The 144,179-nt window shown below is 39.8% G+C and overlaps 1 protein-coding gene and 1 long non-coding RNA gene across 3 annotated transcripts; one reads left to right on the top strand and one right to left on the bottom strand.

Annotated features, from left to right (window-relative positions):
* The first annotated feature begins 35,172 nt into the window (after positions 1–35,172).
* Positions 35,173–109,658, top strand: olfm3 (olfactomedin 3). Of its 2 annotated transcripts, none has more exons than XM_031901021.1 (6): positions 35,173–35,714; positions 90,252–90,398; positions 93,216–93,371; positions 93,621–93,840; positions 100,493–100,599; positions 101,918–109,658. In XM_031901021.1, exons 1-6 carry the CDS (start codon positions 35,649–35,651, stop codon positions 102,590–102,592), a joined length of 1,371 nt encoding a protein of 456 aa, XP_031756881.1. In that variant the 5' UTR covers positions 35,173–35,648; the 3' UTR covers positions 102,593–109,658. The 2 variants fall into 2 exon arrangements, with proteins under 2 accessions (XP_031756881.1, XP_017949114.2); XM_018093625.2 differs by lacking the exon at positions 35,173–35,714 and adding an exon at positions 77,888–78,117.
* Positions 85,236–89,661, bottom strand: LOC116410438. Its single transcript, XR_004222409.1, has 2 exons — positions 89,550–89,661; positions 85,236–85,697 (listed from the first exon to the last, which is right to left on the bottom strand). It is a non-coding gene; the product is annotated as an uncharacterized LOC116410438 (long non-coding RNA).
* Positions 109,659–144,179: the final 34,521 nt, after the last annotated feature.

The following is a 144,179-nucleotide window of genomic DNA, read 5'->3' as shown; positions in this document are numbered from 1 at the left end:
TGCGTTATTTACCCTGTATTGTGTAATTCCTGCATAGATATAATACTAACGCATGATTCACAAACACATATGAAGCGTTAAATGCGCTAAATATTGCATTAGTCTGTGCGAAAATTAACACCTACTTGGGGCAGGCGGTACTTGTTGAAAATTGTGGTTCGTGAGCTCTTGGCAACACAACATGGACTTTGCAGTGGGATTTTTTCAGGTATGTGTTGGCCCTAGAGTGATGTAGCCTCCAGTTTTCAGGAAATGGTATTTTTCGTAAAAGTATTTTTCCCGAAAGTAATGGTTACGTGCGTAAAATTGTGCACTAATATAGCAAGCGGCGAAAAATATATTGCGCACAGCGGGAAATAATGCACACGGCGTGAATTAACGCAAGAGAAACGCTCATCGCGAGTTAAATAATGCAAAGAACATCGCGTCTATATTATGACGCCTGTCCTTTTTAGTGAATCGCGCGTTGAGTCGCAAAAAATAAGAAGCGATAACATTTTTAACGCATGCTACAAATATCGCTCGTTTTAACGCACTTTAGTGAATCGACCCCTATATGTTCACACCCTCATTGCACACCTGCTTAATAATATTTTAGTTGCGAACACACTTGTATACCTTTTTTTCTTCATTTCCAAAGTCCCCTTGCTATTCTATGTCGCATATACAATAAAAGCACAAGGTCCACAGACTAACATACTAAATCAAATATTGGAGTGCAATCTTAAAAGCAAAAAAATTGTTGCTTTGAATAGATTGTTTCTTTTAAGAAAAGCAACAATACCATATATACACCTCTATATTAGGTAAATGTTCTGACTCAGAATTCTAGCTAGGGAATGCCTTAAAATGCTGACCGCCACATGTTTACTTGCTTGGGAGGCATATGTACCTAATGAAATCAATGAAGCGCAAACCTCAGGCTCATTAAAACCACCATCATCAAGGTTCAATAAATCATCCCATCTTTACCCAGTAGACTGAAAATGTGTTATATATGACAAGTTTTCTCTTCACACCTACTGCTTGTTTATGCACATTTTGGATTTCGATTTACAGTTTATTCTGTTTCTTTTGAAATCTGTTAATTTCTCATTTCTCTTTGTAACTGGAAATTACGTTTTCAGCTAAATGCATATGAGAACTAATTATTGTGCTCTGTTCCTTTCACATTCATGAAAAAGTAATCTTCCACAGTGGAAAACAGCAGTTTCTAAAACTACCATGAACAAAGTTTATTATACTGCTGGAGTCTAAAGTGAGGTTACACCTTAAGCCATATGTGCCCCTACAGAATCAGTCTTGAAGTGAGTTTCCTCTACTGTATGCACTGATAAGCCTTATTTGCTTTTTCTAAGGCCTTTATAACAACATTATTTCAATTATTTAATAGGACCACAATCTCCATTTTTTCTCTGCATCTTTTTAACTGATATACTTAACATTTTTGAGTTTAGTCTTTGCTCATGAAGCAATTTGTTTATTTCTATCTTTGCCTTCCTGAATGCTGGTTTGTAATACTTACTGTAGTATTTTTTTTAAAGACACTTCTGTGCCCTCTGACATGTATCATTTAAATGCTTTTTTTCTTCTTTCCTATTATTTTCCTATTCTTTACTATATAAGACTAAAATAACTGCAATTTACATTCAACTGACATTGCATCCATCTATTTGCATAAAGAAAAGATATATACTATTCTGTAAACACTCCTGAGGTCAACACTCCTGATACCCCCTAAAGCACCTAAACTCATTTTAAATGTATTCTATTTATATGTTTCCTGGCATTTATACAGCAACAATACCATTTTGCAGCACTTTATAGAGATCATACATCACTCTCTGCACCAGGGAGCTTACAATCTAAGGTCCCTATTCAATTTACACACTATGGTCTATTTTAGAAGTAGACAATTAAAAAGCCTGTATTTTTTGTAGTGTGGGAGGAACGAGAGCACTCTCAAATGGACACGGAGAGAACATAGAGCTACCCACTGACTGAAAAACAACATAGACAATGCAGAAGAATGGCACTCACGGGGTTTGCTGAGTCAGACTTTCAAAGTTTTATTTTGCTCAACATTTTGGTCCCCCACAGGGACCTTCCTCAGGAGTTATGAAGGTCACTTTATTGCATTGTATAACTCAAGACGAAGGTCCCTGTGGGTACAAGGAGTTTATATATTGAAAATAAAACTGGCCTCTATGCACCCTTTTTTGCACTTTATACCCTGTCGTCCTTGAATGTCGAATTGCTGCAGGTCAATGTGACTCTACTTGTTTGCTCTAAAATAGATGCAATGGTGGGCATATATAGGCTCATTTAATTAGGGTACTTGCAATATGTGCTACTGCACTTTGCCGAGATGAATTCGATAGACGCAAGTACTTTTAATAAATGGTGTCAATAATGTAACAACTGTGTACATTTTTGTGCAACTGCAATTGTAGTTGTAAATAAGCCCTATGGCTCCCAATGCATCCTGCCTTTTTTGATGAATGGCCTGCAAAGGCACCTATTGACTCTTGGGTACCCTGAAACTACAGTCATTCTGAATTTGGCAGAAACACTAGACTTGTGCCCAGTGAATCAGAAGAAAACAGCATTTTTTTAAACACGTACCCTGGTGACAAAATCCTAGATGCAACTTGTACCTAATTTGTGTCAGTTCAGTTGAGTACATTTTCCCACAGCAATTGCAGCAGATGCATCTCTGCTGGAAGTGTGGGTTAAAAACATGACTATATGGGGCTGATTCACTAATGTACGAACCCGAATCACGAAATCCGATCATTTCTAATGATCACAAATGTCATGAAAATTCTTTTCGGTTGAATACGAAAATTTCATACTTACGATCTGAAAGTTCCAAAATTTTTAGTATTGAAACGATTGTTTGCGAATGGTAATCCGATCCCAACGATCGTAAACGACACAAAACCCTTTCTGACTTTGACACTTTAATGCATGATGTGGTAAGCTTTCCAAAGGACTCAATGGCACTCTGCAGCTCCAACCTGACCAAAAGAAAGTCACGATACTGAAGCTTGAATGAATTCCGAAACTTTCGTACTCGTTGCAACAAATACGATGTTGTCGCACAAATTGTTGTGCAAAGTACGAAAAAATCAAACAAAATATGCACAGTTCTAAAAGTTAAGAAAAAATACAAATTCTTTGTATTCTGACTCAATCGTACATTGCTGAATGTGCCCCTATGTGTCTGAAACTGTACTTTGCACACTGTACTTGCTTTTGTTAATAACCCCTCCTAGTATTCACTAAACAGTGTAAATTGCTGTGTTTTTGGCACCTCAGGTAGAAAGAGTTGCATGAGATTGCTGTGGGCATCATTACTATGCAATGCTATGAAATAATGGTGGTTTATATGCAAAAAAAATGTTAATATGCAACTGTTGTTTGCATTTTCACCACTTTATTAAATCAGCCCTACTGTATAGTATCATAAAATCATTCTCACATTCCATTTACATCCTCTTTTTGAATTAATGATATTTAATTTTCTGGTTTAAAATTAAAGCAATTTGCACAAAACAACAGATTAGAACTAGTGTTACCATCATTGATCTATATTTGTAAATCCCTTCTCCCATTCAGTGCTATAACTTTACTAATATCTGTTCTTGCTGCTGAAATATAAACAATAGAATGCCTGGGTCCTTTCCCAGCCCATTGCTGTCTGTGAGTTCAATTACAAAACTTGTCTTCAAGCTCTGTCAGAAAACATGATTGTTGATATTTGACAGGAAGGATGTAGTTAGTTCAGATAAAATGGAAATAAATCAACCAAGAAAAATCCTTCTCAATAAATACAGAAGAGGTGCCTAACTGATTCTTACAAAGTAAAAATACAGAGTAATTAGCAGGACATTATACTTGCAGTTACATTTAAGTCTGCAAACAGCATACACACACAGAGCCTTATTCTGCATACATTTCATCAAGAATGCAAGGCACACACAGGCACAACTGTCTCTGATAAAAGTTCTGCTTTGTTTGAGCTGAGCTCAGGAGAGTTGGTTGGGAGAAAGAAAATTGAGAGTTTCTATGGGAACCAGCAATGCCATCTCTTCACTGGCTGCTAGACTGGGGGCGTGTTTAGTAATCTGAGCTTAGAACAACTGAGCAGGCCCACAAGCCAACAGCCAAAGCAAATTCCTGAGGGAGGGGGCCGAGTGGGTTACAGGAGGAGAAGGAAATCTAATTGATTAAGGGGAAGCTGCAACCTTACTATTAACCTCTGGACAACCAGTGGGGCAGGTATTGAAAAATTTCAAAGAGGATGTTCACTGATTACATTTTTGTCTGTGGGGTTTATATGTTCTTTAACTTTTGCATTGGCAGCCTGTATATATGGGCTCAAAGGATATCCCTATATAGGATAACACTAAAATAAATACATTCTATATATGCATGTGTGTTTATGGGCGTAGAGGGAAGGTGCACATTGTTAATGGTTACACCAGAGAGAAGCCCAGAATATAAGTGGGAGAACAAGTAGCTGAAATTAAAGCTGCATAGGTAAGCTGGCAGTAAGTAGGGGTACAGTGGTTCTGTATGATAAAACTTGCGAAAGAAACACTTTTCAGGTCATCCATGGCAACATGCAAAAAGCACACCGATGGGTATTTTTCCCTCTGTTGGCCAAGATTCTGGCACTTTTAAAAACCACCCATATTTAATTCCAAACAAGTAATTTTTTCTGTCTTGCCAAGGGAGAGTATGGCTTAATACCAGCAAACTTGGCAAGACTAAGTGCAGTTCTGTATATCTTGCAACAAATGTCCCCCCCTTGTATATCTGTAACAGTGCTCCAGAGGGTAACCCATTGTGGCCAGGGTTTAAATTTTCTTTTTCTTTATGTCCTTGATCTGCACATCATCTTTAAAGGGTGAGGCAAAAATGATAATGTGATCAGTATGTGGCAGTCCCCGTGAGTGCTTAAAAGTTTGGCATGTGTGTAGGAGCTGACTGCTGTAGCTGCTGTATTTAAGTTGTATTCTCTTCAACCTATTATGGATCCAAGTGCCTGTTAAAAAGCAGTCTCCAAAACAAAAATATCAGTGCAGAAAAATGTTTTGCTTTTATTCAACCTATCTGGAAAAGATACAGATATGAATTTGCTGATCCTCTTGAGGGCAGATGTTGCAAAAACCTTGCAGTGCATGGATTCTTCAGCTGTTCTAAACCTATTCCCACAGGAATCACAACAGCCCTCTATACTTGCACTTCTGCATGATCAGCAAGATAATCTGCCTTGCATTAAGGAAGGTGCTTCACAGCATCTTAAAGCAAAGCTGTCCCTGCAAAATCTGTGTCTTCTCCATCTCAGGATGGTAGCCTCTCTCTTGCATTAGTTTAAATGAAGACTTCTCCTCTGTTGATGATGTTGAGGTGGTTTAATATATTGACCAGAAACTTCTAAATCCTCCTATTAAAGCATTCACATACTTTTATATTTTAGGAAGATGAACAAACCTCAGTCCAGTTTTATGACTAAGAAGTGTTAGTGACTAAACTAAAATTCGGCATCAATGACTGAAAAATAGATTAACCTTCCCTTTGGGAATGCTAGAAAGCTGATATATTTAACCAGCCATTGCATTAAAAAAGACGCATTTCACAACTTTTTTGCCATTTCCAGATTTTTCGCTGTTTTGCAGTTTTTTTCACAGTTTTGCAAATTTTTCGGCGAACCAAAAGGGGACAGATTTGCTTGTCACAATTGAAAATTGATGATTTTCCTGTGATTATACACTTGATAAACAGTCACATGGACACTGAGCTTTAAAATCCGCCAGAGGTAAAATTACATTCTCTTTTTTTTACCCCTCCAAAGGACAGATTAATACAGACCAAGAAAGCAGGACAAAGCAGTCTATACAGATTATCAATGCGTAAGCCCCCCAGATTCCCTAAACTACAGTCTAAATGAAAGTTAACCTTTACCCCCTTCAGTAGATGGACTCTTTTACGATCATAAGGGCAAGGTACAAGTGCAAATGGCAAAAAAAATGGCGTCATACTTTTCACACTTTGTACCTTACCACATCATGAATGCATATGGGAGAGGGTATCTACAGTCCAGAATGGAGCACAAGAACCTTCATTTTCCCAATAAATACAGTGCTGCATTTGACAGAACTATATTCATGAGGCATATGGTGGGGAGGCACGCATGGTGCAAAGAAACCCTCTCCTTACCCCCTGCCATAGGGACAGGACTGCACTGTACCCACCAGTTCTGCGCTCTACACTTCAGTGCAGCTATGCCCTGGAAGCAAATGCTCAGCCATATTGTGCCCCTCAGTGCTCGTGCAATTGCATCTGAGGCTCAAGTGAATTTCCCCGCAATTTGCAATTTGCACTTGTACCTTACCCTGATGATTGTAAAAGAGTCCATCTACAGAAGAAGGGGGTAAAGGTTAACTTTCATTTAGACTGTAGTTTAGGGAATCTGGGGGCTTACGCATTGATAATCTATATAGACTGCTTTGTCCTGCTTTCTCTGTCTGTATTAATCTGTCTTTTGGAGGGGTAAAAAAAAGAGAATGTAATTTTACCGGTTCCAGTCTTTTGCACATGCACTATTGTTGCTTCATCTAAGTAGTTTTGATTGTATAGGTCTGTCTATATCTAAGTCCACTAAATGAATGTCTTTCAAAGCTAAGGATTCTAATAAACAAAATAATTCCCAAAGAGCACAAAGGGTTGCTCTCTTTGTATCTATTTTGAACAATATCTGACACCAGCTATTGTTTCTCTACTTACAATGTGTTACTGATGAAGTTTATCTTTTCCCAATTTATAGTTTAATAATGATTAAATAATGCCATGTGACACTTTTGTCCATCTGCATCTCAGTCCCTCTGAGTTTGTACTGCATGTCCGAAACAGTTGGAGAGTAACATATTGCACACTGTACATATAAATATGGATAGATCACAGATAGATAGATAGATAGATAGATAGATAGATGATTGATAGATAGATAGATAGATAGATAGATAGATAGAACATTTTAGTCCCCCATTACCATTTTCAAGTTCACAAAAAGTTCCTTAGGATGTCAGATTGGGTGCACAAAGACATAAGCATAAATAATATATTATACATGTAGCCACTACATTATCTGTATGGTTTATAAGAGAAAAGGGTAAACATCACAAGTAGAGAAAAATATCTGTATTAAATTTAAAGCCAATATATAAGCAACCCCCCCCCCCCAGCAAATCCAACTGCCAAGTTTCTTTCCTCAGGTCAGTGTTCATGGAGATCCATGGAGACCTTTTTGGGCACTGCCTGAAGTCAAGGTTAGCTAAATCTTTGGCCTCCTACTTACATACAAGAAAAATGTTGCTCATCTTAAAACTTACAGAGCAAACTGGCTGCACAAAGGCAATGTAGTTAAATAACATACATATAATTACTCAGCACTCCATTTTATGTAAAGCTCTCAAGAGAAAAGAGGATTAAACACTGACTGTAGGAAGGGTCATTTCCATTTTTGTTTTATTTTAGTCTTCTACTTAGAACCTGAACAATTTGTTTGACAATGCAAACACATCTAAGAGTCCTTTGGTGTAAGGAATGTCCTGTTGTTTTATTTTCAAATGGCAAATATGATTTTAGCAAGGCAGGAAGGAAATAAAATGAATAATTATTGGGTACTGTGAATGTGGCCTTAAGTATTTCTGTCAGCATACAAATGTGAACAACACAGGACTAAGCAGCACTTGTTACTTTAGTCCATAGGCTACTGATGCTCTTGATTAAACGGAATTGCAAACTTTTACAAACTCACTCCAGCTGTGTGCCTTATAATCAGTTGGATTAGCGTTTTCAGTCGTACAGTCGTACAGTGTCAAAGACTAACTTCAGATCCAAATAAATAAGCCTCCCTGCCTCCCCTTTCACAGCCAGTGTGTGCTACATCTTTCCAAATAGCAATTAGACTCAGCTCAGGCTGTGTGCTCTATAGGTCTTGCTTTTGCGAAATCAATTCACTTATTTTCCATTGGGCAAAGCACACGAGTTTCTGCCTCTAAATTTGTTCTTGCAGGAGGTGGAAAGAAAGGAGGCAGGGTTGTAAAGAGGGAGAAGAGAAAGAAAGTATGAATGAGAAAAATATTCTCGCCCCACCTCTGTATGCACATCAATGGAAAGGCACATAGGAAAATAAAATAGACAGATAAATATGTAACAGGCACAAGAGCTAAGCAAAAAATATTAATGAGATACTATGTGCAAACTGTACTGTACTGAATTATTCTTTCTATGAGCTTTCATTCAATCCAGGGAGGCTGTATACCACTGCTGCATTCTGTAATCCAGTGCTAATTGCTTACATTTGCTCTTTTTAATTCAATTCCAGATTGTCTTGGCACTTTTAATCTGTTCATTGCCAGGGGCGGTATGACTTTTCCATGGGCGCAGCAAATGTGACATTACCTTGATTATGTCTATGAATGGCCATCACTTTTCTTTATGTGATTCTTCTGATATGTCCCTGGCAAGGGACAGGAAATACAGTTGCAAACGAGATGCAGCAGCCGCCTCACCCAATGAATGTAACTGATGGTATCACTGTTTTAAATGTAACTGATGCTATCAATGTTTTCAGTAAGAGAGAAGACACACTGTCATACTGTCACACAGCCGCAAACATTTCAAAAGCTGCTAAATACTCTCAATAGAATATAGAACATGTAATTATTTGCTCTACTCTTAACAATAACTGCCATTTACTCTGGCTGCTGCTGTATTTGCTTTTAACCCATGATTGTCCTGCCCGAAGTTGTATGCCCACATACAGCACTTTCTTATTGTGCTTGAAAATTCACTTTTAACTGGAGGCTGAAATATGGGTAATATGTGATAGATAGCTAGATAAATAGATAGATACTGTAGATAGATATTGTAGATAGATAGACAGATAGATAGATAGATAGACATTAACAAATGACTCTGAAGAATCAAACATTAGAATCAATCTAGGATTAATATGGATTTCTGTTTATATTTTGGTTTTGGCAGGTACCAAAGTCATTTTTTTTTAGGAAAACAACTCCAATTCTGTCTTCTGCCATTCACTTAATGCCAGTTGTCTGCAAGAGCCAATAGCTTTGCAATGATCTCTTTTCTTTCTCAAATTCTAATTTCACAATGTAATGAGATTGCCTTGACTTGAAAAACTAGCTGGATAATCAAGTCGGGTCATTTTCTGCTAAATGCAGGCTTGTAGTAGACTGGGGGTTGCAGTTATTTTCTGAAATATACACAGTAAAATGGCAATATAGTAGCTGAGGCTGTAAAAAGGCACTTCTGTCAAGTTCAACCTTTCTGTCCAAATAAACCTTGCCTAACTGCTTGCTGAAGAAAGCTGAGGCCTAGGGGCTGATTTACTTACCCACGAACGGGTCGAATGGAGTCCGATTGCGTTTTTTTCGTAATGATCGGTACTTTGCGATTTTTTCGTATGTTTTGCGATTTTTTCGGATTCTTTACGAATTTTTCGGATCCAATACGATTTTTGCGTAAAAACGCGAGTTTTCCTATCCATTCCGAAAGTTGCGTAAAAAGTTGCGCATTTTGCGTAGCGTTAAAACTTACGCGAAAAATGCGCAACTTTTCGCGTAAGTTTACGAAAAACTTGCGTTTTTACGCAAAAATCGTATTGGATCCGAAAAATTCGTACAGAATCCGAAAAAATCACAAAACATACGAAAAAGTCGCAAAATATTCGTTTTCAAGTCGGAACTTTTCCAATTCGGGTCGGATTCGTGGGTTAGTAAATCAGCCCCTTAGTGTTCATTATAGCAAAAAAAGTTCCTTCCCCCTCTTGTATTGCCACAGTTTGCTTTTTGGACATTTTTATGTTTATTTTTTGCCTTCATGAGATGTGGATTAGTTTGGTCGCTATTTTGTATCTGGAAAAAAAGTTCTTATCTAGCAGGGATCTCCCTAATATGCTAGGTACAAGGATATCTGTGTTACCTGCACATGTTACAATATGAAGGAAACGTCCTTTTATTCAATACTTCCTACTCTGTATGGATCAGTTTGCATATATATTTACAGAATAGGGGTCTTCAGTGGGAAACTACATTTTAATTAGGACAAACATTTATTGTATTTACTATTAAATTGTCTATGTAGTTGTGATATATTTTTAATTTTGGGGGATTTATCTCTCCATAGATTTAAATATATATCAGGCCTTATTAACCTAGGTGCTACACTGCACAAGTCCAGTTAACAAAATACCAACCAAATAGCAATTAGCATTGATAAGTCAGCTTCATGATAAAAACAAAAACCTGATTGGTTGCTATTGGCAACTATGCCTGTGCAATTTTACAGTGGCCAGTAACAACTTATCAGCAATCAGCTTTGATCAGTATACTATAAGGTGAATAAAAAAATGAATGCAATGATCTGATTGGTTGGTTGGCAGTTATTCTTGTGCAATTTTTTATTTGGCAATTACAAGGCCCATGCATGGCACACTGGCACCCATGACATTAGTTAGCACAGACTATGCACTACACTTTGCACCAGATTAAACAACAAGCCCTCTTCATTGTCTTCCAGTCTGTATTGAGACCATTGCCTGGTTTTTATGGTAATTGTACCCTAGCAACCAGATGAAATAACTGGCAAAAAATAGACAAAATGCAAAGTGATGTAGAATCCCACTGCCTGTATCATACTACAAAAATGTATTCTGTGGTGAGCTAGAACTTAAAAAAAAAAGTTAAAAACGGTATAATAAATAAAGGAAGCATGGTTAATATCAAATAATTCAAAGAGTGTATGTGTAGAATTTTAACGCTTGTCCCTTAAACAAACATTATTCAATCATATATTGAACAGTTCATGGGTTTAATATCTGCAAGCTATTTATGGTGCAATGCAATTGATGTTCATGGACAGTAGATGCTAATTTTCATTTCATTTAGAATGTATGCACTAAAATAGAAGGAAGCATGTTAAAGAGGAGAGAACTTATTTATTTTTCTTTATGAATATGAAGGACAGACACTCATACATGCAGCTCTTTTTCCCACAGAAGTTGGAATTATCCCACTGGATGTCCACAACTACGACTTCAATTCCATTCTTGGGCAAGGAGGATTCGGCAAAGTGAGTGACTGGTTTCCCAACACAGATCCTTTATTATTGTAATAAACAGTCATTTATATGTTCTGTGTTTTGTAGAGATATCCTGCAATCATCATTCAGTTTTTTTTTGTGAAGTAATCTTAATTTAAATTATCTTATTGATATTTCAATGTTATTTTACTTTACAAGTGTAACAGTAGGACTGATTGATAGTGTCCCTACAAGAAAACCTCTAATGTTCATTTCTCTCAATGGCTTTCATATGGGAGCCTGGAGACAGACAGAGTGCTGTAAGTGATATGGGGGGATTTTAGGAAAAGGCAGTTGAATACAAGAAATTATAGCAATAAAAAAATAAATAAAATAGGAAATATATACAAGGTACCATGTTAGGAATTTGTGTTATCCTTTTTTTAACATTTTATTTTTGTTTTACAGTTTCCATTCAGAAGAGATTGTGCGCGGCCTGGAGTTCCTGCACAACTGCGGCATTGTTCATCGGTCAGTATAGCTCCGCTTCTCCAGATCTCATCTCCCTAATGTTTCTGTTGGGTTATCTATATTCTGGTCACTTTTACATTGCTTCCAACCTTCAATTTGATTCTGTTAAACTGTTTCTGTATCTGTTTGCCTTATCTTATCTACCTCTAGCTAAATGTCTTCTATTACATTACAGAGATCTCAAGCCTGACAACATCCTGCTGGACCAGGACGGCCATGTCAAAATATCTGACTTTGGCCTTGCAGTTCCCAACATGTTAGGGGACAGGACCATCACCGGCAGGGCAGGGATACTCTGGTACATGGCCCCAGAGATGAGCAGTGCAATTCCAGTACATTTATAGCATAAAACTCAGGTTACCATATGTACAAACACTGGGGTATCAGCATGATAGTAATATGTATTTATTATTATTTTAGGAGATGTCTCTATCTCTGTCTACGTTAAGAACAATCTTATTTAACATGAGAAAACATTTTGAAAAATAAATATTTAGCCCCAATAGCCAGAACTAAGAGATTATTTCCCACTACACATCTTTTTACCCAGAAATGGGATCATGTGTAGGAAGGTCAGCTTTTTTAAGTTCTGTATTTACTTTTGTTTTCAAGGTTTTGGAAAGAAGAAGTTTCAATGCTGCAGTGGATTGGTGGTCTCTGGGAATCATCATCTGCCAAATGGCCTCTGCTGACTCCCCTTTTTATGAAGGCAATGACAGGGAGAAGCTTATCAGTTCTACAATTAAGGATGAGCCCAGGATTCCTTGTTGGCTGAATGAAGGCCTGAAGGATCTGAGAAAGGTGAATGTGAGCAGTGTGATGGACATTCAAATATTTATATATATATATATATATATATATATATATATATATATATATATATAGCAATATTGAACCCCTACTTCATTAATTCCCCATCTCCATTGCTAGAAAATGGCCTCAGGTTTTATACACCATTAGATTAAAATCCAGTGGGCTCAAAGACATACTACTATATTAATATAGTTTCTACAGGTAATATATGTTTTGTTTTTTATTCCTTCTGCTCCTGGAGAAAGATCCAAATCAGCTCTTGGTGCTCATGGGAATATCAAACACCACCCATTCATTTCTTCTATCAACTGGGTGAAGCTGGAAAGGAAAACAGTACCACCCCATTTCCAGCTAAGAACAGTAAGTACATAATTGTTGAATGCTAATTAAACAGAAATATAGTCCTGAATTAATATAATTACATATGTTTATGTTTGTAAATTCCATATCATCCTGGCTAAAAGTTAGTTTTCCCTTTTTTTCTGCAGCCTCCAGTGGAGTATTTTATGCCAACTAAAGGAAATCTCTTTCCTTCCTGTTGTAGGACCTGATATTGTATTATATATATAAAATAGCATATTTTCCTTCCTACAGCTACAGGTAGGTATAGTTAATCATTTCAGTTAATCAGTTTGAGCGAATGGTGTGTGACTATGTGAGTGAATGTGAGATATAAAAGGCCAAGGGTGAAACAAGAAGGTAAGGGGGTCTAAGATTGAATCTGCTTTGCCTTCATACACATATCGATTGAACCCATACCCTGCTATTAATGCTCATAGCCCAATGTTCATCGGTTTTTTACCTTCCTATGGATAAACTAGAAGTTTATTAGGAATGATTTGAGCAAAGGGCAAACTTCATAGACATGAGTAAGCCTCACTATTTCCCTATGATGTTATTTATTTACTGTTACTATATTATTAGGCCCCCTGAGGTATGTTCCACCCAGAGTGAAAGGTGTGTGAATGGCCAGTAACAGGGTTGAAGCCTTGACGTGGTGTTACTGCTCACATGTGTAAACATGTGCCAATTCAACCAATTATGAGACAGTATGTAACTGTTCCATTATCAGGACTGTATAAAAAGGGTGTGTTTGGGCATGGAATAATTAAATTATATGGCATGGAAGCTGTTTCAGCCAACTCAGTTTACTAAGGCTGGAAACTTTAATGTCCTTGAAAGGCTTGTAAAAGAAACATAATTTACATAATGAAAGCATACTTTATCCTAAACAAATTTCACAATTTAAATTAATTGCAAAAGTTTTATGATTTAACTTTATTTGTTAACATGATTAATAATGAAAGCATTATCTGTTTGTCCATTACTGTCTCTGCACTGCTGGTTCTGACTACACACACCATTAAAACAACGCTGCAGCAGTGAATTCTCCTCTGGACAAGAAACAATTCTAACAGTGCCTTGTATGTTCTACAGTTAAAAGATGTTTTTATGCAGAAGAATAAGAGACTTGGCATTTTGGGAAGATCTGACTAGAACCATGAAAAAGAAAAATAAAGTCTTTACTACTCTCAGCTTGTAATACTTTTTAAAACAGGATAGTACCACTATCTAACAAAAATAACAATGTGCTCTCCTGAGCAGTGTTTTCATAATTCCTATAAGAAGTCATGATAAAAAGAAACTAAAATGTATATACTGCCCTATAACTGGCTTCAGCACACTGGATGTTGTTATCTGTCCCCTCAGAGTTCCAGTGTGCCATACTGCTTCCCATCTGTCCCCTCAGAGTTCCAGTTTGCCATTCTGCCTCCCATCTGTCTCCTCAAAGTTCCAGTGTGCCATTCTGCCTCCCATCTGTCCCCTCAGAGTTCCAGTGTGCCATTCTGCCTCCCATCTGTCCCCTCAGAGTTCCAGTTTGCCATTCTGCCTCCCATCTGTCCCCTCAGAGTTCCAGTGTGCCATACTGCTTCCCATCTGTCCCCTCAGAGTTCCAGTGTGCCATTCTGCCTCCCATCTGTCCCCTCAGAGTTCCAGTGTGCCATTCTGCCTCCCATCTGTCCCCTCAGAGTTCCAGTTTGCCATTCTGCCTCCCATCTGTCCCCTCAGAGTTCCAGTGTGCCATACTGCTTCCCATCTGTCCCCTCAGAGTTCCAGTGTGCCATACTGCTTCCCATCTGTCCCCTCAGAGTTCCAGTGTGCCATTCTGCCTCCCATCTGTCCCCTCAGAGTTCCAGTGTGCCATACTGCCTCCCATCTGTCCCCTCAGAGTTCCAGTGTGCCATACTGCTTCCCATCTGTCCCCTCAGAGTTCCAGTGTGCCATACTGCTTCCCATCTGTCCCCTCAGAGTTCCAGTGTGCCATTCTGCCTCCCATCTGTCCCCTCAGAGTTCCAGTGTGCCATACTGCTTCCCATCTTTCCCCTCATAGTTCCAGTGTGCCATACTGCTTCCCATCTTTCCCCTCAGAGTTCCAGTGTGCCATACTGCTTCCCATCTTTCCCCTCAGAGTTCCAGTGTGCCATTCTGCCTCCCATCTGTCCCCTCAGAGTTCCAGTGTGCCATACTGCTTCCCATCTTTCCCCTCAGAGTTCCAGTGTGCCATTCTGCCTCCCATCTGTCCCCTCGGAGTTCCAGTGTGCCATACTGCTTCCCATCTGTCCCCTCAGAGTTCCAGTGTGCCATACTGCTTCCCATCTTTCCCCTCAGAGTTCCAGTGTGCCATACTGCTTCCCATCTTTCCCCTCAGAGTTCCAGTGTGCCATTCTGCCTCCCATCTGTCCCCTCAGAGTTCCAGTGTGCCATACTGCTTCCCATCTGTCCCCTCAGAGTTCCAGTGTGCCATACTGCCTCCCATCTTTCCCCTCAGAGTTCCAGTGTGCCATACTGCTTCCCATCTTTCCCCTCAGAGTTCCAGTGTGCCATTCTGCCTCCCATCCGTATTCTCAGATCTCTTGTGTATTGTTTCCCATCTGCACCCTTAGTGCTCCAGTGTGCCATTCTGCCTCCTATCTGTCCCCTCAGAGTTCCAGTGTGCCATTCTGCCTCCCATCTGTACCCTCAGAGTTCCAGTGTGCCATTCTGCCTCCCATCTGTACCCTCAGAGTTCCAGTGTGCCATTCTGCCTCCCATCTGTACCCTCAGAGTTCCAGTGTGCCATACTGCTTCCCATCTGTACCCTCAGAGTTCCAGTGTGCCATTCTGCCTCCCATCTGCACCCTCAGAGCTCCAGTGTGCCATTCTGCTTCCTATCTGTACCCTCAGAGTTCCAGTGTGCCATACTGCCTCCCATCTGTACCCTCGGTGCTCTTGTGTGCCATTGTTTCCCATCTGTAACCTTAGGGGTATATTTATCATGCTGTGTAAAAAGTGGAGTAAAGCATTACTGGTGATGTTGCCCAGGGCAACCAATCAGCAATTAGATTTCAACAGTTAGAACCCTGAGCAACTTCACAGGTAATGTTTAACACCACTTTTTACACAGCATGATAAATATACCCCATAGTGTTCCAGTGTGCCATTCTTTCTCCCCTCCGGTCTCCAGTCTGCCACTCTAGATTTTTAAAAACTGGCAGAAAACATGCCGTACCAGATTTCACACTGATTTTGATATTATATATAATTTTAATATAGAGTATATGCTAATTATTATTAAAAATTGTGTTTGCGCTACTGTTCATGTATTGTGTTGCTCACGAACAAGCTTTGCAACTGAATGTGGCTCATGGGGTAAAAAAAGTTGTGGATCCCTGTTGTAGATAATAAACTTGGCTGTAGTAAGCAATGCCAGGCAGCAGCTGCAAGGGCAAACAAGGTTTTCAGCTGTATTAAAAGGGGCATAAATTTTACTGGTAAGGCCCCATCTAGAATATGCCATTCAGCTTGGTCTCCAGTGTTCAAACTGGATATTATTGAATTAAAGAGGGGCCAAAGAACTAAACTGGTAAAGGCTATCGATAAATCTCAGTTACAAAGAAAGACTGGTCAGTTTATATCTGTTTATGCAGATTTATACATATAAAAAATGGCAGAAACAGTGAATGCTCATATTTGTTTCTTGTGCCAGTTTAAGAAGTATAAAACTTCCTTGAGAACTATACTTTACTTCTTTCATTTTTCTCAGAAATTAATCTTCTGATAAAGTGTAAGTATGTTTTCCCTTTGTCTGGAATGTGAATATTGTTTGACACTATTGTTTTGCATATGTTTGCTAGGGGATATGCTATATTCCTGAAAATCAGACCTATGACTGAAGCTGATTGGATCATGGCCCTTTTTCAAGTTGTATATGAAGAATCTTTGCAAGTGGAACTGATTGCTACATTGTTTTAGTGGTTCATGTTTTGAAGTGCCTGAAAACACTTCTTCATACAAGTTCTTTTGATGGAGAACTAATCAAATGACAAAAACAGCTACAGCTTTAACAAAGAGAAGCTTCCAGCCCTATGGCATATCTCATTGAATAAAACAATGAGCCGTGTGTTTGGCAGTGAATAAGAATCAGACAGATACCATTCTTCCTTACCGACTTCAAAGGCAATTATACAGAAGCATTACTCATTTCAATAATTCATTATATTAGCAGCACTCGGACAGTTTATGCCATTGTCAGTTCTTAATCCTTTCATACCTGGGGGTATTTAATAAAAGTTAAACAGTAAAAAAATAAATAAATATAAGAACAAAAATTGAAAAAACAACTTTTTTCAGTAAGATCTTGGTTTACATGATTTATACCAGATACATGAGAAGCAAAATTGCTGCCAAAAAAGCTAAACTATCCATATTGGGCATATTCTATACCTAAATTCTATTTTTTTAAGTTTCCCAATAGTCCTGTGGCTTCTGTATAACCTTTCTATGGGACTGGATCCACCCCCCTTTCCCCCAGCAGCCGATCAGCAGTACAATAGACAAGTATCAAGATAACAGCTCCCTGATTCCTGCATTGCTAATAATGTTCCCCCCTAGTGATAGATATGAGAATATTACTCAATAGTAAGAATCCAAGAATCCAAGTCATGATTCCTCCAGTAACACTCAGTAGGAGAAACAATAGCTTAGTCTTTGTTTTTCATTCATAAATCCACAAATTGAAAAGTATTAGCCATATGCATGGCCCAGATTCTGCTACAAGTAACAGTTTAGCTTTGGTTACAATGGAACGCACAAGAGAATCCAAAAATGTTGTTGAACTGGGTTAAACAGGGAAATCTTATAAAGGATCTCCATTTATCAGGAAGATGGGACTCCATGGAGACTTCCTGAAATTCAAATGGGGGAATTTAATAAAAGTCCTTAAAGGAGAATGCAAGTCAAAATTTAAAAAGCATACTGCCCAATAGTCCTCCTATTGTTTAGTAAAAACGCCACACTTTTGGCTCACCTAATCAAATATTTACTCAGTCACACTTACTTCACATTTTCTAGAACAGGCAGCCATCTCTAAAAAGGTATTCTCCCTTCCTTTCCCTCCTTGCTTCATACTGCACATGTGTTTCATTCCCTCCCCCCCCTCCCCTCTGCCAGATCCGCTTCTGATTGGCTGGTGGGCATGTGTAGCTTAGAACAGGAGACAGGATCAAGTTACACACATGCTCAGAGAATAGGAAGGCTGCCGCTGGCACCTACAGGAAGGGAAGAGAGATTTCAGTGATGTCACTGTAGGCTTCACACTGCTGTAGGCTGCCGGCACCATATCTCAGAGAAGCAAGTAGGGATCTGGGAATTTAGATATGCAGTAAGTACTTAAAAAGAATGCCTTTAGACTTACTTTTAATTTATATTAACCATTCATTGTCCTTTAATGGAAAAAAATGTGCACAAATAAGAATACAAATTTGCATTTCCCAATGTTCATTAGACTGTTATTGCATTGCAAATTAGAACTGCGCATTGTGAACTTTTTAAGGCATGCTTGAAGGTGGCAGAATTATTTAGGAGCAAACTTAACATTTTCATTAAGGAGTTTTATTACATACAAAAAAAATAAAATTCACAAACTTTCTTCTGAGTACCCCAAGGACATGATAAACAAAGAGAAGCAGTGGGTACTGATCCCCTAAGGATATAATATAGAGAAGTTATGGCACCCCAAGCACCATACAGAACATTATATTGTAAGAAGCAAAGGGCACTTAATTTTCTTTACACTCCTTGCCTTTTTTTAATGTTGTCCCCCTTCCCATTTTCTGGCCCACATCACAGCTACATGATTCACTAGCCCCACTTCACTTTCTTCTTATGAATCTTTTATTCATTCTCTCCTTGTAGTCTCCTCTCTCCCTTTCCTTTCTTTTAATCATTCATTCTCACTTTTCCTCTCTCCTATCTTTTATCTCTCTCATCCCTCTCATATATCTCTGGTACTGGCCCAAGTTGCTCGCCTGCCCACTCACCTCAAAGCCTGTCTGAGAACCCATCTGAAGCCCACCAGCCCACCTGAGCTGCCTGTCCCTCTCCCGCCTGAGCCACGCTCCACCTGCACCACCTGTTCCTTCCCTCACCGCTGCTTCCATCATTATGTAGCCACAATTGCTACACGAAGTAAAGAGATGGCAGCAGTGGTGAGTCTGCAGCAGTTTGACCCCATTTCCAGAACCGAGTGAATTCTGGTGGGGGCACGCCCATTCTGCACCCCCCGGTTCCGACACCTATGGACACTGGTGCCAAGGGAACCCTAAAGCTACTACCTAGTCAGAAGGTGGTGGTAGCTCCAGGGTTCCCCTGCATCAATAGGTGCAGCCACATGACTGAGCAGTGCCATATGCAACCATACAGAAGATCAAATAATGTGTTTGTTATTTTAAATGGACTCTATTAAAATGTTTTTAATACAATAATTTGCTAAGTATAAGTCCTTTCATGTAAATTGGTGGTGAGATGAGGGATGGGTCAGAACCTGCACCCCAAGTGTTTTTCTCGCCTAAATCTCTCCTTCCTTGATTGAGATTTCTAACTTTGACCAACAGATACTAACTGAATCAGAAATAATATCTGAATTCTACTCTGTGCCAGAGTCGACTGAGCCCTCAACTATACCGCTTCTTCCTCCAATTGATGCATGCTTACTAAAATCAAATAAAAAGCACTCTTGGCTGTCATCAGTAATTACAGCATGAAAGGTATTTCTGACAGGGCTTTGGGAGATTAAAAAAGAAAATGTGACACATCTGAAGAACAAAGTTCAGGCAAGAAAGCATAACAGCCAGCGATGATAAATTCTTAAGTAAAATATATTCACAAAACAGTTTAAAGGGTTGCTAATTATATAAAATACTTAATAGTTATTGTCCAATAGGGAATATATTAGAAAATGTACAGTATGCTGCATGGAGCTGCAGTAACTCATATGGTCCTGTTGTGTGCTTCTCTCATTAGTTAGGCTCTCAGGAAACAATTTTACAACAAAAACTTTTAATATGGGGTTACACTTAGATTTGGCAGGTAAATCTACAGGTGGGAATTTAAATACAATTGCATAGAGACAAAAGGAGTGATTTACAGAAACCCTGCACAAACCTTCTGTGGTCTTTCTGAAAGCACATCTTGGGTCTGGCTGTGCCCTGTACCTTGTGGCAAATTGTAAATTCTCCACCAAGTATAGACACTGACAAGTACAAGGCAGACTTATTCTTGTTGTGACCTGCGCCCATTGGCACTTGTGCCTCCCCCTGCCAGCCACTCATGAATACAGCGCTGATGAAAGCACATCAACAGGGAGCATTAGACCTGCTGTAACTTTCTAAGCTGCAGGGCTGGATGCAAAGAGAAAAAATTGCAGATTTTTTGCACTTTGCACACTGACCTGCACTTGATAAATGACCCTGTGCTTGTATAATAGCAGGGTGTAGATTGGATAAAATCAGTTTAATCTGAGAGCAGCGCAAGTATAGAGATATCAGGTAAAGCTCCTAATTACTGGAAGATTGTCTCCTATAGACTCTATTTTAATCAATTATTTTTTTTTTATTATTTCATTTTTCTCTAATAATAAAACAGTATCTCATACTTGAGCCAAGCAATATATAATGAATCCTTATTGGAGCCAAAACAATCCTATTTGGTTTAGTTAATGTTTAAATGATTTATTAGTAGACTTAAGGGGTGGAGATCAAAATTACGGAAAGATCCCTTATGTGCAAAGCCCCAGGTCCAAAGGATTCTGCAGACCAGGTTTCATACCTTTACATACAATTAACTCATTTTAGCACCTAGACATTGTAAATGATGACACTATGATCTATCCTGCATTCAACGTACTGTAGATATACAGTACAAGCATTGCAAATCTTATCCACAAGTAAAAGCATTTATACTTTGGCTAATACATGTAGTCTAAAAACAAATGCAATACTCTACTATCTAAAAAAAATTCTCCTCTGTTGAGAAATATATTGAATAGCATCTTTGGCCAACTGCAGGTCAGATCAGGGGTGTTAACCCCCTGGTTTTTATAATTTATTCAATTAGAATAAGGTACAGTATCTCACTGTCATAAACCAAGAGCAGGAAAATATGCCTTCCTTCAGTCTGATAAAACATCCAGTAAAATTACATAGAACTGTAAAATTATTTTCCTTTGTACAAAACCAATACATATTTTACTATGCATATCTCTTTAAATCCGTTACATCTAGGCACAGAAAATAGCTTCAAAGGGCAAAATTGCTCAGCCTGTAATAAAGAAGTAGATCAAACACATGAAGAAGGCTTATAATAAGACCAAAGCCTTCATAGAAAACTTATAGAAAGCAATAAATGAAATGAAGGGCCTAATACTTATATTTTCAGATATAAGGGAAAACTAGAGTTCACCCTGAATATAAATATACTTCTGTGTATGTGTAAAACAATGTTATACTGACTTTATGGATTTCAGAAAATATTGGGTGTAATGTAATGCCAGGGTTTAAAATTTGCTCCAGCTCCCACTCAGAAACAGAGGGTCTCCCTAGGCCTAGTTCCTGATCTGCTAATGGACAGCACACGGTTAATTGGTTGCTATGGGTTACTGGCATTTATTTTGGACTTTACACCAACCCATTTGATGACCTAGCTCTGGTGTGGTAAAATGAGTCTCACAACTAGGACTATATTATATTGATATATTTGGTTTGCAAGCATTCTTCCAAATTTTAAAACAATTTGGGCACTGGCAGTCATATATAGATATAGATAGATGATAGATAGACAGATAGATAGATAGATAGATAGTCTCTTTGGGCTCTTTTTTATATTTATGAACATTTATAGGGCAAAACTAAAAGCAAGCCCTAGTTACGTACTGTATATATTTTGACAAAGATGAAGATTGTGAAACAGATGTACAGTACCTAGTACCCAGTAAAGTATGATGGCAGCATAGTAATAACCAAAAGGCAGGCCTCGACTGGGATTGAAAATAGGTCCTTGCATTTTAAGTACAAAGAGACCCAAATAGCCCCCCCAGCCAAGAGTGTCAATGGCATTTTACAGCAGCCTCTGGCATTTGCCAGGATCCACAGATTGTCAGTCTGAGCCTACCATTTGCAATAGTATTCACCCACCTGGATCCTGGATTTACAGAACTGCCTGCAAGGGAAATTGCTGCTGTTTGTATAAACTTACCAAAGAATTCAACTTCCTGGAGAGGATGGAAGTTCATTGCAAAGTCTGAGAGTGAAATAAAATGTTTCTGCGAAGCAAATCTTAAACTTACTTTCATTTTGTCTATTAATTTTCTGACATCTAGAATTACATCTAGAATGCTTAATAGATCGTATTCTGTACAAACATTGTCTCAACTTAATTTTACTGCCTATGGCAGTTAAGAAGATGAAACAAAAAACAAATAGGAATCTTACACATCTTATTGGGCATATTTATAGATGCAAATTTTTAGTAGAAGTCCCAAGTATGATAAAGAGAAGCACTAAAAGACCTGAAGACCTTAGAAGTAACTAAATCTATGATCAGTGGGGGTAGGATGGTGAGAGATTATTTTAGGGCACAAAATAAAATGAATCTCTTGAGGTAGAAAAGCAGTTACATTATATTAAATGGCCTTGTAGAATCCGTTCATACAGAATTGAAGCATAATGGATGTACACACATACTTGCAATTTATATTGAAAGAATTGAAAATACCTTTAACATATACACTTGCCTTTTATCGATATTAAGAGGGGGGGGGGGGGTAGGGACATAATCACTGAAGGCTCTGGAACACACAGCCAGACAGATCTCTTTTCCTGAAAGATAGGCAAACACACACATATACACACACACATAAATATGAAACTTACACACCTCACATTCACTATACAATTACACTTATGCATTAATTATGCTGAAGGCCATCAAGGGTATGATCTGACTGACTATTTGTATTGAGATTTGGCTTGGTTTGTCCGAAAATCACAACTTTTTCGAATGTCACATCGACCATTCAATAAAGGCAGGATTTTCACCGTGTCAGTTCGAAAACATTACGTTTTTTATGACTTTTCTCAGAGCTACTTTTTCTAGTGAATATCAGACATTCAGGAAAAGATATTTAGTTGAATTTAAACATTTTAAAAAAATGAGACACTATGGAGTTCTAGTAAATTTGCCCCTAAATGTTACAGGCCTTTTCTCTGTGTTAAAAAGTTACTGGAAAGTGTTATTGTCTTTTCTCTCTCATTACCTATATAATTCCTGTAATAATTATTTCACTAACCCTTCTAGCAATGGGGCGGGAGTGGAAAACTTCATTAAAGACAACAGTACCATAGTTGATTGTGCAAGTGAAACGTGCCTTAGGAATAGGGTGCAGGACAGATCCATATCAATTTATAATGCTACCTAGTTGCTTACAGGGTAAATAAATAGCAATGCAGCATACCACACTAATTATCACACTAATTCACTCTGTTCTGCTTATCCCATGCATTTTGGGAAAACCATGCCACATGCTGGGAAAAAGGCACTTTAATATCAGTTTTGCCTTTTTCTTTTCTTTTTTTCTTTTACCTCATATTCCAAGTTGGATGAATGCAATGAACAAGTCCTAATGAATAGGGGTCTAGTATAATTTAAATATCCTACACACAAACACACACACATGCGCAATATGGCAAACTGATGGGGAGAAGATGATGGGTGAGAATGTACTGATCATCTTAAATGTATTTCTTTATCCCATTTAGGGTTGGGTTGAGATTTTACAAAACACTTACTACAGAGTACTTTGTTTATATATTAAAACCTTCTGCTGCAGGATTTCTTGTTGTGGCTTGTATATAATTAATAAGGCCAAAGTTGGGGAGCAAGGGATCTGTGCATGAGGCCAAGAAAGCCAAGTATGTATGTTGACGGAGTAGCATTATTTTGAAGCTGCTTCTTATGGCTGTTTGTAATAGCATTTTTAAAGCAAATTGTATATACATATAATCACAGTGCAGGTACAAAGAAACATTTGGGCAATAACCATCATCTGTGACATCCGTGAACAAAACAAGATTAATTATAGCCTAAATATTGTTTTTAGGAGGAACAAATAGATTATTAGCAAAATATACAAAGACTGGAATAAGGCTTGCAGAGTATTATCAGAGCTCTGTTTGGTGAAGAGAATTACTGCCAACAGACTATCTGTTACTTAGCACCAATTAACCTCCAGTCAGCCCTGATCCACACTGACTTGAAACAGTAGGGAAAAATGATCCATATTTAATTAGTCATTGATTATTAACATGAAACAAAACAGCTATAAACATAGGTCACAGGAATAGTATTTTCTTATTATGTTAGTGAGATAACTCAAAGACACACATCTCATTTACTGAACTCTGCTCCTGCGTGTTCTCATTTTTAGCCTGAATTGATTGTTCTGCTTGTCATGGTGTGCAATGCTCCTGCTGTATCCCTCACATACTGAGGGAAAATGTTAAAATGGATTAGGCATCAAGACAAATCAATAAAGAGAAATCTGGCCAAACTATTTGAGCCACCCGCTACAGCTTTGATTGAATGCATTCGGGAAGGGTCATTATTATGTGGTATATAGAGCAGAGAGTGGTGAGTTATATGAAGAGAACTTGTACTGTATAATATTCAGTGGAGATAAACGGTTGGGTTCCTGATCTGGATAGAAGGTCTGTACGTCCATTATCCATCTCTTAAGCAAGGGTGATCTCATAGCTAATAGGCTTCTTCCTATTCTCCCAGGACCTATGGATCGGTGAACCCTCTCTTCTATTTTCTGGGCTTTCATGTCAGCAAGCACATCAAGTTGATTATAGACATATTGTGTTTTTTTCTAATTGGAATTAAACTTATGTTTCAGTGTACATGCATGGCACAGTATTCAGGTACATATAAAGGTTAATGGGGCATTACTATAACAGACCTATAACGGTGACTAGGAAAATACTGAACTGGATGTATCATTGCATTGTTCACCCTTGACACATATAATATCTCTTTCTGAAGCAATTAGTATTACAGAGGAACATGAAATGGTTGGTGAAACAATAGGAATCAGGGAAAGAATTTAGAACACATGTTAGAAGAATACATGTGAGCAGAAGAAACAAATATAGGGATATATTTATCATGCTGTGGAAAAAGTGGAGTAAAGCATTACTGGTGATCTTACCCAGAGCAACCAATCAGCAATTAGATTTTAACAGTTAGAAAATCAAATCAAAGCATCTGATTGGCTGTTATATACAACATCACCGGTGATGTTTTACTCCACTTTTTACACAGCATGATAAATATACCCCATACTGTATTTTATTCACCCAGGAGGTGAATTGCACAGGAATCCTTATAAACCACAGAGGTATAAAGGTATACAAATAACATTATATAATGGGTTTATCATTTTGCAAGTTATCTGTTCATTTGTGTAAAATTCTATTTGGTTTAATAAAGTTGGAAATTAAATTACAATAAGGTTATCATCCATCCCCATTTAAGGGGGACTGACCCATTTCAGAATCCCTGTCCCCAGGACAGGAGAAAGAAAGATCCCAAGTACTTCCCACGCCAGCATTTCTGTTGCTGAAGGAAGCGCTCCCTCTCCATTACACTTTGTTGCTTTGCCCTACTACATCTGACAGGTAAATGATCTGCACTATAAACACTGCTTGACACAGCTGCAATCATTAGAGCTGATTCACTAAAGGTTGATAAGTTTTATCGCATGCTTTTTTGCGTTAAAATTGACGCGAAAAAAAACACGTGATTCCCTAAAGTATTATCACATGAGTTGTTGCATATCGTGTCTACCGCATGTGTTAATTTGCGTGCCTAAATAACACTAATGCATGATTTACAAACACTAAGGGGCTGATTTACTAAGACACGAATTCGAATCTGAATTGGAAAAATTCCGATTGGAAAACGAACATTTTGCGACTTTTTCGTATTTTTTGCGATTTTTTTCGGCGACTTTATGACTTTTCGGAAATTATCGCGACTTTTTCGTTACCAATACGATTTGCGCGAAAAAACACGAGTTTTTCGTAGCCATTCCAAAAGTTGCACAAAATCTTGCGATTTTTTCGTAGCGGTAAAACTTGCGCGAAAAGTCGCGCCTTTTCCGTAGCGTTAAAACTTAAAAGGCGCGATGTTTCGTGCAAGTTTTAACACTACGAAAAAATCACGATTTTGCGCAACTTTCAGAATGGCTACGAAAAACTCGTGTTTTTTCGCACAAATCGTATTGGTAACGAAAAAGTCGCGAAAATTTTCCGAAAAAAAACGCAAATAACGATCATTACGAAAAAAACGCAACCGGACGCATTCGGCCCGTTCGTGGGTTAGTAAATGTGCCCCTTAGATGTGCTAAATATCGCATTAGTCTGTGCGAAAATTAACACCTACTTGGGGCAGGCGGTAATTATAGAAAAGTACAGTTAATGAGCTTTTGGCAACACAATATGGACTTTGCAGTGGGATTTATTCAAGTATGTGTTGGCCCTAAAGTGATGTAGCCGCCAGTTTGCAGGGAAATGGTCATTTTCAGTACAGTAATTTTCCGAAAGTAATGCCGTGTACGGCTAACATGGTGTGCGTTTTTTCGCATGCGGCGATTATTTGTACGCGGTGCGTTGATTAGCGCACGTTCCGTCAAATACCGCACGAAAATAGTCTTTGCGACTAAAATAACGCAAGCAGCATCGCGTGTAAATTAACACAACTATGCTTTTAGTGAATCATGCGTTAAGACGCGAAAAATTAGATGAGATAAAATTTTTAACGCATTCTATAAATAGCGCTAGTTTTAACGCACTTTAGTGAATCGGCCCTATTGACTCTTACTGCTGGCTCCTTCACTTCTGAACTTTGGAAATATTGCTTGCATTATGCCTTTAGGTATGATAATATGTATAAAAATGTTTTGGAGCTTTTCTAAGAAAATATATTGAGATTAAAATGTGTGGATGCAATAAAGTGGGTGCACGGCAATGGGGAGTGGCCAAAATGTGACATGGTATATAAAAAATGATGATATTCTGAGACAATTTGAATTGGTTTTCATTATTTATTTTTTGGGGGTTTTTCAGTTATTTAGCTTATTGTTCAGCAGCTCTCCAGTTTGGAATTTCAGCAGCTATCTTGTTGCTAGGGTCATGTTTACCTTAACAACCAGGCAGTGGTGTGAATGAGAGACTGGAATATGAATAGATGATGATCTGAATAGAAATACAAGAAATGAAAAGTAACAATAACAATAAAATTGTATAGCTCATAGAGCCATAGTTTTTTTTAGCTGCTGGGTTCAGTGACCCCCATTTCAGAGCTGGAAAAATGTAGAAGAGGAAAGCAAATAATTCAAAAACTATAAAAATGATAAAAACTGCAAAGTTGCTAGAAATAGGACATTCTATAATATATTAAAAGTTAACTTAAAGGTGAACAACTCTTTTAAATTAATCCACTTAGACTGTCAGGAGAGTTTTTTACTGTTTTACTTTTCAAAACTTCTGTATAGGAAAGTCATTCCTACTATTTTCATTGTAGAAAATGTTTCATTGTGCTGCTATTCAGCAAGCCGGAAGAATAAAATCACTAGACCGCTAAGGAATAAATCATACTATGAATTGAGAGCTTTTCTGTATTAGAAAATTCTATTGTTTTATATGTAAAAGACAATAATGCCTGATATGTCTTGAATTTTAAACTCTTCACCTTATGTCAGAATAATGACAGACCAGTATGAAAATTAAATGTTTCAGTCTGCCACAGCTTGACAGATGAATTATAGGAAAATGTACATCTGTATGCAGAAATATCAAATTCATAAGCAGAGGCAAGCAGGTCACTCTATGCCCTGGTTCTTTGATCCGCTGATAAGAAGAGGAGGAACTCACAATGGCATTCACTGAATGAAGCTCAGCAATCTGCTCCCGTGCAACTGTCATCTTATGGAGTAAGAAGCCAATTAAAGCCGTGCCCAAATTACATGCTAAATAGAAATCACTGGCTTCTCGCCTTCATAATGAATATAACTTTTCTTTTAGCATTGGCAAGGGTATGGCCTTAATTATAGCTTGTACATAGCACATGCACAGTGTTCTGCTTTGGCTTGTAATTCTTTTTAGCAACAAGGTAGTAAATCTCTTCTGTTAATCATCATTTTCTCGGATGCATTTGGCACAGTTTTATAATCATACAGTCATTAAACATTTGACTGAATAATTAAAAATAATGACCCATATTTACTAAACGCTAAAAGGAAAGTATTGTATGAATGCCAGTTTCTTTGTTTTTTATTATATAGAAGTAAATAAATGTTAAATATTCACATGCGCATTTTTACCATCAAATTACACAGTTTTCTTAGTATTATACTGACCCCCGAGCCAGTGAACATTGAGAGTCACTGAGAGCCTTTTTGCATTCAGCTTTAATGAATTAGGGTACTTGCTTTAGAGACAGTCAGACACTTTGTGATGTGGAGCTGGTGTCCAATTGCAATCAATTTTCTAGTCTTACTAGTGTTACTGGTGATGAGCAAAACTGGCCAAACTATGATTTCACAAAATGAATTGGAGCCCAAAAAACACCTTTTTTTGCCAGCAAAACAAAACCATAGAGAAATTCTAGTGCAAGTTCACAAAAAATGTAGATACTTATGACACAAATTTAGCCACAAATCTGTAGGTGACAAAATGTGTTCATCCCTAATGCAAGCCTTCCTTCACTACTTCCAATTCCACCACCTGAGGTAGCAAGCTGCTGCTGGGTCACCTAGTGGCATGAGTGGTATAGCCTCAGTATACAACTCCCATCCACAGAAAACACAAGATGTAAAGGGATTCTTTGGAAGACTAAGTAATTCCCTCTCCATGGTTTCTTGCTGCAGTTTAGTCCTAGTAAGGCAGGGCAGCTAATTCATCACATTTTGACTTCTGGCTAACAGGGGGCATGTCAACAGGCAACTCGCATATCACTGCTGACTGGGAAGTCTTAATGAGTTTGACTCTGTTATAAACTGTCAAGGTGTAATCTATATTTCTTCTAGCCAATCTCCAGCACTGGTCTATGGCAATGGAGATAAGTAGTCCAGGGTTTCCTTAAGAGATAAGACTGCAGCTGGAGAAATAATCACTGTAGCAATTATTAGAGAGTATTTCATAAATGTAAAAAGCACCAACATGTCCAGCAATAGAGGGGTGTAAATATTGAACATAAAAATGACTGACCAAAGCAGCAGGTTCTGGGGCCCCACTTGTTAGTTCTTACTTGTTGAAATCTAAATGTATTTAGATGCTGCACCCAACCAAGGCTAAGGTGCTAATGTGAATAATTTTATAAAATCTTATTACTTATTTAGCAGGGGAGTAAGGTGACTTTTTTGTTTAGAGAAGCTACAAACAAAAGGTTCATTTTATGTATCATCTTATCTGACTCTATTGAACCCTCCCTAAATATTTATTATTCTCTGCCTGTGTTCTTAAGACTGCAAACCAAATACAGTTAACTAGGGTAAAAATACACATGGGCTGGCAAAGCACAGCAGGTTATATGAACCAGTGGATTATTGGAGGCTGGCTCAGGTAAGGAATCATTCTTACCACTGATTTCTTCACTGATCAGCGGTGTTGCCTATATTCCTATTGTTGGCAGTGTCAATAAAATAAGGCTATTGCTTTAAACCTGCATGGACAAATTATGCTGTTTTAGTTCAAAGAGTAAGAGTAAAATAAGAAAATGTCATTTTGTTGTGACTTATTATAGACACAAATCACACAATTAATAATATAAAGCAAGAAAAATTAGATCTTTCAGTCATTTTGTATGAGTGTCTCATTTGCTGAAACTAAACTGCTCATTTGAGCATGAAAGATCATGGAGCCATTTGCTTTCACATCTGTATAAAGTTCCTGAATACTCTGTTCCAATATTCACCTGTCCATGACAATCTCACCAGCCTATGGATGTAGCTTTAGGCTCTGATTTGGCCAAGGGCATCCTTCTCATAGAATTTAGAAAAATATGTACTAATGCTGTAAGAGTTATCTTTATAAAGCATACACAGCAGCACTATATGAATAAAGATATACAGTTACATTACCCATACAGGAAACAGGAATAATATTGACATTATATAATTGTATCATTGTTATCAAATTATTTAAACCCAAGGGATCTATTCTCTCTAACGTAAGCCTTGCTTTCTGGTGTCATTGATGAGGTGTTGCAGACACTGTATGTTGGCAATTAGTCAGTATCCCGTCGAGCACCGCTATAAACATGAGAACATCCATTAGTTGTCATTTAAACTAAATACATCTTAATATAGCAAAAATACACCAGACTTTTTATGATGACAGCCCTGTAAACTTTTAAGATAAAAAGCCTCAGGCAACCTGAACTTTTTTTCAGAGTATTGCGATAGATAGATAGAAAGATAGATAGATGGATGGATAGATTATAGATAGCTAGATCATGTATTCTATTGGTAAATACCATAAATGCCATTTTCTGCATCAGTGATTACTAATAAGTTCTGTGTGCATTCTTCCTGTGGGTTTATTGGGCAATAGGTGATCGTTTACTTATAAGGGTTGAAAATTAGATTTAAAAACCAAATAAATAATAATGAAAAATACTCATTACAAAATACATTTTTCCTTTATGAATGGTGTAATGAATCATGAACAATAAAAAGACTGGGCCCCAATTTTATTAATATACTTAAAGCTTTTTCTTATTTATCTAGAGCCCAAATTAGCCTACCCTCCCCTACAGTAGCAAATGGCATTTGTGGTATTTACGAATAAAATAGTTGAACTAATCACTACTCTGTATTACTGAAAAGCCTCAAAAATGGATTGGATGCAGTTCAAATGTGACAACTTTTATATTGTGTTATCTATCTATCTATCTATCTATTTATCTATCATCTATCTATCTATTTATCTATCATCTATCTATCTATCCATCTATCTATCTATCTATCTATCTATCATCTATCTATTATCTATCTATCTATCTATCTATCTATCTATCTATCTATCTATCTATCATCTATCTATCTATCTATCTATCATCTATCTATCTATCTATCTATCTATCTATCATCTATCTATCTATCTATCTATCTATCTATCTATCTATCATCTATCTATCTATCTATCATCTATCTATCCATCTATCTATCTATCTATCTATCTATCTATCTATCATCTATCTATTATCTATCTATCTATCTATCTATCGATCTATCTATCTATCTATCTATCTATCTATCTATCATCTATCTATCTATCTATCTATCTATCTATCATCTATCTATCTATCTATCTATCATCTATCTATCATCTATCTATCTATATGTAACTATATATTTATCCCTAGCCCCCCAGAACACATTAAGATCCAACATGGTACACAACAGGGGTGCCCACCTTCCCCAGTAGAGATGTAGCGAACTGTTTGCCGGCGAACTAATTTGCGTTCGCGCAAATTCGCGGACTCTTGCCGATGTTCGCCACTTTGGGTTTGCCGCGTTTTTTTGGCGCCGCGTTATTTCTCCTTGGTTTTTCCGCCGCGTTTTTTCGCTTCGTTTTATCGCCTATGCATATACATAGGAATAGCTTGCGGTTTTTTTGGGCGTTATTTTTTTGGCGTTTTTTTTGGCGTTTTTTTTACAAAGTATTTTTCAGAGAAGTTTTTGCCCTTGATCCCCCTCCTGCATGCCACTGTCCAGGTCGTGGCACCCTTTAAACAACTTTAAAATCAGTTTTCTGAAGTCTATGGGGTTCGCAAAATTCGCGAATATTCGCGAGTTTTGGCAAAAGTCCGCGAACGGTTTCGCGAACATTTTCGGCGATGTTCGCTACATCACTATTCCCCAGCTCTCTTTGCCCTAGCCACGGAGCCACTAGTGAGAACTATCAGGGAAATTCTGACATTCTGAGCCTTACAATAAATGGAGAATAGTATAAACTTTCCTTACTTCCTGATGACCTGCTGGGGCATTTGACTGATCTCCTTATGACCTTATGACCACTTTAGTGGACTTTGCTAAAACCTTGAGCCTGACCATTATCCAGAACAAATATAAAATGCTGCCTTGCAATTTGCCAAAATACATGGTTAAGTTTAACTGAAATTTGGGTTCAAGGTGCAGACTGAGGTATGAAGGGATATCAAGAAACTGCAGGGAACAGTATAGTACTTCAGGCTTTTGTACTTGGCACTTTTCTGCTTATTAATTAATTAAATACAGATAAATAGTTTGGCAAATAAAACAGAAATTCAAATATTGAGCAGAATATACAAACTAAAGAAAATGCTAAGTAATATTAAGCTGACTGTAAAGCCCTGATTTACATGAATAATACAATACTGTACATGCAAGAGAAGTACAAGGTAACCTATTTAGACATTTCTGGGTAGGCAACATTGTGCATAGGGTATTAAAGCTTGTGAGCCATTTGTAAAGGGTACTTAAACTATTAAGGGAATAGAATGCAAAGATTAAGTGCAGACATACCCTTACCTAGGTACAGTCAGTCCCTAGTCTTTTCCTAGGGTACAGAGCTGTACTTCTCACTTTTAGGCAAGAAAACTTTATATTTTTATACAAACTTTATAAAAAAAATCCAAAATCAATAAAATGTTTCAAGGTAAGCAAATAAAATTGGCTATTGCTAAGTCCTATAAGTGTACAAAAGAGATATCATCCTCATTGGCTGCAATTTGCCCATCAGGGACTAAAACTCTACATAATTCTATTACTCTTAGGGCACCAAAATTGATATTGTGATAATAGTGACAACCACAGTAATCACCTATTGTATAAGTGCTAAGCAACATGACTGCTGCCTACTGACTGCTTCAGTGATCACGTGCTGTTGGTAGCTGAGGCAATGTCCAATTTGAGGTCATAGATTCACCCTAAAGGAATGTTCATTAGAAAAACACAATAGTAGCATAATTACCTTGCTGCCCAGTCTTGCTGACAGTGAGCACATTCATATTAAATGTAATTGATTACCCCAGAGCAGCTATGTGGGGTGTGTGGGACAGCGCCTGTCTCTTATAGCTGCCAAGGTGCTTTATCTTTATCATCTGTACTTTCTACCTACTCTGTCCTTCTCTCTGTCTCTTACTATGTACAATATAGTGGGGGAGCAGGGTGCATATACAATAAAGAAACTTGATCATTTGATCATGCATTTATGGATCCAGTGTGTATTGTACTTGTTGACACAAATACAGTTTGTATGTGCCAATTTCTCAGCAGAAATAGTTGTACAGGTATGGGATCCCTTATCTGGAAACCCCTTATCCGGAAAGGTATTCTCCCATAGACTTATTTTTAATCATATAATTCAGGTTTTTAAGAATAATTTGTTTTTTTCTCTATAATAATAATAAAACAGAACCTTGTACTTAATCCCAACTAAGATAGAATTAATCTTTATTGGAAGCAAAACAATCCTATTAGGTTTATTTAATGTTTAAATTATTTTTAGTATCCATAAGGTATAGAGATCCAAATTACAGAAAGACCCCTTATACCCAGGTCCTGAGTATTCTGGATAACAGGTCCCATAACAGTATCTCTAACATATCATCTGTTTCTCAATCTTGTGACCAGTATATGCCTATATATCTAGTATCCTGATCCTGTGTACAGATTTTAAGTTGGATACCGAGAAGTATTACCTATCAAATTATATTATTATACTGTGTATGGAGCATTTTACTGTAAAGCTTTGTATGCTATATACAGAGAACAGTGGTTTCAGGATGAGTCTGTAGCTCCATCCTGCTCATTTTTTGTATTTATTCATCTAATTCCCAGTCCTTGTTTTGCATTCATCATTCTCATTAGCTTGATATCCAACCTCTTATTATCAGCCTGTCTTTATGAGACTTTATCAGATTAGTTCTCTGTGTATCAGATCTCTGAGATCCACCTATAACTGCTTGTCAATGAGGGTACTTACTCCTCCCTGAAACTGATATCATACAGATGCTGCTGTTGTGTTTTGGTTAGTTGGGTGTCTAGGCCTTATCCCTGAGAGTTGGGTTTGTATTGTGGTTATAGTACTGCATGTAGCACAGAGGTTCACTACTGCAACCTGTTTCCATCACTGTCAGGCATTTACTGCCTTTTGTTGAGCCCTGTACCTTTTCCCATTGTTTTCCTCTCTGGAAGTCCAGTTAGAGAAACCAGATGCTTTATGTTTATAGTCATTCCAGCAGTGGCAGGAACTGTCTGTAGCCAATTTTCAGTGGCATCCATCCTGAATCATATATGTGTGTGTGTATATATATATATATATATATTTATATATATAGCGCTGCGGAATATGTTGGCGCTTTATAAATACATGTTAATAATAATAATTATATATATATATATATATATATATATATATATACAGTATATACCTCTGAGTGCCCAATGCCCACCCCTAGAGCTATGCAGCATCTGCGCACCCCTCACTTAAAGGATATCTGGTTTTATTACTCTCATTTAACACTTCAGTAATTATGCAGCCTCATTAGTAACATAGACTGTTTGGATTAACTCTTTAAAGGACCAGTAACACCTTTGAGATAACCCAATCCCAATCAGTCAATTTCATATAGCGTGGGGGCCAATGGACTGGGGTCTTCTATTACTATTATTGCATACAGTGAAGGGCCACAGGTCTGGTGTCTGGTAATACTATCAGTGCATAGAGCGGGGGGCTACAGGTCTGTGGTGTGCTAATACTATTATTACATACATTGGGGGGGCACAGGTTCCGGGGCCGACTATTACTATTATTGCATAAAGTGAGGGGGGCACAGGTCTGGGGTCTGCTGTTAATATTAGTACATTCAGTGGGGAGCCACAGGTCTGGGGTCTGCTGTTACTATTATTGCATAGAGTGGGGGGGTTACAGGTCCGGGGTCTGATAATCCTATCAGTACATAGAGTGGGGGGCATAGGTCTGGGGTCTGCTATTACTATTATTGCATAGAACATGGGGCCAAAGGTCTGGGGTCTGCTAATACTATCAGTACATAGAGCGAGGGGGCCAAAGGTCCTGGGTCTGCTAATCGTGATAAGCAGAGAGGATAGTATGTACTGGAGCCCCCCCTCCCCAGTCTCCAGGGGTACTCAGTGACTTGCAGTAGAAAGTCTGATTCCAGGTGAGAAGCAGGCGTGCCAGCTAAGTGCCTTATTGCACTACAGGGGCGTGTGATTCCCAGCACAAGGCACGGAGCCAGCGGCAGCGCATGTCTCTGCAGACTGTCAGTGGCATTTACAGAGAAGCAGCAGCAGCAGCGACGGCTCCTCGGATCCAATGAGGAGGTGGAGATTAGGCAGGAGAATTGTGCTGAGGGGGTGAGGGAGCCCAGTACACTAAGTGCATGCACAAACGGCCAGAATACTGAGAGGAGTGTAAAGTGAGCACTTTTGTCAGAGCTCTTTGAGGGTGGCAGTTTTAGACCCTTTTCCACCTCACTCTGCCAATCATGCTCTCCTATAGAAGATACGTCCCCCAAATCTCTGCAAGCAGAGCCCCCCAGAGTCTGTATGATGTCACATCCGTTGCCCAGGTCTGAGCACCTCTCCTAGAAGCTCTCTTGCCGCCCCCCTGCACCTTTCATCCAGCCCCCTGCTTGCCTGCTGCTGGGCTACAAACTTTGCCGGCTGGATCAGCACCAAGGACAGCGCACGATGTGGAGCAAGAAGCATTGCTGATGAGCTGGCCAGACAGGGGAGCAGTATCATGCAGTCTCCTCACAGCCGCCTCCTCCTCCTCCTCACCCTGCTCTCTCTGCTGGAGCCTTCCAAGGTACGGTACACTCTCTGGAACCTGGCTCCATGCTCCTCCTTGCTGGCAGGTGTCCTTTGTCTGTCTGGTGTGGGTACAGCCTGATCTTCTGCCATGTATTCAGCCTGCTCTGCTAATATATCCTTACAATGCAGAACCCTGCAGGTGTTAGAGTGTTGGGTTAGGCAGCAGTTTGGGACAGAGGTGTCCTGTGCCTTTGTGGGTGTAGGAGGCATTAGGGAAGCGGTGTATGTGTGTGTGACCAGTCTCTGTGTATCTGTGTGTAACTGGTCAGTGCTTAGACTGCAGACAGCAACTGGGAGGGAGGCAGCCAGAGATGCTAGAACTACTTTATTTATGATGTGTTGCTCAGTAGGAGAGCCAGACTCTGCACAACCCAAATAATGTCCCACTGAAAGGATAGATAGCAGAGCAAAAGTGCTCCTGACAGCAGCATTACCATGCTCTAATCTGTTTCCTGCTCCAGGCTGGAGTCTGGCCAGACCTTGCTGAATTTCACACCAAAGCAGAATGCCAACTAATCCTTCCTCCCTGCTCATTCCGCTTTGGTAAAAGCATCATATTCAATGTTGAGGGATGTATCTGAAACTGTATTCATCTTATACAGCCCAAATAGATAGGGACAGACTGTTTTGTATTGTTATTGGTTTAAATAAATCTGCGCATGTCTTCATTGTGATATGCAATTCTAATTATCTGCTAATCAAGTGTTATAAGCCTGGCATTTGGAGTCAATGATTTTCTCCTTAATGTTGAAACGAATGCATGTTATTCTGTAAACTGTAATCAGCATTATGTGCCTGTTTTATTTGACTGGCAGTTGCTTTTAGTATTATGATGCAATATTTGGCATACAGCTTAATTTTGCCCCCCACCCCAAAGTGCAGAACCTGAATACACTCCGCATGAACAGTCTGATTAGCCTCCTGACTGAAACTTGTATAATGCCCACTGTGTGTGTGTATGTGTGTGTGTAATAACACACCAACATACAAATACAGACAATAATGAGTTTTTTTTTTCTCCTCAGAGTACATTTATTGATCCTTTACAGTGCACTTCATTATGGAGACCAGAATTTTAATTAAACCATCTTCGATTTTGTAAAGAGAGAGATACCAGCATCTATCATTTTGTCTTAGTTTAGCATAAAAAGATACTGTTGGTATGTGAGCTTTAAGGGGTTAACAGGGTTACATAGAAGTGTGCTGTTATGTTGCGACACAAGCGCACTGGTTGCATAGTAATTGTAAATGATTTGCCCATTTCGGCAAGGTGGATGTGCGTAGAAAATCAATGTTTGCCTTTGCTTAATTGATTAATGTAAGCAATCAAATGGATGTTTTGTAATATTAAGAATATTCCTGATTCATTCACTATAAATATATATATAGGGTAAATGATTTAGTAACATATACATGTATCATGCATATGTTATGGAATTTGCTTCATTGTGGCACCTGGTATTTTAACTGCTTTTTTTCTGGGAAGCTGCAAGCCTTAAAGCCAGGGCTATCATTCCCTGGTTAGTGGTACTTTATATATACTGCATGTATCTATTGCAAGAAACTGCATACTGTCAGCTGAATATATATCCTTAGGTTAGGGACCCACAGAGTGGTTCAGTCACCCACTAGTGATCTCTGCTATCGTGGGCAACTAAACGCTTAAAATGCCTTTCCACCGGCAACAATAGGAGTCGCCAGTGGAAAGGCCATCACATCGTTATTCTGAAGCCGCAAAGTTGCCTGCAGGAGGTAACTTCACACAACTTTGGTATAACAAAGCCATGCAACGGCCTTTCCACTGGCGACTCCTATTGTTGCTGGTGGAAAGGCATTTAGGAGGTTAGTCACCTGCGATAGTAGAGATCTATCATGGGCAACTGAACCACTCCGTGGGTCCTTAGCCTAATATATAAGCAGACAGTTCATAGAGGTTGGGAAATTTTACAGTTGGGCAGTGGATGCAGAGTCAACTTATTTTATATAAATACAGTACATAGCTACATATAGCTACAGTGATTATTGATCCAAACGCTTCTGGTTAGCAGGGCCTGAACTAGGGGTAGGCAGAAGCGGCAGCTGCCTAGGGCTCAACGATTGGGGGGCACCAGGCAGGAGCCTCTCCTGCCTACCCCTATTACGCGATCAGTTTTGCATTGTGTCGCTTTGCATCGCACACTGCGCCGTGCCCCCCCCGCACGCTCGAACTGCGCATGCGTGACAAAATGCACGGGAGAGGGTGGGGTCGGTGCGCGATGTAGGTGCAGGGGCGAGCAGGGGTAGCTGACCGGGTTGCCTTGGGTGCCCGGTCGGCTCAGCCCGCCCCTGCGGGTTAGTAATGAGTGAAATTTTTTGGCAGGCATGGATTTGCATCAAATTTCCGCATTTTGCCAATAGTTTTGTGAAACTTCCGTGAAAATTAATTGCGGAAAAATTTGTCACGTAGCAAAAAAAGTCGTGGTTGTGTCAAAATTGGGTGCGGGAAACAAAAAAAAGACGTGGGCAACAAAAAAACCTTGCCACAAATGCGTTTCGCGGATTTTATGGCAAAGCGAAACTGGACAGATTCACTCATTATTTTATTTTGTAGATGTCATTCATACCCTGTCTCCAAAGCTGACTATGGTCATCCAGAGAATTTTTGAGCCCTTGGCAGTGCAGCTTCGGAGTGTTCAACTGGATGTCAACATAAAAAGGATGTTTTTCTTATTAGATCTGTCATTATATGATGTTATGTTATCGTGTGATTATCACCCTACCAAGGAGCTTATTTACTAATATAGGTGACCAATACAGTATGTCATGAAAAAAACTCAGCAATTGTCTATGGTCTGAATCAAGTTAGACTAATTAAAAAGGTCTACAGTAGTTGGTCAGTTCCATAAATTCATAGATAAATGTATAGATTTATAGTGGGTGAAGAGTGACACAGTAATTGCTTATTCCTAGTTTCATACTAACATGTGGCAATGGGTAGGGTGCCATGTACCAACAGTCATACTAGTTTGTATTCATGGTGCATATATTTCGTATGTACAATAAGATAGATACTTTGGTATCTGATAAACAAATACACTCATTTCAGATGTATTTAAATGATTGATTTTCTTTTTGAAGCCAGATATATTTTCTTTAATTTTGCGATTTACATGATTGGATTTCCCAGCTCCATCTGTAAGTCATAGGTTTAGCCCCAATTGTGCAAAGGTATCAAAAAGTTCTGTTGGGTAATATGCTGCTTCTTTATGTGGAATTTACCAGCAAACAAATAAACTAGTCAGAAACATTCATATGATTTTCCTTAAATAAAAGAAGAAAGCTAAAGCCTCTCTATGCAGGCCAATCCCTATTTCTGATGGATAGAAGTGCGATTCAGTTGTGAGGGAAGAATGTCTTTTAATCAGATTTGTCTTTTATTTGTAGCTGATAATAAATAACAGCCAGGCAGTGAGACTGGCCCTCAGCTAGATTCAGAGAAAGTGGATCTTTACGTCTACAGAAATATTAATACCATGCTCCAAAATAACTATAAATCATGTTTTGTTCACTGCAGAGCATCAAATCCCATTTTGCACACATCCTTCTTCAACAAAAGCTATTTCATTAAAAATATCCAAGTCTCTGGTCATACATTTCTTTACTGCTCTGTATTCATAGAGAATATAGAATAGAGTTTTAAAAATGTAGGGGGAATGTACCATTACCACCCTATGGTTACAATGCTGGATTTCAACAATTTATTAAAGGTTAAAGCATTTTGGGAATTGTAGTCCAGCACCATCAAGAATGGATTCTTAAAGCAACGTTGCTTAACTTTTTCAAAACTCCCTGGGGTTATAATTGGAAAATCCTCTTGCCTCTCTAATGAAGTGTGTGGCACATGTTTTGAGTGGGATGCAATGGGACAGTTTTAAAGAGACTCTACAGGCCTTTCATATATTCATGTAATGCACTAATAGTCATGTTTAATTGTGTATCGGAGACAGCTATGATATATAGATGAAGATAACCAATAAACTAGGGTTATAGCCAGGGCTTACTAACCATAACAAACATGGGTTGGATAGCCAGTGTTATGAATTAATCCTGAGTTTCCATTTGCTAGGAACTCCTTGCATGAGGGCATTGCATCCAGTCTGTACTAGCCCTGACAGTAATGTGAAGGGACCAATGTGCAATGCCAGCATCAGCTGTTGGGGGTTATGGTGAGAGAAAGGTAGAAAAGCTTTTGGTTAGTTCGTTAAATTGAGCATGTGTGTGTTTAGGCCACATGGAAGGTAATGGCCATTATGCACCAGGGTCCATGGTCCTTTATATACACAACTGCCGTATATGGAAGGTACCAATCTTTATACACCTTGCCATCAGAATCCACATGTACCTCTTACAGTCTGATATTCCCCCAAATCTACCATGTTCTACACTAAAGGCTAGATCCCCAACTTCATCAGTTGGCCAATCCACAGTAACATAGCAAATTAAAATAAACACTATTTTTGTAGTCTAATGGGCACCATGTTCATTAGCAGTCATCTTCAGGGCTAGTTGTATGCATATATAGAGAATCTATAAAGTGCTTAAATACTTTCAGAAAGCAAAGTGATTGAATAGGTGATTTAATATATTCTTAATAGGAAGGAAACAAATATATTTTGGATAATTTATGGGAAGAATAGAAAAGGAGATGATTATTATAATAGGGAAAATAATTTAAAAAAATGTATGTCTGAAATACTGAAGTACAATTTTTTTGGAGAATTGTGTGGGTTATAGTTCAGTATCTGGCCTGGCAAAGGCTCTTTTCTTGGTGTAATTTCATATAGAACTCTTTGTACCTCTGCACCACAGGAACATTTAATCCCATCTATTTGTACTGATATGGAAGCGCAGCGAGCAGAGATCTTGTTATCCTGCAGCTGTCTGTGATATGCTCTGTCCTTCTTATGGATATTTATGCGTCAGCTTGTGAAGTTTTAAGTGTCTTCACTTCATATAACTGCTCAGTCGGTGTACGCTCAGAGCGCTGCCTGTCAGTATCACAGTAATATTAGTCTCACGCCTCCTGATTATTCGGCTTCTTTGCATTCTGAAGCGGTAATAAATCCAGAATATGATCACAATAAACTCCACTGCTTTTTTTGCCTGTTGGTACACAGGCCTGGAATATTGATGAGCTGTTACTCATTCGTTTTCAAATCACAGACTTTGATAATTACATTTCTGTTAAAAGCTCTGCGTTAATGTCTGATATTTTTGTCTTCTAATCCTGAGAGAATAAAATAATTTCCTTGCATCTAAGAAGTGCCGGATATTATGCCTGTCTGCTATAGTATAACACAGATGATTGCATGGCTCGTCGCAGAAATACAGCAATGACATACAAAAGGAAACATGGTAGCCTTACAGTTTGGCAGTGAAGAATGGAATCATTTGTTTCTTCCTGAGGGGGCAGTGGGGCAGAGGGACTTTATCATTATATATCAGGCTCAACGCCAAAGTTACAGTACATCAAATAATATTTATCTTCCCACCTAGCTTTCCTTATGTATAGGAGAGAAAACAGCAAACTGTGTTTCACTGGGAAAACTATAAAACAAATAATCCCTATTCCCTGATAAATATATTCTCTTTTAATGTAGATTTCTTTGGTCTAGGACAGTGCGACTTTCTATCATTCCCTAGTGAAAAAGCCAGTTCTGAATGTTTAAGACTACCTTTTGTTCCCTTAAAAACCTTGCAATTTTAGCTATGCACCTTCTAACACATTTTAAAGCACTGCCTAGGATGCTGACATATGATCTAGTTGAGAGTTCTAAATTCCTAAGCCACAAATCAGTAAGTTTGCAAGTAAACACGGGCTGCGGTTCTACTGTTTGCTGACAGATGGCAGCAATGAGCTGTGAAATGATTATTGTTGCCACAGAGAGTATAGTTGAGCAAATAAATTTGGTATCAGAACACAGCCTTCTGAAGATGCTGCTGTTCTCAGAGGACTGCATATTATCACATTTTTCATTTCCAGATATTCACATAGAACATTATACATTTCTTTGCTCTACAACAAAGGGGTAATGAATATATTTTATAAACCTTCGAACTGTACAGAATAAGGGTAAGAGAGGAGGCAACTAAGGGCAATGCAGAAAATTATATCCTGCCGCCTGCTAATTCAGTAGTTTACTGACACCATACTTTCTGTCTAAGTTGTCCAATGCTTGTTCAGGACCCAGTACACCTCTTAACATGGATATATATTACCCTATTAATACAAGAAATAAGTACCTTTGTTGAACTAAGAATTTCAGAATTTTAGTTTTAAAAAGGCCATAGGTAGTGAGATGAGCAATTAGGAAGTACTGTAAATATATTGTAAACATTTATTGTTTTCCAATACATAATACTATCATATCTAATGCTTACAGTCAAGGGCATTTTCTGGACAATTATTCACATACCTTATTTATATAACTCCACTATGTTATGCAGTGCTTTACAGTGAGAATGTTTTGTTTTCCCTGACTAGTGTAGCAGACAAGCACAATGACCAGTTTCTACAGTGAAACCCTTATTGCCACTGTCAACTATAGATGAAGCACTGAAAATGTGTTCACCCCCTGCAGACGTGCAGCAAGCAGACATGTGTGCACGTGAAGGGGGGATCCAGTAGGCTTTGGTATGTGCCGGGTCCCTCCAAAGATATTTATCAGGGGGGCCTGGTGCATTGTCATTACACCACTGGACTTGCCTTATTGGAGATGCATTGTACTGTAGGGGACCCATGTGATTAAATTTCCCCAAACTCTTAGAAAGTGGTCAGTAACCTATGCCCTGTGGGAGGGGAATATTCTCCATTGGCCTAAGGGTATCTTACCAATACCTGGTTCATTGGTGTATTAAAGTCTCTTTCTGGATGCCACCACAGTAGGAGGTAGATCTAATAGGAGAGGCAGAAGGCCTTACTATCTGAGCAAGAGAGGTTAGACCCTAAGGTAACCATTTCTTAGTGAAACTAGAGTAAATGGGAGCCAATGAAGGAGATTTCTAAGTGACAAGACTAGCATCCTGCCATAGTAACCAGAGAGGTGTAAAGTAGCCAGAGACTATTGAGCAAAAGTAGCACTGTGTTCCACTGAAGAAAAGTAGATGGGGTTTGTATTCTGCAGACAATACACTCCAGCAACTTCAGTGGGGTAGGGCTCATGTTATTGTACATTCCCTTCAAGCAGCATTGAAGATCCTTTATGCTTGGGCTAGCATCTCCATTTAGAATATACATATATTGTCTTACTAAAACTATTGCCTTAAGGCAATATAAAGCAAGTGCCTGTTTGTGCAATAACCCATTGTTTCATTGTGAAGAACCACTGGTGTCCCTCAGCTCAGAGGGTTCATCTGAGAGAGAAGATCACAATGTAACTATGCTCATCTGTTTATCAGTAGTGGTAAAGAAAAAATTTCATTTGACTCCCCCTTCTACTCTTTACAGTACTTGCTCAGTAAATTGCTGTGGCGGGCAATTGGTCAATATGGGAATGCGTATGAAACCTCCATGCAATGGATTGAGAGATTATAATTTAATCTTGATGAGAGTATTTTGAGCAGCATATAGAAATGTAGTTTGATGTCCGTTTGTCGATTTTTAGGGGACCACTTTGTAGTGACCACTGAACTGACCTTTCTCTTCTTTTGTATTCTACTCTGTTCCGTATCTTCCCACTGAGACTGCACATTATGTAGGTTCACAGGAATCCAAACTAGTTACCTAATGACCTGAATTACAAAACATACCTATCTGCTATAATACTAATAACTGGTTGTGTACAGTCATTTGCTATATGATTACCATAATCTCGAGACTGATGCCAGTGTGTTCTTCCTCTGCATTAAATGAGTTTTTGTTTTTCTAAAATGCTGTACATTCCATAATTTATAAAAGTACTCTCCATATCTATTTCTGGGGGATCACCTAGTCTACACAAGCTTGTGTTTCTTATCCTTGTATTGATTCTTGTCATTAAACAGTTGCTGTAGCTGTCACATGAATGAAAGAGCATATGTGCTTGTATAGGGATGCTAGCTTGCAGGATATTCCCTATTGTGTCTGGATGATGTTAAGTGCATATTTATGATGTTTGATGTTTGGGTGAAGGGTATTGTAATAGGCTCAATACATGCACAATAGTAATGTGCAGGCCAACCTTCGCACTGTGCTTGCGGGTCATGGCGGGTTCGGCCAGAGCACTCACTTCCTCCCTCCCTGCCCACGACCTTCCTCTGCCCAGACAAGCACCATTACAGGGATGGGTGTGGGGTTGCTACAACTGGAAGTTTGGCCATTCTTCCTGCAGAGAAACTCTGTTGCTAATGTATATGTTGTGAGAGGGGTGTTTGATTCCCTGTTTCACTAGTAATTTGGTATCTGTGCAAGTATACACAGGGTTTTTAGTTACAATGTGTATACTGTATGGATAAGGAGCTGTATGGGCAGCCATTGTTCTTTTGGGTTTAGTGGATAGAAAAGAAGAGAGGAACATTTCTGAGCAAGTTTCTGAGCTCACAAAGTGTAGCAGTTGAAGAACAGGTTTAGCATAGAGGGAAGGAGCTGCTCTAACAAAATATGGAACGTATATGCAATTGCAGCCTTAACCACAATATATTTCACCTTCCTATTAACTCCAATGCATTTCAGGAAATGTTTGGGGTTTCACTACATTTTCTGCAATTTTTACAAATTTGTACACAAAACAAAAGCCTGCAAGATCACTACATGTGAGCAATTCAACTTTGTTGAGAGGGGAGTGGGGGACTTTTGTGCTTTTTATAAACCTTAACACACCATCCAACAAATTTAACATCAAATGGGCAAACACTGCACCACCACTTGTGCCCCATAGAAGATCACTGGAAGGAACTGGTAGGTGGGAGACTGTCTAAAACATATTAGGTTTCTTACCTAATTTTGGAATATTGGCACATCTGAATATTAAATGTATGGTATAGAGGAAATACCAGATCTCACGCTAATGCTCTGCTCTGTGAGTGGTAAACCAAGAGTATAGTAAACTAGTACAATATAAACTGCATAAGACTTTATATGTTTGGCATGTTGTCATGCAAATTATTACCACCATGATATAATATAATTTCTGAGAAACTTTACAAATGATTACATTTATAACCAATTAATTTATCTAATATTCTACACTCCCATACCCAACCTGAATAAGACTTGCATTTAATTCACTGTATGTGTATAGTTAATGACAAATATCATAAGGAATAGTTTGAGCTTACTTGAGTTTGAGGAATAGTTTAAGCTTAGTTTTAACTAAGAAATGTCTGAAAAAGAAAAAAGATATAAAATTAGTTTTTCTCCTTAAGAGAACACTCCTTAGAAGTGATCCTTGCTCAAGTTCTGTATTACCATTTACTTTGTACATTTATCTGATTCAATTACGTTGTATTACAGAAGTTAATTAAGTTTTTTTCTAATATCATTTTGTAATTAATTGCCATGGGACTCTACATAGATGCTGCTGCCATCATCACATTAACTGTATGGCAAAGTGTCAAACGAGTTGTCCATATCTCTCACTGAAACCACAGAGGACTTTTCCTACCCACTATAAGACCTCAAGACATTTTAGCAGGAGCAATGGCAGCGGGCGTGGCATTTTGCTTTGCGCGCCATCAGGCTCTTAAACGTGCATTGTTTCCTGCATGCATTATCTAATTGAAAAGAAAATATCTTAAATAAAGTATATGAAAATATTACACTTATAGGCATAAAATATTGTTTCAATTCAGTTTATTTCCTGCGCCTTTGCTGAACATGTCTGCATAGTTCCATTATATTCTTCAATATTTTAAAGAATTCCATACCATACCAGCCAGCTTATTAATTCTGCCGCTGCTGGGAATCATCATAATTTCTATTTACCTAACAGAAGTCCTAACCCTGCCATAATACAAGTTTGGAGCATGTGTCACACCATTTCCTGGTATTTGTGCAGTCCTTTCATATTTTATTAATTACCCAGCAATTCTATCTTCCCTCCTATTGAACAGTACTGAGTTACTGGTTGCTAAAATTCCCTAGTTGATTCTATTAATGTGTAGGGCGGTGCTCATAGAACTTCTTGCACTCAAAAGCCCCGCAGTAGAGTGTGTTGAAAGCACACCTGGCAATGAAAGCATCAAACCATGTTCTTCTAATAACAAAGCATTTATCCCTGGCGTGAAATGAAGAAGTGTATACTTCCTGCTAAAGATGAGCTATGTTTGTATGATTCAAACCTGATTGCTCCATTTAGCTCATGGAGAGTCTCTCTCCTCCCATCTGACTGATTCTTTTTGCTAGTACAAAATAGAGTGTTCCTTAGTGCTGATAAATGGAAATAATGTCTGTGGTTAAGTGCATAGTGGAGCAGCAATTCATTCACAGCAATGATTTCTTTGTAGCAGATCTGACTGAGTAGTCCTGTCTAGTGGATAGATGTGGATGTATTCTGGATAAAGAGTGGTTATAAAGAATATCTATCTAGACAGTTATATATATATATATCTATCTATGCGTTCCCTTGTTGCAAAGAACTGATAATTTTCTACAGACTGACAAACATGATTGAGATTTTCCAGGAGAGATTTGAGTTCTAATGCAATAGCAATATTTCACTCTTACTCATAAAGGCTACACTAGAGATATGCTGTGACAATACAACAGAAATTTCAGTAGTTCCAGTTAATTACATAAAGAGGGAATTTAACTATGCAATATACCTGCAAAGAAAACAGTGAGATGCGCTGTCACCATCCAAACCTAATCTATTGTATCTATATATATATATATAATATAACCCATTCTTAGATATGAAGTTATTGGCCTTTTGCATGGTATTGACTCCCCAGCCCCCTACACCCAGTCTTCTGAGGGATGATAGATATATCTTGAAACAATAAGGCACCCAAAATGTGCAGTTAGACTGCACACAGATCCACAACAACCAGTGTATGATCAGCCTAAAGTGAAAATATACCCCTTTTTTTACATTCAATTGGGGATATGTAAAAAAAAATTGCATTAGCACTACCTGAATTTTCAGAGATAAATATACATCATTTTCACACACAATTTTCACATACATGATTCCACAGTTTAAAAGGAAACCATGACAATACAGGTTGGGGATTTGTTATTTGAAAACCCTTTAGCCCAAAAGTTCGGAATTATGTGAAGGAAATAGACTCCATTTTAAGTAAATAATTCAATTTTTTAAAAATGATTTCCTTTTTCTCATAAAGCAGTACGTTGTACTTGATCCTAACCAAGCTGCAATCCATATTGGTGGAAAAACAATGATATTGGGTTAAATGCTTAAATGACTTTTTAGCAGACTTAAAGTACTTTGATCCAAATTATGGAAAGACCCCTTATGTGGAAAACCCCATATCTGTGTGCTTGCTGGGCAAGTTCCCCCAATTAGGCTCACAATACAAACCCTTGCTCACTATGTTTTAATGTTGACATGATGGATTTTGGGACTTGAAGTCCCTTTGCTCTCCATACTGGGTGGTGCACAGATTCTCTGGAACACTGAAATACACCGCAATGCTGGAGGATTAAACAACCCCTCCCTTACATTCCCCACCTCTTCCCCCTTACATTCTTGCTACTTGCTATACTCATGCTTTTTTTAATGTGAGTTATAAAATGCATTTGATTGGATTGTCAAGACTGATCATAATAATGTATATTTTTGTCTGTGTAAAAGTCTCTATTGTAGAATATCTGGAAAAAACTGCATTTGTTATTTGTGTGGTTGTGTTTCTGGAAAAGCAACAATCACACCATGCTTTAATGGTGGGGTTCTAAATATACAGTAGGATTAGATTAAAAGCAATTGGCTTAAATGATTCCTAGCATGACCAATAATACCGCAAAGTAAAAATTATGGTAGCTGTTAAATCTCCCCAGAAGTCAGTTTACATGAACCCAGTGAACAAAATGAAATGAGATAATAAAAAGGGTAATTAAGCCATGAGTGTATTTCTTTAAAGGTTCTGGAAGAAAGCTAACATAATACAAACAATTGATAGATTCCCAGATGAAAGGCCCTGGATATCTATATAAAGCTGATTTAAAAACTCGCCCTCTGCTCACCCCATTTGGTGGCCCTATAAAGAACTCATTTTCCCTCATGACCTTGCAGGAGCTGGAAGCTGTTATTTAGTTTTTTTTCTCTGGCTCTTGCTGTGTCTTTTTATGACTGTGGGAAACAAAAAATAAAATGTGTTGTCTTTACCTCTCTGGAACCAGCCTCCAAATTCTTTTCCCGTTGCATAAACAGAATAATCTATCAGGAGCAGAATAAAATAGCCAAATTAATTGCCTCTTTAAAGCCTTTCCAAATTTGTTTCAAGCTTGGCTGACAGTACGTTAATGGCAGTTGCTGATGCACCTGGTGCTTTGTACCTATTAAACTAAACAGGCAAAATGTATTGTTGTTTATCTAGTTATTTATAATTTCATTAGTCTTTGGAAGATTGAAAAAAACTAGAAAGGAAAGGCGAGACAAATATTTCATCAGCACTATAATAGATGTTTCTAGTTATCCATGTTGAATGTACATAAACTGTTGAGTTTTTAGAATTGTAATATTAATAACGGCGTTATCTTATTTATCTAATGTGTCCCTTTCAATGCTGTCATTTTAAACAACACCAACAGGCAATTTCTTCCTCCCATTCCTAAACCATGATTCTTATAATAATTCATTATCTTAGTACTCCTTCTCCTTACATCTACTTTTCTCATTTCATTGGAGAAATCAATTAAAGGGGTTGTTCACATTTTAATTAACTTTTAGAATAACATAGACATTGATATTCGGAGACAATTTGCAGTTGGTTTTTCTTTTTTGTGTTTTTTTTTAATTTTTTAGCTGTTTGTGCTGCAGCTCTCCAGTTTCGTATTTCAGCAGCTATCTGGTTGCTAGGGGCATGTTTACCTTAGCAACCAGGCAACAGAAAGACTGGAAGATGAATAGGAGAGGGACTGAATAGTTAGGTAAGGTTTAAAGGAGTGGTTCAGATTTAATTTAACTTTTAGTATGTTACAGAATGGCCACTTCTAAAAAACTTTTCAATTGGTCTTCATTATTAATTTCATATAGTTTTCAAATTATTTACCCTCTTCTTCAAACTCTTTGTAGCTTTCAAATGCAGGGGTCACTGACCCGAGCAGGCAAAAAAAATTATTGCTCTGTGAGGCTAGAATTTTATTGTTATTGTTACTTTTTCTAACTTATTTTTCTGTACAGCTCCCCTCCTTTTCCTACTGTATACCAGTCACTCATTTAAATTAGGGATGAAGCCGAATCCACCCCGATGGATTCGGCTGAATCCTAATCCTAATTAGCATGTGCTAATTAGATTAGAAGATAAATATATATACGTTGTATATATATATATATATATATAGATACAAACAGTTCAAAAAGCTGCACACCAAAAGTCTGGGACGCTACCTGGGTGCCTGGACAGTAAGATAATGTGTACATCAGCAGGAGAGAACGGCACTCACAGGAACTTTTTCACATTGGAGACATCAGAGACATCATAAGCAGTGAGGTTCTTTATTAGTCCGACGTTTCAGTTCCCACAGGAACTTTCATCAGGGACAACCCTGATGAAAGTTCCTGTGGGAACTGAAACGTCGGACTAATAAAGAACCTCACTGCTTATGATGTCTCTGATGTCTCCAATGTGAAAAAGTTCCTGTGAGTGCCGTTCTCTCCTGCTGATATATATATATATATATATATAGAAACAACAACAAGAGATCCTCTGCTCTCACCCATTATCAATATATAGGACATTAAGACATTCTGTGCTTTAAGCTACTAAGAAATGCCCTTCCCTTTAAGCAAAACAGGGATTGTTTGTCCATATATTGCAATATACTTCAAGCTGGCCAACTGCGTCAAAGTCATCCCTTCTGGCCAGTCCTACACTGACTTATGCGATTCATTAAGAATTCTACTGCTTCAATATACATTTAGCAAAGGGACTAAGTTTTACCTGCAACTTTCTTGCTTTCAAGGTTAAAACCCCCATATGGTTGCCCTTTAATGGCAAAAGGGATGACTTTGACGCAGTTGGCCAGCTTGAAGTATATTGCAATATATGGACAAACAATCGCTGTTTTGCTTAAAGGGAAGGGCATTTCTTAGTAGCTTAATGCACAGAATGTCTTAATGTCCTATATATTGATAATGGGTGAGTGCAGAGGATCTCTTGTTGTTGTTTCTATGTATTTTGTGGTCACAACCTCATTGCACCCCCGCCTAATGGTTTAAAATTTAGTGGTTGAGCACAACATTCCCTTTTTTTGCTATATATATATATAAAACATTCATGGGATGGTGGGAGAACAAACAGACCAGTGAACCATACATGTAACATGTTGATTTTGCTGTATAGATGACCTCTTAATTATTTGGCAGATCTGAGCAAGACTTAGTTCATTTCTCTCAATTCCTGAATGATAATGAATTGAACCAAAAGCTTACAAAGGTAGCAAGTAGGAAAAGTGCGGACTTTCTAGATATTACCATTATGAAGGATAACAATGACCACCTAAGAATGGACCTATTCCGGAAAGAGCCACCATGTAGAAAGTATTAAACTATCAATACCTGTAGGTGAATTGTATACAATTTACAGGAACTGCTCAAGGGATTAAGTATTTGTAAGTTGGAACTAAGAACTCGACGCCAAAAAAGAGACTACAGCAATAGCAGTATAAATAAAGGATGGAATAGGGCTAAGGATTCCATACGAGGAGAGATGTTTGGACCTTGTCCAAAAATTCAAAAACAAGATGAGACAGTCCACAAGTACGTTTTGTAATCAGTGGAGAGATATAGAGAACATATTGCAGAAGCATTGGCATATACTCAGAACAGATCCTACACTTTGTAGATATTTATGTACTTCTCCCCAAATGACACCTAGAAGAGCACCTGACCTTAAAAAACTTGTCAGAAGTCATTTCCAGAACACTAGGAACATGGGATAAGTTTCCATGTGGCGCATATAATATTTGCAAATATATATTCAATAGCACTATTTTTAGCGACAGATTTGGCAGAGTACTGTACATAATGATAAACAGTATGTTAATTGCAAAACCACTGGAGTCATATATTTGATTACTTGGCCCTGTGGTCTGAATTATATTTGCAAAACCAAAAGAAGTCTCAGAAAAAGAATCAGGAAACATATTTCTAATATCAGGCTAACCACAATGTTTTTGGATAATGATAACCGAAATACAGAGAGCTTGGATGATAGAAAAAGCCCAAGAGAATAACTTATGTGAGCAATTTTGTTTATTGTAGACATAATGGAAACTTTACAGATTTGAAAGTCACAGCAACTGAGAGGGTTAATCTGGGTATTAGAGGGGGGAACCTCAATCAGATACTATTATCCAAAGAGAGTTGTTGGGTCTTTTTGTTGAATACATTGCCCCCAAATGGACTTAATGAGAGTTTATCTCTACATACATTTATTTATATACAGTTGTTTTAATGATGTACTGGCATAGTCTCTAGGAATAGATAGGTGGCTTGTATATTTGTTACAGTACCAGAGTGAAAATGATACAGTATGCAATATAACTGCACTGTTGGTACAATTGTTGAGCACATCATACAAGGTGATGAGGAAATCTGCACTCCTGGATGATTCTGCCCAATACAATGATGTCATCATGAAGGGGTGGGAGATGCGTAAATCCCGCAACGACTGGCAAGCTCGCTGCTCAATATGGGCAAAACGCACGTCAGTCGCTAAAGCTAAAAAGAAATTGATGGGGGGTTAGGTGTGAAAAGCGGCAGGTCAAGATTAAATGTGCAGGTGGTGTGTGCGCTGTGGGTTAGTAGAGGTGATTAGAGCTGGCAGGGAGACACGCCGGAAGGCAGAGAGTAGTGCTGAGCGATTTTTTTCAGCAGACATGGCTTTGCAGCGAATTTCCGCATTTTGCCATTGTTTCTGGAAACTCGTGTGCATAAAAAAAATCACAGTCGAGGCAAAAAGGCACGGGTGACAAAAATAAGATGCCGATGACAAAAAAGTTGTGTGACAAAAGCGTTTCCCAGATTTTTCGCCGTTTCGTTAATTTTCTTGTCATTCTGCAAATTTCATGGCGAAGCGAAACGGGACAGATTTATTCATCACTAGCAGGGAGTTAACTACATGAATCATCCATGATGTACCTGTATGCACACCATTGAACATATATAAAAATGTCAGCTGTATCAATTTGATTAATTCACACCAATATCAGCCCACACACATAAAGTAATGCTACAGGGCAATGTCATACAGTGTTTAGATGAGTGGGATAAAGGTGGGATGATTATATCCCTGATACTACATACACTCTATACAGCTGTGTTTTAATTGCTTTAAAGTTATTAATGGTAGTGATATCTTTTAGTGATTAACAATAGTAAAAGTTAAGTTTTAATTTAATTTTCCAGAAAGTCATCCCATACAATATGACATAAAGGGGCCAATTTACTAAAGTTCGATAAAATGAGTGCTATTTATAGCATGCGTTAAAAATTTTATCACTTCTTATTTTTGCGACTTAATGCTCAATTCACTAAAAGGACACTTGTCATAATTAAGAAGCAATGTTCTTTGCGTTATTTAATTCGTGATGTTCTTGCGTTATTTCCCGCCGCACTTGATATATTTCGCCACATGCGATATTTAGCGCATGATATTACACACATAACCATTAATTTATGAAAACTACTGTTCTGAAAATTACAATTTCCCTGAAAACTGGAGGCTGCATCACTCTAGGGCCAACTCATACTTGGAAAAATCCCACTGCAAACTCCATGTTGTGTTGCCAAAAGCTCATGGACCGTAATTTTCTTAAGTACAGCACAGATTAATACGATATTTTGCGTGTTTGACGCTTTATATGCTTTTGTGAATCATGCGTTAGTTTTATTTCTATTCGCTAATTAACACAATGCGTTAGAAATAATGCTTTGTGATGATGCTTTTTTTGCACATGCGATTTGCGGATTAATGCATGCAAAATGGCTTTGATGAATCGGTACTTATTTATCGCATGCTTTTTAACACAAAAAAGCATGCAATAGGCGTTATCGACCTTTAGTGAATCAGCCCCAACGTGTATAATTAGAGCATAAATATCCCAGCAATTACACTGCCATGATAACCATGAGGCAGTAGTGCAGTATAATCCTTCACTTTGTATGTACCCCCTGGGGGTACTAAGTTAGAAACTCATAACAAGAGATTTTAAAGGGCCCCTCTCAAGTTGCCTTCAATGTTTCACATATCACTTTCTAATTTGCTGGAATTTTCAGATAGCATAGTAATCACACCCACACTTCTCAGTAAAGGCAAAGATTTATCACTAAATAAACCCTCTGAGAGTCTTCTAAATTCTACAATATTCTAAATGCATTGCAGTATGCTGAGCTTTATGGAAGATAATGTTGTTGTGTTACTCCGTCGCTTAGGTTTAACATACCCACTTCCATTTAATAGACACTAATAAAGGACTTGTATTGCCAAGATTGCTTTGCATCATTATGCCTAGTGGAAAGGCTGTTATCTATCCACTTGAATTGTAGCGATTGGTTGTCCCAAGTGGGTATGTTCAGCTATAAGAAGATGTTAAATAAGTCATCTCAAGTAAACGTAAGAGGCTATTTAAGGTCAGTACATATATAAACATCCATAGTTTCCCTGCTGATTCCTATCCATCAAATCAATATTTGATTATTAGTTATCATTAAGGTACTGCCATCAGTGGGGGCTTTATTCTTTTTTCTGAATCATTTCAAAAGTTAAGAACAAATGAACTGGAAGAAGGTGCCAATGGTCCTAACCAACCATGGTGCTAATCTATAATATTGTGTTATATTTATCTGCAACCTGTGCCTCCATAGCCATTACTGAACCTGCTGTCATTAGATCCATTGGGAAGATTTGCCAGTAGCCCTTGGCCTATGATTGACATTAGGAAACATTCATTGTTATACAGTAATGATGGAAATTCCAAGTGAATACATGTGGGTGTGACTACTATTTTTGCCATATTTTATTAGCATAAAACTGTTAGTATTAAAGAGATAATAAGGCTCAGAGGTAATCTTATTGTCTATACAGGGGCATTTGTGCATTTTCTGTCCTAAAACAAATGGTGCTGTGCATGGTCTGTGTTTTATCTCTCTGTTCTAGAGATAACCGAAAGTGTTCTTTTAGTTTTAGGTGCTCGAAATCTGATTTTATTCCATGGCAATGAATATGTCCTTAGAGGAATAACTCTTAAGCAGTATTTATAACTCTGTGCTCAGACTCAAGAGGCCCAAAAGTACAGATACACAGAACATAGTACTGTAATTATTATTTTATTACTCCAGTAATAGTTTAACATTTTTTTTTAAATAATTTTGAAAATCTAAATGAGTGAAAAGTGTAATGTGTTTTATGTGAGCTTATACATGTAATGTAATATAAGGCAATATATCTGCTACTCTACATTATACGGATAGCAGAAGTTATGTGATCATATAAAGGCCTGAAGCTGCAGGCAGGGAGTATTTATACAGGCCACACTAATCTGGCTTTTTTGAACACCCTTTAAATATGCATAAGATTATTTGTTAGTTCTTATAGTACAACATTTTTTAGATGTTTATAGATTTCAAGGCAGTTTAAATCATATGAACAAATATGAGATAAATAAGGTTGAAGAATATACACATACAACAATAATGACTGTTTCTGTTGTTGCAAATCTATCTGAAGAAGCTAAAAATGGGAAATTTTGAAAATGACACATACACTTGGCGGCACCACGTAATGGAATATTTGTAAAGTTGTTATATTAACTAGGTGCGGTATTACAGCTATTGGATTACTCTATTATTTGTTTCTGGGATCCCATTCAGCTGAGGTAGGTGGTTAATGCACATTTGATACCACAAGTCATAAATTCCATAGTAGGCACAAATGGTTGTCATCCATCACAAAACACACAGTATTCATCTTCTATAACTCTTCCCAGAACCTGACTGTGCAGGCCAAGAGCTTCTCTGTGCTCTCTCTTTTTTCAGTCTCAAGCTAGTTGGAGTACTGTCCTCCAAACTTGGGGCCAGAGACCTGTCCATTTACAAGCTTTGAGACCTCAAAGGCCAGAGAACTCTCTTCCAAACACAGGACTTGAGACCAGGGTCAGAATGGCTCACTGGCACACTCACTGTTGCTCCCTTGTCAACATTGGCCCTGCACAGTGTGGTCTGCCTTCAGTAAGGTGCTGGCTGGTGGAGTGAGGATCACTTTTGTCTTCTTTCTCTAATTTTTTTACCAAAGTCATATGGGGAGTGGATAAGCTGTGGGGAATTTCAAAATTCACCCTTCAGTCTATCCAGTACTCTGCAGCTGTACTGGGACTTAAACTTCCATAAGCCAAGCAGTATAGAAAGCTGTGAAGACTAAAATAAAATTCAAGCTCTTATGTCAGTATAAATGCAAGTCCTCCAAACTTCAAATCCAAGCAAGAATAACTGCCATCCAAGCTGTTAGATTTCTCTATGAGTTATGAAATCTTTGCCCCAATGTGTTAGTCCAGTTATTTAGTGCTGCACAATATCTGTTCAGAGTCTAACCACAGATTAGAATCACTAGGAAATATCTGACTTCCTTCTCTTACTTTGTTGTACTACAACTAGTTTCAGGCATCTCGGTTTCAAACCCATCTTTGCATTGGTGAGATTAAGGAATCTATGGCCTTCAAAAGATATTGATATTTTCTATGCATTCCTATGATTGATTTTTTTCATTGCCAGAAGAGCCAGAAATCACTTTATCTGATAAAAAGTAACCTCTTCCTTTCCTGAGTTTTTGAAAACCTTCAGGAATGAGCTGGTTGTTGCCTGAGCGTCTTGTAAAAATTCAGTTATATAGATAGCATTTCTGTAGAACAGGTGGTGCCTTGCTCTTTCTGTGAAGCCTCTTATGCATACACAAGGCACGCAGAGAACAGTGGCACCAGCAGAGCAACTGGCATAAGGTCCTCTAGGATTGGAGATGTGAGATGGAGCTGGCAAGACTCCAGAACAGGACAGACTCTGCCAGATTTTGTTACTATTTAGTATTCAAGCAACACATTGTAAAATATCTGCAACCTGATATCATATCTTAACAGAAAATTGATTTATTTTTCTATGGCTATATTTAACTAAATAGTAGATGGCCTGTGCTTGCTAATACACATGAAAGTATTTTATACTAAATCTACAGGCAGTACCCTAGAATAATATTGCAGACTATCCCAGGCAGATGCTTTTTCTGGAAAGTGACTTTCCTAGAAGAATATAGACTGAGATGGTTATGATATCCTGAATTCCTTTAGGGAATTTTTAATATAAAAATATTTCTAATAAGTGCACTATGTTATGGTGAGCCACCAAGCTGGGACATGAGAGCACAGGTCTCAATCGAATGCTTCAAACTGAGATACTGTGACCATTTTTAATCCCTTCACTGCCACTTCACAGAGTTACTACTTGGAACTGTAAATACTTTGCTAATTTTCTCTTGCTTTCCTATGCCTTAGGCAATTTTACCCATGAGGCCTAACCTCCTAATTGGGCCAAAACTGTTTGGAGCCACAATTGTGTATTTTGTTGAATTGGTGGCATCTAAAATTCTGACTTACTAGCCATTCTGCCACATGTCTTTTCCAGCTTCCCTTATTGGTTCTACCTTGTTCCTGCTGCTCCCTTTCCATGTGTTGATGGGCAGTGGCTATAAATGGCAGGCAACCTAGAGCTACATGATTGGGAGAGAAGTATTTATTTTGCACCTAGGTATCATTAAAAAAAATTCCCTTTCCTTGAAGCTTTGTTGGGTCTCTGTGATGGAAAAATTGAATCTCATTACCATTATATTTCTCTTCCCCTCATGTTCCCAAAATGCAGGTGCTGCACATGACAGGTCACAGAGGCCATGATACTTATTGGCAATTATAGAGATAACCTCCTCACCAGCTCACATATTAAGTCCTGTCTGTCATCTGTAGATATGAGGTTAGCTCTTTGCACATTCACATGGGCCACATTTCTATCACTATTGGTAAATCTTCATTCAACTTCTGCACAGCCAAAAATCCCCGCCCCCCAATGCTACAGATACATACATATTTATTGCAGAAAGATTGCACATATCTCACATCCCAGACCATTCATGTTATACATTCATTGTACAAAACTTTGACTTCCTGACCATCTTTCTCCAGGAGCAGGACAGCAAATGTTCCCCCTGGGTTATTACAGGATCTATGTAATTGCAGGAAATAATCAATATAGCTGAGTACCTTGCTGCCATCTAATTTTATCACTTGGGTTAAAACAATAGTAGCCTTAAGCACTAACTTGTATTGCCTGCCTAGGGGTAATTAGTGAAAACAATTTCCTATTGATGAATCAGCCAATCTATTGCTAAAGGAATAGCCAATGTTCCATTCTGTACTGTCTATTGCTCCCCCTGCACCATTTACACTGCTCCCTCTGTGTCCAACAATAACATTGATGTATTGCATAATTTTGCACAAACAAAAAAAAAAGTGTAATTTTTTGAGAATTCAACTGGTCACACAGTACCTTTATGATTTATGTTATTTTTTTTATTTTTTAAGTTGGTTTTAGCATAGGGATATGGTTTAAGAACCTCTAGCTAAAAACACCAGAAAGATGTAGATGCAATTATTGGGAATCATTTACTGGGCAAATTTGCACCTTGGCAGTAACCCATAGCAACCAATCGGTGATTAGCATTTTTCAACTAACTAAAGGTAAAACAATGAAAGCAAAATTATGACAGGTTTCTATGGGTTAATGTTCAGATGCAAATTTTCACTAGGTTCATAAATTAACCTAAATTAGTCTGACTTTTGATGGGGCCCCAGATTATATAAAAGATTCATTTGGAGCTAAGACTGTTGCCCAATTTCATTACAGGTATGGGATCCCTTATCTGGAAACCCGTTATCCAGAAAGTTCCTGAATTACGGAAAGGCCATCTCCCATAGACTCCATTATAAGCAAATAATTCTAATTTTTAAAAATGATTTCCTTTTTCTCTGTAATAATAAAACAGTACCTTGTACTTGATCCCAACTAAGATATAATTAATCCTTATTGAAGGCAAAACAATCCTTTTGGGTTCATTCAATATTTAAATTATTTTTTACCAGACTTAAGCCATGGAGATCCAAATTACAGAAAGATCCCTTATCCAGAAAACCCCAAGTCCCAAGCATTCTGGATAACGGGTCCCATACCCATATGTTTTTGTAAAAGTAAGAGCAACCCAAAAACCCCGTAACATATATTAACACTTCTGGAAACAGTAGGGCCCTTGGCAGGGTATCTTTTTAAATCCTCTTTATTGCCACTTTATTCTTATAGTTTTATTGTAAATAAACAAACAAATTTCCCTATTCTCATTCCGTTACACTTTATTTGTTAACCAATCCTTCTCAAATACAAATAGATTCCATTTTTCTGTTCCTCACAAGCCATAACCTTTTAACTTTGAATCAATCCTTTTTCAACAATTACATTCAGCTGAAACATTCCTCATAAAAAATCGCGAAATGGCATCTTCCCAGCTAAATAAAAGGGATACTTTAGCACTCTCATTTTTCTTGATCGCTCAGTTTCCCTCGACTCAATAAATCACCCCCTCTGGGCTTAGAGATGCTTCTAAGTTTGTGACTTCTAATCTATTGTACCAGATTTGTTTTTCTGAAATCTCATCTTTTCCCTTTGAGCGATTCTGTCAACCTTGGTCATTGGTTCCATCTTTTCTTGAGTTAATATCAGCTCATTAGGAATTCCTTCGGCCTTCAAGGCAAATTTGCATTTCCTGTTCTGCCCCAGCTTTTATGAAATTATTCTGATACCAGTGCATGCATGTTTTTTTACATCTGTCATACCTTATAAAGGGACAATATGTACACATTTTCATCATAAAGTTTGTGTTTTCAGAACTATTTATTTGAAAATAAAAATATATTGTTTTGATCATTTGCTATACTAAACAGTTCAGAGAAGTGAGAAAGGAAAACATGTTTAGGCTACACACACATCTACTTGGATAACCAGAGTAATTGCGGGAAGAGGGATAGTTTTTTACAAAAACATCTCCCTCACAGTTAAACCCCATGTACAGTATAATAAGTTAAACCTGAGACATGGGCAGTAATTAATTGTCTTTCATCTAGATCAACTAGCAGTCAGGCAGGTTTTATAGCCTTAAAACTTGAAAACATAAAACTTGATGGACGTTTGTCTTTTTTCAACCTAACTTGCTATGTTACTACAGGTATAGGACCTGTTATCCAGAATTCTCAGGACCTGGGGTTTTCCGGATAAGAGATCCTTACGTAATTTGGATCTCCATAACTCAAGTCTGCTAAAAATCATTTAAATAGTAAATAAACCCAATTGGCTTGTTTTGCCTCCAATAAGGATTAATTATATCTTAGTTGGGATCAAGTACAAGGTACTGTTTTATTATTACAGAGAAAAAGGAAATCATTTTTTAAAATTTGAATTATTTGCTTATAATGGAGTCTATGGCTGATGGCCTTTCGGAACTTTCTGGATAACGGGTTTCTGGATAAGGGATCCCATACCTGTATGTTCATTTTCAGTTCTAAACTGAGTCCCCCTCCTCAGAAAGCTAAATATCTCTGAATTACTGATCACTCCCTAAATAAAAGATTACCCTGTAGGTTTAGCAAATTTAGTCCCTGTAGATTTTGTGTCTATCCTCCCAAATATTTGTTATTTTTCAAACATTTGGGAGGATGGCATGTATATATGTTTAGAATACAGGTGGGTCAGTGGCTCAGAATAGCTATATAAAATAGAGAAAACTAGAATAATATAATCTCTATAAGATTCCCCATAAACATTTAATAATTTACAAAATTTACAACATGTAAAGACAATATATTATTTATTACATGTGTGTAAGGAGAGGTGCCTTACTGGCACGGCGGGGACGCCCGCCGCGCTGCCATCGGCGGGGACGCCCGCCGCGCCGTCTGCTCCCTGTGCCGGCTCCTTCCTAGGTGCGCGCGCGCGCGCACTTCCGCGTCTTAAAGGCGCATGCGCGCTGACGTCATGACGTCAGCGCGCAAAGGCGCGAAATTCAAAATATTTAAAGGGCCATTTGTATTAGATTGATTGCCCGTGATAGGAATTCATTCCTGGTGCCTTTTTGAGCCTTGTGTATTTCGTTCCTGTATCCTGCTTGTTGCCTTCCTGTGTTTTTGACCCGGCTTGCTCCTGACTATTCTGATTATCCATATCTGACCTCGGCTTGTACTTCAACTACGATTTCGTCTCATCCTGCTGTATTGATTATCCGGTTTGACCCTTGCCTGTCTGACTATCCTCGATTACTGCCCGCCCCGACCTAGCCTGCCTGACGACGACCTTGTTTAACCCTATTTTGTACCGTGATCTTCGGCCTAACTGACTTTATCTACAGTCGTGCCCCTTTGCTTGCCAGAACTCCTGCCTTGTCCCCCTCGTTAAGTCCAGGTGGCATCTGAGTAGCTGAGGGCTCCTCCCGAAGCCAAAGGCGGTCACATTACTGGTGAAGCCGAGCCGAGACAAGGGAACTTGGCATCTGTTCTGGTTTAGGGTGCCGACCGTGACATTATCACGGGCCATGGAGGACCAAGATCACGTTGAGTCCGCTGCTGCTCCTCCCACTACATCTGCTACCACTGAAGCGCTTCTTACTGCCCTGCTACAGCGCTTGGAGGATCAGGAGCAAAAGCAGAATTATCTCCTGCAGGGTTTCCACAATCTAACCCGCCAGCTGGAGACTACGCAATCTTCGCAGCAGCAACCTGTTCCTAGTTCTTCCCCTTCTGTGGGGGCATCTGCTATGGGAGGTAACACCTATAGGCCCCAGGAGCCTAAGATTGCATTTCCCGAGAAATTCTCTGGGGACAGGTCAAAGTTTTTCGTCTTCAAAGAGGCGTGTAAATTATATCTTAGCTTTTTCCCTCATTCATTCCCTTCTGGTGAGGAGAAAGTAAGATTTGTTATGACCCTTCTTCTGGGAGATCCCCAAGTTTGGGCCCTTAGGCTGCCTCCCTCTGATCCAGCCCGCTTTTCCCTTGATGTATTCTTTCATTCCATGGCAATCCTTTATGATGACCCGGATCGTGCATCATCTGCCGATTCGGCGATTCGAAAACTGCGCCAAGGGAGACGGGATGCAGAGGTGTATTGCACAGAGTTCCGCCGGTGGGCAGGAGAAACTGAGTGGAACGATGCAGCCCTGCGCAGTCAGTTCCGTATCGGGCTATCCGACTCTATTAAAGATAGCCTGGTGAATTACCCCTTGTCGTCCAGTCTGGATGATCTCATGTCCCTAGCCATCCAGATTGATAGGAGACAAAGGGAGAGAAGGAGTGAAAGGGGTCATACTAATTTTTCTGGGGTTACTTATATGAGGCCTGACTTAGTGACCAATGTTAAGTCTTCGGCTTCCCCGGTGTCTCCACCTCAGGAGGAGCCTATGCAACTAGGCCTATTCCATCTCTCTCCTGAGGAAAAGACACGCAGGCGGACCCTTGGGTTATGTTTATATTGTGGGGACAAGGGTCACTTTCTCAAACAATGCACCAAGAGGCCGGGAAACGCCCAAGCCTAAATGAAGAAGGGGAGCTTCATTTGGGTGCAGGCGTTTCCTCTCCCCAATTTGCCTCCAAGGTTCAGCTACCGGTCAAACTGTCCTGGCCTACGGGCTCCGTTAACTTGTCCGCTTTCGTGGACTCTGGGGCAGAGGGTAACTTTATTGAGGCCAGATTTGCTGCTAAACATGGCATTCCTGTAGTCCCTCTCAGTGTTCCCATGAGGTTATTAACGGTGGACAAAAGACCTTTAGGGTCTGGTGTAGTAAATAAGAAAACTGTATCTTTATCCTTATGTGTGAACGATTTCCATGTTGAAGAGATAGTCCTTTTTCTTATTGAAGGTGCCTCTTCTTCACTCATTTTGGGTTTACCCTGGCTCCAGGTTCATAACCCCCAGATTAACTGGGTTACTGGGGAGGTTTCTCAATGGGGTTCTTGTTGTAGGGGTATCTGTATTCCCTCAACTATAGCAGCCACCTCACTTGAGGGGTTACCTGCAGCCTATTCGGCTTATGCCGATGTCTTTTCCAAAAAGGCGGCCGAGACCTTACCCCCACACAGACAGTATGACTGTCCCATTGATCTGGTTCCAGGTTCCTCTCCCCCTCGTGGTCGTACATACCCTCTTTCCCTACCTGAGTCCCAATCCATGAAGGAATATATCCAGGAAAACCTCGAAAGAGGTTTTATCCGGCCTTCTAATTCTCCTGCAGGTGCTGGGTTTTTCTTTGTGGGTAAGAAGGATGGGGGTCTCCGTCCTTGTATAGATTACAGGGGCTTAAACAAAGTCACTATTAAAAATCGCTACCCTCTCCCTCTAATTTCTGAGTTATTTGACCAGGTTAAAACAGCCAAGATCTATACCAAGCTTGATCTTAGAGGTGCATACAATCTCATCCGCATTAGAGAGGGGGACGAGTGGAAAACTGCTTTTAACACCAGGGACGGCCACTACGAGTATTTAGTAATGCCCTTTGGGCTCTGTAACGCCCCCGCAGTTTTTCAAGAATTTGTCAACGACATCTTTCGTGACCTACTGGGGGTATTCGTAGTGGTCTACCTCGACGATATTCTTATTTTCTCTTCTAATCTAAATGAACATCGTAAACATGTGTGTGAGGTCTTAAAAAGGCTAAGGGAGAATAATCTGTATGCAAAACTAGAGAAATGTACCTTTGAAGTTTCTACTGTTCAGTTTTTGGGTTTTATTATTTCCGGCAAGGGTCTAGAGATGGATCCAGGTAAAGTGAGAGCTGTCCTAGATTGGGCCCAACCCTTTTCGTTACGCGCTATACAAAGGTTTCTTGGTTTTGCCAATTATTATCGTCAATTTATTAAGAATTTTTCTCTAATTGTAGCTCCCATCACGAATTTAACTAAAAAAGGCGCTGATCCCAGTATATGGCCTCCTGAGGCTGTACAAGCGTTTGAAACCCTCAAAAAAGAGTTTAGTTCTGCCCCTATCCTTAGACCTCCCGATTCCGCTCTCCCTTTCATTGTAGAGGTAGATGCCTCTGAGGTAGGAGCTGGGGCAGTCCTGTCTCAAAGACACCCGATAACCAACAAGATGCATCCCTGTGCCTTTTTCTCTAGAAAGTTTTCACCTGCAGAGATCAATTACGATATAGGGAACAGGGAATTGCTGGCCGTGAAATTGGCTCTCGAGGAATGGCGCCACCTTTTAGAGGGGGCTAAACATCTAGTTACGGTCTATACCGACCATAAGAATTTACTTTATATTGAATCCGCTAAGCGCCTGAATCCAAGGCAAGCCAGGTGGGCTTTATTCTTTTCAAGGTTCAATTTTTCTTTAACTTTTAAGCCCGGTTCAAAGAATACCAAGGCGGATGCACTCTCTAGGAGTTTCGACTCAGTTTCCTCCGACTCTAGTGAGTGCACTCCTATCATTCCCAGGGAAATAATTGTTGCAACCTTGAGGTCTGACCTCTCTTCCTTATTGTCCCCTTTACAGTCTTCTGCTCCTGCTGAAACACCATCTGGTAAATGGTTTGTTCCTGAGGTACTTAGGGAGCAAGTATTAAGAGAGGCTCATGATTCTAGGGTGGCGGGTCATCCAGGTATTGCAAAAACCATTTGTTTATTGTCCCGACATGTTTGGTGGCCCTCCTTCAAACAGGATGTTAAAACTTTTGTCAGTTCCTGTTCAGTCTGCCAAAGGTCTAAGTCATCTCATCATCGGTCCCAGGGTCTGTTAAATCCCTTACCCATCCCAGAGAAACCATGGTCTCACATTTCCATGGATTTTGTTGTAGAGTTGCCCCCTTCTCAGGGTAAAACAGTGATTTGGGTGGTGGTTGATAGGTTCAGTAAAATGGCTCATTTTATTCCTCTTCCACATCTCCCTTCTGCTAAGACCCTGGCTGATTTATTTATTATGCATATTTTCAAGTTTCATGGATTTCCTGAAAATATTGTTTCTGACAGGGGGGTTCAATTTGTTTCTAAATTTTGGCGTGCTTTCTGTACTTTGGTTGGGACGGAATTATCTTTTTCCTCTGCCTATCACCCCCAAACTAACGGTCAAACTGAAAGGGTGAACCAGTCCCTTGAACAGTATCTCAGGTGCTATGTATCCGATAACCAGTCCACATGGTCTGAACTGCTTCCCTGGGCAGAATTTGCATACAATAATGCTACCCATTCCTCCTCAGGGAGGTCTCCTTTCTTTGTCGTTTATGGGTTACACCCCAAAGCATTTTCTTTTTCTGGCTCTAATTCCCCTGTACCCTCTGCCAATTCCTCTGTCTTAAGATTTTCTGAAGTCTGGTCACTAGTTCATGATTCACTATCTGCAGCTTCCCTAGCCCAGAAAAAAGCTGCTGACAAATCCCGTAGGGAGGCTCCCCAGTACAAGGTGGGGGATTTAGTGTGGTTATCAACCAAGAATATTAAGTTAAAGATTCCCTCTCCCAAACTGGGTCCCAGGTTTATTGGTCCATATCCCATCATTGCAATAATTAACCCATCTTCTGTCCGTCTTCAGTTACCTCCTAATTTCAGAATTTCTAATACTTTTCATGTTTCTCTCCTTAAACCTGCTGCTAACACTCGCCATCAGTCTGTTCCTCCCCCGGTGTTGATTGAAGGTCAGCCTGAGTATGAGATCCAAGAGTTCCTCGACTCCCGCCGTGTGAGAGGTAAACTTCAATATCTTACTAGGTGGAGAGGCTTCGGTCCTGAGGAGAACTCTTGGGTCTCAGTTGATGACATCAAGGCTGATCGCCTCAGGAAACAATTCCATTTAAAGTTTCCTGAGAAGCCTGGGGGTCCAGTGGCCCCCCCTAGAGAGGGGGGTAATGTAAGGAGAGGTGCCTTACCGGCACGGCGGGGACGCCCGCCGCGCTGCCATTGGCGGGGACGCCCGCCGCGCCGTCTGCTCCCTGTGCCGGCTCCTTCCTAGGTGCGCGCGCGCGCGCACTTCCGCGTCTTAAAGGCGCATGCGCGCTGACGTCATGACGTCAGCGCGCAAAGGCGCGAAATTCAAAATATTTAAAGGGCCATTTGTATTAGATTGATTGCCCGTGATAGGAATTCATTCCTGGTGCCTTTTTGAGCCTTGTGTATTTCGTTCCTGTATCCTGCTTGTTGCCTTCCTGTGTTTTTGACCCGGCTTGCTCCTGACTATTCTGATTATCCATATCTGACCTCGGCTTGTACTTCAACTACGATTTCGTCTCATCCTGCTGTATTGATTATCCGGTTTGACCCTTGCCTGTCTGACTATCCTCGATTACTGCCCGCCCCGACCTAGCCTGCCTGACGACGACCTTGTTTAACCCTATTTTGTACCGTGATCTTCGGCCTAACTGACTTTATCTACAGTCGTGCCCCTTTGCTTGCCAGAACTCCTGCCTTGTCCCCCTCGTTAAGTCCAGGTGGCATCTGAGTAGCTGAGGGCTCCTCCCGAAGCCAAAGGCGGTCACATTACTGGTGAAGCCGAGCCGAGACAAGGGAACTTGGCATCTGTTCTGGTTTAGGGTGCCGACCATGACAATGTGCTTGTAGATGTTTGCACAGAAAGCAAAATTTCCACATACTGCTTGTCAGCCACAGTAATATAGTTGGCATTGCAAAGTCTTTACATTTCTGCCCATGGGCACTTGATATTTTGAAGTACAAATGACTGTGATAATAGATTGTCTCACACTAAGCAGTGATGAATTTCCTGCTGGAGGAGGCTGTTCTGATGAAAGTGATCTCTTTATTTCATGGAAATTACTCAGCAGTTTGACCTGCAAGTCTATTTTTTTGCACCTTTTTGTGGACTCTTCATCGATCGGTCAGCAAAATGCACTTATCTTAAAGCAAAAGATTTTTTTTCTATTGTCACTTTTGATGCTCATTTTTCTCTTCAGGCCCTCTCCTATTTCTCTTCCATTCTGACTCCTGAACCTACTACTTGTTTGCTAGGATAATTAAGACTCAAACTGGAGAGAGGCAGAACAAAAAGTTAAATGGTTAAAGATAAATAAATAAGAAGACAAATTACAAATACCATTTTTTACAACATTACTTTATGAAAATGTGTAGGTAGACTTGTGGGCATCTGGTTTGGTGGTTTTTAATATAGTTTAGGTCCATTTAATATCTTGCACCTGGCCAAACGGAGCACAAACCGGGTCCTTCTTACTTTTGTGGTATTCCCATTACATAGCATAATTCAGGGCTACCCAAAAGGTACCTACCTGCAGGTAGGCAAACTGCTATAGGTCTCAGAAGCCTACATCTTCCCCATGAATACAGCACTCCCTGCACACATGTGTTATATTTATAAGTGGGTGGAGACAGGGGTGATATTAGTCTCTGTGCCATCTCAAATCCAACCCCCCTATGCTTACATTACATGCACCAGAATAGGTTGAGAGGGAGAATTTCAGTGCTTAAAGTTACCAAGAGTCCCTCACAGGTTTAGTTAGGCAGTTTGCTCTGAACCTGTATCCCAACCCGGACCTGCTGACATGCTAATCTCCTTTCCATCCCTGCTGCCCAACCCTACTTGCAAGCTGTTAATCTTTAACCCAACCCTGGGTTTTCCAAAGTAGGCCAAATTTTTCGTGCAAGGAAACTTCAATAAACTAAGGGCCACATATGTTTTGCTACCAAAGAAAGAAAGAAAGAATTTAGGGGAGATTTGTTGCCTGCAGTAGCCCAGATTTAACCACAGGTGACAAATTGCCCAGTGTGCCATCAGCCTAAGGGGCGCATCTGTCTAGGGTCTAACTAATTCATATACTAATTCATATATATATTCACCATATATACCTTCACCCAGTCAATCAAAACCATTATACATATCAAATTGCTTATTAAATATTTTCCTCTGTTTATATATGAGCCATGCTTTCCTTTAATGTTGTGTGTGTATTCATGTTACCTTTTAACAATGTATGTAGAGCAAGCTATTTATATGCACGAACTTATCTACATTCTGTAAGAAACTGGTTGAAATGTTTATTATCCCCAAACAAAATTCACTGGGAATACTTATAATGCTCCTGAATTTGTCATTTTTGTAGAACTGTGACAAGCATGTGAAATGCCATAAGCTAAGCAACAAATCTTAGCTCTTGCAACAACTCCTCAGAGATGATGCCGCTATTTTGCTGTATTCTTTCTGTACAACATTAGTGCCATGAGGCACCGCTTGGACAATTCACAGCCCCCCAGAGTGAACCCTCTCTGTTCAGATGCAGGAGGAATCACTCAGTCTAGAAATCGATCCTATTTTCTGGCTTCCAGTTAGCAGTGTTCCCATCAAGAAGTCTGCTAAATAAGATGTTGGCATAGGCTGAAATATTTTAAATATTTCTTTTATCAGCCCAGGGAGACTTAGAGCATGACTAACTAAAGTAGAGATAAAGAAATTGTACAGTAGCATCTAAAATATGTGCATCTGAATGAGATCAGACATGAATTTTCTAAATTGTGATGAATGCAGCAAACTTCCAGCAATTCATAAAATAAATCAAAGCAGAACATGACAAGGTAACCAACTGCAAAGGTTATATTTGGATATGCAACCTTGGTTTGATGAAAACGCAAACACTCAATATGTTTTTTATAGATGACCAACATTCTTTTCTTATTTTGTGAACCCAAACAAGGATCTGCACAGGGATCATAATGTGAAGGCTGCTGGGAAATGTTTGCATCAGTGCAATAAGCATCAGCAAAAGTTGCCTATTGTTAGCAAGTGAGCCCTAAGATGGCCATATGTATCCAGATTTGATGGGAGTTAGGTTCATTTCAACCATACTTCCATCTGGGCAAGTATGCCAGTTTGGAGGTGGATTGTAACACACCATCCTGTCTTTCTGACTAGTGTGAAAATTTTATCTGCAGATTGTAGGTTAATGGGCAGATAAGGACATCTAGGGGCCTATATATTATGCTGTGTAAAACAAAATTTGTATAAAAATGGTGTAAAAAGCTGTGTAAAATGAAGGGCGAATTTTGCCATCCGAACACCAGATTTTACAACCTTATTTTAAGTAAGTAAAAAAATTATGCAGTTTTTTACGCCTGGTGATGTTTGACAAATTTAGCTGCCGTTTTTTATCCAGCATAATTAATAGGCCCCCTAGGGTTCCTCTTCACTCCTAGTAGTTTTGATCCTTCAGGCTGTCAGTTTAAAGAACAGTTTGAACAGAACTATGGGATGTGTTCATGTCAGATACTGTCAATATGAGACATGATTTTATGCTTTCTATAATGTATATCTGACTTGGGGGCTGATTTACTAAAACTAGATTTACACTTTTTTGGCAGTATATGATTATACGTATACAGTATACTATTATTTATCTCAAAAAATTTGAGATAAATAGAAAACAATGATGGAATTAACCTCCCCTTTGAAGATGTGTGAAATAGAAAACAATAATGGGATTAATTTCTCATTAAATATGTGTCAAAGACAGGCTGTCATGGTCTATTCTGTTCCTCTATTATTAAGCCTTATATAAGCCTCCAAAGGACTGTTTTTTTACTTTTTGTAAGTCTAAAAAAGTCACCTAAAGTTTTAGAAATCTCGAACGTTCATTCTTTTCTCTAATTTTTCGAGAAAATACTCTACTACAAAAAACATATACGTAAATCTCAAAAAAAACAAAATATAAAATAAAAACGTTTCTCAGAAAAACTTAGTAAATGGGCCCCTTGGTGTCAGAAATCAGTGGCTGTCCTGAATTTGTGTAGGACACTTGTGTGGACAACATTAATTCAACCAACTGTATAACAATAAATGTGACAACAGGAAAACATCACACTTTATTACGGTACATGGGGAGATTTTTTGACTGTGCTACCGCAGTATTGTGAAAATAACTTGCTTTCCCATTATCGTGCGATTAAGCTAGATCACTGCCAGTGCTAAGGTTTATTTGCAGCGATTGTAATGTTATTCACCGGCAAGTCATTTTCGGGAGATCTGTCGTCCACGGTAGCACAGATATAACTGTGGATTGCTAATCTCCCTATATGCCATTGCCCTTAGCAGGGTTCAAATAGAGAATTTATTACATATCAGTATAAAAAGGCTTGGGGCAAGCAAAAACCAGTTGAAACCCAGAATAAGAATAGCACAGTGAGATAAAGCAATCAACACTTAGCAAATAGTGTCTTTCTTTATGCAGTCCACAGGTCAACAACAGTACAAAGTCTACCTGTGACAATCCACATATTAACAATTCATTGTTCTCTTTAAAGAGGCAGTATACCCTCTTGTTCAACATGACCTCCATGTATAGGTATTGGGCTGAACATACATTTGCCATACTCCTTACAAGGTAGATAACTGGATTACCAGTACATTATGTAGGGGATTATCTGTGCACTGATAATCTAATTGTCTACCTTGCAAGGACCAAACATGTAGTAGCCTAAATTTCCCAGTTTGCCCTCTTGAGCTCAGTAAATAACTAAAGACAGATTTTTTCATGATTAAAACAAAAGGCAAAAACTATGTACAGCACAAACCCTATATATTGAATAATTCATGTTGAACAAGGAGGTATACTGTCACTTTAAGCAGACCACAGTTTAGCTATGTAGAGTCCCTTTTAGTAAACATACAGGTTATTACCACCTCATATTGTCCCTGCAGTCTTCCAATAGTATCTATCCCTAGTGTAGGGAATCAACTCTATCTGTGGAGGAATGAAAGGTGGGGTGTCCTGCCACAGCTAGCTTGTACCCCAAACAAAGGGGCAGATGGTAGGGATGACTACAGGCAAAGTCACAAAGAACCAAGGTTGGAGTACAGGCATATGTGTTCATGTCCCTTATCATTTTGAATATATAGAATATATATACTGTATATAGAATATATAAAATACATCCTGGCATTTTAAGTACACAGAGGCCCAAATGCCCCCCCACAAACAGATTCTACAGATTGCCTGTCCAAGCCTGCAGCAGATTTTCCAATGAGGCTGGATTGAAATACAGATGTATACCAGGAAACATCTGTGTCTTCCCCCCCCCCCCATACATATAAATGAAAGCAAATCCAACCAGTAGTGTCTCAGCATCTAGTGGATGAGATTTCCCACTTGAGTAGCACAAATAGCACCAACCTGTTATTTATGGTTTTGGAATAATATGTGGGACAGGCAGGTGTCCACATATTGTTGAGCCTATAGTGTATCTTTCTGCCAGTAGCATAGTTACAAGGGAAAGTGTGAAGTGGCATGTCGCTGGCACAATCCCAATGCGCAGTCCCACATGACAAATACTGGTAGACAGAAATTAAATTAAGAAATTGGTTGTGATTTGGGTTGTTAATCTCTGGATAATCTAAACAAAATATAGTTATGCCTTTGTTCCCTATTTAACTATTTTATTTCCATGGACTTGGGCTTTTTCTATGCATTACCCTCACAATGGAATCTGAGATCCACACTGAGCTAGCAGTTTGGGCATGTAAATATTATATCATTTTACATTTTGAGCTTTTTTGTTGTTGCAAACATTGTTTGTACCGCAATTCAGCTCTCACGTATATATATAAATTATATATGGATTTGCTAAAACCATCTCCCATGAGATTGAAATAACAGTGACTTGCATGTAATGATATGCATATTATACCAGCAGTCAACTGTGAAGGAATATGCAGCAGTTATGACTGTCCAGCTGATTCAATAAGATCTTGCCTTAAATAGCACATATAAAATTCCCAGCACAATGACTTTAGATGGTTATAGTAAACTGGATAGTGGCATGTGTGTGTATATATTTAATATATATCTCATATGTAAAATTAGGAATGCTGATTGATAGATATAATGCAATAACAGGCAATAAACAGCTGGTGGGCAGATGTTGCACATCCTATGATAATGTTGATAATGCTAATGTCCCCACCCTGGCTATGCATAAACATAATACCAATTATGTAGAATTAAATGCATCTAATGGATAGGGAGAGCCAGAATTCTGATGCCAGAGTGAGTAAATCCTATAAGAAAAAGAGTTCCTTTTTCCAAGGTTAATAATCATCCTGTGTTTTATTGGGGGTGATATTTAAATTTGAGCAATCGCGCTTCTAACACGTCATCAGGAAAGGGGTGTGGGGGCAGGAAGGTATTTAAAATAAGGCACACGAGGGCCTGTGCCTAGGGCGGCAGGTTTTGGGGTGCCAATGTATTCATTTTTTTATTTAAAAAAAATATGTCCCCAGCCTCCACCATAGGGTAGGGTGTTTGGGTAGCTCGACGGAATTGATGGGATGTGCACACTGCGTGTGATGTCATTTCACGACATAGGTGCATGTGATTTCTCACACATGACATAGGGAGCGCATTTAGGTCTGGTGCCTAGGACAGTACCGGACCTACAGTAACAGGTTAAAACTTAACACAACTTTCCACCTTCCTTTAAAGTCAAATTCTCCTCTGCTTCATCTAAATATCCTTGTTTATAATTTACTCATAATATACTTTTTATATTAGTACAGTATATGTAGTTTGTGCCATTTGGTAATCCTCAACAAAAAAATTGTCATTTTAAGTACTAAGTACTAATACATGCTAGGTCACAGCAGCCAATTAATGGGCAACATTCTATAATTTATTCCCACACTTCTTCCTGTTACAGTTAAAGCTGCAATATTTCTGGTAATGTGTAGTGATGGGCAAAAAGTTTCGGCAGGCATGGATTCGCTGCAAATTTCCGCCGTTTCGCGAAATGGATGAAAAATTTCGCCGCGGAAAAATTCGCCGCACGTCCAAAAATTGTCACCGCCGTCAAAAAAGAATAGTCGCGGGCGACAAAATAATAGCCACGGGCGACAAAACAATAGCCGCACGACAAAATAAGAGCCGCGGGCGACGAAACAATAGCCGCGCGACGAAACAATAGCCGCGGGCAACTAAATAATAGCCGCGCGACAAAACAATAGCCGCGGGCGACGGAACAATAGCCGCGGGCAACGAAATAATAGCCGCGGGCGACAAAATAATAGGCGTGGGCGACGAAACAATAGCCGCACGACGAAATAATAGCCGCGGGCGACGAAACAATAGCCGCGCGACAAAATAATAGCCGCGGGTGACAATTTTTTTTGTCGCACGACATTTTCGCCGTCTCGCGGATCTTTTGAAAGATTCGCAATTTTTTCGGTGAACCGAAACGGAACAGATTCGCTCATCACTAGTAATGTGATCTCTGATCACACATCCCATTACAAAATGGTGGCTCAAGGGAAAAGATGTTAATGGACAATATTTACTGATATTTGGCAAGATTCTTTAATAGGTAACTTAACATGAATAATCTGTGGGTTAAATAGTGATTCTGGGGGTATAGTTTTCCTTTTATACTTGTAGCAGTTTTGACCTCCTGTTCTCTTCTTTTCAGTGCTATGACCTCTATGTATTTTGCTCAATGATTGAATAATTTGCTAATTTGGAACACAGTCACCATGAGCACCACTGACAATTGAGAATCCTATTAACTAAACTGACTGGACCTGAGTGGATTCTGATAGTATGGTTTAACATTAACTATGTAAAGTGCTGCAGAATGTGTAGGCACTATATCAATAATAGCAGATTTCCATGGATCACCACTAGCAAAATACTTCATGAGAATGTAGCATATTTAATGTATATATATAACTGGCCAGTTATGTCACCCATGATAATTGCCCATTGGTTATGAATGGGATGCCTGCCGAATACTCTGCCAGTTGGCTACTTGTATGTATGTATGTATGTATGTATGTATAACTTTATTTATAAAACGACACAAGGGTACGCAGCGCTGTACAGTCTTACAGAATACAAAATTACACACAGGGAGGACAAGTGATATAATAAATAAATACATATATGTATATATATATATATATAAGTGCCATGTGGTATGAGACACAGTAGGAAGGAGGTCCCTGCCCCATAGAGCTTACAATCTGAGTACTTAATAGCATTGGCTAGCCTCTCCCTGTTTGAGAATTATAAGTAGGAAACCATATAATCCTAAACAAAGACTCTTCAGGCAATTTCATTAAGTTGCGCAGCACTTCTTCAATGTCTATTTCTAGTTGTGCAAACTCTTTAGAGAGTCTTGTTTAAAGATGATTAATCTAAAAATGAATATGCAATGAACGCTCACACATTTTCTTGTAAAGTAGAAGGAAAATTCCTGAACATATCTCCAAGGAGCCTAGTTATTTGCATATGGTCATTCTGTGAAGCTGTATGCACACACAATTGTACAATTCTATCTGGTGAGAAAAGAACATTATGTATGAAAATATGAGTGATGTCAACTGTAATTTCTAAATTATACCAGTATAAAAAGTAGAAGTGTTTTATTATGCATCATGAGTAGAATAATTAGAATGCTGTGAGATGTATTCTTTCTTTAGACCCTCTGGCAAAAGTCAAAGCCAATAAGACTCTTGAATTTAGAACTCTATGTTCCTTTGGCTAAATCAATAAGGCTCTAGTGTAACTCGCTCAGAATTTCATATCTTCAACATGGTAGAGGATAGATATGAAAGTTAATTTCATGGATGAACCTGGCGGGCTCAGCCAGGAGTGCTGTTTATACTTGTAAAGCTGATTACAGGGCTAAATAACCTACTTATGGGTGTATCACAAGGACTAACACTGATAGAAACTTTCAACAATTTCTGGACACCCACATGCATATGTACTATAAAGCCAGTACATTTTGTTCAGGTTGCTTGTATGATGCTTTTGAAACACAGTTTTTAAATACAGATACGGGCTCTATCGAAAATGCTTGGGACCTGGGTTTTCAGATAAGAGTACTCAACTCATTCAGCTCAGTAGTGTTGCTTTGCCATTTGCTCTAGTTATCATGAGAAGGCACTGTTATTATTACGGAGAAAAACTAAGCAAGTTAAGGATACAGTAATTTGTTTAACCCATGAGCCAGAGCTGCAGTTTTGAAATCCCACCTTGTTTTACCTGGATATTCTACATTTTCCCATGGTATATTAACAATTTTAACAACAATTTTTTTTCTCCTGGTCCATTTTCTTGGTTATCACTTACATAGTATATGTGAGGTGTAAAATACTTTGTATTGTCGGCTTTCTCTTTTACTTTTTTATTGTGAGCTTTGTTTGTTTGTTTTAAACACAGTATATATATATATATATATATAATAAAGCAGAGAGGAACGGCACTCACAGGAAATTTTTCACACTGGAGTCATCAAAAGGCATCATAATCAGTGAGGTTCTTTTATTAGTCCAACGTTTCAGTTCCTACAGGAACTTTCATCAGGGAAAGTTCCTGTAGGAACTGAAACGTTGGACTAATAAAAGAACCTCACTGATTATGATGCCTTTTGATGACTCCAGTGTGAAAAATTTCCTGTGAGTGCCGTTCCTCTCTGCTTTATTATACATTTATTCTTCTGTCCAGGCACCCAGGTAGCGTTCCTAACTTTTGGTGTGCTGCTTTTTGAACTGTTTGTATCTATATATATATATATATATATATATATATATATATATATATATATATATAATTGATGTGGGTCTTAGTTTTTTTAATGCTTAGTTCAGTTATTTGCAATAAAAGGGGATTTTTATGTTCCAAAATGAGAGCTGGGAAGCAGATCAATGATATGCTGCTGAAGAAATATGAGTTATGAGGAGCAATGACACAAAGTACATTAGCTAATGTGTGGGCTACACACAGCAATTTGAACAGTCATATCTAGTGGCTAATTCTGAAATATAACTGGGATAAAAGAATATGATGGATTATACACAATGCAGTTATATGGAGCAACTGGAGTAACAGTAGGGTGGGAGGTTACTAGGAAAGTGGAGCATATATACATATATATATATATATATATACAGTAGCTAAAGGTCTGCTAAATGGAAGCATAGAAACCATCATTTTCTGACAATGCAATACATTTACAAAGACGGGACAAAATCATCAGAACACTTAGGGGCTGATTTACTTACCCACGAACGGGTCGAATGGAGTCCGATTGCGTTTTTTTCGTAATGATCGGTACTTTGCGATTTTTTCGGATTCTTTACGAATTTTTCGGATCCAATACGATTTTTGCGTAAAAACGCGAGTTTTCCTATCCATTACGAAAGTTGCGTAAAAAGTTGCGCATTTTGCGTAGCGTTAAAACTTACGCGAAAAATGCGCAACTTTTCGCGTAAGTTTTAACGCTACGCAAAATGCGCAACTTTTTACGCAACTTTCGTAATGGATACGAAAAACTCGCGTTTTTACGCAAAAATCGTATTGGTAACGAAAAATTCGTACAGAATCCGAAAAAATCGCAAAACATACGAAAAAGTCGCAAAATATTCGTTTTCAAGTCGGAACTTTTCCAATTCGGGTCGGATTCGTGGGTTAGTAAATCAGCCCCTTAGCGTGCACACGAACATGCGCAATTACATTCTTGAGAGAAAGTGCAAAAAGAGTGAGAGTGCGAACCAGCTGCAGGGGGCAAAAGATTGCAGAGTAGGGGTAGGCAGAAGAGGTACCTTCCTAGCATCCCCCCATTATTACGCCCTAGGCAGGTGCCTCTTCTGCCTTCCCCTAGTTCTGGACCTGCTCTTAGTGCTCATTCAAAGAGGTGCAGAGCCATAGATTAGGCATTAAGTACAGAGCCACATTGCAGCCAACAGTGATCCCTAATTTGTGTGTCTGACGCCTATGTGCCTACCATTTCCTGCCCCCCCTCCCCCTTTACCGTGGAATGATATAAATGACATTAGCATGGGATTCATTAGCTGCAAGTATATATAGGCACATTCAAAGGGGCCCCTGGAATTTTGGTGCAAGGGGCAAGTGTTGAGAAGAGTATACAAACTCAAATATATTTGTGAACATCTTTAAAAGCAAAATATTTTGCAGTCATTTTGCTCTGCACTTGAATCCATACATGAGCCTAGACGGCATTTTCTGATAATATTAGGTAAAGAGAGTATGATTTGTTCTTCTTGGCTCAGCATTTATGCTTGAGTGAATAATTACTTGACCATAAAATCTTTGTTAATATTCTCCTTGTATCCCAGCCTTCAGCAGGCTTATCCGGCATTGTAAAGTGCAAGACGTGTTCAGCTACAAAATATATTTGAATGGTATTTATGCACAGAAACTTTCTGAATAGTATGATAGCCTGCTCTCTACCAATTCATCTTGTATTAATTTGAATTCACAGACAGAAGACTTTCAGTGATAAATTAGGAAATAGGTGTTGGTGCAAAGGGTACATTGTGTTTTATTTTGCTACCAGAATATTCAAGGCCCAATATGCAATATTTATCAGTTCGTATCTTGCAAGACAATATAGTAAGACATAATAACTAATTCTGTGCACAGGACATTCCTTGTTTGCATTTGCATTAATAATAATAAATCAGATAAGGAATTGTAAAACTGTATTATTGTAAATAGAGAAAGAATGTTCAGATCTCAACATAAATGCGAACTTTATTTTGTTGTTTTTATAAAATACATGGAAAATAAACACAGTTTTTTAAAAACAACATATTTTCCCTATAAATAAAGATTTCTGAAGCAAATTGTAATTGTTTTTTGACTGGGCCATATGGCACAATGTTTGCGCAGCTCTACAGTGCAACCAATTAGATGTTTGATTTTAAACAACTGACCATTACATTCTACCTGCTAATATGTTTTTATGGGTCACTAGGCCTCAATGTTAGACTGGGGTGTCCAGGGCCCACTGGTGCTGCAACCTCAGGGGCCCCCACCCTAATCACTAATTTCTTTGCCAGCCAGCCTCCATGAAATATTCAATGACTGGCAGATGTTTGAACAGTAGTTTGAACAAAGAGAATAAAGCTCTTACACTTTCAGCAGTGCATGCTTTCTCTAAAAAGAATTGTATTTTTATTCAGCATTTTAATGATTATTGTATATAGTCTCAAAAGCAGTCATTTCCCAATAGTTGTTATGTTTATCTAACTGGCAATCCTCTATGATTTGGTTGTCCCCCTCCATTTCTACTTTTACTTTTAATTTATTCAGGGCTCATTTACAAAGGCAAATGCAGTGTGTATAGTGCAAAATCTTTACAACTTAGACACGGTACCAAATTATAATTAGATGAAAGGTTAGAAGCAAGTGTATTGAGAATATGGGAAGCCAGAGTTCCTATACCATGTTGTGCTACACATGCAACTACTCTTACACCTTTGGCAATCAATGAGGCTCAGAAGCTGCAGTTCAGCAACAGCTAATGAGCAGCAGGTTGGACATCCCTGTGTACTACATTATTCAGCAATTATTACACCATATTAGTTGTCTTTAGTCCTTTTATCTATTTCTTCCAAAAATCCTCTTTGATGGTGGGAGCCAAAAGCAAATGTAATTTATGCCCTATCCTAAAACTGGCCTTGTATTTTCTAATTTATGTGTTGAGCTTAAATGAGAAGTAATTAGCCAGCCACTAGGCTTAGATTTCATTTTATCAGCTGTGCCATCATTAATTCCATCCAATATGTTTCATAGCCAGGGGTTTCTGTTTATCCAGGGCTGCTATTCTAACATAGAAGGTACCAATGTTCATTTACCATACATTCAGCTGCCCTATGAAAAGAATGAAATGGGTTACTGGATTGCTTCAGAAAAGGAAACTGGGTCAGCATATTGTTCTGCTGATATAATCAGCCCCGTGTTTATCCAGTGAGCAGCTGAGTAAAGTTAGAAAGCCTACTTTTTTAGTTTCATTTTGCCCCTTGCTCTATAGGCATTTGTATTTCAGGGAAACACCAGAATATGAGCTTTTAATGGGAAATGGGAAGTCCTGTATATTCATGTGAGATTAATGAGATGAATGTGTCAGCGTGCACTGAGTGTGTAGCCTTTTAGGCACATCCTCCTGTTGGAAGCCGTTTGCTGCTTTCAGCCGTTACTCCTCCCTCTCTCCATCTCTGGTGCTGATTCAGTTACTATGAAAACTCAGTAGCTTTCCTACTATGGGCTCTCCGTTCCTCACACTTGGTGCTGTGCTCTGCACCATGGCAATGATCTCTAACTGGATGTCCCAGACTCTCCCTTCCCTGGTTGGGCTAAATACCACAGGACTAAGTTCAGGTAAAGCCTTGGTAAGTCCAGTCACTCGTCGCCTTTCCCACACCTGTAATCCGTTCCCACCCTAGCATGTCTGTGCTGTTATTAACCCTTTACTTGGCAGCAGCGGGCGCATTCCAGGCCTTGACCTAAAACTTTTTAGTCTTTCATCTTCATAATTACTTTCTAGGTATAAACATTTCCATGTATCCTATAGTTCCATGAATCTTATATTTGTATTAGAGAATGATGAAACATCAAGTTATGAAAACAGAATATTCACTTTGTTCAAAATAGGAACGCAGCAGTTATTATTTTAGTAATTATAGAATCATGCATTGATTACACTAATCCTTGTATACCTTTGTCGTGTGTATGGTGTACATGGTGGTATTTTTTTTTTTTCAAATAAATCAGGTAGGGTTCTTTAATTGGGAGTTTAATTACCTCCAGAAGAAACCTCCTGTACTCTTTATCCCATGCTGTTTCTTGCAAACAAAGGGTTAATAGTTCTTCTCATAGAGCAGAAGCTCTGATGCCTCAATGTGAGACTTTAAAGCTGCTTCATTAAGTATTTAACAACTGATGTTTCAGTGGAGGATACGTTTCAGCCGTTGGGAAAGCAGCAAGAATCTTTGCAAATCTTTCTTGTGTCTGGGGAATATACACTGAGTTGTAAAAACCTACCATTTGTCTCCTAAATGAAACTGTACATATTGGCTTGGGTAAAGTTTGTGCTGCTTTGGCTGATTAGATGTTCTTTTCTCAAAAGTAGTATCAGTAACAGAATCACTTCCAATTTAAATCACAAACAAGTTTGCATGCTTGCGTTCTTACGACAGACTGGGGAAATCTCTAGCCTAGCCATTTCATATAGATTTTTGTGCCAAAAAGATAAAATCATTTGTGAAAAAACACAGAAAAGAAATGATGTGACATCTCTGGTCAGAAGTCATTGTAAGCGTCATGGTTCTAGATGTAGTCCAGAACTGGGGGTCATTTAAACCGACTGAGGAAATTTGCACCTGGACAGTAACCCATGGCAACCAATCAGGTATTTGCTTTCACTGCTTAATCTGCAGCTGTATGAAAAAGGCTAATCACTGATTGGTTGCAATAGGTTACTGCCCAGATGCAAATTTGCCCAGTATTTATAAATGACCCCCACTAGTGTGTCTGCTATGCCAAGAATAAATGAGGGACATTTTCTGTTATCCACAATTTCACTAATTTGGATCACCATACTTTAAGGGGGCCATTTATTAACTGTCTGATTTTTTTTTTTTTTCTGATTCGAATTTTTTCAGGGGAAAAAAGTCAGAGATTTTCTATGCATAAAAAGGCTGAAAATCCAAATAAGACAATTCACCAGCTAAAACTTGCCAATATTGTGTAGAAGTCACTGGCAGATGTCCCTTCCCTGGAGGATACTTCTTTGGCTTCCGAAATTTTGACATTGTTTTTTTGGGTGCCAATTAGAAAAAGTTGCAGTTTTCTTGGGACAAGTAAAAAAAATCTGAATTTTCAGACTTTACTGCAACTTTTCCCGCACAGAATTTTTCAGTTCAGACTTTTTAGTGAATGTAAGAAATTCATGGAAACGAGTTTATTCAAATTTTAAAATGAAAAAAATTAGAAATATTACCATTTCAGTAAATCTTCCCCACATGTACAGGTATTGGACCTGTTATCCAGAATGCTCGGGACCTGGGGTTTTCCTAATCTGGATCTCCATATTTTAAGTCTACTAAAAAATAATTTCAACATTAAATAAACCCAATAGGATTGTTTTGCCACCAATAAGGATTAGTTATATCTTAGGATCAAGTACAAGGTACTGTTTTATTATTACAAAGGAAAAGGAAATATTTGAATTATTTGAATAAAATGGAGTCTATGGGAGATGGCCTTACCTTAATTCAGAGCTTTCTAGATAACAAGTTTCTGGATATCGGATTCAGAAACTAGTGGTAGTATGAATATTTTTTGACAGTGCAATTCTCCTGCAGCCAATAGAAAGATGTACCAGTAAACAGGTAACAAAGTAGTTTGTTTTTGTTATATTTGAGTTTTTAACAGTGCCACAGGTACAACATTGTCCATTTAGTGACCAGTTTGTAATGCCTGGAAACCTACTGAGAGCTAATTTTTTGAGGTGCTAATCAAAGCTTCCTAAGATTGTTAGCTTCTGGAACACAAAATACAGCATGGTAAATACTGTGTGTATGTATGTATAGATATACAGTATATATATATATATATATATATATATATATATGTATTATTAAGAAAGTTTTTAAAGGGCCAAATTTCATCAAATGATTGTACATCACTGTAATACTTTGTTAAGAAAAATGCATTCAGTACTTTGTCTGGTTGATCAATGGCCCTTAATATAATGATGTGTTAATGATAACTAACATTATAGGCGGCTGGAGCTTTTGTGGACAATTAAATCTCATGCTGGCTAGTGGCTACTGACACAGATCTCTGGTAACACAGGTGATTTTGGGGGCATCAGTCATAATTCTTCCTGTGGGCCCAGGTACTTCCAGATCAACATAGCTGCAAATAATCATGGTATTGGTCAGCTGAATGTTCTGCTTTAGCAAAGCAGCACTGGTGTATTGGTCGCCAGATTTCACTAAATTGCATTCCAATAAATGATTTAGTTCTATTAAAGAGTGACCTAAATAATATGGCATCTCTCCTATCCAACATTAACATTTAAATTCTATTACATTTAGTATTATCTGAATTATCACTTGGTGAAAGCTAATGGATTTAGGATGGAGGTGCTATGAACTTTAAAGGAAGGAAAAGTGGAAAGCCCCTTAAACTGGAATTACCCTGTGCAAAATGGAGGGCAGTGAGCTTTATAAACAGAAAATATTAATATTACTCTGCCCACCTAAGTATACTTAGAAACATTAGTTATTAATGTATAAATAATAATTTGCCTTTCGTAAACACTCTTTTTTATGCTTAAACAAATCACTATTTGCCCCCCCCCCCCAAGATGTGACGGCCCTTGGGGATTGCCGCTGATACACAATTTGTATAGCAAACATACAGAAGAGTCTAAAACCTAGAAATCCTACTCCTTCTTTGCAGGATGATTTAGAAGTCCATATGTGCTTTTAAAATGTTTGACATTATAAACTGGTCCCACGTGGGATTGTGGTTCACAAGAAGATGTATATATATACCCAAGGGATTGCGAGTATTTAGTGCCTGTGGTCAGAAGACGGAGCTGTCAGTGTAATGGATTCTACCAGCCAATTTCCGCAGCCAGTGCTTTACTTAAGCCTTGTTCAGAGAGAGCATTAAGAAACACATAGGAGACACGCAATCTTGGGTAAATAGTGTCTCTTAAATTATGTAGCAGATGATTGGTTATTAAGTATGATTTCCTCGTGCACTTATTTGCACTGTAGGCTCCGCAGCAATTATAAGAGCTAGGGAATGGTTGCTGAACCTGTGCCCCCCCCCCCCCCCAGCTGTTGTTTCCAGCAGCCTCAGTGATTGAACAGAAAGAAAATCATCACTAAGATGGTAGAGAGCACATTTACTGACATAAACAATACAAAAACCATGCTCAAAAGATCTGTTTGTAAACCCTCAACAAAAACATATAGAAACTGCTTTAATGCTTTTTTTAACAAAGGGGATTGGGTAAAATGAGGCAAAAAAATTATCCACATCCACAATAATTTTTTTTTCTTCAAAAAGTCTCAAATAAAAAGCTCACTACCTAAAACCAGACAAGAGAAAAACTGATAATTGTGGGGTGAACTCACACTTTTGTTTACCTTTTTTAATAGGATCCCCTTAGTCGAAAATTAATAAATCAGCCCCCCCGTGTAAATACAGTTGACCAACTAAGTGATGGCTCAGCAAAATGAAGACTAGAGGTGAGATTGGAGTTATTGTACCAGTACAGTTACTTGTTGCAACCAGTAATTAGTGTAAATATGCACCCAAAGGATACAAGTATATTATATCCTCATATTAGTAAAGGTGGCCATACATGTAAATATCTACTTGTATGGCGAGTTCAACACCTTTCCCTGATATGTGGTGGCCAATATCAGGCTGATCCGACTAGATAGTAATTGCTGCCAATGTAGGCCAGCGGAAATAGGGCCGTATCAACATAGGAAAATCAAACCTGCCTGAAGGATTTATGGCCATTTTACATCCAGGCCCATTGACTGCCCCATACACAGGCCAATATTACTGACTCCAGGATGGCTGAGCTGACAATTTTATCTACCCTTGTATTGCTACCTTAACTTATTTTTCTGTTATCTCTTATGCATTCATTCCTCCTTATGTACAGCTGTATTTATAGGATAGCTACAGGAGTATCATGTTTGGTGTATTGAACGACTCCAATGTGATTTCATTTATAGAGAGAAACCCTAGGGGGCCATTTACTACTTCAGATTTTTAGCGCTAAAAAGTCACAACTTTTTTGAAGGTTACTATGTGTCCAAAAGGTCAAAAATCCGAATTTGACAATTGCAGATGTCCCTTCCATTTCCTGAAAGATCCATCTTTTGTCTCAAAACTTTAGAGGTTTCAGATTTTTGACACTGGTTTTTGTGCGACAATTTAAAAAAATTTGAGTTTTCGGGGCGACAGTTAGAAAAAGTTGCAGTTACATAGTTACATAGGGTTGAAAAAAGACCGAAGTCAAAGTACCTTGGTTGGCAGTGTGTATTGAACTACAGGTGACTTGAGATTTGTGACCTATAAGTTGCACTGTGCCCTGTCAGCACACAGAGGAACAGTTAGAAAAATGATATAAAAGATTGTGTAGTACAAGAAATGGGGTTGCAAGTTCGGCACAATGGATCTTCCATGCTTTATTTGCACCACTCTAAAAATAGAGTTTTTGATAAAATAACTGTCCCTGACAGAAGAGACAGAGATAGATTGCATACGCTGATAGAAAATGTAATTCTTTATCTTTTTTCTTTATATTTTGTTTTTAAAAGATTTAAGTTTTCATTTTAATTTTTCACTCTCTTTTTCAGTTCAATAAGGACAGAGGGATGGGGGTCTCTGATTCTATAAGTCCAGCGCATTAGTTTCTAGGTTTCTTAAGGGCTGTGACAGACGGGGAGATTAGTCGCTGCGTGACAAATCTCCCCGAAATGCCATCCCACCGGCTACAATGTAAATCACCGGTGGGATGGCATACGTGGCGTGGCGATTTGCTGAAATCACTGAAGTTGCCTTGTAAGGAAACTTTGGCAATTTAGGCGCCCCGTGCGACTAATCTCCCCATTTTTCACAGCCCTAACAGCAGCAGCTTAAGCCCCATTCTGAGCATGCGCACTGAGCTCTGTTACAGTGGATTCATTAGCTGCTGACATTCCTCTCATATCATTCCTGTGTATCAACGTCTCTATCAAAATGTAAGAGCCTTGCTTACTGTGCTGCTGATGGGAACACTGAAGGAAAGAATATCAAGCTACTGTAATTCATTTTTAAAATAGAAATAGTGTACAAGAAAAAAAAATTAGGCCCATAAAGAATTTCATATTCATTTAAAGAAAAAAAACATGTTTGGATGGTGAACTACCCCTTTAATTCATCCAGAGATAGTATTAAAATCCATTATGCTTATTTACTAACACAGTTCAGTTGCTATACAGGTGCTAAAATGTACCAATACAGCCAGCAACCAGCAATTATGCCCCTACAGCATAGAAGTAATATAGCTCCTCATCTAAATAAGTCCTTTTCCTATATTCTCTTATGCACATGCATGCTTTACTCCTTATGCGTGTGTGTATTGATAGAAATTTGATTTACTACCTCCAGGACTATTTTGTTTGGTGTGCCAAGTGACATCACATTTGATTTTAATTGTGGACCAAAACCCTAATATTTTATTTTCTCTTTTATTTAGCATGTCATACAAGTAGATTGCCACAGACCTTTGTATTTGAATTTTCCTCTACACACAAACACATACATACCAGCACAAACACATACATACCAGCACAAACACATACATATCAACACAAACACATACATACCACCACAAACACATACATATCAACACAAAAACACACACAGACATACACACACAAACACAAACTCCTTCAATCCAACTCTAGCCATTACCAGCCTTTACCTAAAGAAATGTGTTATAACCATTAAATATTGGCATTGATTATGGACAGCAAGATTGCAAGTGACAAACCGTTATCTCGACAATCCAAGGGCTAAGGTGAAGTGTAAAAACAGAGGCAAGGAGCCTGGTTGCTAGTGTACACTGAACCATATATGACTTGAGAATAGTGTCCTCCATGTTCCACCATGCCCTGTCTGCACACAGAGGAATGGTTGTAGGATATGAGGAAAGAGATTGCTTAGTACAAGATATGAAGTTGAAGATTGAGCACAGTGGATTTGTTCAACACTTTATTTGCACTGTTCTAAAAATAGCATTTTTGATAATATAACTGCTGTCCCTGACGTTGTCAGAAGAGACAGTAATAGATTGGATGCACTGACAGACAGGAGGCATCAGCACTGTGGGTCACAGCAGTGGAACCATCTGAAGGGAAGAGCAGACTTGCAGTCTGATTACTCAGTGTAGGACACTGAAAGATGACACTATGGAGGTAGACATGAAAAATAGCTATATACATAAGGTGAATGTACAAAGTACAAGCTCAGGTTACAAAGCATCCCTTGTACTTGGTGTGGCTGATATTGCTGCTCTGGGTGGCATTTTTGTAACATATTAATTGAGCTATATCTTGAAGGATGGAAATGCACACGAATCCTCACTGTTATTGACATGGTGGGGTAAGTCATGGATTTTCTGCCTTTTACTTGTGTATTTGTGCTACAATCTGTAAAAAAAAAAGTCTTGCTTTAAAGGGAAAAAAACATTTGCCGCCCTTTGCCTATTCTCCAGTGTAACTACAGGGGCCTATTACATACAGTATATATATTACATAACCTTAAAATGTTAGTAGGAAGGGAACACTTGTGTCTGTTACTCATGGAGCCTTTAGTACCAATACTTTTACTGTTTTCTTGAACAATTCACATTCAATTTGAAATCTTCCCTGGAGCTGTAATTTTATTTAGATTTGATGTTTAAAAAATAGCTTTGTGTTAAAAGTGATAGCTTGACATTTTATTTAATTTAATAGAGCACAAGCGACAGTTTCAAGAGTGAGGATCCAGAAGAAGTTTCATATCTCTTCTGGGAACACAATGTTCTGGAACAGTACCATTATATGTAGATACTGTATCCTGTTGATATCAGAAATTCTGATGATTCATTCTATTGGCAACAAAGTCACTTTTACACCTGCCCTGGCCTTTCTCCAACAGATTCATGTCCAGAGAGAGTCAGTTGTCTACAGCACTGGAAGGTCCAGTAATCCTTTTTTTCTGGCATGCTATCTCATATGAAACAGCTCACAAAAATATTATGCAGGCTACCTCTATGGCAACTCCACTGCTGTAGCCATATAAGCCAATGCCAGCTCAGTTTGTGCCTCTTGAGGAATAATGTTTGCTTCATTCAGTGTCTCTGATTAGCTATGGATTTTGGCATCATTTGGCAAAACAATTCATCCTACAAAAGAAATGCATTCCATTTTGAAGAAAAATCAGAATATTAGATCCCACAGAGTTTGTACCTAGAAATATAGAGATGCACAGTGATGGGGCTGTATTTCTGGCCTAATGTAAGTTAGTGATCCTGGGAGATCCAGCTGTCTTTTTCCACCCAAGCTACCTACACAGCTATATCAATGGCATCTGCCAAGGGTTGGATCTCCTTGGCCTTGAGAGAAAAAGCCATGGATCTAATTGAGTCTGGATTAGCCAATGATTAAATAAAATCACCAGCACACTTTACTCAAATGAACGCCCAAAGCACAGAATAAAAATCCGACCTGTACCCTTCACCAATTCACTTACAGACAATAAATACTGGCACGGTAGAGCTTTCATCTGCTCCATTGTGACAGTATTTTGCTGTATGTATGTGGAGAGGATTAACCAGCTGTTTTAAAGAGCACAGAGAGGATAAGGAACTGTGAGAAAGTCTACAGCACGGTCATAGCTGTAGTGCTGGGAAAAGTATGCAGAAAGCTTGTAACAACATTAAACTCCTATAAGCCAAGGATTCAGCCTTAATGAGTGCATAAATATATCAAGAAAGCATTTAACAATCCCAGTTGGCTTAGTAACTGGGCTACAAGTAAAACTTCCCAAGGTTATTTCACTGAAAAATACACCAATAATTTACAGAAAAATGAATAACTGATTATTGTTGTTCTTTTAGGATATATATTTAGTAAACCTGCTGCTAGCTGTCTATATACAATCTTTAATTTTAAATACATGGGTTTAGCCTCCCCAAAAAGAAACCAATATTTCAAGTATGGCAAACCAAACTATGCATTGCCATATATCTATATATATATATATAGACAGCAAGTTGGTGCACACCACTAACAGTGATTATACCTGGGTGCAAGAGCAAATATAGTACAATAAAACAAAAAAAAGTGTCAGCACTCACAGGATTTAAGTTATTTGAAAAAAAAGGTAAATTTTATTACAAAATGTGAAACAGGAACATTACAGACCTAAACGTTTCAGTCCCCCACAGGGACTTTCGTCAGAAGGCAGAGAAAAGACTGACAAAAGTCCCTGTGGGGGACTGAAACATTGAGCTCTGTAATGTTCCTGTTTCACATTTTGTAATAAAATTTACCTTTTTTATCAAATAACTTAAATCCTGTGAGTGCTGACACTTTTTTTGTTTATATATATATATATATATATATATATATATATATATATATATATATATATATATATATATATATATATATATATATATATATACTACACAAAAGCATTTGTGGTATAAAACATCAAGGTTGAAACACATACGTACTGTATTTACCCCAGCTAATTATAAAAGGTAACATACAATGTGTCAGTTATACAAATTCAATATCCATGACTGGAGATGTTTAGAATATCAGGCAGAACTTCATCTTGAAGCAGTACAAGATAAGTAGCATAGAGAGCAAGATACCAACAGCAAACTAAAGCAAAGAAGAACCCAGCTGAAGATAAGTGCAATATTGCCACCTACTGTATTCTTACTTAACATATGGTAAAGGAACAGAAATAATTAGGGTTTAGTGCAGAGAGATTCAATTATTTTTTTAGTGCAATCTGCCTTAATGTTTCCCAGGATTTCTTCCTTATCTCCATTTATAGTTACTAATCATTTATGTGTTGCCTACCTTTAGCAATTTCGGAATATTACCTAAAATCCTCAGACAGTTGATTCTAAGAATTTTGAATTCTCCTGTTCTGAAGAGCTATGTTCCCTTTAGATGCCAAAATAACATCATATACCAAGAGATATCTGGTCCTGTTCTAAAAAGTAAATGTTGATATAATATTGGAACTGTTTTCAGTGAAGATACATTTTAACTTTGAACTGTGACTCTTATATGGGGAATCACCCTTGTATGTGCCCCTGGGACAGTGTGAGGAGTTCTCTAAATGAGACAATAATTACGCTTTGGGTGGGCCAATCACCTGCCTTTACATATGCTGACTGCACTATTAAAAACTTGGCTCTTTCTCATGATGTACCTCCTGACAAAGCCTGGTGATGATACGCATGGAGGATGCTTACTTCCCAGTTATAGACTGCCCTGTACTGATATTTCTTTTTGGTGGCCCGCCAGTGTGTCTCGCTTTGTTTATATATACTTTTTGTACACTGTTTTGTGATTTTCATTGAGACTGTCCCTTCATAATTGTGAGGAATCTAATCCACATCCGCATACAACCAATAATAAATATTGTATTTTTAAGCATAATTGTCTGCACAGTTTTTCAGGGTCTTTGTCACGTCTGCATACTTGGTGTGCAGATTGTGGCGTATTTGTAGGTATACGAATTTCCTGGTTTGCACCTCTTACTTATTTAAATGGTGATTGGTGCTGGTATATTTGTCTATTTTCCTTTGTTTTAGTTGATTCTACAAGTAACTGTGTGACTGCAACCCCCTCTTGAAGAATAGACATCATTTAATCAGACATCAAGTGGTCTCAGAGATATTGAACTGTCTGCTGTGACCATCATTACAGGCTGTTAATAATGGCTTCAACTTGCAGGGTTTGTGAACCTCAATCATATCATCATTATATGGTGTTGCACTAAATTCTCACCCTCTGTGTGTCAGACTACTTCTGCTGTGACACCCAGCTGTCATGATCAGCCTGAGCATAAAATGTATATTAAAGAGAATGTAAATGTGATATGTTCCAGACAGAATTACGTAACAATGACTGTACAGGTATAGGACCCATTATCCAGAATGCTCGGGCCCAAGGGTTTTTTGGATAAAGGGTCTTAACATAATTTGGATTTCCATACCTTAAATCTACTAAAAAAATCAATAAAACATTAATTAAACCCAATAGGATTGTTTTGCATCCAATAAGGATTGATTATATCTTAGTTGGGATCAAATACTGTTTTATTACTACAGAGAAGGAAATCAATTTTAAAAATCTGAATTATTTGATTAAAATAGAGTATATGGGAAACCGACTTGCCGTAATTCAGAGCTTTCTGGATAATGAGTTTCCATATAACGGATCCCATATGCATTTGCATTGTATAAACTGGTCTTGTGAATTCCACATACATGTATAGAGAACTGGCCAAGGTCTGAGGCACAATATGCAGAGACTAGTCATAAATGTATTGTTTTCTATACTTGTTATAGTACAGGGTCTGGATAATTAATGGCTTAGAATCATGTATTGAATGTAATGGCCCTGTGGGTGCAGCTGGCTCACCTGTACAGAGCAATAATGCCAAGGCTGCACGTATTATCTCTGGAGGGGAGATCTGGGGTATATATGTACGCAACTTAGAGCCCTAATGATGACATATGAATTGAATCCTTGGTGGAAAAGCATTATAAAGTACTTGTAGATAATACATTTAACTGTAACATGCAATAATCATATATAATTCCCCAAGTATTCATGGTTAGTTGCCAGCAAATAAATTGCAAATATACAATGGGAAAAACTTCTCTACATGCCTGAAAATCATTTCAATTGATTTGAAAATGCATTCAGTATAGAAGCACTCATCACTTGGTCAGGTGTTGGAATAACAATTCTTCACCTCTGTGCCATATAACATTATAGGAATAGGGTGAAACAGGATTATGGGATTGGAGCAAGGGCATTATCTGCAAGGAGCTTGTATGTTCTCTCTCTGCATGGGTTTCTTCTGAATACTGCAGTTTCCTCCCACTTTAATTGGCTGCTGTTTAAATAATTAACCCCACTGTGTATATAAAATATTGGAGATACCATAATATTTCATAATATCAGAAAGACCTCATTTTTTTGTCCTCACTTAAACTTACCTTCCTACTTTCAGCTGAGTTTAGGGCGACTCCTATTGTTGCCGGTGGAAAGCCTTTCGGAGCGGTTTGTCGTCCGTGATCCATTGCAGACGACTGCTGCTCCGTGAGTTATTACCCTAAAGGACAATCAAATCATTGAAGCTGTAATTTCAGTATTTAACTTGCAAAACAACAGCAAAACAAACTTTTGAAAGGTTTAGATAAACTTTTTCAGAATATACAGTTTTGGTCTCAGGGCAGAAAAGTGATATTTTGTATCTTAGAGAAACAGGAAAATGTTTTAAATTATTAAACATATAGGGGCAGATTTATCAAAATGTGAGTTTAGAGTTTAATATATAAGAACTCCCCCAAGTTCTATTTATTCCTATGGGATTTTTAGAAGGGTATTTATCAATGGGTAAAATTCACAATTTGATAAATAAGCTTCTAACAATCCCATAGGAATGAATAGAACATGGGTGAGTTCTTATGTATTAAGCTCTAAACTCACATTTTGATAAATCTGCCCCATAATGTACTGTTGCCCTGCGCTAGTGAAAGTTTTGTGTATGCTTCAGAAGGAGTTCTGTAGTTTATGAAATGGGAAAGCAAATGCTATGTGATGCGACTGTGTGTACTTAAATAACTAACTTTTCACCTTCTATTGATTTTCTCTGTAATCCATTGCAACCCTGTAACTTTCTTCTTCCCTTCCTGCAGACCCAGATCAGCCCTAGGGAGGGTTGGCAGGTATACAGCTCAGCCCAGGACTCTGATGGACGCTGTATATGTACTGTGGTGGCACCGGAGCAAAACCTGTGCTCTAGAGATGCCAAAAGCAAACAGTTGCGACAGCTGCTGGAAAAGGTTAGTGAGCATCACCATTCATGCCTTGTTATTAGCTTTATCTCCCAGAATCATAAATAAGATGCAGGGGTAGTGCAGTTACGTTTTACGGATGAAGCTGAATATACTTTTGGTGCCACTCTGCTGGAACTTGAAACAACCTTAACTGTACTATTATTACTAATAACAACTAACATTTTTGATGCGGCACAGTGTCAGCAGAGAAACTGAATATACACAATTTTCCAGCAGTAGTTTTACATAACATCCTTGGGCATAACTGTAAACCATGAATTACCTGTCCATCCTGCATCAGTCCATAAGCCAGTTTAGATACAGAAGAGCTAACAAAGAACAGGTCCAAGTCAGCAGGATTGATCAAAGGGGAAAAATAGGTGCAGGAAGAAGTCTATTGAGTGTACTGTACCATGTAGGTGCATTGAAAAAGAGTAGAATAAGTCACTGCACCTTCCGCTGTATATGAACTTAATAGGGTATATCAGGCGTGGGGTGAGCAGAGAAGATTCAAATGTAAAATAAAAATAACACCATCAAGTGTAAAATAAGTCCCACACCAGCAAAACAATTCCAAACAATATCAACAGTAGCTAGTCATGTGAAGAGGTGTATTTTGTGAGAATGTTTATCTTTATGTTTAAAATCATACAACAAAAAAGAGAACAACAACAAAAAAACATGGAATTTGAACTGTCCCAACAGATGTGTACATTAACCTCAACTAAGCCCATTATTTTTTTAAAAGAGTTGTGCATGTATTGTTTCATATGCCCAAATATCTTTCATGGGTATTATATATCACATGGAGCATCAAAGTTATTTAGGGTGGTTGTTTTTATTATTCCCATATCTAGCAAGATGGTCTCTCTGTATTAGTCTTGCAACCTCAGATGCTTTATTGTCATTAGTCATTAGTTATAAATAATAATAGCAGGAGTGTTGTTGCAAATCCTCTGAAGGAACTGTAATTAGTTTATAAATGTAACATCGACGAAAGCCATCAATATTAGGATGTGTGCACAGTCTAATATTCTTTGTTGAACCTTTTAAATATACAAAGTAACTTACTAGCTGGGTAAGGAAGAGATTTAAGCATTTATCAAACACTTTCTATTGTAGAATATCTATTTTTTCTTATTGCTTGTGCCTCAACATGAGCTTTTCTTGCTGAACAATACATGCAAGCCCCGGGGCAGGTTATTGACTCTTTAGTCCTGTCAGAATCAGGAGCCAAAAGAAGATTGCACCCGAGAGGGCTTCAAATAAAAGCCATTGATTACTGTAAGCCCCCTAGCCCTCTCACATTGCTTTGCTCCAGACAACATTCACAGCAGGGACAATGCTGTCTCTGCCCAGTGCAGACTGTCTCTTGTCACTGAGTAGAAACGATAAACAGCAAATCTAATGGAAGAAACAAAAGAACGTGGCAAAAAGCTGTAACAATTCTGCTGCCAGAATCCTGCCCACCAAATCACTTTAGAGCAGTCACTGATCTGTGTGGATAGTGGTACAGTATATTATAAATACACTGTATGCAGTCCAGCCGGGCTCAGCTGCTTAGCGGAAAATAGGGTGCGTATGCAATGTGATTTAGCTGATGTGAGAAATTAAACAACAGGTGAGAAATATCTGAGGCTGAATAGAAATAGAATAAATACTGGATGAATAGGATGCACCTGGATAACTGATACATTGTCTTCTTTCCACACATTCATCTGCTATTGGCACACAGATAGGTACAAAGACCAAAACACAAAGACAGTCATTATATGCGCATCACATGCACATGTGCTGTTTTTCCCTACAAGTTTTCATTTCTAAATAGCACCCAAAAATGCCCAACTAGCCTGCATTTAGTTTACTGTTTTTGCCACAGACATAAATGACCTAAGGTCAAGGTCTTGAGGGACATGTGAAAAGGTCAATTATTCGATGGATAAGAGATGGAAAAGGGTAAAAATATTGGGGAACCAATCTATATTGCAAGAGGGTTGTCCATACTACCTTTTTAAAGTAAGGACTGCAACTGTCTTTTAATGTTCAGACTCCCAAACTAATGTCTTAGATATAAAACATTGATTTTCATTCTTTCCATATGGTTTTAAACAAAGACACCATTGACATACGCTATTGCACCATGTACAGTATTGCAAATAGAGAAAGTAACCTAGTAATTTTACACTTATTGCATTCATACAAGTCCAAGCAAGTCCTAGTTTGACATAAAAACCCCTTATAATCACATGTTGCTAATCTTCAGCATAAAGAATGAGCCAGTTTTTCATCTGGTTGAAAAATTCAAGTTGTAGAGACACTGATTTTCATGAATCCATACTAGAATTTCTCCATGTGGTCTGATGCACCAGAAAAAAACAGATGTCTGTATTATCTGCCCAGTATTATCTGGCAACATGGGAGCATTTTTTTTCTATGAAGAACAGTTGTAGTATAGTGGCAAGGAACAATGTATATGATATTACAGAGCTTACAACACCTTACTCACAATGTAACTTTTCCTTCCCATTTCCTTCAATGCATTTCGGGATTCTGAGAGCAAATATAGAGGAGCATTCTTACCTTTGGAAAAAAATATTAAGTATTTGGATGAATTATATATTGAAAACCATCATATTTCTACCCATGCCTTAAAATAAAAATGAATAAATGCTAGAGATTTTCCAAGCAATCTGGTAACATGCATGAGGATGATCTTTAAATCTTGGAGAAATATCCAGCATAGTAAGACAATAAAGTACTGAATTTTACAATCTTTGTTCATATACATCCAAACTCCCAGTAAATCTACAGCTTTTTGTGCAGGTCCAAAATATGTCCCAGTCCATAGAGGTGCTGAACCTCCGTACAGAGAGAGACTATCAGTATGTGCAGAAGATGGAGACCCAAATGAAGGTGGTTAGAGTCAAATTCAGACAGATTGAAGAGGACCGCAAGACACTTCTAACTCGCCACTTTCAGGTGAAGCTCTTTTTATTTCATATTCAGTTAATAGTTAATAGTTTTAGTATTAGAAATACCAAGTAAGAAAGACACACATAGATTTGTACTAAAATAAAGTAAACAGGAGTAGAATCATAGAACTGGGTCGCAGATATAAAGCACAGTACATTGGGCCCCTTGTATCTGTAAATACAACAGAATTCTTACATCTTCTTACATTTCAGAATACCTCTAGGTATCTGGTGACACATATTTTATTTCCTGCAGGATCTAAAGGAGAAAATGGATGACCTGTTGCCACTGATCCCAGTTCTAGAGCAATATAAAACAGATGCTCAACTTATCACCCAGTTTAAAGAAGAGATACGGAATTTAACTGGAATTTTGACCAACATCCAACAGGAGATTGGAGCATTTGATTATGAAGAGCTGCACCAGAGAGTTCTAGGACTGGAGACAAGGCTCAGAGACTGCATGAAAAAACTTAGTAAGATTTTTAATTGATATGGAAGAAGCATAGCAATATATACTTAGTGATCATTTGCTTAGACCCTGGAACCAAGAGTGCACCCCTTAGTGCATACTGTATGCAGAAAGTACATCTTCCCTAGGTCTAGCTGCTTTCTGCCTGTTGCGCAGTATTAGAAATCTGGCACAAGGAGTAGATGGCAGTGTCGCGGGTCCAGGTTAGGTAAGGTCAGGGCTACGTTGTGGCTTGCAGTGTACATCTGCTTACAGGAGGCTTTATTTGGTAGTAAATCTTGTTTTTATTCAACCAAAACTTGCCACCAAGTCAGGAATTACTACCTGGTTTGGCGGCACTGAGAGAAACATCCAAGGGGTTGGTGAGCGACATGTTGCCCCTGGGCCACTGGTTGGGGATCACTGGTCTAAATGATGCACAAGTTAGTGGATGGGGAGTGGGGACACCTACATGTTTCACTTGCCTGCCCCTCATCAATACAGCAGGTGGCACTGTATTTATTGGGGTAGCCACCAGTCTATGACAGGGACCTGTAGCAATTTTTCAAAATAGGAAGGCAGTGTGCAATAACCGGTTGCATTATTCAATGTTTATGATACCAAAGTTTTTTTTAAAAGTAAAAAAAAAAAGGTACAATATTAAACTAGTTACATGGCAATCACACTTTATAGTTCCTGTAAACCTCATAGAGAAAAATAGGGGACGTTATTCTTTTTGCTAATGGTCAAATTGGGCTGAATTTGTTAAATGTTGTAATAAATTCTACTGCACACAGCCAGAAAACAAGTCATGCATGGTTATGTGCAGATCTAACTAGTGCAAATTAATTATCAGAGCCCAGTTAGTTAGATCACAAATGCATAATAAATTCAGATGTCTGTGAAGCATTAATTAATTAGCATACTAATTATGGCATGATTATGGGCAACTGCATGGATTGGAAATGGGGGGAACACATGTCCATTTATAAACATTCATGCTGCAAGACACTGTTCATAACTCCCCTTTTAAATGTTCATGGGAAGCGTAGACAGCACTTTTAATAAAGAACAAATGAGACCACACAAACTTATTGGTGGGGATAAAAGGCAGCAGCAGCTTTATTGATTTAAATGTATCACCACAATGAATATAACTAGTTAATTGTTACCGTATCAACCACACATTGTACCAGCCAGCCCCTGATAACCAATATATAGCCTATGCAGGTTCCATACTTTTGAAAAATGTTCCATGCACTTGATATTTATCTACACAGTCTCCTTCTTTATATGGGAATGTTGGAAGAATTACATCTGATGCACTTTTCATCTATACATTATCAAGCTACTCTTGTCAGGCCAACCCATTAAAATATCCAATGATAAACATTTTTTTAATGACTGCATAGAGTGGTTTGAACATGGAAGCTAATTGATTAGGATAGGTCATTAAGTACAGTGGCTTGCAAAAGTATTCGGCCCCCTTGAACTTTTCCACATTTTGTCACATTACAGCAATTTTATTGGAATTCCACGTGAAAGACCAATACAAAGTGGTGTACACGTGAGAAGTGGAATGAAAATCATACATGATTCCAAACATTTTTTACAAATAAATAACTGCAAAGTGGGGTGTGCGTAATTATTCAGCCCCCTGAGTCAATACTTTGTAGAACCACCTTTTGCTGCAATTCCAGCTGCCAGGCTTTTAGGGTATGTCTCTACCAGCTTTGCACATCTAGAGACTGAAATCCTTGCCCATTCTTCTTTGCAAAACAGCTCCAGCTCAGTCAGATTAGATGGACAGCGTTTGTGAACAGCAGTTTTCAGATCTTGCCACAGATTCTCCATTGGATTTAGATCTGGACTTTGACTGGGCCATTCTAACACATGGATATGTTTTGTTTTAAACCATTCCATTGTTGCCCTGGCTTTATGTTTAGGGTCGTTGTCCTGCTGGAAGGTGAACCTCTACTCCAGTCTCAAGTCTTTTGCAGACTCCAAGAGGTTTTCTTCCAAGATTGCCCTGTATTTGGCTCCATCCATCTTCCCATCAACTCTGACCAGCTTCCCTGTCCCTGCTGAAGAGAAGCACCCCCAGAGCATGATGCTGCCACCACCATATTTGACAGTGGGGATGGTGTGTTCAGAGTGATGTGCAGTGTTAGTTTTCCACCACACATAGAGTTTTGCATTTTGGACAAAAAGTTCCATTTTGGTCTCATCTGACCAGAGCACCTTCTTCCACATGTTTGCTGTGTCCCCCACATGGCTTGTGGCAAACTGCAAACGGGACTTCTTATGGTTTTCTGTTAACAATGGCTTTCTTCTTGCCACTCTTCCATAAAGGCCAACTTTGTGCAGTGCACGACTAATAGTTGTCCTATGGACAGATTCCCCCACCTGAGCTGTAGATCTCTGCAGCTCGTCCAGAGTCACCATGGGCCTCTTGGCTGCATTTCTGATCAGCACTCTCCTTGTTCGGCCTGTGAGTTTAGATGGACGGCCTTGTCTTGGTAGGTTTACAGTTGTGCCATACTCCTTCCATTTCTGAATGATTACTTGAACAGTGCTCCGTGGGATGTTCAAGGCTTTGGAAATCTTTTGTAGCCTAAGCCTGCTTTAAATTTCTCAATAACTTTATCCCTGACCTGTCTGGTGTGTTCTTTGGACTTCATGGTGTTGTTGCTCCCAATATTCTCTTAGACAACCTCTGAGGCCGTCACAGAGCAGCTGTATTTGTACTGACATTAGATTACACACAGGTGCACTCTATTTAGTCATTAGCACTCATCAGGCAATGTCTATGGGCAACTGACTGCACTCAGACCAAAGGGGGCTGAATAATTACGCACACCCCACTTTGCAGTTATTTATTTGTAAAAAATGTTTGGAATCATGTATGATTTTCGTTCCACTTCTCACGTGTACACCACTTTGTATTGGTCTTTCACATGGAATTCCAATAAAATTGATTCATGTTTGTGGCTGTAATGTGACAAAATGTGGAAAAGTTCAAGGGGGCCGAATAATTTTGCAAGCCACTGTAATTGTCTTCAGTTCTGGACTGGGATTTGAAATAGAACCTGGCGCTTTAAGCACACAGAGACCCAACAGCCCCCACAGACACAATAATGAGTAACTGTGTATGGCTGTTACAGCAGCCCCTCTGGCATTTGGCGGAATCCTCAGGTTGCCAATCCAGGCCTGCTATGAATATGCACTTATTTGATAAAAGGATCCTCAACATGAGGTTGCTGCAAACATATGTGTTTGGCTCAGCAGTGAGGCACATTTTAATTTAAATTACATTTAAAATGACAGATTTAATTATATCTAACTTCTTAGATCCCAAATTGGTTTCCTGAACAGGTTTAGAGAAGGTGACAATCCCAGTGAGAAATAGTAATTTCAGTCATTGTTAACCCTTAGGCAACATTTTTGGATGCATAAATTAAGCACTAGAGAGCCTGAAGGAATGAATTAGATATAGACATACAAACAAAATCATTATTAGGTGTTCAGAAAAATGTTAATTCTATAGCAGAAAACTTGTTATGGCTGGGATTCAGCCAGTAGCAAATGTTAATATTCTTAGGGGGTTATGTAATAAAAGGCACTAAGTTTGCCCATGAGCAGTAACCAAGAGCAACCAATCAGTAGGTAGAATTTACTGGTCACCTGTTTAAAAATCAAACATCTTATTAGTTGCTATTGGTTACTGCTACTAGCAAATTAGCGCCATTTATTACATATGGGTGTTATTTTGGTATTGTATGTGGATTAATATGGGTTTATTGCCACTCCAATAATCCAATGGTATCCTTTGTTTTCTTAGCTTAACTTTGTTTTTATGTCCCTTCATTTTTTAAATTGTTATCTACACTTTCAATTATCCAGTCTTTTTTCAAATGTTCCTTTGAAGGTGATTGTTAGATACTTGCATATGTAGTAATATGATGAAGAACATGCAGTTACATTTGTTTAACTGCACTAGACAGGCCAATGCCTTTCGCTGATTTCTTTCTTTGGATTACTTTACTGAAGCAGATTAACACCATATGATTGCATAAGGTCAGCTTTAAAGGTAGCTTAAAGCTTATTAACCCATGCATAGGGCCAAAGGGGCAGGTTTGATTTTCCTTTTAGGGTGAGGACTACATGTAGTCTTCTCCCGATGGCCTGTATTTGTGACTATTATGAACCTATCATTGGCCTAAGGACAAAATTAATTTGATCAACGGATATTGCCCAGCTCAAGGTGGGCATATTAGGGAAACATCCACTCATTTGCCAAGCTCACCAAACAAGTGGGTCATTAGCTCTATGGCTAGCTTGAAACCCCTTAAAACAAATGCATGTAAAAATCTTGAGAGTGGTCTTCTAAGCAGTGCTACAATCAGGGCTTGACTGGTCTGGCAGGGCACAGGGAGAAAACCTGCTGTGCTCCCCCGTGCCCCCGATCCCCTCCCCTGATGCATCCGAAAGTAACTATATTGTACGTGCACTCAGGGGAGGGGGTTGTGCAGGCCGTGGGGGGTCCAGTGAGGGCCACGGCAGGGGCCCCTTGGGGGGTGTAGGGGCCCCATGGGTGGTGGGCCTTGACTCCCAGTCCGACCCTGTTTACATTTTACTTTTTTTCTAGTTTTCAATGTATTAGCAGCTTTTAAATTAACAGCAGGTGGCACTGTGGTTTCAAATCCATCATGTACTATTCCCCATTCAAACAGTTATTAAAACTGATTTTTTTCCTCTGTGCCAGCTGATATTTTTCATCCTTTGTAAACAGTAGGGAAAGAAACCCACAGCAGCCGGTGTAATTTTTATCTCTACGTTGAACAAGTCAAATTAAATTAGGTCCATCTACCTTGCCTAATGAAGAGCTGCTATTTACTCATTAAATTCTTGTGTTGATTTGTTTAACTTGCATGTGTGTTCAGGGAGGAATGTTTGGAGGCCTCTAGAATAAATCAAAAGCACAGCTGAGGACATTAACATCATTTCATACTAATTATTTTCTGGCACCAAAATAAAATGATTTAATGCCGGCAAGATATCTTAAAGCCACAGACAATATTAATAAGACTTACAATTATAATAAATTACAAAAATAAAGGAAAGCAATAAACAATGGTGTGATGTTTTATAGTGAGATAGAATATGATAAAAAGGAATAATTTACCATCTGTCCCTGTTCTAAAGCAAGGATCCTGGGTATTTTTCCTCATTATTTTTATAAATACATACTATGCATGGAAAAATCCTTTTATATCTGATTAAAGGCTTCAATTTATTTTATTATTGTCTGTTAAATACAACCCACCCCCGCCTCCACCGCTTGCTGTAACATAAACTATGTTGGATAGAGGGCATTCTCGGGAGCTGTCTATACACTTATCTTGTTCATACCACAGAGGTACAGTGGTAGTGAGGCACACATGCCATCACATCAACACGTAGGTCCATATAACAAGTTGCTATAAAGATACAACTGTCTGGGAAATGTACATCTGTGACATGTTCCAATGGCACAGCACTTATTTCCCAAGTATTAATTAATTCCATCAAATCAGAGACAGAACCCGTAAAAGTCAGTTGTAGGGGTAATTTTATTGTCCATGAATTTCTGTTTATTAAGGGGGAATGATTTAAAGATAGGTGTAAATGGAAAGGTCCATTAGCCTCCTTTAGAAAAGAGTACTTTAAAAGACATTTTTTATCTTGTTTTTAAAAATATGAGTTCTTCATAATAAATTCTTCTGTTTGGGAGGGTCTTCCTGCAGAAAATATAAGCAGAAATTATAACTGATGCTAGCAGCAAGCAGATGCACTGCATACCTCCCAATGGTTGATTAAAAATCCCATTTTTTTAATTGAGGCTTTTTCTAATTTGAAAAACCTGAAAATCACAAATTAGTGATAATGTATTAAAAAACTTGATTAGGTAAGAAAGAACACAAACACAGTCCCTTTCTACCCATCATTTTCAAACAGTCTGCCATATTTCAAATTAATTTAAAAAACTCGAATAGAAAAATAGCATAAATTTTGCTGATACAACTACCTTTGACTTCTACCTGCCAGATATTAGAATATGAATATTCAAGTTTTTTGTGCTCAATAAATCTCAAAAATTTGAGAAACTCAAATTGCGGAAAAAAGTAAAATGAAACAAACATTTTGCTTAAAAAGTAACATGTGAATGTTGATATATCTGACCCTAGTAATGCTTTCCTACCCCCTTCCTTCTCCCCCATGATCTCCAGCTGATTCAGTTGCAGTATGATTGGGGTTATATGCTGGTGACCTTGATGTTCATAATGAGAGATTAAAGTATTATTTTGACCAGCCTAACTGCATCTCAGTAGCCACATCCTCATAATGGTCACCTTTTTGCATTTTGTACCAGTAATGTAGAAACTGGATAAGTCAGGACTGAATAACATACTTTGATTTATGCATTTTTATGTTAATTATTCTCTAGCAAGTGACCAGCCTTTATATGCTTGACAGTGTCTGATATAAACTAATTTATGAGGCAGTACTGGAAACATCTTCAAAGTAATTCTTTAAAATTGGCTTACTGTAGATAGACACTTAATGCCTTTGGCATACAGTGTCCTGTTTGTGTTCTTCATTCTCTCTAACTAGCTCTGTGTTACTTGTGGTTTCAGCTTGTGGCAAATTAATGAAGATTACAGGACCAGTAACTGTGAAGGCCTCTGGTCCAAGGTTTGGCGCTTGGATGACTGATCCAATTGCATCTGAGAAAAACAATCGAGTATGTATTAAAAGTACCATTTTTTTTGTAGAGTTATTTCAGCCTTTAGGTGGTGTTTTTGTCTCCATACTTTTTGTGAGAATATATAGTATTCTCTAAAATAAAAGGGAAATAAACAAAATCTTTCTTATTTTCTCTTCATTTAACTCTTAAACAGTGTTGTAAAGCAATGTATACTTAAAGGGGCAATATACATGATAAAGTTAAAGGAGAACTATACCCCCCGGGCGCAAAAAGCTCCCTTAACTGTAATTGCTTAGACCCCACCTCTCCCTTATCGCATAGTTTTTTTTCTTATCACTAATTGCTAGCTAAAAATGCAAAGAGGTGCAGCCGCATACTGTACCTGCCAGACATCTTACCAACTGAAAACTCTTTGGGTCTCACCACTGAACCTTACCTGCTTGCACATGAGCAGTTGAAGCAGATTTCCTGCTACCTTGAACTGGTCATGCGCAAGCAGGTTCATATTGGCGGAGAGACCAGAAGTGTCTTCAGTCGACAAAGTTGGCCATACACGCACCGATAATATCATACAAAACCTTGTTTTGTGCGATATTCGGTGCGTGTATGGCAAGTCGGCTAGGCGACCGATATCGCAGGAGGCTGCGGATATCGGCCGACTCGCCGATCAGGTGGGTTAAAAGATTTTGTTTGGGCGCCATAGAAGGCGCCTGAGCAAAATCTGCCTTCAGAGCTAAATCAGCAGTTTCAGCCCTGAACGTTAGTGGCTGATTGGAATGATCTTTTGTAGTGAGTGGGGTCTAGGCAGTGATAGTTAAGGGGGCTTTTTGCGCCCGGGGGGTATAGTTCTCCTTTTAGCCAAATTAATATTGTAGACTTGTAGGTAATTAGAGGTTTTTTATTCTGAGACTGATTAGATTTACTACCTTCTGCTCCAATTGCTCTAAAGCAGCACTATCCAAGATTGCCCATGCCATGTGCCAGTTATCCACTATTTTACATGTCTATGGGACAGATATTTTTAAATCAATGATGTCAAACAAGATGTGGCTATCGTACAAACCTCCTGGAGAGCCACATCTGGTTTAGGAGGCTCCATTTGGACAGTTGAACAGTCCTGCTTTAAAGAACCAAAGACGTACTTTCTCTGTGATAGTGAAAAATTTAATTTACAATATACATAAAATATATATTTTACCTATGATATGTAATTACTAATTTATATTAATTTAATTGATGGTAAATCCTCACTTATATATTCACATCTGTAGTAAAGGAAGATTGTTAACATTCATTTCAGCAGAATGAAACTACTTTTTATATTTATTAAATGGCATTTGCCTTGTATTTTTAGGTCTGGTACATGGATGGATTCACATCCAGGATTGTGCGGGAATATAGGTCAATTGCAGATTTTGTCACAGGAACAGAGTCTAGGACTTACAACCTTCCATATAAGTGGGCTGGCACTAGTCATCTGGTATACAATGGATCCCTGTTCTTCAATAAGTTCCAAAGCAATATTGTTATCAAGTATAGCTTTGCAACTGGAAGAATACTCAATCAGCGGAGCTTGGACAATGCTGGCTTCAACAATGTCTATCCATACACATGGGGTGGCCACTCGGACATAGATCTGATGGCTGATGAGTTTGGAGTCTGGGCAGTATATGCAACAAATCAGAATGCTGGAAACATTGTCATCAGTCAGCTGCGACAGGATACACTAGAAGTTGTAAAAAGCTGGAGTACGGGATACCCCAAGAGAAGTGCTGGAGAGTCCTTTATGATCTGTGGTACCTTGTATGTCACCAACTCCCACCTTACTGGAGCCAAGGTCTTTTACTCATACTCCACCAAGACCTCTACATATGAGTACACAGACATTCCCTTTCACAACCAATATTTTCACATATCTATGTTGGATTACAATTCACGGGATCGTGCCCTTTATGCCTGGAACAATGGACACCAGGTACTCTTCAATGTCACTTTGTTTCACATCATCAAGACAGATAATGATGCATGATGTGGAACACAATCCCTCCTTCAAATGGAACACTTGCTTGCCTCTGAACAGTTTGTTCATTCTCTGTCCATTTTCCTTTTGTCTCAGTATACTACATTCATTTCATTTATCCTTTAGATGTTCACAGTATAAATTCCCCTGAGGATTTCATAGTTGTATACTGTATCATACAAGATAACAGTTTAATAGAGCAGGACATATATTCCACCTCCAGCCATCAGTCAGCACAGTCTGTTCTACAGACATATAGTGTTATATCAAGCAGAGCCACAGATAAAGAAAAAGGGGCCTAGGGCAAACCAGAAAGGCCAAGAGCCCCAGCTTCTGAAATTAACTACATAAATCAAAGATGTCTGACCTTGTTGGACTACAACTATTATCTTTGGGATAACTGCAGGATAGACACCCAAGATGATAATATAAAAAATATTTATTGCACATTGTAATAATATATAAGTTAAACACCTGCCAAGGAAAATTACAAAAATATGGGAAACTGCACAGACAATGTATGTCTTGCACAATCCCGGTGTAGATCGATTACATTACAAAAGCAATCTAGCAGGCGGTTTATTTCTAAGGTCATGTTTAAAGAACAGGGGCTTTGGGCAAATGATTGCTTACTGCCTAAGCTGCCCCCTCACTCCATGGCTGTGGTTAGAGAGAATTTATATGGATAAGGGCTGTCCAACATGAGGTCCATGGGTCCGATATGGCCCCCCCAAGAAATTTTCATGATCACCAGACTGGTCATGATATCCATTGCCCTTTACGGATTATACGATGATTATATTATGTATTATAATGAATAAATTACATCCTGGATTAAGAGAAACAATAGGATATTCCAATAAGAGAAGATGCTGTCTTGAACACTAAAAGACATGTACATATAAAGGAGACATAATGGTAATAATCACTTTGTGTTCATCAAATGTCCAAATTAATGGTTTCTTTTTATTATTAAGACACTAAAACATTAACTGTATCACCACTTTTAAACTTATATATTCCTTTTTGTTTTTGCTAACAAGCCTTACTGCCAGATTCAGTTTGATTAAAAGATATTGTATGGTTTAAAACCCATTGTAATGAATCAAGAATTAGATTTGGGGCTAAGTTTATCACATTAGATTCAATGGAATACATTGGCTGACCTAATATCAAATAGTCTGTTTCTTAACAGCTATAAAGTGCCTGTCTGCGCAGTTCTCATGCTAAATATTCTCAAGATGCTGGCACAGGTTAATTAGTAATAGCGTTCCAGTGATGTAGAAGTTGTGTGTGACCTAGCCAACCCCAGCATAACTGTATGTGCTCAATATTATAGCAGAAGGTAAGGGTATAATTCTAATCAACATTAAGCTCATGGTTATTCTATTCTTGACTATATAATTCAGGGCCCCAAATACAGATAGATCTGACCTAACAAACTTTGTCACACACAGTCACATCATTTTTCTCATTAAAATCAATTTAAAGTCATATAAATCTGTTCAGTCTGTATTTTGAGGGTCATGCCTTTCACCCTGTAGCTCTGGACTGTCACTGATACCATATACGTCCTAATGAGGGTCAGTAGGCAAACAGGTTTTCACATAATCACATAATTGCTGGCCCTATGCATTGACATATTGGTGGCACAGTGGTACAGACTGGTCAAATTACTCAAAACATTGTTTTGGGTGGTCAGATTTAGGGGCATATATATAAATGTGTGCAAAATGGTATACGACAAGAAACTGTGTTAACCATTTGCCTGCCAACAGCAAAGAGGAGAGGGCTCATTTACAAATTTTTTAGGACATAGAATGTAGGGTGCAAAATGCAATTTCGCTAGTTTTTTTTTTTTTTTACCTGCAATGCAGCATTTTATTCCGATAATTCCAGCATAATCAAAGTTGAAAGGAATAATGTGCCTAATGCTTGCAGCTGTGCTTACACTTCACTGCAAATCTGGCACAGTTGCACTGAAAATGTTCTGATTTTGGTACTTCTTTATGAATGATGCCTGAGTCAGTTTCTTTATACATAAGTGTGCATCAATTATTGACACAAACTGCCCAGGAACCTTCTGAGGTGGTGGCAGTTTCAGGATTCCCCTGTGTCAGTAAACACATTGCTGTGATTTGCAAGAAGGGGCAGAAGGGGCGGGGCCTTACAGGCAGGGAAGTGCCACTAATAACTGCAAGGTGCCATTTTTTGACTCAAGTACTATAGAATTAAACAGTATCTTTCGTAAACTTACTGCACTAAATTTGCACAACCACAACTGCACTTTTTGATTGTAAAAGAGCCCTTCTATGTTGTTGGCAAGGAAGTAAACAAAATGCCACAAAAGAAGAATCTACATTTTTAATTTTCCACTTAAAAATAAAACATAATGCTTAACAACATGCTTTTCTCATAGTGGCTACTGGTGCTAAAATAGCTAATAAAAGCTAAAAGCTAAAATCAATGTGGTATATATACATTGTATATATATATATACTGTATATACCACATTAATGCCACCATTTATGCCCTTATTTTACATCAGCTCCAACCTGGCATAACCCACTAAGGTTACTGGGCACACTTGGTGACACTTGGTGACAAATATGCATAAAATCGTTATGCAGCTTTTTAAATACACAGGATTTTACATGGTGTTAATGTGACAATATATAGTGTGTTTCAAAGCCTTTTTTACACAGCTTTATAAATATGCCCTATAGAGTCTATCACTTGTACAAGCAGCTCCTAGTACAGAGAAAGAGGCAGTAAATAATGAGTGGGGTTTAAGCTTTGTACAGAAAGTACATGGTGGGAGATTCCAGTTTCCTTCTAGAAGGGTGTGTATTCAAGACAGTACATTTAATTAACGTTAATATTCAAGAAAGTACATTTAATTAATGTTACTTTTAGGGCTTTCTCTGATCTACATCTGACAGGAAAAAGAAAGAACAGACCGCAGCAACTGTGTTGGTTTTCTACATGAACAAATGCTCATGTCTCTGAGTAGACAAGAAGGGAGAGAAGCAGAGATCAGATAAGCAGCTGCAATACAAAGAGCCATCATAACATTTATTCTTAAGCATTTTCAGAAGGGAATATTGGTAAAGCAGAAGCGGCCAAGTTTTCGATCTTTTAGTTTGATCCAACCGTGGGTATTGCCCAAAGCATTGAAGAGGTTAAATAGGGCTCTGGTGTTTTTCTCTGAAATTTTATCACTGAATTATCCAGTGGCAAGTTTAATGATCTGTAATTATAAAACCCTGAGGCGGTCTCAGCTAATAAGTCATAACGATGGACAATTATCTGGTCTATTAGTCCAGGAAAATCTATTAATACCGTCTGTGTGTGACAAAGTGACTGCGTTACGTGTCAGTCTCCCACCTGATAAAACAACACCAGGGTTATTAAAAGAAACATGAAAAGAATGTAATTTCTTAAAAGTTTCTGCCTGGCAAACTTCTATTTCATCTGGAGATACTAGGAGATCAGTATATTGTCAGTAGATACAGGCTCAGAGACAAACAGATTTTTATATAAAGACGGACCCAACCCTTGGTTAAGATCCTGTTAAAGTACAAATCCCAGCGACCCGCCACCAACAAACTCTTCCTAATATACCTCCTGTCTTCTACTTTTCATACCATAAGTGCAGGCCAAGGGCAGTCACCTCTATTTACTGCCTCAGCTCTGCTGGAGGTGTGTATAATGGAACCCCTTTGTACCGTTACCCCAATTCCATCCATATAATCTGTGTTTGTTTATGTGTAATACTGTCTTTATGTACAGTATCCTTAACTTACCTTTGTATATTATTGCCTTTTATGTTTTGATTTCATACAGTATCTCTGTAACCGCATCTGCTCCCTCCCCTTGCCATATCTTATCTTCTGCCATATGCATTCACCGTGCAATCTAATATTCCCATCTGCATTACCTGGAGGAAAGAAATATCTGAGCCCATAAAGGATGGGGCCACTGGCCGAACTGGATTTATTTGCTTTATCCTCTACTCACATGGGTGGGCCAGAAATATATAGTATGATCTACTATCATCAGATGATTAACTTTCCCAATAAGATCTTCTCTGCTGCCAGAGGGGACACCAGCATTTGTCTTAGTGGACACGGAGAGAGTAAAAGGTGTTAACTGTCTCATTGCTGGAAGCTTTAAAACAGCAGATTGGTTTAACAGTTTCACATATGGATCGTGCTACATGACGCGCACCAAGTGACATATATGGCTTGTATATTCTTCAAACTGGAAAAACATCTCTGTTGTATTTTATATTATATACCTAATGGTATTTATCTAATTCATCAAGGGCAGACATAGCTATGTTGTAGAGCAATACATTGTTACATGATTATATCTAACACCTCTGTCAGTTGTTGTGTGTACACAAGAGGTGTATATGCATACATTTATAATGTAATTCATTAGATGTGTATGTCAGGGATCTGTAATGTCTGGGGCTTCAGCAAAACCTCAAGTTCCTACAACCCCCGCGTTAGCTGAGCCATCTTGGGTTGGCTGGACATTGCAGCAATAGATGGAATGCAGTTGAATGTTGTATTGTGATGTAATATTTTGACTCTTATTAGCAGTGTGTTTAATGCAGCTGCATAGGGGCAGGGTATATACATGAAACATATATGATTATGAAAGATAAGCTTCATAATTCAGCTGAACATAAAGTACAATTGACCATTATATAGTACAATGTACATTTCTTTCATTTCCAAACAGATGGAGGAATATACTAATCAACTTTTTATCATCACAGAAATGCTTATTCTATGTCCAGATTTATACCACACTATATGCCACAATACTTCAGAAAATATAGGATGGCTCATTTACCTGGTGCAGTTTGCATAGTGCAAAAAAATCAGTGCAATGTTTTTTAACCCTTAATATTTACACAAAATGCAGAATTTGCCCAGAATTAAATCATAACTGGGGGAACCTACAAAGTAACAGAAATAAATTCAGCACAAAATGCAGGCAACTTCCCAGTGCAGCAATGCATTCAGTGTTTTGTATGATTCATTAGGTGCATGTCAGGAGCATTTATGGACACAAGATGCAAATGGACCTTAGAAAGTAACACCAAATCAAGGCAGGTTTTCTACATTGGGTCCATGCACCCAGTGCTTTTCACTTTGTGTGCAATTTAGCAAAGCAAGCTTAATTGACCAAGGAGTAACTATGGTTGTGCAGGTATTGATGCAAGTACCTAGTGAATGGCATTAGGATGAATGCAGCTTTGTTTCCATTTTTGCACTTTTGCACTTTGGTAAATAAGACATTCTGCAGATGATGCACACTTTGCTTGGCATCATACAGCACATCATGGCAAAACATATGACAAAATTCATTTCAAGAGAAAAAGGTGTGACAATAATCTGTTTATATGGTTGGACATGGTGAGCATTCTCAGCCAAATGTTTTGAGCTCCATCTATATGTGGTAGCAAAATCCTGCTATTTATGTAATAAAGATAATACATAATATGGCATGGCTATAAGCTTGTCCGCAAACATACACCTAATGCCATATTAATAGCAGCTATTGCGATATGTATGTCTATTTACTGAAACGGGTGGCCCAGTACCATAACCTACAACATCAAGTTTTCTAATCAATCAATTTTTTTAGTAAATTAAGGAAGATAAAATTGTGATCCAGAAAACTTGATCGTGTTTAATCTCAAATTTGTTTTCCACAATCACGTTTCGAAAAATGAATACATTTGCCTTTTTATTTCTTGTTACTATGGGTTAATGGTACAAATTGCATTAATAATATCACCATAATATCATGTATGGAATTATGCTTATTTGGAAAAGACTTTTTCTCATTCGAGACATGAATGCTGAAAAAGTTTCCTCCAAAAAAACATTTTGACATTGCAGTAAAGCAGTGAAATTATGTTTTTGCACCATAGAAGTTTAAAATGCTGCATTAAATAAGATGTTTAACCTGTTTCTCATATAGAGACATGCTTGATGTGACCCTCTGCTACTGGCTGCTTGTCTCTTTGAATTCTTTGAACGTCTCTGCCAAATGAGAAGGTGTTTAGACCTAAATAACTGCTTCTGATAAATGAAACGTGTGACGCCTCCACTTCTGGTCCGCTAATGAGATAACCATCATTAGTATAAAATCTTAATTATTATGATACACGAGGGAGGAATTTCTACCAAAAAATGCTCTGTCACTTGTGTACCTTCCTTTCAAATTTGTACCCAGACACTGTATTCTTTTTCCTTCATGAACTGACTCTTTGCATTAACCAAACATAATGCTAGAAGCTAGAAGTCAGTGAATCTTTCACCAGAAATAGAATGCACCCTGTTGAATTAATAGAGACATGCAGAATCTGTTTATATTTGACAAAGTATGGAAACGCTCATTATACTCAGTATAGAGGCATTCCAGGCTTTAAGCAAAATAATCACAACATAATAGAAATGGCCTATTTTTAGAAAGCAGATCACAAGGATTAGAAGTGAGTATTAGTTCTGTAGTTTTAATCCATAGCCATAGTATCTGGGACAGCACAGCTTTAATCAGCATTTTTATGACAATGACTAAAAGTCTGTTCTTTCAAGATGTTCTCTGTCAGATTGGCAGTAGTAGAACCCAGAGAGTGGTTAATTGGGTTTTCCCAGTCACAATACATATTTAAAATAGTTAAAAGGTGCTAAAAACCTAATTATCGTGATTTTCTCTCGGAAGAAAATGTACTGACCACTCCCAGCTCCTTATCTACCAGTTTGTATGGCATTTCATTCCACTACCAATTTACTATGGCTTCTGTAATCTGCTTTTAAATCCATCCATGATCCTGCTCCCTCCTAAAAGGAACTGTGATATTGAAATATGTGTTACATTTTTGCCTTAACTCCAAATCCTGGTGCTCCTACAGCACATTTTTATCTCTTGCAAGCATATGGGAGGGCACTGTGTACTTTTTTCTTGAACTTTGCATTGTGTAATTGTATCTCTTCACTTCTGTAAATGTCAGTGGCGCTTTTTTTTATAAAAGCTATACATTATACAGTCATCTGTGTCTAGATGAAAAATGTTTTGCATTTGGAAGTTCACAGTCTTGTTTGTGTTCATTTACACTAAGCTCCTAATATGGTAAGAACTGTCCATCCATTCAGAAGCCCAATTATGAGCTGAAATGTTGGCAAAACAATAATGTTAGAATTTGGATGTATGAATAAATTCAACCCCCACCACTGTTGCACTAGAGGGCCTTTGCATTGTAACTGAAAATATCTAACTATTGACATAACAATCCAAATCAACTCTTCTTAAACAATGAGATCAATGCTTTTGTGTTATGGGGTAATAAACATTAAAAGATTGTGCTAGTGCTATACGCCCAAACAGTGTAGGTTTCCATAAAAATATAATGCATATAACAGCTCATATATAAAGCCTTGCTTCATCTTAATAAACCATTTTCAAAAATTCTACTTTATAGGGGCACATTCATGAAAACGAGAGTTCGAATCCTGAATGGGATAAATTTAGATTGGATACGATAATTTCTTAAGATCGCAAATATCACGAATATGCTTAAGAAAAAATCGTACTAGTCACGATAATATCGTATTGGCGATATGAAAGTCACAAAATTTTCGTATCTGAACGATCGTAAAATGCAGGAAAACTTTCCGACTTTGATCCTTCTGTGCATGATTTTGGAAGCCTCCAATAGGAATCAATGGCACTGTGCAGCTCCAACCTGGCCCAAGGAAAGTCTCCCATAGGGCTCAATGGCACTCTGCAGCTCCAACCCGGCCCAAGGAAAGTCTCCCATAGGGCTCAATGGCACTCTGCAGCTCCAACCTGGCCCAAGGAAAGTCTCCCATAGGGCTCAATGGCACTCTGCAGCTCCAACCTGGCCCAAGGAAAGTCTCCCATAGGGCTCAATGGCACTCTGCAGCTCCAACCTGGCCCAAGGAAAGTCTCCCATAGGGCTCAATGGTACTCTGCAGCTCCAACCCGGCCCAATGAAAGTCTCCCATAGGGCTCAATGGCACTCTGCAGCTCCAACCTGGCCCAAGGAAAGTCTCCCATAGGAATCAATGGCACTCTGCAGCTCCAACCTGGCCCAAGGAAAGTCACAATACCGAAGCTTGAATTAATCCGAAACTTTCGTACTCGGCGCTACAATGCGATTTTGTCGCAAAGTACGAAAAAGTCGTGCAGGTATGAAAGTCGCAGAAAATACGCCAGTCAAACTCTTGGAGCGTTCGTGGATTAGTAAATGTGCCCCTTAGCATTTGTGCCATTTGGTAAACCTAAATAGAATATTGACATTTTAAGTACTAAGGGCCATCCCCTGAGATCACATGATTCACGGTGCACACATACAAACTAAGGGTCACATCAGCCAATTAATGGACATTTTTATTTATGCTGAATGTAAGGTGTCCCATGCATTGGTTAGCTTGCACTTAACTTATAAAGAGTTGGCTACAATGCCCCATGTGTAATTAGACATAATGCACCCCATTCCCACTAACTTTGCAGGGCTCTTAGGTCCAGTTCAATAATATATATGATATTAACTTTTAACGAAAAACAGTGACTGTGCTGGAATGATTGATTGGTCTTGTGTAGAAGGAATAAAGATGCCTGTAAATAGTAAGAGACCTGCAAATAGTACAGTAAAAACAGTTTCCAAAGTAGTAATAATAAAATCATGGTCTTTTGATTAAAGATATAGGATGCCTTATCCAGAAAGCTCTGAATTAAGGGAAGGCCATCTCCCATGCAGACTATTGTAAGACAATAATCTCTGTTATAATAAATCAGTACCTTGTACTTGATGGTAGATAAGCTTCATAAATCTATATTGGATGCAAAATAATCCTATTGGGTTTATTTCATGTTTTTATAGACTTAAGGTATGATGATGCAAATGACAGAAATGTCCCTTAACCGAAAACCCCCAGGTTCTGAGCATTACATATAACAAATCCTATGCCTGTATTTTTATTGTATCGTTCATTACAGCACATACAACTGGGTGTATATTTTAACACTGGAGATAAACATTACGAGCAACCAATCAGATCTTTGCTTTTGTTTTCTAAAGGTGGCCATACACAGGCATACACATGGTAAACAATATCAGGCTAATCCGATTGTTTGGCCCTAGGGCGGGCAAAGGTACCATTGGACAGAGGGCCACATCAACGATCCAATGCGGTCCCCCATCTGATGGAAAATCAAACCTGACTAATCAAGATCTGGCTGATTTTAGGCCAGATGTCGGTTGGGTAGCCCGTTGTGGGGGCCATACACGGGCAGATAAGCTGCTAAATCTGAAGGACCCGATTCGGCAGCTAAAATCTGCCCGCGTATGGCCACCTTAACTTTTAGGTGACTGTTCAAAACTAATTGCTGATTGGTTGCTATGGGCAACATCACAGGTGATGTTTGTCTCCAATGGTAATAAATACACCCCTAGGTGTACAATGCAAAGAAACATTCTAACAAAAATGGAAAATTCCACATGAATTTTTGTAGTTCTTGAAAAAAAAAAAGCAACTTTATATTGGAAAAGTATCTAGCTAGATGGACAATTGTGAATCAAATATATTGTTATATATTAAATATATTGTTACATTAATACAGTCATAACAACTATAACAAAAATAAGAAGGTTTTGTTATAGTTGTCATACCTGTCATAGTTTGGATATCACATGCCCTAACCTAGCCTTGCCAGTCCCCCCGACCATAGCCTTTTTGGCTCAAAATAAAGGCTCCCCTTTCTGCCCAAATGTGCTCCAGGGATGTTCATTATTTATAAATGACATAAAAACCATTGCACTGAGATATATACATGGTTTAAGAAGTCTGCCAATAGAAAGCAGACAAGTGAACATACTGTACATATGTATAACTTTATTTATAAAGCACTACAATTATACGTAGCACTGTACAATCTTACAATGTAAAGAAGTACACACAGGGAGTACACGTATTATAATAAATACACTAAATAAGTATAAATGCACAAGTAAGAGACACAGTAGGAAGGAGGTCCCTGCCCTGTTTACAGTGGGTGGATAACATTCAGGCACAAAATGGAGGGCAAAAGTGCACAAGGTTTGGACATCTGCCCTTAAGTGCAAGACTAGACTGAAATTAGGTATTTACTGAACCCAAAATGCTTATAAAAGTAGTGTTCCACAGAACCAAATCTGGGCTCTTACAGTCATGTAAAATATTTAATCATCACTTTTGCAGAAATGTGAACATGGAAATGAGGATCCTATTTTGGTTCGTTAGTCATCTGAGTCTAAAGCAAATGATTTGATATTTGTCTTAATTCTTTGCATACCTACTTACAATTTGGACTAGTTTGCTAGTTGAACTAAATAACATAAAATGATTTCTGCATAAACCAACCCCTACAGTAAGGGGCTCCAGCAGTAGTCCCAATGAATGGCATGCAAGGAATCACCCTCATTGTGCACAATATGCCCACCAGTGCGTTATTCACAGTCAGGGGCAGCTATTTGTTCTCCGTGCCCCTCACTTCATTGTGTGAAAAGAAGAGGAAAACTGCAAGGCACATTTTTTGGACTTTGTTCATTGCTCTTCATTTTAATGACAACCCTATAACATCAGTCACTAGTCTAACTCTTTCTGCCTGTCGTTGTTATGGTGTAACCAGTGAGAAACATGACCCCCTAAAATCAGAAGAAAATCGGCACCAGGTAAGGACTTTAATCTTAGCTTCCTACAGTCATGTCTGTTCTTGAGTAAAATAATCATATTCTGAAGGTGCTAATATTTTATGGCATTATTAACACTAGCACAAACACAGTTTGATGGATGCTTATATTTTATAGCACCAAGACATTTAATGCTCAATTCCCAACTATGGGCTCGCAGTTACAATTCTCAAGGGCGGTAACAGTACTTGTTTCAAGGATACGCACATTAAACTGAAAACAGCTCAGTCAGTCATTTTGTCACTTTGATTGGCACCAATTCCAAGATAATCATCACCTGCATGCCTTTAAGATGATTTTTTAAAGATCTCTTCTAAAGGTCTTTTTGGTTCAAATTGTCGACCCTTTTTTGTTAACTGGGTTTCACCCTTATTCAACTCGCTTTGCAGACCAGTAAATATTTTATTGGCTTTACCAATTTACATGGGTCAGAGTTGTGTGGATGAAACGCACTCACGTATTCATTTCTCGCTGCTCTCCTCTTCGTTATTTATTTGTTCCTTCTCACATGGATTTCTCTGCAGTGAAAATGTCAAATATTTTTCAAAGTCAATTACACTCTTTTTATATTACTTGCCGCGGCCGTTTAAACATGGCAAATAAAATTGCAGAGCAAATAAGTTCTGATAATGGAATTCAGAAAGTAATTATGTGGACTCTGGAGTTCTGTCAGGTTTTTGCACTTGGTACTGTGAATGGAATGGTTTATTCCTTTTGTTAAGTGTAGCTCACTAAACTGCCGAAAATATAGAGTGGAGCAGTAAAGGAGTAGTGCGCCTTAAAATGAACTTTTAGCAGGATGTAGAGGGTGGGAAGACAATCTGCAGTTGGTATTCATTTTTATTTTATTGTGTTTTTGTCATTATTAACATATTTTGTTCTGCAGCTGTCAGGCTTGAAATAAAACTGCTGTCTGGTTGCTATCAACCTGGCAGCAGTTAGGGAGTCCCAAGGAAAGATGAATAGTAGAGGGCCTGAATAGAACTATTAGTAGAAAAGATACTAAAGAAAAAAAACTCTCTAATTCAGCATTTTGATTGTCTGGATCACTGACCCCCAACTACTAGACAGAGTTTCCCTTGGATGCCAGAAACAGGCAAAACAGCAACAAAATAAAGAAAAACTGAAAAGTTGCTTAGGCTACGTCCATCTATAATAAATACGCCCCTAAGGGGCATATTTATTATTCTGTGTAAAAAACGGCGAGAAAATTTGCCACACATCACCAGGCTTCGCCATGTAAAAATGGTGTAAAAACGGCGTAAAATTGGCATAATTGTTTTATGCGTTTTTTTCTTCCACCGGAACTTATGGAAAATAACAGCGTAATATCCGGCGTAATATCCGGCGTTCATATGGCAATCTTTTCCATTTATTTTACACAGCTTTTTACTCCGTTTTTTTGGTGAATACGTTTTACATAGCATAATAAATACACCCCTTAAGTGTATTTAAAGGTTAACTTGCCCTTTGAGTATCAATATGCACCAGTCAGGCAGTATATTCCAGAAAAACCACTGATATAGATCCTACATTCCAGCCACTGGCAGTAGGCATGCACCTATACATTATAAGCCTATAGGAGCCACAACAGAAACATCCTTCAATTTTAAGGCAGTTTATTAGAACACAGAGGTACAGGTATGAGATCCCTTATCTGGAAACCCGTTATCCAGAAATTACGGAAAGGTCATCTTCCATAGTCTCCATTATACGCAAATAATTCTAATTTTTAAAAATGATTCCCTGATTCCCTTTTTCTCTGTAATAATAAAACAGTACCTTGTACTTGGTCCCAACTAAGATATAATTAATCCTTACTGGAGGCAAAACAGCATAACTGCATCAGGCATAATGCCCACTTGCAGCTGCAATGACACTTTAATTCTGGGAAAAAACACTGCGTTGTTGGTAAAAAATGTATTCTCTACCCACTGTCCCAACTTACACAAATATTCAAGAAGTTTTTTTGTAAAGCAAGGGTTAAAAGACAAGACACATTCCACATGCATTGGAAAAAATACCCATTATCCAATTTTCTCTGCCTTACTGTGCCCTGATGAACACATGGTAAGAAGAAGGAAAGGAGATAGCCCCTTGCACAATAATTTGAAAAAACCTTTTAAAGAAACTGTGGCACTTACCTTAGGCATCTGTCAGCTTTTGACATGCATAAGAAAGCAGATCTATCAGTTTATCTAAGAAGATACTTGCTGGCATATTCATTTTATTAGGTTTAATAAGACATTCATCTTTTAATCCCAGCTACATCACTAATCTGTAACAGTACTGAAGGCTGAAAGTAAAACGACAGTATTGCCAAGTCTCATACATTTAGCGTGGATGTCACTTGCAGAGCTTCTCTGTGGAAAGAAACCTACTGTCTTTCCAGATCACAGCAACCTGATTGGCCCAGTAATTAAATATTAAGTAGCATGGATAATCAAGCTGAACTGTAAACTACAAAACTCACTGTTACCAGTAGAATTATATCCCTCCTTCCCACCCCTACACCCTGCAGAACAGTGAAAATAGAATTATATGCCCTTCAGTACCAGACGGAGGTGAGGACAAGCAGTGCTTAAGAACATTCACTGCTGGGGGAGTTGACCAAGTGTCATGCAAAATTGTTACATTTTGCCGTGACCCCCTTGACAGATGCTGTGAAAAATTGCCTGTGGTTGATTATGTATGTTTGACTGTTAAAATAAAATGATAAGAATAGAGCACACTGTGCTCTTCTTTCTACTATATACTGATAAACAGTATATTCTGATAAATCAGAATAAATCAGAATAAATCACCCACCCAAAGTTACATGCTATGAGAGTGGGCCCAAGCATTGGCCCTAAGGCAATACTAAAGGTGGCCATACATATTACAATTACAATTTTTCCTATGGCCATTGGTCGTTCATTTTCTCTGCTAATGTTAAGAGCTGGATCGTCAGATATGCAGGTAGAAACAAATGAATTCTAGCTCTATATTATGATTCAGCATTAACGCTTTGCTGATGTTCAGGCACCCAAAAAAATTGTCCATCCTGTCCAATTGGCAAGACAACCGATATCCAAGGCTTTTGCCTATATTGCCTCATCTCCTACCATATCCACCGAAAATGACACAAAACCTTGTTTCATACAATAATATCACTGCGTGTATGGCCACCATAACTGACCTGATGCCTTCTTAGTTTCCCCCTCATACACACTTTCACCTCTCGCTTGCTGTAACACCCCCCTTAAATGGGTCGGTTCCTTCCCCCCACTGAAATACACCCAAGGCACATGCCTCTGCCGTTTACTCCTAGTTCCATTAGTGAATGCTTTTTGCAGACTGTATATAATGGCCAGTCCTCTTAATATCAAGCTGCAATATCTTATTGCTTACAAATAGTGATGAGCTACAATTTTTACACACTACAAATTTTTACTCGGGCGACATTTTTTATACACAGCGTTTTTCCCTTACTCCAAATGCATTGAAGTCAATAGGCTTGATTCACTAAAGTGCGTTAAAACGAGCGCTATTGTTAAAAATTTGTGTTAAAAATTTGATCACGTCTAATTTTTCGCGTCAACGCATGATTCACTAAAAGGATATCTGCATTAATTTAGACGCTAATTAACGCAGCGCAGTGTTTGTGAATCATGCGTTAGTATTATTTCTGCGCGCAAATTAACGCAATGCGGTAAAGTTAACGCATGCGGTTGAGCGCTAATTAACGCACACAATATGCGTCTTAACACATGTGATAATATTTTAGCGAATCGCGCATTTTTTTCGCTGCAATTTTAACACAAAAAAGCATGCGATAACGATTGTCTCACTTTAGTGAATCAACCCTAATGGGTGTTTTTTCTCACTCCAAATGCATTAAAGTCAATGAGCTTTTTTTTGCGGCATCTGTTTTGTCTCAGCAACATTTTTGTCTTGGCCACTTTTTTGGCTAAATGTGGAATTTCGCTGTAAATCCATGCCTGGAAAAAAGGTCCCTCATCACTACTTACAAATTTTCTTTTGTAAAAACAGACATAACATTGGCTCCAGCTGTAGCAACCTAATAACCATAAGTGACCGGCACATGTGCATACAATTTAAATATACATATATACTATTATTAGAACTGCTCAATACAAAATGTAGATTAAAAGTGCGTGTGGCCTGGGTTAAAGTTGATCATAACAGAGGCCCTTGCAGACCTATCAGAAGACGAGTTCACTGATCTGATGTGTTCCTCCCCAACAGAATTTTTAAACCTACCAGACAGATATTTTCCCAATTTTAAAATTGGGTGACACTAGTGCTCGCTATGATAATGCACTTAGCAGTATGTGAAGCTTCATGTGTCTGATACAGCAGGTTATTGCTTTTGGCTACTGCACTGAAGAACTCTTTGCTTGAGAGATACTTTGGAAGGATTGGCTTATCTTATTTGTAGTCAGCACTTCTTTCTCTATTATTCCACCCTTAACATCCAGGGTCATTTATTAATAAGTTAAATACTTAAATAGTTGCGAAACAGACCTGCATTCATAATTTATGTGCCATTAAGCAACTTGCATACAATACATTTGAATTAGCAGAGAGAAGCATTCAGGGGCACAGAGTTCCAAATGCAGCATCTTTCCGCACCTCTGTGGCACCTATATATGGCCACTACAGCACAACTATATACAAGAAACTATAAAAGACTATATAGGAAACAATTATGAAACAAAGTATCACTATGGAAGCTAACTATTATAATTAATGAGCTGCAGTGTGTCTTGCTCTGATGTTCAATCTCTATGACAGTTTAGTTAAAGGGTCACTTTTTAATGCACTGTAAGTTTTTTTTACCCACAATGAAGTGGTTTTCATTTCTCCAACCACTATTGCACCTTTGTAAGGGACTGAAGGTTTAATTACCCTTTATTCAGGCAGTCCCTCTAAGGTTTTAGACAGCTACGTTGGCCCTAATTTAGTGCTGGGAGGGTAAGATGTTTCCTTATCCTGGCTTAAAGTATATTTCTCAGTTCAGTAAATGGACAGTGGATGTCATTGTTCTATTCTATTAAAAGGGTAAGTCAACATGTACTTTTACTCTTTCCTGGAAGGTGTGTTTCAGGTTACGGCCTGGATGAAGGTTAAGCCCAGTAGGTAAAGATAATGTCCAGATAGTTTTGTAATAACTGACTCCAAGAGTGAGAGTTAGGATTAGGGATGTAGCGAACCTAAAAAAAAAAGCGCGAATATTCGCGAACTTTGCGAACCCCATAGACTTCAATGGGAAGGCGAACTTTAAAACCTAGAAAAGCCATTTCTGGCCAGAAAACTGATTTTAAATTTGTTTAAAGGGTGCCACGACCTGGACAGGGGCATGCAGGAGGGGGATCAAGGGCAAAAACTTCTCTAAAAAATACTTTGTTGAAAAAGCGGAAATACGCGGCGTTTTTTGCTATTTCGCACTATTGGCACCATGGAAACGGGATTTGCTTACACCAGTACTAGGCTGAAAAACGCCATGTGTGGTTGTGCGGCGCTTTTTAGGCTGAGTAAAAACGCAGAGAAAAAACACAGCGAAAAAAAACGCGGCGAACCCAAATTGCAAACATACGCGGAAAGTTCGCGAACTTGCGCGTTCACGAACACCCGATGTTCGCGCGAATTAGTTCGCCGGCGAACAGTTCGCTACATCTCCAGTTAGGATCAGCATAGTAATTGAGAAATGGGAAGCTCCACCGAGGAGAATTAGAAAGATTTGATTCTTGGGTTTACCCCACCCTTAGGATATGTGTACAGATTTAGGGACTACTGTAGCTCACCTAGGTTCTATTTGGGGGGCCTGATAGGCCCAAACTGGCAATCTGTAGATTCTGGAGAATGCCAGAGGGGCTACTGTAAGATGTGATAAACAGTCACTATTTAGTGACCTAATGGCTGGTGGAGGGCTGTTTAGGCCTATGTGTACTTGAAATGCCAGGGGCTATTTTGAATACTAGTGCGGGCCTGGAGCCTCATATTAGACATTTCAGAGATGACTAAGTCCATTGATCTGTTATTGAGAATTACAGTTCTGCAACACCCTTCCAGCAACGATGTGGGATGAGCCTGTACCCAGAGTTGGATTATTTGCAGCTGATTTATGAAACCCCAAGCACCGCCAGTTAACTATCACCTTACATTTGCAAATCAAAATGGGGATTGTGTCACTTCCAGCATGTTGCTTTCAAATAGTATTAGCATGTGATTCTCTTGGTGCAAGTCTGCTGCGCCTATTGATGCAACCCGCTGTGGGAAACCTGCAATTACTGCCATGTTCAAGGTTATGGTACATTCAGGGTTCCCTAGCATCAATAGGTGCAATTGTGCACAATTCAGTAGAAGAAGCATGGCAGATGTAATGGAGCATATCGCAGCCATGACTATGTATAAAGCAGACCCTGCGGTTGAGGAGTGGGGGCCTGGGCCGTGGGGTCTGCTATACCATGGTCCCCCCTCCTCTGGCCTTTTCCTACCTTTAAATATAGCGGCGCGGTCAGAGCCGGGAGGAGCGGCACGAGAGGAAGCAGGTACTGGTGGGACCAGGCCCCCTTAGAGAAGGGAAAGGGGACCCAAAGCTACTAAGTTACTACGCTGATCGCAACTATATGGAGGTGAAAAGAGCATACTTGAATGTATGTACCTTTAATAAATGGAGTCAGTAAATAAAACATTGTAAAAAAAACACCTCTTTCTCTCTCTCTGTATACTGCATATATTCATTTTAATGACACAGAAATATTTTTAAATGGTTATTATTTTATAGGTGAAAACTTAAAGTACAAAACTAATTATAAGTGAATCAATTGATACTACAAATCATGGCAATTTCTGATGTCCAAATGAATCCATGAATATTTTTGAGACTCAATTTAGCTCTTTTCCCACCTTGAGCTGACCCAAATCATATGATCAAACTAAGCTAAATTGAGTTATAGATCAAATCACATCCACTCATTTTTCCTCACTTTCATCCTAATGAGACTCTGTACCAAAAATGCAGAAGCCACACAATTTCTTAAAAATGTAATCAATTTAAATGCAGAGTGAAATGAAAAACCCAGTAAGTGCTGAAAATACACATACACACTAGTGCTACACCAGGGTATAGATTGCAAATAAATGAAGCTACTCAGAAAACAAACATATTGCCTATACTCTGCTGAACTGAACAGTGCCATGACCAGGTCAACGTTGGATCCTTTAGAAGGCTTTTCAATAATAATTATCACATTAACTGAAGTTAGATTTCTTATTTATGTAGGGGTTTACCAAAAATGGGCCCTTAGGACAGGAACCCCTAGGACAGGCCACAGGGTGGTGCTGGGAAACAGGGACACTGGGATGACTGGGTTGTTAAACAGTTAATAGGGTGTATACCTGCAGTTCGGGTTATGGCCACAGGGTGGTGCATAGGCCCATATAAGGGGATGCAGCCATGTGCTGTGGGTCAGACATTTCGGGGACTGCTCCAGTAAGGAGTACCCCAGGTACAGCTTAGTGTTAGAAGTTCTATAATAGATTGCTCTAGGAGTAATATGTAGGACACCAGGAGTTTAGAATGGGCGAACATTGCCCCTCCAGGAGTGGAAGTGAGGTTAAGACCTCCCGGCATTACATCAGCCGGAGTGCAGGGCCATAAGTGGTTAGGTAGGTGGACAAGGTCACCGCTAACCCAAGGAGGCTGGATCTGAGGGGGCTTAGGCGTGAGTACCGGGGTGGGCTGCCTGTGGTGAGGCTGCCTAGCGTGAGTACCGGGAAGGACCCCAAGAGGGGGTGCCTTCTGGCGTGAGTACCGGGGAGATCACCTAGAAGGAGACACTTGGCGTGAGTACCGTGAGTTGCCCAACAGGAGAAAGCACTCAATGAGTAGTGAGGAGATAAAGCCCTGCATGCTGTGTATCCATAATATGTGCCACTCCTGGAGAGGTCCTGCCCTAATAAACGATTCATCTTATTCATCATACTCCGTGTGTATCTGACTATTTCCTGCACAAGGATCACCTACCTGCCGGTAAGCTACTACCCCAGGGAGGGGCAAGGTACTGGGGGCTGTGTGTGGATCCAAGGCAGAGGTACTAGAGACTGTTAAGTTCCCAGGGGGTGGAATATAGTTCCACAACACCATCCCTGGGTGGAGGCACGCCTTTAAGGGAGAAATCCTTATTAACCCCCATAGTAAGCGGGGGCTCAGGACTCCTGTAGCGCCAAGAACCAGTAATCAGCAGGTAGCAGCACAGAATAACCAAAAAGTGGGCTACATTTGGAGGCACTGCTGAGATCGGTTGGAGAACCATTTAGAAGAAAGGGCCCTAAAGGAATTGAGGCCTAGCGTAACTACAGTACCCTACTTCCGACCAGGCTAGATTTGGGCAACCCCTGATCCGCATCCCAAGAGGGGAGTTGGCGCGAAAGAGGAGCAAGGCAGGCTCCTGGCCAATAGGATTGCAGAGAGTTGGCGCCAAGAGGGCCTAGGAAGACTCGCAAAAAGAGGCGGGCTGGGGGTGACGTGTAGCTGCGTGTGCAAGGTGACCGCCCCGTGAGGGTCTGCGGCCAATAAGAGGAATTTGAAAGTGCGCCAAGAGCTGAGGGTGTGATCATGCGCGTCGACGTCATGGCGGCCATTTTGGGAAATTCCCAGTCAGCATCTAGTGTGAGACGCGTGAGTGACTGGCTGATACACTACATTCCTGACATGTATGCAACTAGTGAGAGCGGTAGCGAGGGCCCAGAGTCCCTACCGGAAAGACCCAGGGAAGGCATGAAAGGTGGTGAGAGTAACCGCTACATCTGGCTGGGGTCTTTTGCGGAAAAATCCACCTCCAAGGGGGAGCCGGTGATGGTGCCTCTGTGCGGGGAGTGTGGAGCCGAAGCATTTCAGGCCTTGTCTGCAATACTCGGGCGCTGTATCCGTTGTGGCCACAGATGTTGGCTGGGTCCCCTGAAAGAGGAGCGGGTCAGCCAGGAGCCGAGTGCAGCAATAGCGCTGATGCCCAGGCGGCGTTGTGGTAAGCTGGGAACCGCACCCTTAATTACCCGAAATGGGGGGACCGGCAGTGTCACGGCTGTGACAGAGTCAGAGGGAGCTGTGGAATCAAGGCCCTTAGGGGGTGATGTCCAAGTGCCCGCAGAAATAAAGATAGAGAAGGGGGAGTCTCCACCAGAGGTGCCTGACAGGGAGGGAGAAGGGAGTGAGCCTGCGCCCACCTCGCCTATAGCTCCAAGTATAACCCCTGAGCCTAGTGGAGTGGACTGTGAACCCCCAGTTGAGCAGCAAGTCCCTAAGGAGGAGGGGATAATAGCCTCCAGTGTGCCAAAAATAGAGGGAGAGACCCCAGAGGGGGTAATTCTGCCTTCTTATCAGCAGGCCCTGTTCAGAGGGGATCAACCTTTAATAGGGGCCACAGGGCCATATAGCAGCAGCATTACTCCTGGCGGGGAGGAACCCTGGAAAGATGATGAGGAGGATGAGGATGTGTTCAGCCCTCAAATCTTCAAGCTGCCTGACCTCTTTTACGCTCCTAGGAAAATTCCCAAAGAGGAGGAAAAAGAGTTTTGGGTGCTGCCTGGCAAAGCTGACCCAGATGTGTTCTGTAGGGTGTCACGCATTCAGCGGGTCATCAATTACAAAATATTCAGGCTCTGGGGCTATTTCATGCCATACGCACCATTGTGGGTGTTTGAAAAGATGGAGGATCTGCTAGACGAATGGATCATAGCAGAAATCTCTGCCAAGGAAAAGAGGGCAGGCAATGCCTTGCATCACTCTGATGTGAAGAAAAGGATGGCTGCGTGGAGATTTCTCCGGGCCTTGGAAAAGGAATGGTGGTGGGGCCGCACCGTGTTGCGCCACACAGTTTACAGCAGTGGGAGGAAGAGTCCCCATCCAAAGTATTTCTTTCTAGAGGTTGTTCTGCCCAATGGGGAGAAGGCTAGAAAGCCACATCCAAACTATTATGCTCCATACGAGGACATAAAAATGAGGTTCAGCTACATGGTGTAAGTGGCCTCAAGTGGCGAGTTAACCCCAGGAGGGGCTTTTCAGTTGCCGGGAGTAGCACCTATGGTTTGGTGTGCTCTCAAGGAGAGACTCACTTTCCACATGGAAGGAACTGTTGGGGGTGGGAGAAAAACCACACCACAGCCAGCCGGATGGCCTGGAGTGAGGACTGCTCCAGTTGATTCCCATAGGGGAGCTGTGAGAGTTAGCCCTGGAGGGCTCCAGTTTAAAAGTTACCACCAGTCGGTGAAGGAGAGCCCAAGGTGGGAGCACCTTGGGACCTGGACTCCCTCAAGGAGGAGGGGAGGGCCAGGAAAAGTTTTATTTTTTTGCTGAAAAATAAAAGTGTTGTTGATCTGGGCAAATAAATTGTCCTTTTCTTCCTTGAGTGTGTGAAATGTCTAAAGGGGATAGAGACTCTTGTGGGGACTTTCACAAAGACTTTGGAGGGTGGGAATGTTGTTATGTCTCACTTTTCCTTTCCAGTTCATCCATTGTACCCTGGCAGTCTCCTGGAGGAGCTGTGAAGCGTGATGTTAACAACATGGTAAATGTAATGTATTTGGTAGAATGTGTGTCAGCCAGGAGGTGACAATTTTCTCGTAGGGGGAGAATGTAGGGGTTTACCAAAAATGGGCCCTTAGGACAGGAACCCCTAGGACAGGCCACAGGGTGGTGCTGGGAAACAGGGACACTGGGATGACTGGGTTGTTAAACAGTTAATAGGGTGTATACCTGCAGTTCGGGTTATGGCCACAGGGTGGTGCATAGGCCCATATAAGGGGATGCAGCCATGTGCTGTGGGTCAGACATTTCGGGGACTGCTCCAGTAAGGAGTACCCCAGGTACAGCTTAGTGTTAGAAGTTCTATAATAGATTGCTCTAGGAGTAATATGTAGGACACCAGGAGTTTAGAATGGGCGGACATTGCCCCTCCAGGAGTGGAAGTGAGGTTAAGACCTCCCGGCATTACATCAGCCGGAGTGCAGGGCCATAAGTGGTTAGGTAGGTGGACAAGGTCACCGCTAACCCAAGGAGGCTGGATCTGAGGGGGCTTAGGCGTGAGTACCGGGGTGGGCTGCCTGTGGTGAGGCTGCCTAGCGTGAGTACCGGGAAGGACCCCAAGAGGGGGTGCCTTCTGGCGTGAGTACCGGGGAGATCACCTAGAAGGAGACACTTGGCGTGAGTACCGTGAGTTGCCCAACAGGAGAAAGCTCTCAATGAGTAGTGAGGAGATAAAGCCCTGCATGCTGTGTATCCATAATATATGCCACTCCTGGAGAGGTCCTGCCCTAATAAACGATTCATCTTATTCATCATACTCCGTGTGTATCTGACTATTTCCTGCACAAGGATCACCTACCTGCCGGTAAGCTACTACCCCAGGGAGGGGCAAGGTACTGGGGGCTGTGTGTGGATCCAAGGCAGAGGTACTAGAGACTGTTAAGTTCCCAGGGGGTGGAATATAGTTCCACAACACCATCCCTGGGTGGAGGCACGCCTTTAAGGGAGAAATCCTTATTAACCCCCATAGTAAGCGGGGGCTCAGGACTCCTGTAGCGCCAAGAACCAGTAATCAGCAGGTAGCAGCACAGAAAAACCAAAAAGTGGGCTACATTTATATACTGGCAAAAATCCACACAATGGGGAACTGTAAGTACCACATTATGACAATGGTAATATATCTAAAGCATAACCTTTCAGTAAAAATAAAAGGGGTAAATACATTAAGGGAATTCAATGTTACCCAAGACAGATACAGAGCTAATATAACTGCCTGCCTGTTATTGCACAGAGTTCATCCATCAAGCATTGAGCTTTTTTATTTTCCTTTTCTGAGTATTGATAACTTAGAAAATGGTAAAAAAAAGGCAGTGAAATGTTCTGGGAGTTGCAATGATTTAGAACCCTATGTCCCATATCTTAAAATAACTCGGAGCTATGCTAAATGGTTAATATTACAGAAGGAGTTAATCTAATCGGTGACACTTCGGAGCTCCTCTTCTATTATGCCACTTGCTGCAGTTCTTGGAACATAATGTACATCATTTGTCCTTTAAGATAGTGACACCAGCAGATTCAGGGTCCATGCAAGAGAATTTATTGGCCATTTAATATTATAATGATGATTGCTGTCATTTCCCAGGCGAGTGTGATCATTTCTTCTAGGACATAGAAAATAATGAGTCCACCCTTTAAATCAAAACTCATTGTTCTGTGTGAGAGCAGAAGGGGCATCAGATTAAGTAGTGAAGAAAATGTGCACACTTCCATCTGCCTGCTGATTGTTTTACAAATATTTGGCTACATATAAATGAAAGGGGAATAGTGAATCTTTCCCATTGAACTTTGGCGAAAAATTTGCAAAACTCTAGAAAAATTTGCGAAACAGCGGAAAAAGTCCAAAATGCAGTTGCCACGTGTCTTTTTTTGACGTGACCACATCTTTTTTGATGCAACCGTGAATTTTTAGTTTTGCAAAGCAATTTGCCAATGGCAAAATGTGGAAAGTCGTTGCAAATCTATGCCTGGCGAAAAAATTTACTCATCACTTTTTATATGTATTTTATTTCTACATAGCGTCCTGCCCTTTATACAGGGGGATAACAATAGATACCTGGGACTTCCTGGCCCCCAGCACCCATGGGGCCCCCCCGTCACCAACATCCCATACTTGTGCCCCTTCCATGCAATGTAAATTATTATGTAATAAGGGATTGCAGATGCTGATTGGTTCTCCAGATGCTATTTAGCTCATGGTTTAGAGTCTTAACTTTTTGTATAGACACTGCTGCGTCATTTTAATAGACCCACTATAAATACCATTGAAAAAGGCAGAAAAACTCAAATTCTCACCATCCAGTAGACATAGCAGTGGCTTCCTTAGTTGGCTCTGTTATACCAGTAGCAGAGATAAATTTAGGGTGCCCCTGACAATGCAGGCCAAATGGGTGAGATGAAATTGCACATATATCAGATATGGCCAGCCTTCAACTCAATAGCAATGGTTCCAACTCCAAGCATTAGAATGACAGTCAGTGGAATGCTGGCCATTGCTATTCAGCAATATTTTGAGATGGTTGGACATTCCTGATGTTATATTCTGAAAATATCTACCCCACAAAAATACTGCTTAGCATCACATAAAATGCACCCATCCCTGCACATCTGCATGCATCTAGGGGTATACGACAGAAGGTAAGTGCCTAGTACCCCCCAACTGTTGTGTGCCTGGTGTGCTTACCCCTAGTTTCAGCCCTGAAAGGATCAATTCTACAGAATTCCTGGGACCTGGACTACATGTATCATCAAAAGAATGTAGCAGTAGTCATCTCTACTCCAGTACTTTAGCTCCCAAAATGTCTCACAAGTACAATAGCCTTGTGAAAAATGAGAAATGCAAGGATATGTGGAAAATGTGTGAAATGTAATCTTGGCTAGAGCACTAGCAAAAAGACATACAAATCCTTCTTTCTGTAGAATTATAAAAGAACTTTAAAATCATTACACATTTTATTGACTGTATATTAAAAAGTTAGAAGTACACTTTCTACATTTTCATTGGCTGGAGTTTCTATTTAATCATTGCCATATTTGAAATCAGCATCAAAGGAGCAGGAGCTGGCACAGGGATCTTAGGGAAAAGGACATTCTGAGCATTTCATTGTTTAAATTTTAGTGAGGGTTATATTTTTAAGGCAGGGTAGCTGTCGGTTATGCTGTAGGTGGTGGGGAACCTGCTAGAGATGAAAGCCCTTGTGTCTTATATTTGTAATAGTTACATAGTTACATAGTTACATAGTTACATAGGGTTGAAAAAAGACCATTGTCCATCAAGTTCAACCCATCCGAGTAAACCCAGCACACAACCTATACTAACCAATCTATACACTCACATACATAAACTATATATATACAACCAGTAATACTAACTGTAGATATTAGTATCACAATAGCCTTGGATATTCTGCTTGTTCAAAAACTCATCCAGGCCCCTCTTAAAGGCATTAACAGAGTCTGCCATTACCACATCACTAGGAAGGGCATTCCACAGCCTCACTGCCCTCACCGTGAAAAACCACCTACGCTGCTTCAAATGGAAGCTCTGTTCCTCTAATCTATAGGGGTGACCTCTGGTGCGCTGATTGTTTTTATGGGAAAAAAGAACATCCCCCAACTGCCTATAATCCCCTCTAATGTACTTGTACAGAGTAATCATGTCCCCTCGCAAGCGCCTCTTTTCCAGAGAAAACAACCCCAACCTCGACAGTCTAACCTCATAGCTTAAATCTTCCATCCCCTTTACCAGTTTAGTTGCACGTCTCTGCACTCTCTCCAGCTCATTAATATCCTTCTTAAGGACTGGAGCCCAAAACTGCACTGCATACTCAAGGTGAGGCCTTACCAGGGACCTATAAAGCGGCAAAAATATGTTCTCATCCCTTGAGTCAATGCCCTTTTTTATACAAGACAGCACTTTATTTGCTGTAGTAGCCACAGAATGACACTGCCTGGAATTAGACAACTTGTGATCTACAAAAACCCCTAGATCCTTCTCCATTAAGGATGCCCCCAACACACTACCATTCAGTAGATAGTTTGCGTTTATATTATTCCTACCAAAGTGCATAACTTTGCACTTGTCAACATTGAACCTCATTTTCCAGTTTGCTGCCCAGTTTTCCAATTTTGTCAAATCGCTCTGCAAAGCGGCAGCATCCTGCATGGAACTTATAGTTTTGCACAATTTAGTGTCATCAGCAAAAATAGAAACAGTACTCTCTATGCCCACCTCCAGGTCATTAATAAACAAGTTAAAAAGCAAAGGACCAAGGACTGACCCCTGCGGTACTCCACTAACCACACTGGCCCAATTAGAAAATGTTCCATTTACCACCACTCTTTGTACTCTATCCTTCAGCCAGTTTTCTATCCAATTACAAATATTATGTTCTAGGCCAATATTCCTCAATTTGATCATTAACCTTCTGTGCGGTACTGTATCAAACGCTTTAGCAAAATCTAAGTAGATGACATCAACTGCCATTCCAGCATCAAGGTTCCTGCTCACCTCCTCATAAAAGGCAACTAAATTAGTCTGGCAAGATCTGTTACGCATAAAACCATGCTGGCACAAACTAATAGTATTGTGAACTGCAATGTATTCAACTATCCTATCCCTTATTACCCCTTCCAGAAGCTTTCCTACTACTGATGTCAGACTAACAGGCCTATAGTTTTCAGGCTGAGAACGAGATCCCTTTTTAAATAACGGCACCACATTAGCAATCCGCCAGTCTCTCGGCACCATGCCAAACCTCAACGAATCCTGAAAAATTATGTGAAGAGGCTTGGCAATCACAGCGCTCAGCTCATTTAATACCCTGGGATGAATCCCATCCGGTCCTGGACCTTTGTTTACCTTTACATGTTCAAGTCTCTTTTGAATTTCCTCCTGAGTGACCCATGCGCCAGTAGCTAAATTACTAGCACTGGGTATATTAAAAGGGAAGCCTTCATTATCTGGCTCCTCAGATGTATAGACAGATGAAAAATAAGAGTTCAAAATTTCAGCTTTTTCCCCGTTCTCATCAACCAACGTACCTCCCCGTGATAATAAAGTTCCCACCCCTTCTTGCTTCATTTTTTTACTATTCACATAATTAAAAAATAATTTTGGATTCTTTTTACTCCTAGCTGCAATATCCCTTTCCATCTCTATTTTAGCTTGCCTGATAGCTTTTTTGCATGCTTTATTTGCTTCCTTGTACCTGATGAAAGTTTCCGCTGTCCCAGCTAACTTGAATGCTTTAAAAGCACGTTTTTTATTACCAACCTCGACCTTAACTCTTTTATTCAGCCATAAGGGTTTTGCTTTGCGATGCCTCTCCTTGCTTACAAGGGGAATATACTGTTGTGTATACCTGCAAAGCAATGTTTTAAAGATGTTCCATTTTCCTTCTGTGTCTAACCCCATGAAAAGCCTTTCCCAGTTGACACATTGCAGAGATGCCCTTAAACTGGCAAAGTCTGCACGTCTAAAATTGAGCGTTTTAGTTACTCCCTTATAGAGCTGTCTCTGTAGCATTATCTCAAAGGAGACCATGTTGTGATCACTGTTCCCCAAATGCTCACCCACTGAACTATCGTGGGGCATTTTAAATCATTGATGGCTGTTTAGATCTGGATTTATACAGTGCTATCAGGTGAGATAGAAGAGCAGAGACACTGAATCATTTATTACAATCTGTCAAATGAAATAAGGACATATGTCATTTCTAGATGATGATCATTTTTGCAAATAACACTTGGCAAGTATAAGTGATTCAACGGACTCAAGGAAACTGCAGACACCTATCAGTCTTAATGCAATTAAGCTCACAGAGGGAATATTTAAAATGCGTGCCATCCAGCTGACATTTTATAAAGAAAACAACCTATAATGCAAGACTGCTGTCGTTCATGCGATGTAGAGCATAAATATCCATTCTGTTGCACAGCACAAAAACATTCTTCTGCCACAAAATTAGTCTTGCTTTCACAAAGTCTGTGTTGTTGTATGAAGCAGATAATCTATTATAGATAATTGATTTTAGCTGCTTTTTTGTCTCACAGAATCTGTCATGCTACACGGTAGATACGGTGCCACCAAATGGATTCTTTCTTATTTTTGTGGAACAAATCAGTTTTGTATCAGAGGAATGATTAGCCAAAGCTGGGGCGTTTATCATGTACGTGACATAAAAGCAATTTCATGCCACAAAATCATTCTTCAGTCAGAAAATGTTTCTAATAAGGCAGATCATAGAATTTATCTTTTTTCTGCAACTAAACAGATCATTGGGCAGTTGTTACACGAACATTATTTTATATTACATTATATTTATAAATGAGCATCTATATCCATTTATATTAAATGGAAAGTGTTTTTATACTGTTTTCCATAAACAATATCGCTTAAATGGGTCAGAGTTTTTCCTTCCAATGTCTAAGTTTATACATACAGTTATAAAACATATGAGCCACCATAACATAAGATGCTGCTTGTCTGTGAGCTCAAAAAAGCCTGCATGCTCGCCAAACCAACCCATAAGTCAATATGTCTGTTTAAGGGGTAGTTAGTATAATCCTGCAGTAGGTCTAAAATCTCCTGCCAGCCCAGTTCCCAGTGCTGCCATTGGGGTAGGAAGCCAGACAGGAGGTGGGTGGTGTGAGCTACCAGTGGGTAGGTGAGTGGGCACAAGCGGGTGCACCAGTCTAGGGGCACTGCAACATCAAATGAAGCCCATTGACTCAAAAAAAAAGTGCCTGCAGATAAACGCATTTGGAGTGAGAAAAAACGCAGTGAAAAAAGCCCATTGACTCCAATCAGTATATATGCTCATCACTAGTGACCAAAGTTTCACTTGCTTTTCACTTTCATTGGCTATTCTGCATTTGCAAAAACTCATAGGTAGAAAAAAAGGAGAGGTGTCTTTTTAATGACAGAGAATCAAAATGGTAATTTGGCACTGTAGCATTTGCATACCAAATCTAATTAATTTCAATTATCATTTTGTTTTTGTGTTATAATTATTCAAATTTATTTCTGCTCTGACTGTTCTTTCCAGTCACCAATGACTCCCCATTAGGAAAGCACAGGCGTAACTAATCACGTATTTGATGCCTCCTGCTCTTGTGCTAATTCCTTACAAAGCTCACTTCTCTTATCTGTGTTACAGAATCTGGGTGTCTTTCCTATTTAAGCTGTTATTTTTATTTTTAGAGGTGTACAAAACGTTCCTATGTATGTAATGTCAAAGTGAAAAGAAGAAGAAAGAAGACAAAAATAATCAATATAAACTGGAGAGGAAAGGGTACTCTGTCTGGATTATGGCAGTGTGTATTAAAGTAATTTATGTTTTTCATCATATACCACGTTTCTCTAAGTGGCAATCTATGGCACATCAACAGGGGCACAGAAGGACAGGGAGCCTAGCGTAAGCCCCAATTAAGCTGTTTTTTTTATACCTTTGGCTGGTTAAAGACTGACTCTCTGGCACTTTGTAGATTCACTACAAGGGGTTTCTGCATTGTGAGGCAGGTTGTAACATATTTGGGGGGAGAGGCTGGAAATTTTTTCTTACTGGGGGCCCCAGGAGCTTCATATTAATTGTAGCGGCAATCCTTGTATTTGGTCAAATTTCTCACTAAACCATTATACAACCTACAGGCAAAGCAACTGGATGACTTACATACATTATCAGTATACTACCCCTACCATGCTACCAGCAAAAAGTCAAGCATTCAGCCTCTCCTGGAGGAAATACCCTTTCCCAGTTCAGTCCTGGCAAAGTCCCTTCCCCAGAGCTCTTTCAGTTCCCCAGGTAGCGCTACCTGCCCCAAAGTACCTCTCCCTTTGGACTAGGCAGTTGCTCCCATGTAGCAGACACACGAGAAACACCTGTCCTCACCCAGGGGACACACACAGGAGACTTCCAATACCTCTCCCTCAGATGATCACTCACTGGGGATCCGCAGGTAGTAAAGGCATCTAACAGCAGTGTAGACGATCTCTCTTTACAGGCTGGCACTCAGCAGAGCTTCCCATCAGAGTCACTGCTTTCTGGATCTCTCTGTCTCAACTCTGGGAAAACAACAGGGGCTCCCTTTATAAACTGCTGGGCCCACCCCTGATTTTTGGCTCCACACCTAGGCACACCTTTCTCTCCCAACAGTGCACTGGGGCATCCAGCCAATCGGGTTCCTCCCCAGTCTGTAGCCAGGCAGGATGATGTCACAGACTGAGAAATGGGAAAGAGTTCTCTGATCCCCTACATTATGTTATGAGATAAGAGGGATTTGGCTGCCCAAATGTTGGACCAGAAAAGTAGGTTTAAACCCAAGAGTCAGTTATAGTTTAATATTACAATAATAAAATATGAATGGTTACTGATAAAACATGCACCCAAACTGTTATGGGTGCTTTGTAATACTCTTTCTGAAAGATGTTTTTCTATTTTTCCTCATAAGGTTTAATATAACTCCCCAACCAGTGGCTTGTGAGCAACCCCATGGATGTTGCTTCCAGGAGCCTCAAAGCAGGGGCTTATTTTGCTAAAAAATCATTTAAATAATGAATAAACTGTGGTATGGTGACAAAAAGGTCCCCGGTTTCCTGGGGAAAAGTGATTGACAACATGTATGTTGGGCCACGGATTCTCAGACATTTTTACTGAGGTGAGACCAGCAGTGTTTTGGGCCATAGAAACACTTTGTTTCTCTGCAGTTTTTTAAATTGTTGATCCGGGGCTGGTCTTACTGGGAATCCGTAAGAGCAGGGTGGGTGGATTCCCAAATCCATAGGCCAGGTTTTTCAGGAGGCCCTAGGCCTATTTGTAGTACACCTGAAGCTGTGCAGGAGAGCTGATGAGCCTGTGTGTGTGTGTGAGAGAGACATGCTGCTGGATTTGCTCAGCTTCAGGAGAAAGAGAAGCATTTATTTTTGTGTTAGCCAGGAGGCTTGATATTTCTGTTCCAACTGTTGTTTTATACCCCCTGCGAGAGGAAACTTCTGCAACCGCTGAAAAATAAACGCGGGCAGGAAGCCCTTACACCGGACTTGGTGTGTGAAGTTGCCTCATTTGCAGCCTACCAGCGAGTGAACCCCCACAAAACCCAATAGAATTATTTTGCCCCCAATAAGGGGTAATTATATCTTAGTTGGGATCAAGTACAAGGTACTGTTTTATTATTACAGAGAAAAAGGAAATCATTTTCAAAAATTAGAATGATTTGCTTATAATGGAGTCTATGGGAGATGGCCATTCCATAATTCGGAACTTTCTGGATAACGGGTTTTCGGGTAACTGATCCCATACCTGAACTATTAAAAAAGTATATTTTTATGAAAATGGTTTATTTAGATGAAGCATATGAGCTTGTTTATGCAATATATTTGCATCGAGACCTACATTGTTTGAGGGTATAGTTTTCCTTTAACACAACCTAGTCACTGCAAAAAATAGGGATTTGTGTGCTCTGGTGGCTGTCACTTATTACTTTCCTCTGCTGAATATAAGATACAAGCACTGATGGACCGTTTATTCTGCCCCATTACCTCCCTGTCTTTATTCGCATTATCCTCCAGGTATGAGCGGCCCCTCAGCATGCTGTCACTAGCTAATTCCCATTCTCCGAGTAATACTAAGATTGAAGTTGTTTGATTTTCTTTTTTTCGGTTATATGATGTACTTTTTCATCTCCCCTTAACTATGTCTGTCCTGAGATAATTGATTCTCTTCCACACATTTCCCCAGAGTGGCATGGACATCTCATTGCACTCTGTTATGTTGACATTTATACACAGAAAATTTGAGTCTGGTTAGTCAGTTGAGTCAGTTACTGCCTAGAAAATGTGGGGTCTTGACAGTGTTATTAAAATTATATTTTTGACATCTTGGTAGATGAATCTATGGCAATGTGGGCAGTCTCCAGTCTCTAGGCTAAGAATAGTCCAAATCCTTAATAATTTCAGCAGGAGCATGATAATCAGTATTTTCAACACTAATTATAATGCATACATCCAGTGAAACAAAACATTATATATGGGTCAATAACCCTCTGCTGTGATATCCTTATATTTGACAGACGGAGGTTATTATCCTGTATATAATTCTGTTTGCTGTTCATTAAATGACTCTTTTATAAATCATGTTTCTTTTCCGAGTTCCTAATTTATTAACATTATTATTCCCATCTTGATTTACAGTTTAATGTTTCAATAATCTAAGTGCAGACACAAACAGCAGAAGGCCTCTGTGCAGAATAGGAAAAGGTCCTCCATAGAGCAGTAGCCTATAACCACTCTTCAGGCCATCCATCCCCTTGTGGCTACACTATAGAGGACTTTTATTAAAATCATTACTAGCCCCAGGCAGCCATTCCACTCCCTGTGCAGGCTGTGCAGGAGACCGGTAGACTGGCTCTCCGCATTTTCCACTGTATCCAATGCACACTATGTTGCCCACATCCTACTGTGCTTCTGAAGAAGAACCATTGGAAAACCCCTCGTCAGTAACAGACACAGACCAGAGAAGACCTTCTGTATAGGGAGTGTAAGTGAGATCAGACAAACAGACAGTCCTTTAGGTGAATACAGTCCATTTTATTACGTACAGTGACTGACCCTGGTATCCAGCAGGAGCATAAGCAAAACAAAACCCTTGCCGCACTTGGGCTCTAACTAATACACAGGGTGCTTCCCTCTCTATTACCGGTCCCCTACTGGGATTGCCGGCTAAACCAAAAACACAACTCCCCAGAGTCACAGTACCTTGAGAGAGTCCTTTTGTTTGGGGGAAAATTCCAGGAAAATGTCAGCACAAGCTGTTCCCCACAGGCACAGACCCTCTCACACTGATTTCAGTTCTCAGTCTCAGCCCCACACTCTCTGACTGCAGGCATAGCTAGCCTGCTAATTATTCCCCAGGTGAGACTCCCTTGGGGAATTAACCCACTCAGCACCGCTATACATCAGGGAGTAGGAGATGAACCTGGGGAAAATATATCTCCCTTCAACCTGTTTTCCAGTTCCCGGTTCACAGGAGCTACAATAGAGGTACATTTTTAGATTTACTCTTTTAACTTTAACTAAACGTGGACTTCACATATTATTAAGAATTGTCTAGATTATTATTTTAAAAACCAAATCCTAAACTCTATGGGGGGAATTCACAAAAGTGGTGATATTCTGACAAAATAAAAGTGAAGATAGATTTGTCGGATTTTCCACCTAATTCACAAACATCTATCTCCACTTTTGTGAATTTGTCTTTTAAACAGACAGTTTTCAGATTTTGTCATTTTCCCAACATTTTTTTTTATGAATCTGCCTTTAGCTGTTAGTAAATCTGTCGGTGCCATCAAACTCAGTCCCACAATATACAGGAGCCTTGGAATAAGGATTTTACCAGCAGGATTTTGCATTTCATATGCCATTTGTCATTTCAGTTTGGGGCATTTCCTGAGGGGTAATTTTAGTTTGCCCAGGGAAACTATGCATCAATTTTTCAGGACAATCTGGGCTTTATAATGTTTTCTATATATCTGTGTAATTCCACTTCTGTAACAAGATTTAAGGGTCTAAAGGTATTTAGTCTTCTCTAGCCCCTACTCATTACTGGGCAGCAGCAATCCGGCCCCCACACCAACATGGCCGGTGAATAGAGGTTCAACAGGACTAGGGCCCACTGGGTTTTTATCCAGTGCCCTGATGGGCCAGTCCAACCCTGTACCCCAATATCCCAGTTTGGGTGCCAGTATGTATGTGCCACCAAGATGGCTACTGGGAACAGGTGGGGGCCAATGCTGTGAAGCAGCTCTGTAGTTCTGGACATGCTATGGGGGCACAGATAATTTGGGGCAAATGTCACTGAAGTGATTAAAGAGGGGGCACTGCTGCTAAAACTAAAAATTTGCCTGGGAGGCTTTACTTTTCCTTTTAACAAAAATGTTTACAATATATTCACACAAAATGTTATTATTGCCTCACTGATTAAGCTAAAACCAGCATAGCAATACATATGTGAGGTAAAAACTTTTTATATACAGTACCTGTCTCTAGGCTGCAATGGTATCTTCCAGCCTTTGCCCAGGCTGAGACATGTAACTGTGTCTAGACTGCAATGGTATCTTCCAGCCTTTGCCCAGACTGAGACATGTAACTGTGTCTAGGCTGCAATGGTATCTTCCAGCCGTTGCCCAGGTTGAGACATGTAACTGTCTCTAGGCTGCAATGGTATCTTCCAGCCTTTGTCCAGGCTGAGACATGTAACTGTCTCTAGGCTGCAATGGTATCTTCCAGCCTTTGTCTAGGCTGAGACATGTAACTGTCTCTAGGCTGCAATGGTATCTTCCAGCCCTTGTCCAGGCTGAAACATGTTACTGTCTCTAGGCTGCAATGGTATCTTCCAGCCATTGCCTAGGCTGTCTCTAGGCTGCAATGGTATCTTCCAGCCTTTTCCCAGGCTGAGACATGTAACTGTCTCTAGGCTGCAATGGTATCTTCCGGCCTCTGCCCAGACTGAGACATGTAACTGTCTCAAGGCTGCAATGGTATCTTCCAGCCTTTGTCCAGGCTGAGACATGTAACTGTCTCTAGGCTGCAATGGTTTCTTCCAGCCTCTGCCCAGGCTGAGACATGTAACTGTCTCTAGGCTGCAATGGTATCTTCCAGCCTCTGCCCAGGCTGAGACATGTAACTGTCCCTAGGCTGCAATGGTTTCTTCCAGCCTCTGCCCAGGCTGAGACATGTAACTGTCTCTAGGCTGCAATGGTATCTTCCAGCCTCTGCCCAGGCTGAGACATGTAACTGTCTTTAGGCTGCAATGGTATCTTCCAGCCTCTGCCCAGGCTGAGACATGTAACTGTCTCTAGGCTGCAATGGTATCTTCCAGCCTTTGTCCAGGCTGAGACATGTAACTGTCTCTAGGCTGCAATAGTATCTTCTAGCCTCTGCCCAGGCTGAGACATGTAACTGTCTCTAGGCTGCAATGGTATCTTCCAGCCTTTGTCCAGGCTGAGACATGTAACTGTCTCTAGGCTGCAATGGTATCTTCCAGCCTTTGTCCAGGCTGAGACATGTAACTGTCTCCAGGCTGCAATGGTATCTTCCAGCCTTTGTCCAGGCTGAGACATGTAACTGTCTCTAGGCTGCAATGATATCTTCCTGCCTCCGCCCAGGCTGAGACATGTAACTGTCTCTAGGCTGCAATGGTATCTTCCAGCCTTTGTCCAGGCTGAGACATGTAACTGTCTCTATGCTGCAATGGTATCTTCCTGCCTCTGCCCAGGCTGAGACATGTAACTGTCTCTAGGCTGCAATGGAATCTTCCAGCCTGTGCCCAGACTGAGACATGTAACTGTCTCTAGGCTGCAATGGTATCTTCCAGCCTTTGTCAGGGCTGAGACATGTAACTGTCTCTAGGCTGCAATGATATCTTCCTGCCTCCGCCCAGGCTGAGACATGTAACTGTCTCTAGGCTGCAATGGTATCTTCCAGCCTTTGTCCAGGCTGAGACATGTAACTGTCTCTATGCTGCAATGGTATCTTCCTGCCTCTGCCCAGGCTGAGACATGTAACTGTCTCTAGGCTGCAATGGAATCTTCCAGCCTGTGCCCAGACTGAGACATGTAACTGTCTCTAGGCTGCAATGAAATCTTTCTGCCTCTGCCCAGGCTGAGACATGTAACTGTCTCTAGGCTGCAATGATATCTTCCAGCCTCTGCCCAGGCTGAGACATGTAACTGTCTCTAGGCTGCAATGATATCTTCCAGCCTTTGTCCAGGCTGTGACATCTAACTGTCTCTAGGCTGCAATGGTATCTTCCAGCCTCTGCCCATGCTGAGACATGTAACTGTCTCTAGGCTGCAATGGTATCTTCCAGCCTTTGTCCAGGCTGAAACATGTAACTGTCTCTAGGCTGCAATGGTATCTTCCAGCCTTTGTCCAGGCTGAGACATGTAACTGTCTCTAGGCTGCAATGGTATCTTCCAGCCTCTGCCCAGGCTGAGACATGTAACTGTCTCTTGGCTGCAATGGTATCTTCCAGCCTCTGCCCAGGCTGAGACATGTAACTGTCTCTAGGCTGCAATGGTATCTTCCAGCCTCTGCCCAGGCTGAGACATGTAACTGTCTCTAGGCTGCAATGGTATCTTCCAGCCTTTGCCCAGGCTGAGACATGTAACTGTCTCTAGGTTGCAATGGTATCTTTCAGCCTTTGCCTAGGCTGAGACATGTAACTGTCTCTAGGCTGCAATGGTATCTTCCAGCCTTTGTCCAGGCTGAGACATGTAACTGTCTCTAGGCTGCAATGGTATCTTCCAGCCTTTTCCCAGGCGTAGACATGTAACTGTCTCTAGGCTGCAATGGTATCTTCCAGCCTCTGCCCGGGCTGAGACATGTAACTGTCTCCAGGCTGCAATGGTATCTTCCAGCCTCTGCCCAGGCTGAGACATGTAACTGTCTCTAGGCTGCAATGGTATCTTCCAGCCTCTGCCCAGGCTGAGACATGTAACTGTCTCTAGGCTGCAATGGTATCTTCCGGCCTTTGCCCAGGCTGAGACATGTAACTGTCTCTAGGCTGCAATGGTATCTTCCGGCCTCTGCCCAGGCTGAGACATGTAACTGTCTCTAGGCTGCAATGGTATCTTCCGGCCTTTGCCAAGGCTGAGACATGTAACTGTCTCTAGGCTGCAATGGTATCTTCCGGCCTCTGCCCAGGCTGAGACATGTAACTGTCTCTAGGCTGCAATGGTATCTTCCAGCCTCTGCCCAGGCTGAGACATGTAACTGTCTTTAGGCTGCAATGGTATCTTCCAGCCTCTGCCCAGGCTGAGACATGTAACTGTCTCTAGGCTGCAATGGTATCTTCCAGCCTTTGTCCAGGCTGAGACATGTAACTGTCTCTAGGCTGCAATGGTATCTTCCAGCCTTTGTCCAGGCTGAGACATGTAACTGTCTCTAGGCTGCAATGGTATCTTCCAGCCTTTGTCCAGGCTGAGACATGTAACTGTCTCTAGGCTGCAATGGTATCTTCCAGCCTTTGTCCAGGCTGAGACATGTAACTGTCTCTAGGCTGCAATGGTATCTTCCAGCCTCTGCCCAGGCTGAGACATGTAACTGTCTCTAGGCTGCAATGGTATCTTCCAGCCTCTGCCCAGGCTATGACATGTAACTGTCTCTAGGCTGCAATGGTATCTTCCAGCCTCTGCCCAGGCTCAGACATGTAACTGTCTCTAGGCTGCAATGGTATCTTCCAGCCTCTGCCCAGGCTCAGACATGTAACTGTCTCTAGGCTGCAATGGTATCTTCCAGCCTCTGCCCAGGCTCAGACATGTAACTGTCTCTAGGCTGCAATAGTATCTTCCAGCCTCTGCCCAGGCTGAGACATGTAACTGTCTCTAGGCTGCAATAGTATCTTCCAGCCTCTGCCCAGGCTGAGACATGTAACTGTCTCTAGGCTGCAATAGTATCTTCCAGCCTCTGCCCAGGCTTAGACATGTAACTGTCTCTAGGCTGCAATGGTATCTTCCAGCCTCTGCCCAGGCTGAGACATGTAATTGTCGCTAGGCTGCAATGGTATCTTCCGGCCTCTGCCCAGGCTGAGACATGTAATTGTCTCTAGGCTGCAATGGTATCTTCCAGCCTCTGCCCAGGCTGAGACATGTAACTGTCTCTAGGCTGCAATGGTATCTTCCAGCCTCTGTCCAGGCTGAGACATGTAACTGTCTCTAGGCTGCAATGGTATCTTCCAGCCTTTGTCCAGGCTGAGACATGTAACTGTCTCTAGGCTGCAATGGTATCTTCCAGCCTCTGCCCAGGTTGAGACATGCAATGGTATCTTCCAGTCTCTGCCCAGGCTGAGACATGTAACTGTCTCTAGGCTGCAATGGTATCTTCCAGCCTTTGCCCAGGCTGAGACATGTAACTGTCTCTAGGCTGCAATGGTATCTTCCAGCCTTTGTCCAGGCTGAGACATGTAACTGTCTCTAGGCTGCAATGGTATCTTCCAGCCTTTGTCCAGGCTGAGACATGTAACTGTCTCTAGGCTGCAATGGTATCTTCCAGCCTCTGCCCAGGCTGAGACATGTAACTGTCTCTAGGCTGCAATGGTATCTTCCAGCCTCTGCCCAGGCTATGACATGTAACTGTCTCTAGGCTGCAATGGTATCTTCCAGCCTCTGCCCAGGCTCAGACATGTAACTGTCTCTAGGCTGCAATGGTATCTTCCAGCCTCTGCCCAGGCTCAGACATGTAACTGTCTCTAGGCTGCAATGGTATCTTCCAGCCTCTGCCCAGGCTCAGACATGTAACTGTCTCTAGGCTGCAATGGTATCTTCCAGCCTCTGCCCAGGCTCAGACATGTAACTGTCTCTAGGCTGCAATGGTATCTTCCAGCCTCTGCCCAGGCTCAGACATGTAACTGTCTCTAGGCTGCAATGGTATCTTCCAGCCTCTGCCCAGGCTCAGACATGTAACTGTCTCTAGGCTGCAATAGTATCTTCCAGCCTCTGCCCAGGCTGAGACATGTAACTGTCTCTAGGCTGCAATAGTATCTTCCAGCCTCTGCCCAGGCTGAGACATGTAACTGTCTCTAGGCTGCAATAGTATCTTCCAGCCTCTGCCCAGGCTGAGACATGTAACTGTCTCTAGGCTGCAATGGTATCTTCCGGCCTCTGCCCAGGCTGAGACATGTAATTGTCGCTAGGCTGCAATGGTATCTTCCGGCCTCTGCCCAGGCTGAGACATGTAATTGTCTCTAGGCTGCAATGGTATCTTCCAGCCTCTGCCCAGGCTGAGACATGTAACTGTCTCTAGGCTGCAATGGTATCTTCCAGCCTTTGTCCAGGCTGAGACATGTAACTGTCTCTAGGCTGCAATGGTATCTTCCAGCCTTTGTCCAGGCTGAGACATGTAACTGTCTCTAGGCTGCAATGGTATCTTCCAGCCTCTGCCCAGGCTGAGACATGTAACTGTCTTTAGGCTGCAATGGTATCTTCCAGTCTCTGCCCAGGCTGAGACATGTAACTGTCTCTAGGCTGCAATGGTATCTTCCAGCCTTTGCCCAGGCTGAGACATGTAACTGTCTCTAGGTTGCAATGGTATCTTCCAGCCTTTGTCTAGGCTGAGACATGTAACTGTCTCTAGGCTGCAATGGTATCTTCCAGCCTTTGTCCAGGCTGAGACATGTAACTGTCTCTAGGCTGCAAAGGTATCTTCCAGCCTTTTCCCAGGCGTAGACATGTAACTGTCTCCAGGCTGCAATGGTATCTTCCAGCCTCTGCCCGGGCTGAGACATGTAACTGTCTCTAGGCTGCAATGGTATCTTCCGGCCTTTGCCCAGGCTGAAACATGTAACTGTCTCTATGCTGCAATGGTATCTTCCAGCCTCTGCCCAGGCTGAGACATGTAACTGTCTCTAGGCTGCAATGGTATCTTCCAGCCTCTGCCCAGGCTGAGACATGTAACTGTCTCTAGGCTGCAATGGTATCTTCCGGCCTTTGCCCAGGCTGAGACATGTAACTGTCTCTAGGCTGCAATGGTATCTTCCAGCCTCTGCCCAGGCTGAGACATGTAACTGTCTCTAGGCTGCAATGGTATCTTCCGGCCTTTGCCCAGGCTGAGACATGTAACTGTCTCTAGGCTGCAATGGTATCTTCCGGCCTCTGCCCAGGCTGAGACATGTAACTGTCTCTAGGCTGCAATGGTATCTTCCGGCCTCTGCCCAGGCTGAGACATGTAACTGTCTCTAGGCTGCAATGGTATCTTCCAGCCTCTGCCCAGACTGAGACATGTAACTGTCTCAAGGCTGCAATGGTATCTTCCAGCCTTTGTTCAGGCTGAGACATGTAACTGTCTCTAGGCTGCAATGGTATCTTCCGGCCTCTGCCCAGGCTGAGACATGTAACTGTCTCTAGGCTGCAATGGTATCTTCCAGCCTCTGCCCAGACTGAGACATGTAACTGTCTCAAGGCTGCAATGGTATCTTCCAGCCTTTGTTCAGGCTGAGACATGTAACTGTCTCTAGGCTGCAATGGTATCTTCCAGCCTCTGCCCAGGCTGAGACATGTAACTGTCTCTAGGCTGCAATGGTATCTTCCAGCCTCTGCCCAGGCTAAGACATGTAACTGTCACTAGGCTGCAATGGTATCTTCCAGCCTTTGTCCAGGCTGAGACATGTAACTGTCTCTAGGCTGCAGTGGTATCTTCCAGCCTTTTCCCAGGCGTAGACATGTAACTGTCTCCAGGCTGCAATGGTATCTTCCAGCCTCTGCCCGGGCTGAGACATGTAACTGTCTTTAGGCTGCAATGGTATCTTCCAGCCTCTGCCCAGGCTGAGACATGTAACTGTCTCTAGGCTGCAATGGTATCTTCCAGCCTTTGTCTAGGCTGAGACATGTAACTGTCTTTAGGCTGCAATGGTATCTTCCAGCCTTTGTCCGGGCTGAGACATGTAACTGTCTCTAGGCTGCAATGGTATCTTCCAGCCTTTTCCCAGGCGTAGACATGTAACTGTCTCCAGGCTGCAATGGTATCTTCCAGCCTCTGCCCGGGCTGAGACATGTAACTGTCTCTAGGCTGCAATGGTATCTTCCGGCCTTTGCCCAGGCTTAGACATGTAACTGTCTCTAGGCTGCAATGGTATCTTCCGGCCTCTGCCCAGGCTGAGACATGTAACTGTCTCTAGGCTGCAATGGTATCTTCCGGCCTCTGCCCAGGCTGAGACATGTAACTGTCTCTAGGCTGCAATGGTATCTTCCAGCCTCTGCCCAGGCTGAGACATGTAACTGTCTCTAGGCTGCAATGGTATCTTCCAGCCTCTGCCCAGGCTGAGACATGTAACTGTCTCTAGGCTGCAATGGTATCTTCCAGCCTCTGCCCAGGCTGAGACATGTAACTGTCTCTAGGCTGCAATGGTATCTTCCAGCCTCTGCCCAGGCTGAGACATGTAACTGTCTCTAGGCTGCAATGGTATCTTCCAGCCTCTGTCCAGGCTGAGACATGTAACTGTCTCTAGGCTGCAATGGTATCTTCCAGCCTTTGTCCAGGCTGAGACATGTAACTGTCTCTAGGCTGCAATGGTATCTTCCAGCCTTTGTCCAGGCTGAGACATGTAACTGTCTCTAGGCTGCAATGGTATCTTCCTGCCTTTGTCCAGGCTGAGACATGTAACTGTCTCTAGGCTGCAATGGTATCTTCCAGCCTCTGCCCAGGCTGAGACATGTAACTGTCTCTAGGCTGCAATGGTATCTTCCTGCCTTTGTCCAGGCTGAGACATGTAACTGTCTCTAGGCTGCAGTGGTATCTTCCTGCCTCTGCCCAGGCTGAGACATGTAACTGTCTCTAGGCTGCAATGGTATCTTCCAGCCTATGTCCAGACTGAGACATGTAACTGTCTCTAGGCTGCAATGGTATCTTCCAGCCTCTGCCCAGGCTGAGACATGTAACTGTCTCTAGGCTGCAATGGTATCTTCCAGCCTCTGCCCAGGCTGAGACATGTAACTGTCTTTAGGCTGCAATGGTATCTTCCAGCCTCTGCCCAGGCTGAGACATGTAACTGTCTCTAGGCTGCAATGGTATCTTCCAGCCTCTGCCCAGACTGAGACATGTAACTGTCCCTAGGCTGCAATGGTTTCTTCCAGCCTCTGCCCAGGCTGAGACATGTAACTGTCCCTAGGCTGCAATGGTATCTTCCAGCCTTTGTCCAGGCTGAGACATGTAACTGTCTCTAGGCTGCAATGGTATCTTCCAGCCTTTTCCCAGGCTGAGACATGTAACTGTCTCCAGGCTGCAATGGTATCTTCCAGCCTCTGCCCGGGCTGAGACATGTAACTGTCTTTAGGCTGCAATGGTATCTTCCAGCCTCTGCCCAGGCTGAGACATGTAACTGTCTCTAGGCTGCAATGGTATCTTCCAGCCTCTGCCCAGGCTGAGACATGTAACTGTCTCTAGGCTGCAATGGTATCTTCCGGCCTCTTCCCAGGCTGAGACATGTAACTGTCTCTAGGCTGCAATGGTATCTTCCAGCCTCTGCCCAGGCTGAGACATGTAACTGTCTCTAGGCTGCAATGGTATCTTCCAGCCTCTGCCCAGGCTGAGACATGTAACTGTCTCTAGGCTGCAATGGTATCTTCCGGCCTCTTCCCAGGCTGAGACATGTAACTGTCTCTAGGCTGCAATGGTATCTTCCAGCCTTTTCCCAGGCGTAGACATGTAACTGTCTCCAGGCTGCAATGGTATCTTCCAGCCTCTG

Source organism: Xenopus tropicalis, chromosome 4 (assembly GCF_000004195.4).
Source record: "Xenopus tropicalis strain Nigerian chromosome 4, UCB_Xtro_10.0, whole genome shotgun sequence".
Lineage (NCBI taxonomy): Eukaryota > Metazoa > Chordata > Amphibia > Anura > Pipidae > Xenopus > Xenopus tropicalis.
The sequence above is the reverse complement of the archived record's forward strand: the minus strand, read 5'-3'. Positions and strand labels throughout refer to the sequence as shown.

Bases quoted from the DNA above. Each gene is read 5' to 3' on its own strand.
- olfm3 (XM_018093625.2), top strand. From the start codon at position 77,989: ATGGGCTCTCCGTTCCTCACACTTGGTGCTGTGCTCTGCACCATGGCA. The intron at 90,399-93,215 runs GTTAGTGAGCAT...CTTTTTGTGCAG, and splicing joins TGCGACAGCTGCTGGAAAAG to GTCCAAAATATGTCCCAGTC. The intron at 100,600-101,917 runs GTATGTATTAAA...TTGTATTTTTAG, and splicing joins CATCTGAGAAAAACAATCGA to GTCTGGTACATGGATGGATT.